Source organism: Lytechinus pictus, chromosome 3, assembly GCF_037042905.1.
Source record: "Lytechinus pictus isolate F3 Inbred chromosome 3, Lp3.0, whole genome shotgun sequence".
NCBI classification, from domain to species: domain Eukaryota; kingdom Metazoa; phylum Echinodermata; class Echinoidea; order Temnopleuroida; family Toxopneustidae; genus Lytechinus; species Lytechinus pictus.
Window position 1 is genome coordinate 1,843,726 of NC_087247.1, and position 144,179 is coordinate 1,987,904.

The window sequence follows — 144,179 nt, forward strand, 5'->3', positions numbered from 1 at the left end:
CCAATTAGAAATATCAGCGAGGTCTCCTTTTTTGGGGAGTAAAGTAATGACCGCCCTCCTAAAAGAGTATGGTAAAAATCCAGATTCAAGAGAGGAGGTAAGAACTTCGAGAAAATCATCTTTGAGCATGGGCCAAAAGACATGATAAAATTCAGAGGTAAGTCCATCGATACCAGGAGACTTATTTTTGCCTAGCTGCTTGACAGCATTATCAAGTTCTTCTACAGATATTGGATTATCAAGGTCCTTTGATAAGGACGGATCAAGCGTCTTGATATTTACAAGTAAACTATTGATGGCACTCTTGTCAGTTGGCTTTCGAGTGTAAAGAGATTCATAAAAATCCCGAACATGATTTTTTATCTCAGAAGGGTTCTCCGAAATACGTCCCGAAGCGAGCCGAATGCGGGATATACTTTTTGATAAGGAATTCGTTTTTTCTAAGTTGAAGAAAAAATTGGAGCATGAGTCTGTTTCATTTGTGTATTTAAAGCGAGACCTCAAAAGAGCTCCGCGTGCTTCATTTTTCAGTAACGAGTTTAATGCATTTCTATGCTCGTCGAGAGTATATTTATCTTGTTGGCTAGATTCTTTTGCGCTCTGAAGTTTATCAATCTCTTTGTTAATTTCTATTAGAGCTTGCCTTTTCCTTTGTACTATTTTTTTACTATACATTTGAGTAATTGATTTTATATGAACCTTGCCGAAATCCCACCAAGATGCAAGATTCGGGAAGTCATTTTTTTCTTTTTGCCAATCTGACCAAAAAAGACGAATAATATCAATGTAACTTTCGTCTTCCAAAAGAGTGTTATTAAAAATCCAATATGCACTTTTTCCTTTAGCTCGTATTGGGAATTTCAAAGTTAGAGAAACTGCAGAGTGGTCAGATAAGGAACAAGGTATAATTTCACACTTATGAATAGAAGAAACTAGACACGATGGTACATAAAATCGATCTAATCTAGACTTTGAAAAGCCCTGTGCACTGGCTGGATTGTGCCGTTGCCAGGTGAATTTCTTTTCATTTGGATTTAGAAAACGCCATGCATCGCAAAGAGAAGATTTATTCAGAACATTTTGCAAAGCCGTAACAAGTTTAGGTCTGCGTTCTGTGAGCGTGCACAAACGATCAATCGCAGGATTTTCAGTGCAATTAAAATCACCCACGATCACAATATTATCTTCGCAACAGGTGGAGATATGACAATTAAGGGCATTAATAGCTTTAATTGCCATTTCATCAGATTGAGGAATGAGTGTGTTGTATACATGATAAATACAGTTATTATGGGAGAGCTTGTTATACAATATATAGCCATCAAAAACAATACAAGTAGATAAAATATCGACTTGAGAATTATTAACCAAAGTTGTCACTCCTGACCCTCGAGTAATACCGGGTGAGCAAAAAGGTTTATGCGACCAGTTGCTCCAGCAAGGATTGCTATCTTTAAGGTGGTAAGTTTCCTGTAAAAATACAACGAGCGGGTTGCATGCAATTTGCTCAACATAAACTCGGAAGGAGGCGTTTTGAGTTTGGGAGGAGCATCCTCCGGTGTTGAGGGTCAGCATTGACAGTGCCATTATGGCTATAGCAACTTGAGCGTACGTAATGAATGGAGAGAAGGTAAAAAGGAATTAGCTCTCCAGAGTGCTGATCAATTTGTATATCCTCTGCTGCATGTTACGTTTTACTAGGGGGCTGTTTTTCAGGGGCTTTAATTGTTTAACTAGCCCTGGAATATTTGATGTATATTTCCGTGCAATCTGGGCAGGCTTTTTCCGCCCTTTTACGTTTGACAGAAATTTCACAATTTGGCCTTGGGAGAGGGGGCCTTGAGTCAATGGGAGTGCATCTTCCTTCGGGACATCTTCATCCGTTTGGGCATCTTCCCAAGTCATGGAGTCAGTGTCGGTAGATGAATCTCCAACTGTGGAGGATGGGGTAGGAGGGATATTGGGGGTTTGGGAGTCAAGGACTTGCGTTAAGGTTGGAGAGTCTACGGTTTCGGTTTGGGAGGAGGGAGCTTTCCTGGCCACTTTCCGAAGAGGAGAGGGGGCCTTCAGTGTAGTAAGAGTAGTATTGTTTTCGTTTGATTCGGGTGTTAGTTGCTTACGTTTTGAAACAACTTCAGAGAAAGTTCGGACAGGTGATGGGGGAGTTTTCCACACAGGCGAAGGGCACGCAGAAATAGATTTGGGGGGAGGGGACTTGGAGGACACGACTATGGGCGTGGTAGTTGAATTGCTGGACGGCTGAGCAGGTGATGTCAGAGGTATGTGCAGTGGGGAGGATTGAGGCTTCCTAATGCGCGAGGGGGTGGCTGAGGTAGAAAGGGGCCCACGATCACGAGGTGGTAAACTAGGGAAATCAGAGGAGGTGGGTACAGGTGGGGGCATTGTAGTTGCCGCCAAGGGGGGAGGTGATGGTGGCATGGGGTCCGAAACCGTAGTGAGAGGCGGGGAGGATCCGCGCTGGCGCACTCTCGTGTCATTTGAAACTGGGGCAGCGTTTGTCTTTGACTGATTAGTATTTGTGCTTGTTTGAGGTTTCTTACAATTGCGGGAAATATGACCAAATTCACCACAGTTAAAACATCTAACTGACTCAGTTGAAATAAAAACACGATAGTTCATACCTGAAAACACGAAATTAATGTTATCTGGAAGTGTTGTGTTAGGTTTCACTAACACTTGAACGTGCCTTCTAAAACTCATAATATGGTTTAGACGTTTGTCTTTAAATCCTAGAGGTATTGGTTTGCAGTCGGACACAACTTTGCAAAAAGGTGCTAGATTTTCAGTCAAGACAGAATTCGGTAGTTCTGGGTATACATTAGATAAAATGACTCGAGTAGTGGGCCGTACAAGGGGGGTTAGTTCAAGAAAGGCCCCCTCATACTCAAGGCCTTGTTGTACAGCATTGATAACAGCTTCTTTGGATTTTAGATACACAGCTATGCGACCATTAGAGATGCGAGAGGCAGATATTACGTCATTAGCGGGTATAGTTGTAGTAAAGACATTGATATAAGATTGTATCGTTACATTTTCAATAGCTTGAAAGCTTACACCATTGTGACGGGTGACATTTTTAAAATGTCCTACATTGTTTAACAAAGGGCCAGCTGCACTTGTGGTACGCTGGCCCTGTACACTACGTTGGTTTGCTTGACTGGCCATGTACGAACCAGTCTAGAAACCTTACAAAAAATAACAGAAAATGTGTTTAAAAAACACTAAAATTGGTAAACCTGACGAAGGAGGATCGAGTCTATATCAATCTATAACCCAACACAATTGTAATGGTACAAAAATCAAGGACCAAATGGTCATATAAATCAGTGAAAAAACAGAAAAACCGGAGCTCGAAAAAACACAACTACCTCACGAAAGAAAGAAAGGAAGAAAGAAAGGAAGAAAGAAAGAAAGAAAAAAAACAGAAAGAAGGAATGAAGGAAAATTAGAGAAAAGAAAAATATAAATAAGGAGACTCATACCTTTAGAGAAGTAAAAGTTTCTTGGGGGCGCATTTGGCATTAACATTTAACCCGCGCACTTTTTGTTCATAAATTGCGCTGACCACGTGACCCCGCTTGAGGCGACGATCTCGGCTATCACTTACGATTGATGGCATCAACATTCAGCATCATCATGACCGTGGACTTCAACTTCTGAGCGGGTTCGTTTAGTGCCTATATTTCTACGAATAATCTATCATCGGGAATGTACATTGAATCCAAGATGAAAATGAGTTCCCCAAATGTTCTGACCAAAACAGTGAGATCCTTTGTTGGCTGTTAGAGGATAATTTGAACACAAGACATTCAGCAAACGTGAGGATGACGTGGAGGGGCTTTAGGCCGAGTCAGATGAAACCCCTACCCCACCCTCTTTAATTCGAATCCACTAACAACTGCCTGGTATCTCAATGTATAATGACACACCAGAAAAGTTTTGAAACTGGTTTGGTATAAGATTAACACCAAGGAAGGACTTAACAAGGGTTGGCTTGGTGCTAAACTGGTGTTGACTCAACATGCATTTCCCTAGCATTGCCTAGTGGAGATACGAACAAACAAAGGAGCAACTGCATAGGAGTTGGAAAGGATGCAATTTCAGTGCTTGCACCGGGCCTGTTTTGGCCAGATATAAAATTGTTACCCCTTTTTAGTCTGCATGATCTACCTTTTACATGCATATTTAGAGAGTTATTACACTTAATCAAATCTACAAAATAATCAATGGGTTATCATGATGCATGATTAGATAGCTCTGATGAAGTGCGCGATTCAATTTGACAAAGAGAATATACATGGTAAAGTTGTTGTTTCACGTGATTTTCATAAACCACGTACCGTCATGACCGTAGTCGCGTATTGCTAAATCTGAAGAAAGAGTTTCTCCATGATTGTTGTTTTGCTAATCGTTGCAAGCGCGTTGGCGATCGAGCGCTGCAAAACTCATCAATTATTTTTCACCCTTTGGTCATTGAGTGGGAAAGAGGCGCGGAGTCAGGTGCCAATGACAGAGTGCCGAAAAACAATCATATGACAGGTTAAAGAACTTGTATATGATCACAAAACAATATTATAAAAGTAGTTTTAGTCATGTTTGAACATGTAACCAGGTATATCTAACTCCCTGGTATAACTTGACTGGAATATGACTTTTGTAGGTGTTTTGATATTTCATTTGATGGGTGGAAGATAGTGTTTTCAAGTGTTTTAAAAGAGACGATAACTTGTTTTGTCATGCAAAACACGGAAAGCTTGTGAGGACAGGCTAGTTGATGTGAATTCCATGTTAAATTAACATTTTTCTTTCACACACATATTGGTAACATCCAGCAACTAACAAATAGCCTGTGTCTATTCTTTTTTGAAAATTGAGATAAAGTCTTTGTACCTATTTCACCGATATAATTAGATCAAAGAAGGACAAATATAATCATAAATCTTAGAAGTGACATTAATGACGTTCGCAGTATCTTTGTAATGTCTAATGTCCCCGCCAACTTCCACTGTATCAATATTATTGATAAAATTGATAGACGGTGAATAATACGGGAAAATACTTGTTTTGAACGAACGGAACCAATGACTCTTCAGTACAGGAAACACTAAATGAGACAGGGAAGTATTCCTAGTTCTACATTACCTGTTACCAAATTAAGTTCATTAACAATGTTTGAGCACTGATACGCTTGTTTATCATCCATGTCCTCATACCAGGTTCCCTACAAGGCATGCTGGGACAACCAGGACGGTGAATGTTGCCAATAACGGATGAGCAAATTCTCCCTGGCAATGGAACGATGATCTTTTTGTGATCATGTCAAAAAAGAATGCTGGCTTATTGTCGGCGCGCACGCTTTGTTGACACGGTTTCAAGGGAATTTCGGATGATTTTTTTGCTGGTCCATTAACCATTAATTGTTTACCTCTATCATTGTTAATTAATTCATTTTTGATAAATAAATATCATAATGGGATGTCGAACGATATGGTTCTATCGTGTTGGAAATATTTCCTGTTTCTCACACCTTCGCACATTTTTTAGCTTAAAGAAAAAAAAACATTTTGCTATGAACTTTTAAACTATAAAAAACAAATGATGGAATTCCCTTGCAGAAGGTTTTATGAACTAGATATTTCTAACTGATATTGTCAAGTCCACATGTAAAAGCCAATTAATAAAACTTAGCGACTCAAACCTTATATAAAATGCTATCTCAGGCTTCAATTCTTCTTAATATCAGGGAAGAAGAAAATGTCAAATTGCCTGGTAGATGACTCGTATTGCAACACCTCAAATAAGGTGCTAACTCTCGGTTTTTGGTAATCGTTTGCAATTATTCACACCTTTGTAAAACCAACTTGAGGTTCATATCATAGTTTACTTTTCCCGATAGCAGCTGTAATGGAAGGGGCGAATTGGAAGCATTTATTAAGTAAAAACTTGGTCTCCAAATTGATATTAAAATCTCTATTCTTAATGATGATAATGATAATAATAATAATAATAATAATAATGATAATAATAATAATAATAATAATAATGATAATAATAATAATAATATTAATAATAGGCATTTGTATAGTGCCATCTATCTAGAAACAATATATTTCGAGGCGCATTATTATTATTATTACCCCGGCTTTAGCTCGAGCTGCCTTTCAGCGCTCGTGCATTCGAGGAATTAATCCTGCTGGGTACCCATTTTTCTCACCTGGGTCGAGTGCAGCACAGTGGATAAATTTCTTGCTGAAGGAAAACACGCCATGGCTAGGATTCGAACCTACGACCCTCTGTTTGAAAGGCGAGAGTCAGAACCCCTAGACCACGACGCGCCCATTCTTATTTACAATAACAATGAAATTGCACTTTCGTGTAACAAAAATTTGTGAAAATTTGATTGAAAACGCCCCTTTATTTTTTCGATCCGTGAATTCGATAGTAAATGCTATAACTTTTAATAAAAATAATGTGAACCATTGAACCTCCACCCGTACATGTAGAGTTCAGTGGTTGTGTGTCAAAAAGGTCTCGTGCAAAAAGTGTGAATTAGCTATATTTCTTATTATAGCGGGTTTTTTTTTACATTTATATATGAATTGATAAACACTTCTCCATGCATATTACGACAACTATTGATGCATAATAATTGTGAAACTTTAATCATATGACAACCGAACATACTTACGATTTATTTTGTATTAGGTAGTTTAAAAAATGATCAAATGCAGGAGCGTTTTATATAAAATCAGGCAAATCTCTGTGGATGAAACCACTGAATCACATTACCTGCATAAAGTTCATGAAGATATAAAGAAGATATTCTAAATTTAAATTGCTAAGTTGCCCTAATTTTTGAGGAAGCGTAAACTCTACTCAAACAAAATTCATGTATGACTTTTTAATACGGTAATGATCTGAGGTGGGAGGTGAGAGTTCTGTTACACCCGCCATACGTCTGGAATGCTCGCAGAAACCACAATGGTTTCCTTCCTTAAATTGATAGTGTGAAAATCAGATCAGCATGAAGTTGAAAAATAATTATCTGGTTTTATAGAATGAACGTGACATTGTGCACATATCTCTAAAAGTAATGTCTTTCATTTCAACTCTCTTTTCCCATCATGTGCACCCCCCCCCCCTTTCTCTCTCCCTCCTCCACCCCCGCTCTCTCGATTTCTAACTATCTATCTATCTATCTATCTATCTATCTATCTATCTATCTATCTATCTATCTATCTATCTATCTATATATCTATCTATCTATCTATATATCTGTCTATCTATCTATATATCTATCTATATATCTATATATCTACACACTTAAAATGTTGGGCAACATACTGTCCACTCTGTTGGGTAATGTATGTTGATAAAATATGAATGTATATATATTATTATGGGCAATTATTATTCAATTGAGCAAATCTATTACCCAATTATTAGTTTTTATTACCCAATATGGGCAGATTTTAACCAATAGTAGTGTGGACAGTATGTTGCCCAGGGTTGGTTAAAAGTTGGGCATTGTTTGCCCAACTATTCTAAGAGTATCTATCTATCTATCTTTTCTTTGGGGGAGGGGATTCTCAGCCCCCATATTTACATAATAAACAATTTTCATGCCTATCCTATTTGTCATGCATGTTGGAAGGACAACGAAGAATTGTGTATCAACAGTTGCGGTTATTAACATTACTCGCTTTTGTTGGTGAAATTGCTCGGCGATTTTGGAATACAACACCCGTTTTGTAGAACTCAACAAAAGAAAAGTCCACCCAAATAACTGGCTGTGTAACTGCTACCGACAACCCTATAGTTGTGAACCCTATAAGGTCATGCAATTGTCACATCACACTGAAAGTCCCTTGTGAAGAGCTAAGTGTTTCAATTACTCAAGTATGAATTACCACTTAATTCGATTTATCATCATTTAGTCATCGTTTGACGGTCATAGGAGGGTCAAGTGACCATTGATATTGACCAATTTGGCAATGTATTTATATTTATAGGCCTGCATACTTTACAAGGCAAGTATACTCTAACGATTGTTAAATTACATTAAATAAGACAGTCTGAAACTTCCGTGAGACTTTCCTGACATAGCAATGGATAAAAATTGCAAAGTGATATCATGGGCATTGTATGGAAATGTTGGTTAATCGAATATCCAATAAATTGGCGGTCAGAGGAGAAAATATTTTTAGAAAATTATACTTTAACCAGTTTGATAATAATATATCAGTAGCACATCATTTCAATCAATATTGAGTATTGGAGTATTTCTTTCCATAATGACAGAATGTTATTGGGACGAGTTTAAGAATTTCTCCACTTCATTCAAATATTTTTTCCACCTTATTAACCCAAGGTTAGACTGGTATTGACATGATTGTGGTAAACTATAATACCACACCTCAAAGTCAAATGACAGCAATCTAAAAACATGACATTTCCTTCTAATACTAGGCTTAAAATTGTTGATCTATATATCTTTCGTGGTTTCACTGCCTATTTCCTGCCACTTTTACCAATCTTTTGCGATGAGCTAGCCCTTGATTGTCGACGTTGACACAAAGTCAGGCTTGGATCAGGACAAACCATTTATTCAGATTTAGGAAAATTCATACAGCCGATCATCAGGCCTCCATATTCAAATGCACAAAGGAAGGTCCACTTAGCGGGTCCGTTAGGGTCCGATAAATATAGCTCGTCTGCTTGGTCTAAAGTTGGTCGGCAATGAATCACCCGATTATACCCATCAAAGGGTTACCATATTCCATTTTTATCAATAGATCGGTGTTAAAAATTTGCCGGGGAAATTAAATACAAGACCGCACCTTTGTAAAGAAATGCGGTTGAGTGCATGATATACCGAAATTATGCATGAATTATCCAATATGTAATAAATCACCCCCTCCCTTCAAAAGTGACACAACTTGAATCGCACTGAAATATTTTTTTAATGGGTTTGACAAAATCGTATTGTGTGACACTATGGTGCATCATCAAAAGTATTAGGATACAAGAACCTCTAGTAGCGTCTTTGGCATTCGTTCTTGATATTCAGTATATTTTTTTTCTTTTTAACAATTAAAAACCTATTTAATGATTTCTCTCTTATGAATATTAAGTTGTAAGTACCTGGAGATTACAATCAATATTGTTTATTTTGCATAGGCCTATTGTAAAGCACTTGGGGCATATCACAACGGAAAGGCGCTATAATGACAAAATATACGTAATAACTATGTGCGTAATTGTATGATATTGTGAAATCGACATGACAGCACGCGGGAAATCCCAGAAAAAAATAAAAGAAACATGACTAATATCATGATTCATCAACTAATTTTTATCCAAATCAATATTAAAATCTCTAGTGGACATTAAAAAGAACTTTTACCTGTCTAATCCCAGATTATCCATTGAATGCGTTGCATCAAACAAAAGCATGAAAGCACAAATTGATGATTACAGTCTTATCAGTCTTTTTATCTTTTGTTCGAGTTCATGGTCGATTCAAATGAATTTCCACTTAAATAAACGCCGCAATTGGATTGGCCTGGACGAGGAAAAAGAAAGGAAAGTTCTACCCACCTGTATTGTGTCTGTAGTGTGGTTTCCTTAACACTTGTTTGTTTGCATGATGATAATTCAGCTCATGATATACATGATTCAAATAACAGGCTTCCTATAGTCCCGAGTCCGTGACTCAAAAAACAACCTCCAAAAATTATTCAAAAAAGTTGACATCCTGGTTTTTCGTCCAAATGTCAGAGGTCGATTAAGTGTTACCTGTACCAAGCGTTTACTGGGATTCGTTAAACAGAAAAGAAACCTGTGCAATATTATACTAGGCCTACATTTATGATAAAGGTAGTGATAATTATATCTTCGTTCGATTTGCGTTTCGGTGTCATTATTTGCAAAGTCATTAAACTTTCATTCTTGTACAGAATTTTGGGTAACGATTTAGCTCTATTTAATGAGATTCTGCAGAACAGAACATTCTCTATTTTCCCCTCTTTTAAAGGAATGAAAATTCTTTCTCATTTTCATATCAATTTGACAAGAATCGTTGGACAATCTAGCCAGTTATGAATAAATCTTCTATTTAAGTGCCCCAATCATCTTTGCAATAAGAGTGTAGCAGAGACAAAGTTGTAATTCATATTTTTTATGCCTTTTATCGATTTTTATTTCATTTTAGGGAGGAGATTTCGGGACGTAATGAGGTGGTTTTAGATTGCTGTCCTGGATGGAGGCAAATAGGGAATGAATGCCCTGAACGTAAGTCCGTTTTATTCATTTATTTCATTTATATATCTTCATTTCTTTTTCACCCATTAATTCATTTTATACATTCATTCGTTTATTCATTCTTTGATTAATTTATTTATTCGCTCGTTCATTCATTGATAAATATAATTGTTCGTTCATTCATTCATTTTCATTAATTCGTCCATTTTTCTTTTCTTCATTCATTCATTCATTCACTTGTTCGTTTGTTTATTCATTTCTTCATTCATTCCTTTTCATTGCATTGCAATAATTTAAATCATTGCTTTAATAACATTAATTTACATGAAACATAAAAGTCGAGACCACATTGTCCCTTTTTTCACTTTTGTGGTGACTTTGAACACAAAAAACAAATCATGACCTTTCATTTAATTTTTTTTCTTGCATTTTTCCTAAAAACTCGCAATTTCACTATAATGTTTTTCTTTCGGATAAATCCAAGGAAAATCCAGGGACAATGATGAATGAGCCACTACTATTTGTTAATTCGAAATTCATGAAAAAGTACATCCTTTAGTTCTTTGGTACATTTTGAGACGAATTTCATCCTTAAACATTCTGACCCTCGCTCGACTCCCTCGAGTACTCTAACAAACATTTGGGATCAGTTAGTCATCCAATCTATTTCTGATGGTTTAATGAGAAACAATTAACGGTGAAATCACTTTCCTGATATAAGAAAAAGTCAATCGAGTATTAATAGTGATTAATGACACCAATTACAGATGGTTCTTCTGGCACCCTTCTGTAATATGGACACGCTTAGAAGTAAATGGAAATACAGATGCCACGCAGAAGGTAACTTGGGATTTGCTATCCGTGGAATTCTACTGTCTTTCTTTACGAAGTAATTAGAAGCTATGCTTTGGAAATTAAGATTATTAAATGGCTGGACAGTGCCCATCAAAAACATTGCATTTTTTACAGGAAAATTTATTTATTCTAATAATTGTTCATTACCTCCATGGTCAGATTAGGTTTTAGGATGAATATGGCTTATTATATTGTCAAAACTACTTGAGATATATTATATCATTTAGTCAAACCAGGGAAATGGGAGTTAGACTAATAATTCCCTGGTCAAACCTACTGATGGGCGTCAGTATGGAAATACATGACTTTCGAATGACGTGATCATGACCAGTCAGACATTGGCATTATTTAAAGTTTGAAACCTCATTCAAGTCATGTCAGAGTGCTATCACATCAATGAACAAGTTACCTTCTACCCTAATCTACATTCTTGAAATAGCAGGTTTCGTTAGTACACATCAGAGCGGCACCTTCCTTTTCGGCTCCCGCCTTTATCGGAAGAAAACTTTCGGGATCTTCTCTGTACACTGTCTTGAAGATATCGTATTCATTGCTATCAATCTAGCAAAATATTTGTTAATAATTCGAAATGCATTTCATGTAAAATGGGTTAGAATATGGCAAACAAACACACTACATATGCACTATGAGCTATGAAATCTATGACAAGAAGAGGGCAATTATTTTACCGATTCAAAATGGATAGACATGTATGTCTTGATCTTGATGAACATGATGAAAGGAAAGCAAAGGGCCTATGTAATATTTACTGTACATTATATTAATTTGTATTATGCGTCAATTAAGGGTAAATTTGTTTACGTTAATAGCCCTCTAACCAAGACGTAATAATCGACACATCATGATTATTGGTCTTGAATGTTGTGGTCCGATAAATACATTGATTTCAGTTTATCTATTTGAAGTCCGATTTTTAGAGAATTTAGTTTCATTCTCGTCGAGAAGTGTTGTCAAGTTGTTGGCCATCAATGGGGCGGTAGGCATGTTTCAACGGTGCTTCGCTCTGTGACATTGCCCGATCGCCCTTCTAAACATGCTAAAACAAAATCATGATAAGGAACATTTGGCTAATGGGCCGGAGTATTCCCCTATCCTCTCATCCTAGCCGACTGTTCAGATAAGATTAGAACAAGCTTCCACTGAGGACATGGCGGATGGAGAGAATGTGACCATGATGTGCTATGATGACCTTACGTCTTAATGAGGATGGCGCGAGATTCCCGAGATAAGAGCGCACTTCCGAGATCACGTGGTCAGCCGGACTAACGTATTGGTGACCGCAATAAACGGCGCCATATAACAGGCCGGTTTACATGGCTTTACTAGTGATTTAAAACCAAGGTTTTTCTTGTCGATCGCAGCCTCATTATGGCGCTGGCAAATTCAAACATACAATATCTTTCGCATCCTACTGGGTATTCATTTAGCACCCGGGTCGAGAGTGGCAAAGGACGCTAGACCACGGTGGGATTCGAACCCACGACCCTCTGTTTACAAGGCGAGAGTCAGAACCACTACACCACGGCTCTTCCACGATAAATACTGTTTCAGATTAAAAACAAACGACTCAAAATACTTGTACATATTCCACAATTTCCAAACCATGGCTTATATTAAACGTTTAATTTGGTAATTCATAAATAAAATGTTGGAAGTTTTTCCTTTTGCTTTTAATAGTAAAATTTTCCGCCTATTTTTGTTTTCATTTTTATCTGAAGGTTACTACCTTCTATATCAATCACGTTGGTCAAAATATTTGGCAGGAAGACTGCTATCTCTTTACGTCAATCGTCATTTTCTTTGTCATGGAAATAACATTTCCCGTCGAATTGTGTTTCAGATTTGGACTCTCAATACCATCTGATATCGTTTCGTGGTTTGCAATCGATGGTCATTAAGCGTTTTATGTTATATTTTTGGTGCAGTTGCTCGATATGTTGACAAACAACTGCGAAATTTTGTCTTTCTCATGTTTCATAAAAATCATGACCCTGATTCATGATGTCAGAAATAAATATAGCATTTCCGAATGATATACCATGTTGTCATAATACTTGTCCCTATAATACCCAGAAATCGATTCCAAAATGGCGTCAACAAGAGGAGATGTCACTTTTGAAAGAAGTTTTTGTCGTTTTTGTCCGACACCAGATAGGTGTTTATATAACACCAATTAGTTTTAAAACAGCATCGGTTAGATTCCAAACTGGTGTTGTTTCAATACTTCTCTGGTGTGGACATACATGTATATAGATTCCGGGCTGGTGGTAAATCAACACCGGCGTTTTTGCAGTGCAGTCTGAGTAGAGTTCTTCACGTTATCTATTTACCAAGTGTGTTTGGGGATTTAGCAATGGCAAAATGGGGACTGTTTCACAAAATAGTTAAGAGGCTGCGCCTGTTTTCAAATAATAATTATAAACTTGTTACACTCGGTTCAGTTTAAAGAGGTTTTCGACGAGTTGATCTGAGGACGTTTTCGTGAAACCACCACCTGATACCATCAACAAATATGATGAGAGGGAAACTAATTAATAGGTATTTCCACTGTATGTGATAGGGTTCACTATCTCAGAAATAAATTGCTTCTGGTTTAAAACATAGTGTTTGGTTTCTGTTAGCAAATCACCATACATGTCAACCATTCCCCCAATCGTTGTTAATCTCTTCGTCTTCCCGACAAGTGGAACATGAGGTGGCGCCCAATGGCGAAGGGGTGCTTCTGTCTTACCCCTTCTTAATTGAGCTCTAATCTACTCCCTAACCTCTTGACGGTATTGCATTTGTGGGCTGTCAAAATTTTACAGACAAACATCCGGGATATATCCAATGTGCAACCGTTTCTCAATTACACTTGGAAAACGATGTCCGAATTCTAGGGGTCTTTGCTTAGACTACAGGGAGCTGTGAACAAGACGATATGTTTGCATGATTGGTATTTCTGAGAGTGGAAACTACAAACTACTTGAAAGAACTAATTAAAAAATTCTTATTCGTCGCGTAGAATCAGAATTAATTGGACATGGTTAATGTATTATAAAAAAACGAATACATGTAATTTTATACGAGTTTGTGCCTTGCTCTGTCTGTCAATCAGTTGCAGAACTGCCTTAAATGTGGAACGCGGTATAGAGACGTCAGTTCTCACCAATGGGCTACGACATCTTTTTTCTGAGAAAAATGTGTCACCTATTTATCGCCCCCCCCCCCCGTTAAAGTCATTTTTCTCCATTATGCTACCGCAAGTGAATTAAAGATGACAAAGAAAATGTTTTGAAGTGGGACAATCCGACATGACTGTATGCGTATTTAGGTATTATTACCACTTCGAACTGATGAATACATAGGCAAATTTTCATTCGGAGAAGTACATTTCCCTGAATCATTCTCCATCCCAATCCCTTTCCAAATTGAAAACTTCAGTTGGAAATGGTCCCAATATAAAACTGTTGCTTTCCATTTCTCCATAATTCCTTCGCACGGACCCCCGCCCTCTATTTCCGCGCTCCGACGTATAGTTTCCGCGTTGAGTGGCGCCCCTAATCATTCCCGATTGAGGAGTGTTTAATAACTTAATCCTTGGTGCTTCTTCGCTTCGGGATGTGTTCCATTTAAGATTGGTCCGGTATAGATGGAAGCTTCGACGTACAACGTCAGTTCTGTTTTCCTTCTATAGACTGGAAGCCAATATGAATGAAGGAAACATTAAGACTTCCTGGTGAGGAAGCATTGGATATCCCATCTTAACATGGGTGTACTTAAGGGCAATATCTTGTCAATGGATACACTATTCTGAGATTCTCGTATTTCGTCTTGAATGAAAAGGCAAAAGGCAGAGGTCTTCATCGGGTTTGCTCACTGCTGCCTTTTACCAACGTTTACAAGCGATTTAGCGAAAAAATATCCTTTTGTTTTTGAGTGTCAGGGGCTGCATGCATGTTGAGATGGTATGAGGGGCGTCGTCCCCTCACTCAAACTATATAATAATACAGATAATAATCTGTAGAAAAGATCGCACCCCCCCCCCCCAAAAAAAAAAGTATTTTGTCCAGTCCCCGTTTCCTCCAAAGTAATGTTTTCATTGTTTATCACACAGTACGTCCATTTTTTGTGGGGGGGGGGGGCTACAAGTCAATCGTTTGATCAGGTGAGCGTTTAATTTTTGTTACAGGCTCCTGGATAAGAACATGCATTGACATGCTTAAGATGACTTGATTAACCTCATGCAACTGTTGTCACAATAATGGTCAAGCGTGTACTCTTCGAAGGTCTCAAATAATGGATTCTTCTTTTTCTATCAGAGTTGTGGAGGTCGAAAACACGAATAAAAATTCTGACTCAGGTCCTCGCAGACAATCAGGTGAAGGAGGATGGATTAAACAGTTAAAACCGAAGCAAGTGTACCACAATTTGTCATGCCATATCTAGGATATAAAGATGGACATTGCGTTATCCCTAGAAACCGTTTGTACCCAAGATAAAATAGATAAGCCCCTGTCAGTATTAATAAGTGTGTCATCGAATATAATGAACTTGACAAAAATTGTTAAGACATGATGTGTTAAGCGCAGACAAGGGGGTTACATTAAGGTCATTCGGTGCTTCTTTTAACATGTTTAACCAAGATGGATAATGCTTTGGGTGAATGCAATTAGAGAATGAATCTAAAACAAATTCTGGTGATTTTATTTTGGGTGACGAAAATCATGAAAGTTGGATAGGAGACCTTGGACTGATAATTTTGAATAAATATGATTCCATCTTAATCCGAGCGTTCGAAAATAATCTACATCATATGACGCTTGTTATGGATAATCTCGTTTCTATGTTTATTAAGCCGAAAAATGTAAGGAATACAAACTCCCTAAATATAAAAAAAATATGACTTATTTCGCATCACTTTGATAATATATTAATATATTGGTTTTTGCCGTAACCTCTGACGTTTCAACGATCGTTACTTTCATTTATTTTTTTTGCCATTGAAAGAAACTTATCCGCACTGCTAACAGTTCCCAAATCTAATCTAGCTTTAATTCACTTAAATTCTGCATGTAGACTTCACCCTATCTACCGACTGAATTCCAACTAAACTTAAATCCGATCATTCTTCTCCCTTTTAATATTCCTCTCTCCCTCTCTCAGTCAACGGCATATAATGTACTAATGAACTTGTTTACGCTCCCGATGGGCGTGGCTAAATTAGCGTTGCCAATTGATGCTTTCCGACTGCACAGAAAGCTTAGTGATCATCGGGTCACCTTGCACTTTCACGGAGTCATTGGGAGCTAGACTTGTAATTAGTCCACCGACAGGTTGACACAGATGGCTTGAAGATAAATATGGAAGAAATAAAAACGTCTGGATGAGATTCTTTTCGAAGAGTTAAAATCATTTGTCATGCATTTTGTAGCGACACACGAAATGATTATGATGAACATGGAGAAGGATGTGTTCAGAAATTAGATTTCCTTATAGTAAAACTCTTTGTATCTTTTTTATTTAAAATGGACTCTGTTTTTTTTTTTTTTTTTTTTTTTTTTTCCCTTTACTATTATTCATAGTACAACAAGTTAACCGACCATTCAATATTTTGGTATATGATATGCTCTTTAACGCATTGGCGCTGCAATTATTTTCAAAACACTTTTCCAAGTTCCCATCTTCTCCTGGGTTAAGAATTTTTACAGATTTAAGCTATGATTCGAACCCAGGAGCCCCTAACCTATAGGGTGAACTACATAAGTTATATCATGACGTTTCCCATACTCTTATGAAATTCACTTTGTTTCTTTCTTTTTTTCAAACAGCCTGCAGGTCGGGTACATGGGGCCGTAGCTGTGCCAATCCCTGTGACTGTCCCCCAACTACAATCTGCAGCAGTGTCAACGGCACTTGCACCTGCCCACCTGGCTTACAGGGTAATCAGTGTGAACAGGTCTGCGACCCAGGTCGGTTCGGACCCGGATGTACAAGTGTTTGCGGATGTTTGAATGGAGCAGCCTGTGACGCGGTGACGGGGACGTGTGATTGCCAACCGGGATGGGTTGGCGAAAACTGTGATATCAGGTAAATACGAATAACCATAATTAGGCAAGGAATTAGAACATCCAGAGGAAAATGAACGCAATCATTTTGAATGGATGATAGAACATGTTTTTATTTTTCATTCCAGGTTCCTTCAACATTGTCCGTGAGGGCCCTGGGAACGATTTTTTGACTGGGGGTGCTGATGTAAATTTGACAAGCAAAAAAAAAAAAATAATAATAAATAGATACAAAATAAAAAAGTTTTTCATTACAGAATAAATGTTATTTTGGTCCAGAGAAATTTGACAAGCCAAAAAACTACAAAATACAGGTCGTTTTGCTAACATTTCTCCATTTTTAACAACTGCACGCAACACCCCCAAGGAAAATCTCGGGGGTGCTTAAGCAGCCCCAGCACCCCTCCTTCCAAGAGATGATGTTGTCCGTGAAATCTGAGTATGAGTATTTTTTTTAAAGAATATCTTCCTTTGTATTTTCAAACCTTCCTTCCTTTTCAATACCCAACTGAATCAATGAAGATATTATTCCTTGTACTTTAGCCATAAGTAATCGATTAATGTTGTATTATGTAATCAAGTAATTATTCAAGTGTAATATTAAATAATTTCCACTGTTCTAATTAATAATGTATACTTTTATTTCTGTAAGGCGCATTGATTGTCCTTACACTTCTCAATTGCGCAATAAAATACTTTATTATTATTATTATTATTGTTATCATTATTATTATATTGAATATCCAAGGATTCTGAAAAATGTGAGTGTTACTTTTCTTTCTTAAAAAAAACCATTGCCATTTAAACAAGGGGAAATAACATACATTTCACTCTCTAAGATCGAGACAATCTTCCTCAACTTAAGACGATATTTGCAGCTTTCTTCCGTCATGTTTAGCCAGTGTAAGAAATAAGAGACAGTTGGGCCTCAACCAAATCTGTATCGGGATCAGTGTATTCGGAAGTGTTTTTGTCAGTGATGATTTGCAAAATCCACATTAATTTGATGCACATCGCATATTATAATTAAGTAGTGCAATGATATCTGTGAAATCGTTTTAAATATTATTTGCTCATTGCTGAGATTACCGTGATCGCCGTTTGGATGCTTGGTCATCGTTGATATTGTCTGTCGATAAAATAGGGTCATGCATTACCGAGGTCCCTAGAGCCCCAAATATATAAATTCCATGACAAATAAAGTTCAACAAAAATATCTGTCATCCACAAATCAAAACCAGAAAGGGAATTTGGTTTCATATCTGCCCATGGCCTCTTAACAGTGCAAATACATGTAACAAATTTACCATGAGTGGGCAATTTCGTCAAATCAGCCCCGGCGACACGGTCCGACAGCCCCAAATCAAGTAATTCTTCTGTTCCCGATCTGTGTAAACGATCTCAATTGTATCCTGTTTTTCACATTTCTACAAATTTAAGGAAAATCACAATCATCCGGAGGCCGACGATTTATTTTGGGTTGATGCGGGATACATTTGAGATGATTTGAAGATGAATAGTTCGTCAGATGTCGTGTCTGGTAAAGCCAGAGTTTGGGAGGTGAATCACTGGGTTGGAATGGCCATGATGATGTAACCATATGCACATAATTTAGACATCTCATGGTTATAGTGTAAGGTCGGATGCTTGAGCAATCTTACAAGAATAGAAAGTTGCGGAAGTCTTCGGGCTGATGTTTCACAAAGCAGTTCCTGATTTATGTTTTTCTTTAAGTACGAATTTGACTTGTTCTTTTGCTAAATGAGATAACCCGAGTTTCATGTTTGAACAATATTTGTAACTTTGCAATCAAATGTTTGTTGACAAGAAGAAAAAAACGCTTTTTGGTGCAAAGTCGTGTGCAAAGTCATCCGTAACCTTCGAAGGATCGGTGAAACAGCCCCCTCATTAGTTAAAGAACAAGTCCACCTTAGAAAAAAGTTGATCTGAATAAAAAGAGAAAAATCCAACAAGCATAATACTGAAAATTTCATTAAAATCGGATGTAAAATAAGAAAGTTATGATATTCTAAATTTTCGCTTAATTCCACAAAACAGTTATATGCACATCCTGGCTGGTATGCAAATGAGGAGACTATGACGTCACCCACTCACTATTTCTTTTGTATTTTATTACATGAAATATTAAATATTCTAATTTTCTCCTCATTGTCAGGTGACACAACAATTAATTCCTCCCTGAGCATGTGGAATTACTGATGTCTAACATTTTATGGATGAGTCAAGTTGGTCCTTATTGTCAAATCTGTAAAAATTGAAATATTGTATAATTCAAACAATAAGAAACAAAAGAAATAGTGAGTGAGGGACATCATCGATTCTCTCATTTGCATGTGACTAAATTGTGCATATAACTATTTTGTTAAAAATAAGCGAAACTTTAAGATGTCATTACTTTCTTTTTTTACATCCGATGTTCAGCATTGTGCTTGCCTGATTTTTCTCTATTGATTCAAACCAACATTTTTCTGAGGTGGACTTGACCTTTAAAGAGGCAGTTTGGTCACTAAAGAATAGTTCTGGTGAATTTTCAAATGAGAGAAAATTATGTCAGTTTTTGTTAATGCAAACCCTCTAGGTTGAAATAATTTTGTTCACCGATCAATCAATCAACTAGCCATAAAGAAAACAATCTTGAAATGAATAAATAATTATTTCTTATTCATAAATGAAAATAAATGGGTCACGTTTTCCTTAATCAAAATAGGCAAAATGGTCCTTCATGATGCTTATAAATTATGAATATTTTGGTTGTGTTGATACAGATTGCTTGTTGTTTCTCAAGTTCACTATGAATATTTTTGTTTTTCATTTTGTACCTGTTTAGATGCTATACATGCGAGTGTGAGCATTTGCCATCTTGGAATACACAAATTATACCTGAATTGAAAAACAAAATATGTCGTTATGAATATTCAAATAAGTAATTAATGTTTCGATTTGGAATGAAGTAGTGTCGTTGAATGCTAACAAACCATTTAATTTTTTTTTTTTTTGCCATATCAGGTGCAGTTGTATGAATGGAGGAATTTGTACTAATTTGGATGGGACAGCCTGTAGTTGTCCAGCCGGCTGGACGGGTGATAGATGTGCGGAACCATGTGCTCCAGGATTCTACGGCGAAGGTTGCCTTCAGCGGTGTACCTGTCAACATAACGGAATTTGTAACCCTGTGAATGGATCTTGTACCTGCGGGCCAGGTTGGATGGGTGAGCGATGTGCAGAGATGTGTCCTTGGGGTTGGTATGGAAAGGATTGTGTCACCGAATGCATCTGCAACAATGGAGCAGGATGTAGCAATGTGGATGGATCTTGCTTCTGTCGGTCGGGTTGGAAAGGTCGGCAGTGTGATGTACCATGCGAGCCAGGTCGGTACGGACCAGGATGCAAGAGACCCTGCAGGTGTCAACACGGTGGACGATGCAACCACCAGAGTGGTCTGTGTTACTGTACTGCAGGATGGACCGGACGATTCTGTCATCTTACTTGTCCAGAGGGATATTATGGCGAAGAATGTGGAAACAAGTGCCGTTGCCAGAATGGGGAGTGTGATCACATCACAGGGGAATGCTCGTGCTTTGGAGGATGGACAGGAGAGCGTTGTGAACTGCCATGCGCAGAGGGTTACCACGGAAGGGATTGTAGAAATAAATGTTCGTGTATGAACGGGGCCAGTTGCAACCCTGTGGACGGATCGTGCGAGTGCTTACCTGGTTGGATGGGGGAAATTTGTAACCAGGTTTGTGAAGAAGGTTTCCACGGGCAAGCCTGCCGGATGACATGCTCTTGTGAATACGATGCAAAATGTAACCACGTCACTGGAGAATGTGGATGCCCATCAGGGATGACCGGACCAGGGTGCAATGAGACTTGTCCTGCAGGAACCTTTGGTCATGGATGCAGTCAAGAATGTGAATGTCTTCATGCAAGTGGTTGCGATCCTAAGTATGGAACCTGCCAGTGCGAACCTGGTTGGACTGGCAAGTGGTGCCAGTATCCGTGTGAGAAAGGTCGGTACGGTGACGGGTGTTCAGAAGTCTGTCAGTGTCAGAATGGGGCTTTATGTGACTCGATAAACGGTTCTTGTTCGTGTCTTCACGGATTTCATGGGGAGTTCTGTGACATGGAATGCCCACATGGTACCTTTGGACAGTCATGTGTCAGTGATTGCACATGTCTACATGGCGCGTCGTGTCATCACGTGAATGGTTCGTGCACGTGTTTACCAGGATACGTTGGGATAGACTGTGAGTTCAGATGCGATACAGGATTCTTTGGCGAAGGATGTACAGGTGAATGCTCGTGCAAGAATGGCGCCCAGTGTGACCACGAGACCGGTTTTTGCAGTTGTACCTCCGGGTGGTTTGGAGAACAGTGTGATTCACCATGTCCAGTTGGACGATTTGGAATTAGTTGCTTGGAGGAATGCAGATGTGAAAATGGTGCAGCATGTCTACCGGAAGATGGCACATGTATCTGCCGCCCAGGCTGGACAGGTACAAACTGTAGCGAAGAGTGTCATACAAACACCTTTGGTGAGTTTTGCTCAGAGAACTGCAGATGTGAACATGACGGGGAATGTCATCATGTGGATGGCTCATGCAAATGTCAAGCAGGTTGGACAGGAAAATATTGTCAAGATTCATGCCCAGAAGGCTCTTTTGGTACGAACTGCCAAGAGTCTTGCTCTTGCTTTAATGGAGCAACATGCGACTCTGTTTCAGGAAATTGTGTTTGTTCTGCAGGATGGGCAGGTCAAACATGCAATGAAACTTGTCCTGAAGGACTTTATGGGCTTGACTGTTCAAGTGTCTGCTCATGCGAAAATGGAGCTGTCTGTGACAATGTACTCGGATGTATTTGCAAAGGAGGGTGGCAAGGACTACGATGCAACCAACCATGCAAGGAAGGCACATTTGGAGACAATTGCCAGGATGTGTGCAACTGCCAAAACGGTGGGCATTGTCATCATGTAATTGGATGTGTATGTCCACCGGGTTGGGTTGGGCATCAATGTCAAAATAGATGCCCCATCGGGTCATTTGGGACAGACTGTTCTCAGAAATGTAACTGTGGAGAAAATGGGGATTGTCATCCAGTACTTGGATGTGTTTGTAAGACGGGCTGGGTGGGTCGGGATTGCCAGGACAGGTGTCCAGAGGGCCACTTTGGGGATCGGTGCGAGGAAAGATGCAGCTGCCATAACAACGCGACCTGTCATCACGTCTATGGATGCCAATGTCCAGACGGCTGGACCGGAACATTCTGTAACAAGTCCTGCGTTGAAGGTTTCTTTGGTAAAGGCTGTCTCGAAAAGTGTAGCTGTCATCATGGAACCTGCGACCCTGTGGTTGGGTGTCTTTGTAAAGACGGTTGGCAGGGGGAACACTGTAACGTCACCTGCTCAAATGGATGGCATGGGCCAGGGTGTATGCGGAAGTGCCTGAATTGCCAACATGACGGTGTTTGTCACCATGAGACGGGAAGCTGTGTCTGCCCACCTGGATATATCGGGAAAAGGTAAGCTTGACCAAAATATTTACGTCTGGCTCGTGCATTTCAGATTGCAATCATAAATATAATCTAATATCGACAATTATCTATTCGTGCATGTTCCCCACTCGAAAGGGAACTTTCGGTTTCAATCTGACTTGTTATGTTTCCATCCTGTTTTGACTCAATTTTACATGGATAAAATACTTCATATGATCAATCGGGGGAGGGCGCCATTGCAACAAGTAGATACTCTTTAAGATCCCGGAGTGATCAGATTAGTTATCCTCATCTATCCCCCCCCCCCCCCCCCTTCGTTCTCCTCCCCTTCTTCATCCTCTACTTCCTACTCCTCATCATTCTTGTAAGTGGGCAGGGTCATGCCTTTCCATCTCTTTGAGATTCCATCATTCGCCAATTCAAAATCAACTTACTTTTACCGTCTTTGATGAAATCCATCCCTATCTTCTGGGAGCCCCCCCCCCCCCCCCACTCTTGTTCCCCTCTCCACATTTTCTTGCTGCCAATCAGATCAAAATCGTGTACTTAGACTAAGAACGTCGTCCTAAGCTGTGTCATTAAAATCCATTTGTACAATATTTTCTGCTCTTATTCTTAGAAGTAAGTTTTGAGCCTTCGCTCAGTAGACTGACTTGGAACCAATCAAATCTTTTTCTTTCAAATTAGCGATTAATCGCATATCTTTGTGTTACGAGCCCCTGATCGAGTAATTTTACTGTGGACCTGAGTATAGATTTAGAGGTGGACAACCTTACTCGGGGTGTACATTAGATAAGCCCGATGGAGACATCTTAGGGAGTAATATTTCAACATCGATAATGTCTGGCATGATGTTCCTTTCCTGTTGATCGGAACATGAACCTTCAAACTTCCTAGATCTACTCCCATGTGTACCAACACGGGTTGGTGAGTGACTCCTGATCTCGGACAGTTCAGTGCTTATCAGCACCATCAGAATATCAAACCATCCCTCCCCCCCCCCCTTCTAAAAAATTGTATTTTAGATAATAAAAATGTTACTTTCATGCAGGGTTTATATATATATATATATTTTCATCTTGCAGTCAACGCAGTTGACAGAAAGATAAATGTTGGGATGATGATGATGATGATGATGATGATGATGATGACGATGATGATGACGATGATGGTAGTGGTGGTGGTGGTGGTGGCGGTGGTGGTAGTAGTAGTAGTGGTATTGCTGGTGGTTTTAGTGGAGATTATGACGGTGCAATAACACAGATATTACAAAATAAATAAAACAAATATACTATAATATTTAAATAATAATGATGATGACGATGATTATAAAATAATAATACTACCGAAAATAATTGCCAATGATAATAATGATAATATTAATAGTAATATTATAAGAACATACCACTAGTATATTTATGATATGAATAATAATAATTCAATGTAAAGTAGATGTACCGTTGAAAAGTGATTGAAATTTTGTTATTTCATTTTGAAAAAAATTTTAAATAGCACTTTTGTTCAATATATTGTGACTTTCTGATATCAATATTCCCAATGTTGCAAAATGTCGTAGATAGCTTACAATACGTATTTTCGATTTTTTTTTTGGATATTGTCATTTGGATTTTTATTTTCCCGACGGTCTGGCCTAAATTAGATTTCAAGGGAAGCGATGAGTGGCATTTATGTGTGAAATGTTGTACTCTTATCACCTAAATGCTTTAACAGAAACAAAGTCTAGACTTCAACATCCTCAAGTTTCCCAAATGGAATTATCTAAGATTCACTAGATTTTCTCTCCTCGTAAATCGTTCAATAAAACGAAAAGCAAGATATCATATTCTACATGGTATATATTAAAAATGTTTTGAAGTGGCCATGGCTATAATTACTCATTACTTGCCGCAAGATGCCAAATAGTGAATTTTATTATCACATTAGGGAATTTTATTATCACATTAATGAGTTGCGGTCAATGGTCGTCTAAAATTTTAACACCTTTCTTTCGAGTCTTGCATTTGGTTCTAACCAAATGGTTTTCTATTTATCTTATAGGTGAAGACATTTAACTGAAGTTTAACTCGTAATTGATCGAAATGGATCGTAGAAATTATTACGAGCCTTGGGTGTTGATTTATTGAAATTCGCCTGGGAATTACGAATTTGTTATTCAACTCCATTGCATTTTTCTAATTACTACAAGGGATTATTTCTTCCAACGCTACCTTTTTATATATTTGTCGGGAGGTTGTTCTCAAATTTCCGTTGGAGCCTCCAATTTCCCACCCCTTCCCACTATAGGACCTCTACGTTTGTGATCATAATTATTTCTATGCAATTATGAACGTATCCCATTTTTGTTAATCACAGATGCCAGAGGTCTTGTCCAAGAGGTTACTTCGGGTCAGGTTGCAAGCAAGTATGTGACTGTGGTCTCGACAGCGACTGTGAGCCAACAACTGGCGCTTGCAAAGGTTAGTTTATTTGATTGTTTTTTTCATATTCACTGTATCAAGCTGGGATGTAAATTTTCAGCGTCGTATCAAAGTATTAACTGGAGAGACATATTTACTAACAGGGCATGCCGGCCAGCCAAAGTAGTAGAACGACGTTGTGAGAGCGGTTGATCTATCATGTCCATTGGCGAGATGTCGTAGGTGCTAACTGTTGCCGAGTCAAACCAAAGTTGTTGTTTTTTTCGGAATCTTATGCCTTTCAGGAAACGGAGTTTCTGTATGATAGTTGTTTTGCATGCCTAACGAGCTGACAAGATGATCACCAAACACAGTGTGTGCAAATGGCTATCCTGACCAAAGAAGGGTTGTGGTATCAGGAACCTTTGAAGCAACTATGTGCCGGGACTGTGAGGGGTCGATTTGCTCTCTTCAAAGTCAGTCTAGTCCTCAAACATCCCTCTAATTAGATCTAGAACTCGCTAATTGACATTCCCTTCCCTGTAACCTCAGATTTCTTTCACATCCACATAGCTAACAAGTTACTGAGCATTACCATTGCCCCCTTGGCTATGAGCTTGTCCGGGAAGGGGTTTCCTTGTCACCTTCGAACATGTTAAACACAAAACCCAAAGTGCCAACAGCGAAGGAAACCCAACTTCAAGGGTGAAAGTTCTGTTTCCGCCAACCGCGGGCAATGTGCTGAAATTAGGTTTAAAGAGCTTATCTACTTCCTACATAAATCTAAAACATATATACTGAAGAAATATTTATATATGTTTCTTTTTATATTCCATGGTTAAACTATTATTGCTTCAGTTTTCATTTTTCCTGTTAATAATTATTTTTAAATTTTGTCACTACTCTGCAAACAAAAAAAAAAACCTTGCAATGTAAGTACGGGTCCCCTCGAGCTGATTCAAATTGAGTTTTTCAATGTCATCGTTTAATATTAAGTGACCACAATTTGATTCTTGAAATATTCCAAGCCAACAAGCTAGAATGACGAGCGCTATCATCCTGGTGACAAATTATCATGTTTTTGGTTAATTTTTTTGCCCCGGAACGATTTTCATTGTTAAATATTTCAAAGGAGTTTTATTTCATTATATTTTTCTCCCTTTTTAGATACCTTTGAAGTGAATCTCACAGAGAGGGGTAGCGGCAACATTCAAAGACAGGAGCTCCGAGATACGATGCCCACTCCCTTCTTTATGTACGCAATCATTGCTGGTGGCGCTCTTGCACTTTTAGTTCTTATCGTGTTCACGTTGGTTGCTTCACATCGATTCCGCTTCGTTCATCGAGGCACATACGAGTAAGATACTAGTAATATCTCTAATTTTATTGAAAGTGTTTTGCTTGTTTTAATGGGCGGCGATCCCTCCTCGAATTTCAAAGTTTGTACTACCGCCTATGTGAACGGATCGTCACGGCCCCCTACATTTTATGATTGTGATGAATTTACTTTTTATTTATTTATTATTATTATTTATTTTTTTTTTGGGGGGGGGGCATTTCTTAATGAGCAAAATAGACACATTGATACTTAATTTTTTTTTCAATATTGATAAAATCAACCAGTTTCTGCCATCTTTTGTAAAATGATGCATAGTGTTCACTCTATGATTGACGATAATACTGAACAGCCCTAAAATATATCCATATTATGGAATCTGCTTTACAGTATTATAATTAATGAAAGCATCCTCATCGCCCTTATGTCACAAGGGAAGCAAATATATTCATCAGGAAGATGCAAAAAAAAATGTAAAGGAAATCATGAATGACGCTCATGATTGACATGGAAACCATTTTTAAACAGATGTCGTGACTTAGCTGCGTTCGTATGTGTTTAATATTCGATCATTTTGGACAGAAAATATGTTGTTACTTAGATTTTTAAATCATTGGCCTTCATCATCAACGACGAAGTGCGTCAATGCAATTTTGGAAATGTAAATTTTCTCATGCAGATTTCACCGGTTATGTTATAAATAGCATTGCTTGATGACTTAGTCAATTCTTTGAACTTTTTATCCTCCTTTTTTAATCATCTTACATTATAATAGTCATTCGTCTTTCAATCTGTTTCCCTTTGAGCCATATCCTAAGCCCCTCCGCCTCTTGTCTACCTCTTCCTCTTATATCTATTCATCTTATCTTCCTTCTTTTCCCCATCCATTTCCCTTCTCATTCTTACCCTCCTTATTTTTTCAGCTCATAGTCCTTTTCTTTTTCGTTTTCTTTATTTATTTTATTTTCTCCCTTTTCACATCAATCATCACGGCATGAAGTACTCTCAAATATAGCTGTTTAACTTTACTTTTAAATATTGTTTTTACTTTTAGAACGGGTGAACGCTTAGAAGACCTACTTGCTGGTGATATAAAGAATCTAGATGTTAACAGAAACAGGACAAAGACAAATGGTAAGTCGCACCTCCACCGCCACAATCATAAATACCTCCAAACAGAAGCAACGATCATTATTATACAAGTACCATTACAACTGCTGCCACAGCTAGCACCTACCAGGGATAAAAACCACCGATACCATAACCACTCTCGACATCATTTCCATTATAAACCACCACCACCACCACCGATACCGCCTTTACCAACGACACGCAATGCCCCCACTGCCTTTGCAACCACCGTCACCACTATCGCTCTCACCAACCTACTCCACCACTCACTGGCACCAACAATACCAGAATCACACATGTGACCACTAATACCATCGTAGAATACAACATTAATATTGCTTCCATAACCGCCATCACCACGACCACCATTGACTATTAACAGACCTCAGGGTCCAAGAACTTATTGACTATTATTTGAATATCGTAGCCTATTTTTTCAGTCAAATAATTATTATGGAGCTTTCATTTTGCCCAACGAATGATTTTACGACCATGAAGTTAATCACGGTTGAATAATCTGCGTCGACTCTGTATAAACCACAATGTTTACTGCACACTTTACGTTAAATCCTCTAACGTTACATCAGTCACTATCTTGCATTATTCTGTTTCATTCACAATGATGATAATTATGTACATAAAGTACTGAAAATTTGTTTTACAAATTCTGATTAACTTTCAGGTGCTTTAGCAACGAGAGTGGCTGAGGAGAGACGGCGTAGCATGACTTCACTGTTATCATCTTCAGACAAACGGCATTCTCGGACCACCTCGTCACTCTTCAATTTCCAGTTCGGCAAGTGTGTGGAAGAAGAATACGATGTAAGGCGAAGCACGACAAACAGTCTCAACCGGAAACCCATCCCATTTCCTCGGGATCCGAGCAAAATACGAACCATCCTTTCGCTGGCGCCGAACAGAACGTCATCGGACGTTTCAAAATCGGTGACAGACTTTTTAAGATCGTCGGGTGTCGATCTGAGAATACCCATTGACGATGTCGTTGATGTCGAAGGGACGGACGATGTATTTGTCGAGGACAAGAACGATATCAACAAGACGCAATTAGCTCTGGAGGACATTGCTGAATCAGAGAAGGTTGAACTGTCAGTCGATGTCACGCAAACTACAAACAGTGTTCCTTCTGCACCTCCAGATGTTACTCTGGAGAGTGGCGAGGTCACATCATGAATTTACATCTTGTGATCTACTTAAAAAGAACGAAACCAACTTTTATAAAGTTGATGGAAGAAATGCAGAAATAAAGGTGCGGTGCACTGAAGGCTTTAGTTGACATCTGGCATTGCAAGCCGTATGGTCAAGTTTTTCAATTGGCACACAATAAAATCCTATGCAACAGGCTACTATGCAGTATCCATGATATGCATAATAATCTTGGTGCTATGCTTGGTTATGCAAGTTTGATGATTTCTTCATCCATTTGTTAAGATGAGTCCAGAGTCTTTTTTTTAATTCACTCTTTGATAAAGATTTGCGTTTTTTTCTTCAAAACTTTACATCATCATTACAAACGTAACGAAATCAAATGATAAATGTTTGAGAAAAGATACAATTCTGTTGTCAGCAGATATCGGCCTACATAATGTAGTAAACGCGTAAAATCGATTATGAAAAAATATTGATAAATGAAAGTTTGTTGAAAAATTTAAAAAGAGACAAATAGAAATAAAATATTAGAATTTAAGCGCATATTTATCTTAATATTCATATTTGTTTCAGTTTTCAAAGATGAAAAAAAATAGAGCCTTGATGTATTCTTTCTATGGAGTTGATTGATTGATTTATAATGAATTGGAGTGAGGTCAGTAATTCGAATTCAAATTGTTTTTTTTTTTTTCCTTCATAGAATCGTATGATAGAAAATGTATACTTCCAAATACTGAAATATTGCTATTACTGAATAAACATTAATCCCCAAGTAATCAACATTTTTAGATTTGTGTGCATTGTTCTCACTCTCTGGGCGGGGCCCTGAACAGACATGATATAAAAAGTTTTAAATAGTAATGATAATAAAAAGTGAAGTATCTTTAAATATTTTTCTTTAACCCTAAAAGGACTGGGGGACATAATACCCCCCCCCCCCTCAACGCTTCGCGCGATATTTCAGAAACGCAAATAGCGCTGCAAAATTGTACGACTTTTTTTTTTAAGTGTCGCGCAACTTTTGAGACCAAAATCGCGACTTACGGGTATAGCACGTAGAGCATCGCGACGCCACGTGACTTTTTACGAGACAATATGCCGAAAATGACTCATTTTTATACTTTGTGTACAAAGTCTATGGGAGATGTAATTCATAAAAGGGTGATTATTTTTCGTTTTAATTGGTCTGCTTAATTAATTTAGGGTTTGATTTATTTCTTAAATGGTCTGTAATACATTCCATTTAAAAAAAACAATGAAAAGCAAAAGATAAAAAAAAATACATAAGAAATTATAAAAACAAAGAAATACATAGGGAAAAAAATAGGCTTTTGCAATTTTTCTTTGTGGAAACCTTTAAATTAGATTACAAAGATGACATCTGGAAAAAAACGAGGAAAATTTGAAGTGAAATTTGGTGTTAAATATGAAAATAATTTTTTTCACAAATGAATTTGCACATTTTATTTATGAAATAATTATTTTTAGATTTTTTTGTACTGGCTTGTTATTTATGTGGTAAAGAATGTGCGCGCCAAATTTCGGCACGAACGGTGGCCAAGATCAGAAGGGGAGGGGCATCATCCCCCCCCCCCCCCGTCCCCAATATATCTCAAATAGCGCAGTCCTTTTAGGGTTAATGTATAGCAAATTTTTCGCTATTGTACAAAAATATCAAAGAGAACATGCCTATTGTTTGGTAAAATTAATAGAGATGTATGGTAAAAATGTTTGTCTAATACAGAAATACATATTTTTAAGGAAAATTATAATCAATATTGGATAAATTTTACAATGTGATTGGGTTCATTTTTCCAAATATACATTTGCATTGTTGTCGAATATTGAGTAAATCTTTCTCAGAGTCTGTGTACAACTTTTTTTTTTTGATATGAATGAAATTTTATTTTGTGCCTGTATTAGGCAAAGGTACGTAGTATAACTGCCAAAAATATTAAATTTGATGATTTTTTAATGCTAGTATTCGTTTGAGAAATTGTATGTTTGTGAATGTAAGGGTATTATGTGCAATTCGTTTTTACTCAAGTTTAAGAAAAAAATTGGCGCAAGGAGCTCAAGATAACGATTTTTTCTAAGAGCATGATTTGTTTACCTCATTGATGAAATCGTGAGTGGTAAATGCCAATCCTAGATATTAAATTCATCGAGTATATTTTCCTAGTCAGTTGAACTATTAAACTTCAGATATTCATTACAATTTATTTGTATGTTACTAACGCACCATGATTATTGTAAATAACCAAAACATTAATAATAAACAGTAATTGTACATAGATTGCAATTTGCAAATGTTCTTCAAAAGAAAGTTTTATTGGAATTTGTTTAACACTGTACATGCTGTAAATACAATTTTTTATTTAACAGTGATTAAATTCTATATAGCCTCTTTCTTATAAAAAGAAATCCTCTCTTTGTCTGAGTTTATGCGTTCAAGTCGAAATAAATGTTTTTCTAAAAATCTAGTTTAAATCAAACACAAAGGCGTCTAGTAACCAATTACACTATCAAACAGCCCGTCAGTACAGTTCTGAGCTATGATGATAGGTGGGAGGGAAAGGTATTTTGATATGGGAAGGGGGCAAGATAGTGGTGTCCTTTTCTCAATTGAATCATACCCTCATTTTACCTGTATCAATACTATCAGTATTATTGTCCAATATATACATTGGACAAGAATCGTCGAGTTTTGGGGGAAATCAACTTTCTTTGATGTTTTTTTTTTCTGAATCATTCAAATGTGGTCGTAATTTCAGTATGATAGGGAGGTGGAAACTGCCCACTTTTTCAAATCATGTAGGGGAAGGCGGGGTAAGTTGAGCCACCACCCCCAGGCCAGTAATGAATTAGTCAGGCATTGTGGTGGTGCCATATATAGATGACCCATTGCATAACCCCTAACACCGTGAACACCACCAGATTGTTTTCAACGTTGAAACAAAAAATAATTTTTCAGAGGGAAATATACAAATTTCAGTCAAAATTTTTTTTTTTTTTAAGTGTGATATAGATAAGCGCTTTTACCCACATACATCTTTAAATATAATATTGGATCCTCATTCTAGTCATAGTCTTTTACAAGATGGATGCATAAGAAATGTGTTGAAGTGAAAATATCGCATTAAGTTCGAACTGGGGTAGGTTGAGCAGGCCAACAGGGGGCAAGTTGAGCCATGGTATATATGGTAATGTAGCCATTGATATGCAGGCAGAAAGGACCAAATTCACAAGACAGTTGTTTTACTTTTAGAGGATGTTAGTATTTATAGAGAACTAGCAAGTGAAGACTTTTGTCCCGTACATTTTGTACATAGTTTTTGTGGCTCAACTTACCCCAGAAGGTGGCTCAAAATACATCATGGGTGGGGCAAGTGGAGCCATTTGACATGTTTTCTTTTTCAAAGGTGACAGTGACTTGCAGAGTGGGGGTAGAATGTTTTATTTAGGTAAAAAATGTTTCCCAAAAATTAAATTTTAAGGCAAGGTACATATTTCTACAAGATTATAAGTTCTAACATGATAAGAGCAAAAAATAGCTAACTTACCCCGCCTTCCCCTACCATAAAATCAATAAAAGACTCACTTTTTTACATGCCATTAATATTATTGTTTGAATGGGACAAAGCATATGGTAAGTGAGAGTAAGGTATATCTCACTTCTTGATGATGTTTTACTTTCTCATTTTCACCTTCCCCTCTTTTTCTCTTTTAATGCTTTCACTATATTTGAACACTCAAGGGGCAATCGCCCCCGACCCCACCCCCGTGCGGAACCAACATATCATGCAAAGATAAACTACATTTACTACGAACATTTGGTCAATTAATATCAAATGCAACGGTGTCTTTTCAACGTGATAAAAATTCAAAGCTCCAAAGATAATACAAAGAAGCACAATACACTTTTATTACGATTTTAATTGCATGTTGGTAATTTTTTCCGAACTCATTGATCCAAGTATACTCAGCATTTTCTTTTAAAAATCTGAATAACCTACATAAAAAGCTTTGTGAAAATTAAAAACTTTGACGCAAATATTGGTCTATCAAATTTCCTTTTTATTGTTACAAATGACTGCAAATAATAATACTTCAAATATAACCATCTTGATAGTACAACAATTCGCAATGACAATACAAAGATATCTCTTTCAACTCCATAATATGTATTTTTGCCAATATTTCTAAACTCACGCAAAAGTATAAGAAAATCAAAACCATGTTTACATCCTCCATAAGCGTGGTAAGCAAATAAAACTATATTTAAAGTTGATGATAGCTACATGATTTACAACATATATACCTGAGCATCAACATTTAACACTGCGTACATAACATGGAAAATACATGAATATAACAGCATCATTTATTTCATATGTAAAATATAAAGTAGAAAATATTTACAACCACCTGTTTGATAATCCTAATATCAAATGCACTTCTTGTAGAAAATCATAATCGGTTTATGAGACAACTCGGTGCTCGGTCTTAATGCCAGATGTGTAAAAACCATTCGGGCTAAATTCTTACTTCATCCAATTTTCTTTGGTCAAATTGATAGTAAGTCTGATTCCAATGACCACTGCATTGGGTCAATTTTGAATAATTACCAGCTGGTCTTCGCTGAAGTAAAATGAACCAAAGTAGGCTACAGTACACTGAATGGAATGGAGTTAGCCACAATGGGTGTACACTACAAAAAGAGTGGTATTAAAAGCTACACCACCGAGTTACAACAAGGGGACTACATCAAGCATTTTACACCAGTGTTGAAAACAAGGTGCTAGTTCAACATCTATGCGTTAATATAACACATGATGTTCGTTATTCTAACAATATTTGGTGTAATATTTCTAACCAAATTGTGTATTGTTCACACATGAGGGTATTTGGTTCTCACAGAACACCGATAATTTTACAGTGTACATAAATTTGTTACTGGGGCAAACGGAAGTTAGACGAACTGGTAACTTGAGTCATGTAAGTGGACAAACTGGTTGAAGACAATCATGTGAATTTGGACAACGTTAAGTGTTGACGAGATCAAGTGATTATAGACCAAGCGCGATCGTACAAATATTTTCGAGACAGTCGAGTATGAATTTCATAGTGCTGGGAAAGGGGTGTCTTGGTTCACTATTAAACATTTTCAATAAAAAATTGATATTTTAGGTTGGAAATCAAAATATGAGGGGAAAAGCAATCAAATATGAAAGGAAATTGTCGATGTGTGGGAATTTTTTTTGGGGGGGCGGGGGTGGCTGCCCATAATATGTTTAGGCGATAGATGGAAAGGATAATTATTGTCACTTTGAAAACACATCAAACTAAGCCCACTCAATATTCATCAAAATTTGATTGACGGGTCAATAACATTTCAGTCATGTGATTTGACTTCAATCACTGCCAGATATTAAAATGGTTAAATTGTTGCAGTGAGCTAATAATAAGAATGTTCCTCAAGAGACATAGTTGCCCAAGTTACAATGAACTATTCCAAGATATGAACCCAATACATTTCATGATCACGTGTTATCATATTTATACAGAAGAATAGATCTTTCTTCGTTTTAAACATCGGTGATTGGTGGTCAGGGAAAATTATGATCAGTAATTATTGTTAGAAAAGACATATTCGTCATCTCGTGCCAAAGGACATGCGAAAAGTGTAATAACAAAAGTATTACAGTTTGTCAAATAACTCCAATTATAAATGATATGCAAGAAAATATACATTACTCTCTGACCTTTAAACCGACAAGATTATCCAAATGAATCATAATTTTTAGTTAGATAAGGCCATAACTAATAAAAAATTATAGAAAAATCAATCAATATAGCATATTGGCAAGTCATTCGTTATGCACATTACTTTTTGGAACATCCACCGTGCCCACATGACACTCTTTTCTGCAACCAGTTTTTCTTAAATATACAAAAATGAGAACTTTAATGTGTATATTTTACACATTGTTTTCGTTATTGGCTTAATTCACTGAAAAAAATATTGTTTTGAACATCATAATTCGCTAAATATTATAAGCTTGATTCCCGTTCGACGATGTCATCCTCTGGCATTCGAACGCTGATGACCTCAACACTTCCTTTCAAGAACTGTTGCCGAGTCTCTATCGTATCCCAATTCGACGATGACTGCGAAGACAGGGTCGATTTCCAATCCGACTGCGATCTCGGCACACCTGTGGGTGTAGGGAAATGTTTTTAGCGTACACTCTGTGCTATTGATGGTGGTATACGTCCGATGTGCTGAGCATGGCCGTACGCACCGGAGGGGGGGGGGGGTAGTTCCCTGGTAGTTCCACTCCCCCCTCACGAAATTTTAAAAACTCATTTTTTTTTAATATTTTTATTTAATTCACCAAAATGGTGCGGATTTTGTTCAATTTCACTTTCTCTGAAAATTATTACGCGTCTTGCACCTCCCCCCCCCCCCCCCCGCGGAAAAAATTCTGCGTGCATCCATGATATTGAGTAAAGTCACATAAAACATATTAAAACATATTAAAACTTGTGCATTGGACGGGCGATGGGGCTGAAAGTGATGGTGATTTTTTTCAATGATAGGCTATTAATTTGACCATATTTAACAGATAGCAATGTAACCAACCCATACGAACGCTTCACGGACATACTGATCCTTAACTGAAAAGTCTCTCACAATTAAAAGGTACATGATCAGTCAAAGTTCTTTATACAGAGTTTTTTTTTATGACATTCGTGAGAAGGCATATACAGTGAGAAATTGAATAATATTCTGAAGTTTTATTTCGAATGCCTGTGATATCTTAAACATAGATGGCGCAATAGCACAAATTTTTCTTAGCCACATTCATCTATTTTCATCATTACCATGCAGGACACTGGGAATGATTCTTTTTAACTGGAAGTGCTGATGTATATTTGACAAGCAAAAAAAAAGGTTTCACTACAAAATGAAGGTCATTTGTTACATTTCTCAATTTTGTCACACCTTCATGAATTCCAGGGACTGCAGCCTATACACGCAGCAACCTCAAGAAAAATACCAGGGGTGCTTCAGCACCCACAGCATTCCCGCTTCCCAGGACCATGACCATTGCCACGCACAAATGAAGAAGTATGTTTTACAACGATGAATTTCTAGGAAATCGATTTCGCTATCATGAACTTACCTAATAAGTTATGATTTATTTCATCTGGTTTATCACCGTTACTGTCTATTCTATGAGAACGTGCTGCTGTGGCCTTTGGAACACTACATGAAATGAGGAAGATATTGAAAGAAATGTTCAAGAAAACAATGTTGATGACATTCAGCTTTTAATACTGTTAACACATTGATACGATGTCTGTAAGCGTTACTATGACATGCATATTAATTCCTTTCAATTCGGTTCGTTTCTTTTCTTTTCGTATTCAATTTTTGTCATATATTTACCATCAGAAACCAGTTATCGGATTCTGGTCATGATCAAGATGGATGCACAATTAACATTATAACATATAGTTATGGGATTCTGGTTTGTTCATACACACTCCACTCCTTGGTGAGTTTTTCAGCAAGAGCCTCCTAGGTCAAATTCCTGCGCAGTATTGCAGATAAAATGATGGCTTTCGCATTATGAAGGGTACCCATTCACCAACCCGATGGAGAGTAAATGGCAAAGTATGGATTAATATTTTGCTCAAGCACTCTAATGCTAGGTTGGGATTCGAAAACACGATCCTCATATTTGCAATTCGAGAGTCAAAGAAATGCACAACATCCTCCTCACTTTATTTCTGAGGCAAGAAAAGAGGTTTTTATGTCAATTGTGATAAGCCATGGTAAAATAGACTGTGTCAGAAAGAGAATAAGTAAAGACCAAGATTTGAAAAGGTATCATAATACAAACAATCCTACACAAGTTTGATATACATGATCAGTTCTGAATCTATACGTAGTCCTACACCGACTAAGAAATAACCTTTCATGACAAAGCCCCTTGGGGAAACGAATAACAATGACAACTACTTACCTGTATACTGCTTGAGGTGGTCGATCCTTCGATCGTCGTAGGATGTAGATTACTCCTGCTGTAACAACGAATATGACTATCGCAGACCCGACGGTTATACCAGCTATTACCCCCAGTCGGTCCCGTCTGTATGTTGGATCTTTGGTCTGAACAGCGGCAACATTGATATCTGTCAAGATTTAGAGAAATTGGTTGTTTACATATCACTGGGTCTACATCTCAGATCCAGGGGGGCACATCCAACCTGTGCCCTTGAGAGCCATAATAAAAAAATAAATATGCCACTGTTTTTACCCAAGTGTGCCCCCCCCCCCTTCAGAGTGATGACTTTTGCTTGTCAAATTTTCATCGGGAAAACGTGCCCCCCCCCCCCCTTGGAAAAATCCTGGATCTGCCCCTGTCTCAGATAGTCAAATACACCACATAGGCTAAACTTATTTGGTCTGTTGTCGATTTGGTTTAATTGTCATTTTGGTCTACTTCCCACTTTGGTTTAGCAGAATACCCCCTGTGTCTAATTTTTATTTATTCCAATGCCCCGTTAATCCAATTTGGTAATTAAATTTGTGGAATGAAACTTTGGGTCGTAACAAGTTATTCTTTCCGCCGTAGACTAAATAGGATTGCACGTAGTGTAGTGGAAATTAGACAAAATGGTAAATGTCAATTAGACCAAACGATGAATAGATGAACTGGTTGAAGACGAACCAGAAGAACACTACGTGGGATGTGACGTAACGGAATGTGGACGGAGCGGGTGTAAACCAATCGGCAATGTATAAAATGGGTATTTTAAAGAAAAAAAGGCTGACCGCAAACTAGTAAAAAAAAATTCGGTGGCCCCCTTTTCAACAAAACTAAATTCGTACGAAACAAAAATACTTATGGTTATTAAAGAGAGTAGGGGAAGCCGATTTGCTCTCAAAGTCTAATGGCAACAGATATAACATAGAACTAACCAATCAATGCTCGTTAAGTCAAAATTACTACATTATACCTTTTACTACACCTGGGTGGACAATGAATGTATTGAAAAGCAGTGCCAATGGCGCGGACATTGCATTGAGATTTTAACCCCTGACTTTGTGGATCAAAGTTCGAAGACTTGTCCACCAATCAACAACACCTCGACAGATATATATTCTCATTTCAGTTGTATAACAGCAACTATACGTGAAAACATGTAATCGTATAAGTTTTGTTTTATATACAATATGAATGGATAGTTTTAATGCCTTATTACAATCATGATGGGTAGACGCCTTTTCTACAGCGCATCCCTTATCATACCCTGATATAATTTCCATTATTTTTTGTCTTTATTTCTACAATCCTGGTTTAAAAGTGTTTGATCACCTCCCATACCTGGACAATGCCCTGTCTCGTGATCACAGAAGTCTATCAGTGGACAGTCACACATCGAGCTGCAGTTGAGGCCAAAAAAACCATCTTCGCATGTGTCTTGACAGCTAGGAATAAGAATAAGAGATACTGAAGCGTCAGAAAGAATTACATCCCATACTTGATTTGATTCAAGAAATACTTATGACAAATTATGAGGTATGATCTGGCAGAAAACTAAACGCGACACACGTACCCTCAACTACTTCTTATGTAATTACATTTAAACTATCCCGTTGCATGATCTATTAAGAGAAACATTGAACTTCTAAATTATGACCTGATTGTTTACATACTTATGCTTCAAATAATTTGTCTTATACCTTTCTCCTGTATAACCAGCAGTGCAGACGCACGAACCCGTGATGTGGTGACACATTCCGCCATTTTGACAAGCAGGACAGTTGGATTGACAGTTCTTTCCAAAGGTACCATCATGACATTCATCTTTACATCGTTGACCTGTATATCCTGGAAGACAATCAATGCATCCAAGGATGGGATCGCAGGCTCCACCGTTCATACATCCGCAGGTATGGGCGCAATTTTGGCCAAAGGTGTCATTTGCACATGACTCCTCACAAGTAGGGCCAGTGAATCCAGGATTACAGAAGCAGCCAAGTTCATTGTCACATATGCTGTTCACACTGCAATTGCATGTCGAAGAACAGTTCACACCAAAGGTGCCATGAGGACAGGAGAGTGTGCAATTCTTTCCTAACCATCCTCCATGACACATGCATCCGACTTCAGGATCACAGGTACCGCGTTGGTTGCATGAGCATACCTCGGAGCAGCCGATTCCGTATGTCCCATCTGGACAGTTTTCATTGCAGATAGTACCTCTCCATCCGGCAGTGCAAAGACATGAGCCATCTACTGGATCACATAAACCGCCATGCTGGCACAAACATTGCTCAGCGCAATTATATCCGAAGAACTTCTGGGTGCATTCATGTTCACAGTACCTTCCTTCCCAACCTGGATTGCAAGAACACGACCCATCAGCAGCATTACAACGACCATTAATTTCACAGAGACAGAGTTTGGTGCAATTAGGTCCAAATCTGCCTTCTGGACAGGGCATTGTGCAGATCTCCCCCATCCAGCCAGCTGAACATGTGCAAGAACCGTCTACATGGTGACAGGTGGCACCATTTTGACATTGGCAGACTAGAGAACAGTGGGGACCATAGTTTCCAGGAGAGCATCTTTCATCACAGAGATCCCCATTCCATCCTAGTTGACAAGTACATGACCCATCTATATGATTGCATTCTGCGTGGTTTTGACAGCCACATAGTTCCTGACACATATTTCCAAAGTAGCCGTCCTGACATGTTTCATTACATCGCAAGCCCATCCATCCAGGAGAACAAGTACAAGAACCATCCATTGGGTCACACGGTGCATTGTTTTGACAAGTGCATGAGTCCATACAGTTAAGTCCATAATATCCCGAAGGGCACGTTTCTTCACACATAGCCCCGATATATCCAGGCTGGCAAGTACAGATTCCATTAACATGGTGACAAGATCCATTATTCTGACACAAGCATAATTCTTGACAATTTCGGCCATAGAGGCCCTCTCCACACCGGTCTCCGCATGTAGGCCCATCCCATCCTGGTGTACAGGTACAAGAACTGTCAACGTGATGGCACGTTCCACCGTTTTCACACTGACACTGTCCTAAACATGCACTTCCAAAGAATCCTTCTGGACACTTCTGACTACAGCTTTCACCAACCCACCCTGGCGGACAGGTACACGACCCATCGATGTTACTGCATAATGCGTTATTCCGACATGCACAACGCTCTCGACAACCTTCTCCATAGAAACCTTGAGCACACTTTTCATCGCATACGGATCCAATCCATCCTGGTCCACAACTACACACGCCGCTAATATGATTGCATTCTGCATTATTCTGACACTGACAAATTTCTTGGCATTCGTGACCAAAAAATCCTTCTCGGCATCTTTCATCGCAAAACTGGTCAGTCCATCCCGGAGAACAAGAACAGGATCCATCAATGTGACTGCAGGATCCACCATTTGTACACTGACATTCTTCTATACATTCAGACCCGAAATGTCCAGGCGAGCACGCATGTTCGCAAAATTCTCCAATCCATCCAGGTCCGCATGCACACGACCCGTCTATATTATCACATGAAGATCCATTGTGGCACTGACAGCGCTCCTGGCAATCGTGTCCATAGAAGTTATTGCTGCAGGGCTCACCACAAGTCAAACCCTGCCATCCCGGGGGACAGGAACAAGCACCGCTCACGTGGTGACATGTTCCTCCATTAACACACTGGCACTGTTTCAAGCATTCGCTGCCGAATGATCCCACTGGGCACTTATCTGAACAAACTATCCCTGTCCATCCAGGTTCACAAGTACATGTTCCATCAATGTGATTGCATATGCCACCATTTTGGCACTGACACGGTTCTTGGCAGTCTTGGCCATAAAATCCGCCTTCACAAGGTGAACTGCAAGTCACGCCAGTCCAACCAGGATAGCAATTACATGTGCCATCAATATGGTGGCAAGATCCACCACTTGTACAGTCACAAAGAAGCGAGCACTGGTTGCCATAAAGTCCTTCTGGACATTCTTTTTCACACAGATCGCCCACCCATCCAGGTTGGCACAAGCAACTTCCATCGACATGGTTGCATGTAGAGTTGTTTTTACAGACGCAAATCTCTCGACACTGTAAGCCAAAAGATCCGCTTCCGCAAGGGGAGCTACATTGTTGCCCTTCCCAACCAGCAGTACAAGTGCAGGTGCCATGTATGTGGTTACATGTTGCCCCATTATGACACTGACACTGCTCTGAGCAATCACGTCCATAAAATCCTTCGGGACATTGCTGTTCACAGGTGTCCCCAATAAAGCCATTATTGCAGGTGCATGACCCATGTACATGATGGCACATGCCTCCGTTTTGGCATCTGCACTCCATAGTACATCCTAATCCATATGTCTCTGTCGGGCAAGTCTCGGCACAGACTTCTCCAGTCCATCCGGGTTGACAGCTACATGAACCAGTAACAGGGTCGCACATGCCACCGTTGAGGCACTGACATTCATTCTCACAGTTTAATCCAAATGTGCCATCAGCGCAGGAATCTGAACAGAATTGCCCTTGCCAGCCTGCTAAGCACGAACAAGTTCCGTCGACATGATGGCAATCTGCCCCATTTTCACACATACATCTATTTTCGCAGTTAACTCCGTATAAACCCTGCAAACACATTTCATTGCAGACTTCCCCAATCCACCCAGAACTGCAATTGCAGCGACCGTCCACAGGATTGCACTCTGCTCCATTCTCGCAAAGGCAAACCTGCTGACAACCTTCACCAAAGAAGTTTCCTGGGCACGTCTCAGAACAAGTCTCTCCTATCCACCCTGGTGCGCAAGAGCATGAACCATTCATGGGACTGCAACTCCCGCCGTTCAAGCAAGCGCACTCCTCTCTGCAGTTAGGTCCGTAATACCCTTTCTGGCATCTTTCATCGCAGATTTCCCCTGTCCAACCTACTGTGCAAGTACATGTTCCATCTGTTTGATTACATTGTCCTCCGTTTTGACATTGGCATTCCTGTGAACATCCGCTTCCGAAGGTACCCTGCGGACATGGTTGGTCACATGTAGATCCAGTCCAACCTGGTCCACATGGACAAGAGCCATCAGGTTGACATGGTGATCCGTCTGGACAGAGACAATCTAGTTCACATATTCTACCGGTAAAACCGCTGCGACAAGTACAAGATCCATCAGCAGGATCGCAAGCAGCATTGTTCTGGCAACGGCATCTGAAAGGAGAAAATGAAAATAATGATTTGTCAGTCTTCTTTTTTCAAGCAATCTCGAATCAACTTCATCATCATCATCAATTTAATAATCTATTTTCATTATTTTCATGATTAATGTTAGCGTTATTATCACAAGTCATGACTATATCTATATAATGTTTAGGATAATTTGCTTATATTATATACTTTGTTTTGTTTTACCTAAGGAAAAATATGATATATTGAACAAACCTCAATTTATATTGTTTTTATAAATTTCATTTGCAAATGTCATTGTAATTATTTTCGACCACCTTACTTTGTTCTGTTGAAAATGAAATAAAGAAACAAATTGAATTGAAACTATTATCATTATAATCATTAATATTGTCATTATCACTGCCAAAATCATCATCATCATCATCACCTACATTTATATTGAAGTATATTTTGTCTTATAGTTGACGTTATGAGAAACAAGGTTAAGTAACATCCAACTGCTAGTCAAGTATTAAAAAAAAACATGTTTTTTCGACTGCAATAATATTGGGAGGTTTTTATTCCAAAAATTCCCTCTTTCTTTTAAAATTGTGCCGTTTGACAATGTCCATTGATAATCTGCTATCGAGAGCAATGTTTTATTCATAATCTTGATATTATTTGGTTACGTTATTATTTACCTTTGTTGGCATCCCACTCCGTATCGTTCCCTGGAACATCTTTGATCACACGACTTTCCAGTCCAACCAGCGGTACAGGTACATGCACCTGAGAACCGATTACAGGTGGCTCCGTTCTCACAGGTACAGTCCTGGGTGTGAAACGGTACAGATTTGAAATTTCCAGTTAGAACACGAAGGTGCCAAAACGAAGGAGATGGTTCATCATGGACTTTAAGACATAATAATGATAATAATAGTAACGCAATTCTTGTGCATGTATAGCGCGTATCACAATATGATAACGTCCTAAGCGCTCCCCAAGGACTTGGATATGACTTTAGCCAACAGCCTTTACAGCGCGTGAGCGTTTCAAGGTATAAATTCCAAGTTACCTCACCTGGGTTGAGAGCAGCACAATGTGGATAAATTTCTTGCCGAAGGAAATTAGGCCATTGCTGGGATTAAAACTCACGACCCTTTGATTAAAAGTCAGAAGACTAATACACTGGACCCCAATGCTCTATATTATTTTAACAAGCCCCGATACAGGAGCTCAATAAACAGTTCTAAATAGAGGAAACTATTCTCTCTTTCTTGGAAGTAGAACGACTTAATTGTCCGAAATGTTAAAGTCCTCACAAATGCATTCCTACAGCAGAGGATCTGACAAGTTTTCCTAACTAAAAAGGTTATAACTAAAAAGAATGTTCATGATGGCAGCAAATGATCAAAGAGTGGGAGCGAGCTGGCCCCTTGCAACCCCCACCCCCATCATATTTTGTACATGCCACGATTGGAGATAACCGAGGAGATAACCTTCTCTTTGATTAAATGCCCACCCCCACCCCCCCCCCCCCCCCCCTTCATGGTAACTACTGGACCCGTCGCCGACTTACCATTAGACAGTTTCTGCCATAATGTGTAGAATCGCACATCTCTTGGCAGGTTGCCCCTGACCATCCCTTGTTGCACGAACATTTTCCAGTCACCCGGTTGCATTTGCCATTTTTCTTCTGGCAGGTACACGTGTTAGCACAACCTACACCCCATCTGTTCTTCGGGCATTCTTTATATACAAAGAAGATCAGAAGAAAAAGTGGATGATCGATGAAGCTATAAACACTTCACATGTTTGAGTCACAGAAAGTTATTGCATTGTTACGTATTTATTCCCCGATATAAAAAGCAGCATAAATTGTTACAGATAAAGAATATCGAATGTTCATTATGACGATAATCATGAAATTAAGGAGTGAGTGAATAAATGAAATGAATGAACGAAGGTTTTGAATTAAACATTATTATTCCTGTCACTGGTGTATTACAAATACAAAGGTTTACAATTAAATGAAATAATTTATTTGAGGGTGAATGATTCAACACTGATCAAATCCCTCGATGGGTAGTTGGTTTCTATGTTACAATTACAAAACATGAGAATAAGTAACCTTCATCAATCTTAAGTGTAACTTCCCATGAAATTCGTAATAATTTCAATAAAAAATACTTGTGAACAAAACCAATAAATTTAAACAAGTCTTCATCGTTGTTTTTATTTTCTACTCCCAAGATGGTTTTCACTCAAAAAAAAATCTTCAAAATACCAGCAAAAAATGTTTTCACTTAACAGAAGGGTTCTCACTCCGTGTATGGAGTTCTCACATGAGGGGAGCTCAAATTGTACTCCCCCCCCCCCCCCCCGCATTTTCTCCCGACAAGGCATAGGCCTGCACCTTATGATCCGATACTCAGTTGAGGGAAGGAAATAGCAATAAATAAGTTCATCGCTATCAAGCAATTACGAGACAATATATAGTTTTTAAGATCAGGTATTTATAAACAAATTGCACAAAGTTGGTACTTCGCCATTTCCTTTGTTTCTAAGCTTTAATGACTAATAAATTTTCATGATAAGTTTTATTGTTTATGCACTTGATTCTATAAACAAGAACATTTTAGTACATTTTAACAATTGAAGATACTTAATATACTCGTTTGCAGTGTAACAAAAAGAGATGAAACATGATTATTTGCACTATGGTGTCATTCGAAGAATTTAGTCGCGGGTATGATCTAAATGATATCTGCTCGTGCCTGAGGGGTTAAAAAAAATCCGTAAATAATAAATGTTTCGAATAAAATGGAAGACTTACTGCGAGTGCAACTGCCGCTCTTTTCCAGCCAACCAGCACAGCAGAAGATATCTGTAGTCCCGTCTGGATTCCTGAAAGGAGACAGAATCAAAGTCACAGCGTTACGCCCCACTGTCACGTCATAACGTTATGTCTTACCCAGGGGCGGGTCCTGGATTTTCCAAAGGGGGGGGGCACATTTTTTCCGAGGAAATAAAGGTTTTTAACCAAAAAGTGTGAATATTTCGTGCCCGATGCCTGAAAAAAAATGGACAAGCAAAACAAAAAAAGGTCTTCAGAATGTAACACATCGCTTTATGATTAATTGTGATGATATGTTCCATTTAGGAGGTTTTATGACTCAGTAGCCACATTGTGAGTTTTTATACGTAATGAATGAGCCCCATTTACTATTTCAAATAACTGCTCTAAAATTCAAACTTAGCAGTCACTGAATTTAAATTATCAGAAGTCAACTGCCAAAATGGTGATGACCTGTTTTAATTTTCATGACTGAAAGTGTTTCCGAAAGTCGGGTGATTTCTCTTTTCCTTGTCAGCTTAATTTGTTTGTACCTCATGATGAGCTTTCTCGAGTACACCACAGTTAACAAAATAAAAAAAGATAGAAGGAAAAAAAATCAATGGAATTGCACTTTATAGAACCTAGTGTTACTGAATTAAAGTCAAAATGGGTATAGGCTAAAATGCATTTATAAAATCATTGCTAAATTAATTTCCAGTCTACTTCCCATCTCTCATGACAAATACAAATGGATTCCATCCATGTTACAACAATGTATTAAATATATTATAGACATCATAATGATACACATATTTGGTGGAATAGCATTAAGACAAAGGATTGGTCATACTGATAGTAATCAAAATTCGTATGTTAGCCAATTGCTGAATTCCCTCTGACAATACAAAGTAATCAACATTCGCTTTGGGGGTTTTTCGCGAAATATTTTCGTTAAATCTACATATAACATTTGAAGGGGAATTCAACTTTATTGACGTCAGTAAAGCTACCATAACAAAAGAATGAACATGATATCTTCACAAAAATATATATTTTTGATGTCGATCAAGCATGATGGATGTGCCAGAGATGCGGGTATGTGTGACTCTAACATACATGCTATGTTTAAGAAATATAGTGAATACGTCTTGGCTTGCCTGATACATCAATACAATTTTAACGCTTGATGACATGTTTTTGTTAATGGTGTCAAGGAGACGATAGGTGATTACAGTGTTGTTGTTGATTTTTTTTTGTTTAGCTTCTCATAGAATTTTGGAAGAAAAAGTAGATCCTCAATTTGCCCCCCCCCCCCATCCGCGGGAATATATAGTCAATATTTGATCCTCGTGGTCATATCGTGCTGATAATCAAGGTTCTATGTATTTCTTGATGCTATGTCATGCAAGCTTTCAGCATGTTCGTTTGAGATCCACGCTAACACTTTGAAGCATTTCTTAAACGTTTGCATTGATTCCAAACATTATTGCGCCTCAATTTACACCAATGAATAAAATGGTCAGATAATGAATAGTAATAATAATAATATTTCTCAAGGTCTTTTCATTTATTCAAATTCAAATAAACATTTAATTTCTTCCATATTCACAAAATATAAATTTTCAATATGAGTTATAGAAAACCATTGGTCATGAAAGAGTTTAACAGAATTTTCAACATAGATACATAGATACAAAGCGCAACTTTAGGCAAAAAAGTATTAAATAGAATTGGTTCTATATTATTTTGTAAAAAAGAAAAATGGTCATTTGAAATTGGCCTGACATGTTTGTAAATAAAGACAGTCTCGGCCGTGCTTTGTGATTAAAATGCCGTTGGGAAACACATCTAGGACTGTCGCAGCTGCTGGTCGCCAAACAGATGTTCAACGGGAACACGATAATCATAATCAGTTTGAAAACGTTCGTTTAGAGTTTACGAATAGATAGATGAACACTGGGGTCAAGATATTTTAAAGACAGAATTTACCATCGTCTAATTAGATTTAAGTTAAAGATATTTCCACGATGATCATCGATAAATGTGGTATCCGCCGGTATGGGTTGATCATGTGTTTTCCTCGATCAACATGATCAATGAAACACTAGATACAGGCTGGAAGTATGGTGAAACATAAATATCTTCTTTCTTCTTTACTCAAAAATAAAGTCTTCAGCATTTATACCTTGAAGAAAGGGTGTGTAATGTCCCCTTATGCTAAAGGATTACTTCATAAAAACCCATCATTTTGAAGAGTCACTAAAAGTTCATGCGCTTGTTTGATAGACGTAACATGCATCACGAGAAAGCCGCCTTGGCAACCCCATCTTTCCTGTGATTTGGCGCCCTTTTCCTTGGCGGGAAACATCCGAATTTGCAATAAAGCTATCCCATGACAACGAACATGAAAACATTGATCTGATAAGATGAGTTCATGAACGATCGATTTCCCAAGTCATTCTAGACTTTCAGTAAATCTATAAAGAAAATTGGTATTTGTCTTAATGTTAAGGCAATATTTCAATTTGTACATTCACGTGATGCTTTCATTGTGTCATTTCTAGAAATGAATAATCGGTACATTTTGAACAAAGAATATAGGTCTCTGCCCGTCTGCCATGATGTTTGTCATGTTGATAAAAGAAAAACATATCAAGTTATAACAACTGAAAAGCATTCAATATCAACAGAACTAAGAATGAAATGTTTCTTTGAAATTTCTTGTCACTTTGAAATTTGATCTTCGAAACAACTTTCACAATGTTAATGGTCATGCCGGCGCGACGTCACAGGCAAGGACATAGGCGACCCTCGCCCCCCCCCCCCCCCGTGATATTTGAAGTTGTGAAATGAGAAGAAAAACAAGAAAAGAGGAAGGGTACGAAAGAAGAAAGGTGAGTACAAGATAGAGAGGTATGTGCATGTGTCGTGTAACTCTGTAACGTACCTATTATAGATAATTATCAAATCCAGAAAAATGACGTAACTTTATGTCGTCTCGCGACTATACTGAATCTCACTCCCGCAAAATACACTGGCGCCGCGTCTGTAGCCATGGTATGGTATAATTGGCATGATTGGGTGTTGTATTTGATCTGAATTCATTCTTGATTTCAGATATTACCAAAATTCGCTGGAGACTATAAGAATGATATAAAATATACGTAAACATGATTTTAAAAAACAAAAAAATCATTACTGCATGACTTCATGCCCTGACATAGCAATACAACAAATTCCGGGCATGAGCCATTAAATGATACTTCCTCGCACAATATAGAGGTCCCCCTCCCCTCGTTTATGACTGGTATATATTTCTTCTGTCTTTTTTTTTCAATAAACTGATTTAAGTTGATGTAATAGATTTACCATGGTATGCACAGTATTTGGGTATTATTCTTCGACATTAACATGTTAACAAGTGCTTGTTTCTCTTTAATGTGATGTGATGCAATTAGATGATTAGAAAATGTGCTAATTAGGAGTTTGTTCCTTCCTTTTTTAATCAAACCATTAACGTGACTAGTGAACAGAGATCTATCTTGTTCCGTTTGTCTTCATGTGCTAGATTGTAAACTATTTTGGGTCACTCTAATTCTATGCTTCTCTTTTTCCACTTTTTTGTTTACCCGTTTCCTGTAACATAAATTCATATTTTCATTCTAAAGCAGTGGCGTAAAAAGAAATAAAAAATTGAGGGAGCCAGTCATGGTGTATAGGGGAAACTTTCTAAAAAGCCAAAATATTAACATTTTTATAGAAAAATCAAAGTTTGTGATAGACAGGGATAGAGTTTGATAAAATATTAGGAAAATAATATAATATTTCACCTATTTTCATTCCATTTTCTTTACCTTTCTCGTTTCTTTTTCTTAGTCGTCAAAATGTTGGGGCCCACCCCCCCCCCCTATCTGTACGCCAGTGATTAAGTAAAGTAAGTTTCTCACCAAGGAATTGGATTGATATCGATAACAAGATTGATTTATACTTTACATCACACGTCTATCGGGATATGCGTGTATGTTAATACTGAATGAAAGTCATCAATGGTAAATAATAGTGAAGATTATTTTTGTATCTTTGTATACAAAGTGGCGTAACTACGGGAGGCACGTGTGCCCCCCCAAAAAAAAATCGACTGGCCCAAAAAAATGGGGAAAAGGGAGAAAGGAGGGAGAAAGGAAGAGAAATGTAGTGGGGAAAAATAGACTATGAGAAATATTTTGTCATACTTTTATGAAACATAATTTGCTTTAAGGGCCTATGTGTTCATCACTAATTGTGCTCGCATTTTATGTTTAATGAGATAAATAATCCCGTTCGAAAGGATCAAATGGTACCAGACCATTCCGTTTTCAAGTCAATATACACCAATTAATTTTTTTCCTCGCACTTCGAGTTTTTATTGTATCTAGTGACACAGGTTTCTTTTTCATTACAATTCCTTATTAGGTCCGTTCGCATTAGTGGATTGGTGGGATATAATGCTCTTCATGAATTCCTAAACAAATGACACTCTTTTCTGGTCTGAATATTAAAGATTTTCAGCTCGCGCTTCGCGCTCACATTATAATTTGGTTAGTTATATTCTTAATGAATTCCTACAAACAACCCTTAGATTGCACCTCTAAAGGTCTGAATATAAAAAAGTCAGCTCGCGCTTCGCGCTCGCAATATTTGATTAATATGATACGTATCACATTCATGATTACAAAAAGTGCTTCATTTTTTAGGCGTAATTCTAAACAAAATAAAAAGAAAGCTCTCGCTAGGCGCTCGCATTAGCTCATTATGGCGAGATATGTATAATTTTCATGATTTAAGAAAAAAATAATGTCCCTTTGTGGGGTCAATTAATTGTACCAAAGTTTCAGCTTGCGCTTCACGCTTGTATTGTTTGTTTAGTGAGATAAGTACGTAGCATGAGTACAAAAGTTGTATTACCAGATACGCAGCTTGTTCTTTATTCAAAAAGTGCTTAAATTATCCAGTTTCATACTATGATATAAAAAAATAAGGATTTTTTTAACAAGTGCAATCCTTTTTGGAAGAAAAATAAAATAACTGTTTCTTAGCCCCTCCTCTGCTCCTCATGCCCCCTAAAATTATCTAGATCCACCCCAGTGACCTCCCCCCTTCCTTCAGGTCATGTTAAAAGTATAACACCTGTTCATGAAATTGATATTTCTAGTGTTGATAACTATCACTTGTAATGTCAGTGTATTTCTGCCTTTGGTATGTATTTCCTTAATTGCCCTCATTTCCTGTCATTCTCCTACGATATCGGTAACAACATTTCCCTTAAATGTCTTATTGTTTAAAATATCGGTCATTCTATCCTTAAATTTGGGATATATGGTATTATGCAATATCCAGAAAGAATACAGGGTATACATTCCTGTATTTTGATCACCAGTAATAAAAATGATATTCATTTTTTTTTATTTATCATATTTTGGGGGTGTAATAGGTGAACGTTCTTCTAAATTGCCCTCCTGTGGGCTTATAATGCGAGGGCCGATTCATTGTTTTATTTGCTCTTTAAAAATATTGTAAATTTTGATTAGTGCATTTCATGATTATGTATCGATGGTGTTGTATATTATAATTTAATGTTATCATCTTCTCAAATGCCATACCTCTGTTATATGCTTTATCAATTGAAATAATGAGTTCTGGGTACTTTTGGAAACCCATGTGTATAACAGAAGGATTGGTTGCACCAACTTGCACGTTTGATCATGTTTATTTCCTGCCAACGAGAACCGCGTTATGCTAAAAAAAAAACCGGAAAAGATTAACACTGCCCCCGGCAATCTCCCATCCCCTGCTTCGTTAAAGAAATCCTATAGTCGAATCTGCACAAATTCAAAATTAACTTGATAACCCGACAACCATACAGTTTCTAACATCATCAGCTCAAGTCAACCATCATTATTAGTGGTCTACATTTTTAATGAATGATATTAAATCTATTTTTGGTTTTGGTGTCGCTAGATTAGCATGTCAATCAACGTTCGGTGAATTATTGGGACCAAATTGGCGGTTTGCGTGAGCATCCCCATCCACAGTGACATATGGTGATAATAGCACAGTATATGGCTTGGATGATTAGGATCGAGATTACTATTTTGCATGGTTGGAGTTCTATATCATTATTTCATATACAATAAGTATCTATTGATTGAAGATATAACAAAATTATTCATGACAATAATAACCTGTGGTCAATATAACGGACAGTTTATTGAAGTCTGTAGAAATAGATGTCGGTCTTTAATCAGGAGCGACTGTCCAGTGTGATTTCTCATCATGTAATAATATAATAAGTAAAAGGGGGAAATATATGGAGAAAATTGAAATGAGGAGGATAGGAGATACAGTTGTATAAAAGTTAGTAATCAACAACATCAAAACTTAGTAATTAACAACATCAAAAGATAGTAATTAACAACATCAAAAGTTAGTAATTAACAACAAAGTGTGATGTCACCTTTACACCGCCCCCCCCCCCCCCCGGCAGCAAACTATCCTAGCGCGGCCCCTGGCACTTCCGTGAATTATAATAGACCTATTAAATAGGTTGATAACTACAAGTAAGCTTATATAACTATATTTTTTTTAATTTTCATGCAATTGTAAGTTTAACATGATAACTTGTTATTTTCATTTCTGTTTTTTTTTTATTGTTTATTATTATTTTTATCCGCTTCATCATCGTCAGACATTATCAGTATTATTAATCACTTTTATTATCAGTAATATTATCTTTATTGATCATCGTCATCACCATCATTATAATCATCATTATCATCATCACCATTATCTTAAATATGATTATCATTAATTTAATACAATGGCTGCATGGAAATATCATTGGTGTATTGATTTTCACCTATCACTGCACCTATTCTTAATCATTCGCCTTTAATTCAAACACAATAATGTTTATACTTTTTTAATTGTTAGAGGTTAATCCGACATAGCAGCACTTGGTATGCAAAGTGCATTCCATCTATACCATAATCCTATAGTAGGTGATATGACCGGCAACCGTGACGATACTGTTTAGGGGAGAGTGCAACCACCTCAATGATAAAATATAATAGCATTTTCACTCATTCAAAATTGTTTATCGTATGACTGTTAATAAAAGCAGTCGAGAAATCCCCCTTACAAGTGATCTCTATAATGTCCAAAGCAATAAAAACTGGGCAGCTGTCTGAAAGGATTCTCAAGTATGCGCTCCGCTTTATGACGTTGTACAATTTCAATCAAAGCTGTGTTCTGTTGGGTGGCTGGACATGCTGGATAGGTGCTTGGATGCATTGTGGTATTTCAAAACAAGGGAGACCGGTAAATCAAAGCGAGTTATTCTACCAATGCGATCTGTTCAAAATGAACTCCAATATTGTGTTTAAAGGCGAGAAAGAAAGGCGCGCTCGGACCATAATCGAGGGTCACTTACTGCACATGTATTATGAATGGGCAAATTTGGATAACAATTGTTTCCATCAAAATATCGAGAGAGAAAAGTTTCTGATTGCGTTAAACTGCACGATACGTCATTCATTTAACAAAACACAGTGACAGTGAAATAGAAACGGGATCCCGCGTTGCATAAGTAGTTACGAACAAACACAACTTTAAAAAAGAATGATAGAACGACATCCTTTTTTAATGAATTTCCCTGATCATACATGGCTTATGATATTCATGTATGCTCTATTAGTTTTTGTTAGTCAGTTAACTATTAAAAAAAATGGATTATCAAACATTGTCTGTCGAACCTTACCTATAAACAGTACCAAATAGTTCTAAAAGTTATAAAAATTATCAAATCCAACAATATTGTAAATTTCTCATGTTGTATAATCGATATATGGTTGTTCTATCAATCAGTTTAAACGAAGATGCGCTTCATCAAAGCCACTGCAGTTGAAAACTTATCAGGTAGCACTATCTCAGGGAGGTATAGACCTACCCTATTGCTTGAATAAGTAATGCAACTTGTCTAAATTAGCATCATAATCTAGATCATCAGTGGAAGCAAATTTCTGTTAATTTGACAAATAAAAAAATGCAGTCAATATTACTCACTCATTTTGACAAACATTGGTTCCTCCTTCCTGAAGTGAAAGCACAAGATGTGGCAGACGAGAGATCAGAAGTAGCAGGAGAAAACGATATTCCATGGCGAAACTTTGATGTTTTCCAACTGATAAATCCCAAGTGTCGCCACCTCGTAATGAACAGCTCAATGTAATGACAACGAGAGGTCGCTCGCGCCAGATTTTGACTCGCGCACGTCACAAATTGTCGATCAACCGACAATATCATCGCTGATATCGTTATCACATCGCCTGACTGATTCGGGTAAGCTGAAGTCGTCAGCCAATCAACGCTTCAATGAGAGCGGGTCTCTGGTGTATTGACCAATAAGAATCATAATTTTTATCATGATAATCCCTTTCGCCCAAGTCGTTGGGTCTTTCTTTAATGTCATCATAATCATAATTGTGTGCCTTCATAAAAGTCAGGCCTCCCAAATTAAGTCGAATCCTAGAATTTACTGATGAGATCACCAAGGTGATTTTTAATGGGCTTTCATTATGTTTTATCATAATAAACTACAAAGGGACAATTCATATGGGGTGCTTCCCTACCACTAGAAAATTCCAAGTCAACAAAATATTCAACCTTTCGATGGCGCAATAAGCCTAAAAAATTGAGGGGCTAGATATGGCGTATGGGGCAAAATTTTTAATTACGAGCGACAGAGCGAGAGATCAAATATTTTGAACTTTTTTCAATTAAAAAAAAAATTATAATCATGTGATAGACTTTGATTCAGAAAATTGTATTACACATTTATTTCACGTTTTCATTTCCCTATTTTTTCTACTTTTTCACGCCCCCTTTCTCTCTCTCTCTCGCTAAGCAACAAAAAAGGTAAAAGAATATGTCTAGTTGGCCACGAGGGTCGTGGAAGCGATTTGGAAGTGGGTGGGGGCTGAGCCGAACGTTATACCATAAAAACAACCCACAATTTGAAGGGTTTTTATTGAAAAAAAAGTAGGAACACCCCTCCGGTTGTGCAGCCCTGAATACCGTTGGTTTCATTGTCTGTTTATTATTTTCGAATATGTTTTTCTCTTGATTATCAATAAAGACCATTTTTTAATTGAATTGAATTCTCTTAATCGGGGGAGAGTGACCACCCAAAAGCCCCCACCTGTCATTATTTTATCTAGGTATATTGCAGCATCCAAACAAAATGTTATACATGTTCTATATGTATTGCACTAAAAATGTTAAATCACGAAGAAAAATATGTACATTTTCAAACTCTTATTATCACGTTGAACTATTTTGTCTTCAACTTCCCTTTTTTATCATAATTTTCATCGCTATATGATCATCAGCTTCCCATTTATCGTCAGCATTATCTATCGAGCTCGAAAATTCTCTCTACGTTTCCTTGTTATTGTGCGAAGTCATTAGAGGCATAAAATATTAATATTAAGATCTTCCTAGTTTGGCTGCAATATCCATTTGATTTCTCCTAAACTTCTGCGGCGGGCACAAATTAAAGAAACTGTTTCCCCCTTCAAACTGCCTCTTCCCTTTCGGGTTTTGTTTTTTATTCATTAATGTAAACCTCATTTAGAAAACAGAACAATAGGACTATTATATTATGTTTTATTCAAAGTTTGTGTCGGATTATTATTTTAGTTTAGCATTGTAATCAAAAGTACGCTTAGTCTTCGTTTTTGCCTCTTCGTTTTTTTTAAGCAGGTATTTCTGCATTTATTAATAAATCAAAATTACAAATTTATAACAATGATATAAAATCAAACATACATAATGATCAAGTTACAAAGGTGACAATTGTATAGTAGTTCAGTAGATATAGACATAATTCATGTAAACAATAACAAATAAATTCAAATACAGAGGCCAGCTATCGTAAGCTGAAAGCTTGAAGTAATAGCAGCTTTGCAATCATGATTGAGCATCTTATAAGCTTTGAGATTTAAAAAAATAAATAAATGTGAAGCCATTATCGTTACAAAACTGATTTTGGCATGCCATGAATGGATACCATGTTTCGTATTTTTTTACGGGGGCTTAATATGCTCATAACATTTGTGTTAGTTTGTTCTAAATATCCGAATCATGTATGTAAATATATATCGAATTTGATATATTTTTAATCTTAAGAGACCGTTCCACTATCAGGATCTAAAGCCCCGATCCATCCCGATCATAAGATCGGCGGAGGGCGGGGTAGGACTTGGTTGGAAAAAAAATTCGCGACAAAGAAAAAAAAAACGGGGGAGAAAACGAATGAAAAGGAAGGGAAAGAAAGTAAGTATAATATTTCTGGACAGTATGTCAAAATCTATTACAAAATGAGATTCTTATTTTAGAAGGTCAATCTATTTTCTTGCTCACAGATTTTTAGTAATCTGGCCCCATAGTCCACGTTGTGACCCCATATTTTTTTTGGGCTCATTTCGCCACTACGTGACTCAACAAATCAAGATTTTCACTTTTCATTTAATAAGTTAACTTGCAGAATTATTTTGCTCGAACTTATTTTGTTAAAAGCTTGAGTATTTTGGAAAGGGGGTTACTTTTTTGTGTGTTGTTTAAATCTTGTTTTCCGTTCATGTTCCAGATAGTTCGGCCAGTTATTATTTTATTATATATCGTAAAAGGCATCTTCTAGCAATTTGCTCTAAATTTCAATGTTTTGTTTTGTTTTATCTTCTTTTCCGTTCATGTTCCAGATAGTTTGGCCATTTATTGTTCCACAATATTGTGAAAAGCATCTTATGACAATTTGCTCTATAGATTTCAAACTATATGTTATTCAACTAAAATATAGATATATAATTTGACGCTCTTGTTCGGTATGTGGCATTGATGAGACTTCAAAGTGATGTTAACACAAATAAAACATTTTAAAAAGATCATGGCCCGTTTCACCATTATAACAAATTTGCAATAACAGTTAAAAGCTAGCGAAATCCTCTTAATTGATTGGCTGATTCAATTCTAGAAATGTGTTATTATGACAAGTCTTAATGAAACGGGACCCAGCACCACAAAGAAATGGTAGACGGTTTCAAAGAGTACAGTGTGAATCAGTAAATTTGTATTCATACAGAGTAAATAACCAGCTGGGCCAGGCTCCTAAAACAGTTATATCAGTTTATCATAATGTAACATGCAGTGTTATTGTAAATGTTAATAAGGGAAACCGAAATATAACAAATCATCAATTAATATTCATATACTTTAAAATGACAGGGATTTATTTTAAATTCATTACGGTTGTAAATAGTGACCAGTTGATATTAGGATTTAAAATCAATCCCTAAAGATTTATTTTCAAATCCAAATTTATTAATATTCAAATCTTAAAGGATTAATTCTAAATCCTAACATCGACTGGTCACTATTCATAATGGATTTATTTTAAATCCTTGTGATTTAGAGTGTACAGGGTCAATATCCAGTTGTCGCTCATAACTGAAATGGTGAAATCGTTTTAGGATGAGTAACACAGTCGTATATAGTCAAAGTAGCAAATGCAAAAGGGTTAAATCAAATTTTACAAGGATTATTCATGTCTTACAATAGGAAAATTGTTTGCTCTAAGGCAAAATATTGACGAAGTAAAGGAAGATGAAAGACGAAATCGGTTATTTTCATGGAAGAAAAATATCAATCGAACTTATCTAAGGCTCTCCATCTCCCGACGTAGAAACGTATAGAATCAACTTGGTGCTATGTCTGGCAAGGTTCTGATAAGCTTCTGTCATGACTTCGGGCTGTCATCAACATGATAAAATACAAGTATTTCCATCCGCGGTTTGAAAAGTATAGGTATAATATTTTCGAACCATTCAATTGTGAAATAAAAGCATGTAATCGAATTGAAAATTGGAATAAGACCACGAGTGCATGGCGTAATGACCGAGTCAAACTTTTGAGCACAAATTAAGGCACTGCGTATCGGGGCATCGTTTCGAAACAGTCGCAAGCGAGCGAAAGTTATGCCCTAATTTTTTTTAATAAAATCGAATTTTTGTGAGAGATTTCTTCATGATATCCAAATATAAATATAACTTCACCAAAGTTCTCCTTTTTAATGTTTTTTTTTTCGTCGTTGAACTTGTTTCGGGGGCAATGCCCACAAGCTGAAGCCCCCTTCACACTCTCTTCGCCAGTGAGTATAACACCATATTTGGTTTACCTTGGGTCTACTGTCCATACGCATCTATTATAGACAAGAGGCCCGTAATGTAAAGCTTATAGCAATCATCGCAGAAAAGTTTTTTTTATTTACGATTGATTGCATTTACTACAATGTACAATTAATCGTCAAAAATCAAGCGAACAATTAATCTCTAACCTTTGTGTTACGGGACCCAGGCAAGTGTAACATATTATCTTGATTAAACCATCACACCGCAATAAGTTTTTTTCAAGACAATATTGTAGGAACTTGACGACAGGGATTGAAATAACTGAGCTGGCAAATAACACGATATCAAACCAATCCACACCCAGACAATGTTTATATCAATATATCCGTATCTTGCACTTGATAGAATATTTAAGAACAATATTGATGACCAGCCAATCAAAAAACCGGAAGCAGGATGCCGTTGCATATAAACAGAATAATATATTGATTGTGTAAAGAATAAAAGTAATTTATTTGATGGTTGTGGGCTAAGGATTAAGATGTAGGTCAATGCCTTCTTGTAAGCGATAAATCTAGTATTTCATTCGTTTTAAATGTTTTCAAGTTCTGAAGAAAATCTAAATAAACATTAGCGAATTATAAAATGACTCATGTTTATGTCGATTCCAAAATGATTTATATTACATTAGCATTCGTGCAAAAAATTGAAGCTATATACTGCCCTCATAATAGACCAGATACAGTCATGTCGAACAGCCAGTCTCGTGAAACGATTCTAAAATACAGGACTAATAATATTTCCTCAAATTACTGACGTCTTATACAGGAAAAATTAAGATGAATCAATTTAATTGAACTTATTGAAATTCAAATTCATTCCCAACGCACAAAATGAAATTGAAAACCGCATGAGAAAACAGCTTTCCAGTTGCCTTGAAAATACAGGTATATATAAGGCCTATGTACCTATCATTAAAGGTCAGGTCCACCCCAGAAAAATGTTGATTTGAATAAATAGAGAAAAATAAAAAAATACCAAAACGCTGAAAATTTCATCAAAATCAGATGTAAAATAAGAAAGTTATGACATTTTAAAGTTTTGCATATTTTTCACAAAACAGTGATATGCACAACTAAAATGAGACTCGATGATGTCCCTCACTCACTATTTCTTTTGTTTTTTATTGTTGAATTATACAATATTTCATTTTTTGTAGATTTGACAATAAGTACCAACTTGACTGAACCATATAGTATTAAACAATGCGCATTCCACACGTTCAGGGAGGGATTAATCGTTGTTTCACTTGACAATGAGGAGAAAAATAGAATATTCCCTATTTCGTATAATAAAATACGAAAGAAATAGTGACTGGATGACGTCATCAGTCTCCTCATTTGCATACCCACCAGGATGTGTTTTGTGTTTTGTTTTGTGAAATAAAGCAAAACTTTAAAATGTCATAAATTTCTTATTTTACATCCGACTTTGATGAAATTTTCAGTGTTATTGTTGGATTTTTCTCTTTTTTATTCAAATCAACTTTTTGTTGGGGTGGACTTGTTTTTTAACATGATACTTAACATGCTTAAACATGTTTAAGGACAAGTCCACGTCCATTCACCCCAACAAAAAGTTCCCTCATGTGAAAAAAATGAAATAAATATCAAACAAGCATAACACTGAAAATTTCATCAAATCTTAGTTGTGCATATAACTGTTTTGTAAAAAAATAAGCAAAATTTGAAAATGTCATAACTTCCTTACTTTACATCCGATTATGATTAAATTTTAGGGGGTGGACTTGACCTTTGAAATAAATCACCGCTCCCCCATAAAATAATAATGATGATAATAATAGTAATTGGAGATTAAAAAAAGTTAAGAAATTAATTGATTGATAAACACATTAAAAAGATAAATGAATAAAATAAATATTTGTTAATTAACGTATAAATGAATTGCTATCATATTGGTACGAAATAAAAGCAAAGTGTTGATTACGTTCTATGCCACTGTAAATTTAGATAGTGTTTCTTAATAATATGCCACCCCCTTCACACATGCCTCTGCTAATAAGCGTAGCTCCCCCCCCCCCCCCCCGATTCTATTTGTCTTTTTTCTGATTTTCTTATATTTCCTTCCTTTTCGTTAACTCGTTTGTATAGAAGGAAACGAATAATGAAATAAAGTGAGTGAGTACTTTAAACGACTTACAGGAGATTTTGTTTATTTATATGAAAAGAAAATGGTTTAAATTCTCCATTACCTTTTCCACTTCACGCATATTGACCTAGTGGCATAATGCCTAATTTATTTATTGTTGTAACTCATCCGCTTGACTTGTAACCCATCTTTATTTAGATATGATTAATATCTGACTCATCTTTGAAATAATTTTTCAAAAACTTCTTTTTTATGTTTGACATCAAAATTTCAACAAAAGGCGTCATCTATGTGTCATTTTTTATATGAAAGTGCGACGATATTTTCTATTTTTCAAATCTATATGTTGCAGCATGGTGGATAATATTTAGTTTCTTTATTAATCATTTTTCAAAAGGAAAAACGAAATGAAAGGGGAAAATCCTTTCCTTGTTAATTGTCTAACATCCTTCTCTTTTCTGGTGGATTTTGTCGATATCATTATACATGTATATAGTTTTGTTAGTTCAGACAAAAAAAGTATTTGTTTTATTCTTCTGGCAAAAGTTTAATAAAAGCGCACTAATAAGCAAAGTACTATTTCTGAGTGATAAACACTTAATAACGAAAAGAAATACTTGAAATAATTATAAATATTTGTGTTCAATTACTTAAGATATCTTCCAAAATATCTAGAGACATACAACAATAACAACATATCGCCCTGGTGCCTCGGGCAAAGTGCTATTTCCGAGCGATAAACACTTAAAAACGAAAAGAAATACTTAAAATAATTATGATTATTTTGTCTTATTACATGTAGGCCTGTTACTTGAAGATAACTTCCGAATGAAGAAATACAGCAATAATAACATTTTGTCCACAGCTTTGAGTCTATTGACGTGGTTGATCTATTTTGAAAGTTAAGTCGCGGAACAGGGTATCAATCAAAACGACGTCAAGAGAACGATGGTTTAGCTGCAGCAAGGGGGGTCAGGTTGAAGGGTATGGGTATTGGTGTTATACCCCGGTTTCAGATAGAAAAATGGTTGCACAACTTATTGGCAAACTTTCCTACGGAACGGAACATCGTATTAATAAGATGAGTTTGCATATTTTTAATTACAATATTTACTTTTAGCACTACTTTTTTCCGTTTTTCATAAAAACATCATTCGGACGCTTGAAAACTAAAAAAATTGTCGTGATGACGTACACCCCCCCCAAAAAAAAGGGATACCATTGGAGGTTTCCAAGAGTTTTATAGGAAAACTATCTATGAATTGCATGAAGACCCCTTCTCCTCCTCCCCTCATCTCCTTCGTTTTCTATTATACATTTTGTTTTTTGGGGAGGGGGTCAAATAAATTGGGTGAGACGGATGCCCATGCAACCAACCTTTCACGGCCCCTCCATTTCGCACAGTCTTTTGATTTCCGGTCCAGTATATTCATGCTACCATTTCTTGTTCAAGTATATGAAATTCATCTTTATTCCGAATTTTCGGGGTGGGGCAAAGAGAGGGGTGAGAGGTGGTTACATTAAACATTGGCAAGTCACCTGACATATCACCTGACACGCGCGCGTCGTGGTAAGTAATCGCGCGCCTTGAATGCGCTTTTCAAACAAAATAGAGGGCTCGGTGTTTTCAAGTTTTATATTTTGAAACTCCTTTTTGTCACTTTTTAAGAAAGGGGTGAACAAAGAATAGCTAATGAAGGTTTTGTTATTATTCTTTTTCGTTATATGTTCAAGTTGGTGTCGACGCGGTTCTACTCGTAAGTATGAGCTCCATTTATTACCATATTAATTTATAAATGAAACTGATATTTTTATAACAAAGGCAAGTCACAGGAGTAAAAAATAATTAAAAATAAAGCATCAGCGGGAGCATGTGAAATTTGGGGGCAGGATGGGGGTTGGGTGTCCTGACACTTAAACATATTTGAAGCCTTCTTTTTTTATCTTTGGATTACACAAAAATATGAAATCAATAGTAGCAATCCTCTTCAATTCTGTGCTCTATAATATTGCCTAACTTTTTGTATTAAAATTGGTGAGACTTTGCTTGGTAATTTACAAATGGCTGTTTAAATATTGATTATCCTGACCCTTTGGTCCGGACACACAACCTCTGACCTGTCCGGACACACGGCAACTGGGTTTAACATTGCAACTCTGTGTTCTGGAGAGTGGATTGTCTTGTTCTTCTGCTGGTTATGTGTGCCTCGTTTCATAACTAAGTTTGTGTGCGTTGATAGCAGTCTACATCCTTTTGTGTCATGGCCCTGGGAAACGGGGGTGCTGAAGCACCCACAAGATTTTCCCAGGGGGTGCTGCGTGTATTATTTTCCATAGGCAACACCCCCTGGAATTATGGTAGATGTGTCAAATTGGAGAAAAATATGGAAAATTACCAAAATTTTGCATTGAAACGCTTTTTTTTTTGCTTGTCAAATTTCTTGGGACCAAACCGACCTTCATTTTGTGGTGAACCCCCCCCCCCCTTTTTTTTTTTTTTGCTTGTCAAATTTACTTCAGCACCCCCGGCAAAAAAAAAACGTTCCCATGGCACTGTTTCGTGTGCTTTCAATTAAAAATATTTACACCCCGGCCAGTATACCGTATGCCTGCATGTGAAAATATTTTCCTCACTATCGTTTTATTTTATTATGTTTTTTGTGGTATTTTTTCAAGAAATACCATATCCAGTTCAAACAACTGAAGTAGATGCCAACCCGGAGGGCATCCCGCAACTCTTGTCAGAACCTCCCTTCGTCGGTGATCGTCTGCGGTCTGATCGACGACGAGTTCACCGTGTGCCGAGAGATGACGACGGTGACGAGGAGGTGATCGAAGTCGATGCCGAGGAAAAAGTCGAGGTGATTCAGCGTGACACGCATGGGGAGGGGCCGGCTAGTGATGGAAATAATGAACAAAATTTTAGCTTAGGGCTAATTTGCTATTATATGCATATTAATGAAAAGGGGCTACATTATACCGATAGATTTCAGCAGCAGCAGACCATCGACATCATCAATATCAACATTATCATCATGAACATCGTCATCAACATCATTGTCATCAAGGCCCGATCTTGCCACACAACTGACGAATCGTTTCTTGCACAATTCTTGAAATTATAGTCTTGTGCGAATTGAAAAAAAAATCAATATAAGAACCATCGTGATTCAAATAAGAATAATAAAGTAGGATATATAACATTAAAGTTTAACATTTTCATTATTATTATTGTAGTTGTAATTTCGGTTTCTCTTTCTCTCTCTTTAGGAATCAAAGATTGTTGATCCAAAGGCAGATGCTGATGAGAAAGAGGAGAAATATCGAAAAAAGATGCGTGGATGGCTAAAGCTAGGAACCGGGATTTATGTCTCCATCTGCGTTATCCTCTGGGTAATAACCGCTGTTCGATACACCATGGACGGCTGCCCCTGTCTACAGGGCGATTCTATTTAGCACTCTGGAATGAGGGCAACCCTATACCAGCCGGACATAGAAGAACAGAGGATGGGGACCGGTGGGGGACGGCAGTGATGGCACAAGGGGGGGGGGGGCTGGGCGTGTACCTCTCCCTAGTTGGAATCGTTACCCCCCAGAAGTTTTGAAAGAAAAAAAGAAAGCAATTGTATAGTGATCTACACTATATATTTTGTACAGCCTTCGAATTAAGCCCCCCCCCGTACTTTACATCATGGTCACGTGACGCCACTGGGGAACGGGACACAAGGAGATGACATCTAACATAGGAAACAATCTTGGTTTGCCGCCCCCTCCCTCCCCAATGCCCTCAACAGACTCAATACAGCAACATTGTATTTACCATAGGAATATAAGGGAATTTAATTTAATTTGTGAAATATTTTCTCCAAAGCTTCGAGGAATAAGAAAATGAATAGATTTGGTCACTTATTTTAGGTTAATTTTGATTATGCTCTAACACATGGTCAAATGTCATTTAACTCAATAACATTTGACATTCATTTTGAGAGTGAGCTTTACTGCCCAAATGTCCGCAAAGTTTCATAAACATAAATAAAAGCCAAGACTTTTCTTGAAATTTTGACATTGAACCGAATCTATTTTGATTTGAGAAGTGATGTACTGATGAGTAATAAAGCAGTGCCTTTACATTGAGCATGGGCAGATTTTTCTTACTAGGCGGTCGTTGCATCAGTAAAGCTGTACGTATTTCAAGTTACCTACGCCTGGCGACACTTTCTTTTCCCCCAAAAGGGAGTGGATTTTCTATAACCTAATCAAATTTCGAAAAATGTTGATTTTCCATGCTTGTAAGCAATAGCCAATATGAATGAAGATGCGTGTTAGCAATCAGAATTATGAGAATATGATTCAGCACTCAAGAAAGGGTCACTTGCTGTGCGTGACTTATTGCGAACAGCACAGTTACGTAACAGCAGCCAGATGTGGGTCCAGTTTCATACAGACTTGTTATAACAAATTCACAATTTCCTATCAGCCAGTCAAATAGAATGATTTCAGTAGCTTTTAACTGTTATTTAAAATTTGTAACAATGACAAGTTTTATGAAATGGGCACCTTGGCTTAACACTGTAAAAAAAATTAGCTAAAAGCATACATGAGATTTGACTCTTTGACTCATATCTCAAAAAGTCTAAATAGATTTTCTGAAACATTTCAACAGATCACTTCCTCTTGTTTCTAATCAGCAATGAACACACAATATACCCTAACCATATATGGTTCCATTTACACTTAACTCAATTACTCTCAACATTCACTATTCTGTTTCTCTCAAAACTTGTTCAGACATGGCAACATTTTACCTACAAAGCCAAAATTATCATTGCGATGTGTGACAAAATATTAAAATCCTGCAATGCTATGAGATGCTGTGTATCTTTTGACCACCAAACAAAGTGTATACTGATCAAATCACAAACATAACTACTTACTTGTAAGGTGAAAAGTCTGGTATCATGAGTTTGTTTGTGTAATATGGATGAAAATTAACATGCATTTCAGTAGTTGAAATGTATAATTATACTTTTAGGCTTGTAATGTAAGTAACATATTTTGTCTCTCCATGTCTGAACAACCCTTTAAGTTTTCTTCTGGTACATCAATGCAGTCCTCCAGAGGATCAGTGAACTTTAATCATGACAACGAAGGCAATAATTGATGCGAGACGATGGCCAAACACCATTTATTATAATACATGTATTGATGTGATTAACATATAACTTTCTCTCGTCTTCTTTAGCTGCGTACGCTCCAAGATCATCTTACAAGACAGCAGAGGTGTGGCGGTGCTCCATCAACCCACGGTTTTATCCTTTTTACTCCCAATCCACTCCCACATTTAGTGAGCTTTTCTCCTGAAGGAGCATCCTGCAGATGATTGAATGAAGAGAAAATGGAAAGAAATGCAAGAAAATTAATTTCATTAATCATGAGACACACATGAAACATAAAATTAATATTTCATGGTAAGATAAGCCATTGCATTGACCTAGTCCAAATACGGTATATTTTGTGATGTCTATTCTACTTCTGTTCGTGAATAGAGAGCGAAGTTGGCTCAGTCGGTAAAGCGTCTGCCCGTCGAACCAAAGATCGTGGGTTCGATTCCACCCGGGCGGATGACTGAAGCCAGTGCGTGTGTGTAAATGTCTCTCCCCTGTTTCATAGATGCAGGCTATGTTACAGTGGAAAACACTCCATCCTCGGATAGGACGTTAAATGGAGGCCCCGTGTAAAGGAGAATCACCACCTTTGCACGTTAAGAACCCACTGCACTATTCGAATAAGAGTAGGGGGAAACCCCGGTGTAGTGGTCCACCTGCATTCCCCAACCAATTATCGGGAGGAGAGACCTGCTAGTCACAGTTCTGTGTGCGCGCCCTTCTTGGCGACCCAGATTGGCTGGCTCCTCCAATGCGCCTTTGAATGTCTTTGACAGATATATGGCGCTATACAAATGCTGTGCATCATCATCATCATCATCATCATCAATCGTGGGCCGTGCCAAACTCGCCTTTTTTGTTTCAGTATAAACGCGATCACAGTTGCCCTCTTCGCAGCATTCGACCCTGCTTGAAAATTCAACACTCGAGCTGAGTCATGTGTAAACACGTTTTTAATGTACATTAGTCTTGGGTATATAGATTTGTAAATAAACAATATTGTTATAAATGTGATAAGACATTCATGTCAGAACTTGTGTCATGCACTGACCTTTGAATTCATGTATGCACACTCTGTACATGACTCAGAATGAAACAAAACCCCATTAGCATACTACAGTAGCTACTAGATGCATTTTGTAATTTGCTGATTATGGTGTTGAGCTTTCTGGACTATAAAATGCTAAGTTTCGGCACAATGGCCCATTGGCCAGTCTGCCATTCATATAAAAAAAATAGAACACTTTTCGATTCAGAATGGCATGTCAAGATTTCAGTTAATTACAGTTTAATTCTTACTCACTTTTTGTATAAGTCAAGACTCGGGACTCGGGAGTAAACAAATAAAGGTGTATTTGAGAAATGAGATCAATTATTTTCCCCCAAATAAGCTATTTCATATTTAGTATTACAGGAACTATATTGTGATAACGACTACTATTTTGGAAGATTGTACATGTAAATGCCACCTAAGCACAAACCACAATGTGAGCTCTCCTAACTCATTGCCTTGACATCTGGGAATCTCTACTCTAGACTATACGACTAAACACTACCCACATGAACTGCGAGACAGGGGTTCCAAATATCCGTACTTCTGATTCATGAAACTACAGGTGTGTTTACATTCATTTTTTAACACTTCAAAATTCAAATTATGAAGTGTAAGTGTCTAAATGACAAAACGACAATACTACTGCTGCAAAGTAGTTTTTCAATACTCTGAGTAACAAATGTACTTCAGAATAGGCAGAAAACTTATAGGTCTAAGCTTGACCTTGGCACAATCTATTTTCAGTTTAGATTAACTGAAAAATATTTACATTGTAGTGGGAGGTCTTACTGTTTTTCTTCGTAAAGTGGCATATATTTATTTATTTATTTAACTTTGCATACATGATCAACATTTCCTTGTAAATTCCAATCTGTACTAGTAACATTATCCCTTTTCTTTAAATAAATGAAAAACACAACCATGTTTACTCAACAATAACAAAGTTTAAGGGGTGCAACTGCATGAAGAATGACTATTTCAACAAAGCACATGACATATGGTACCGGTAATTGAAGACCTTTGCTATATTGGGTTCATCTCAAAATATGACCCATACAACATATTTTGAGAGATAATGACAAAATGTGACTTATTTTTAAAAGATTCCTTTCTGATCTTTCTCATTACATTTGTACTATAGAAACAAAACATTGAATCTTTACTAATATTTCTAGAGGAGATATTTCACCGAGAATGGATCTCATTGAAATGATTTAAGTCACTTAGTAAGATCATATGTGAAAAAACATGTGCACTGGCAATAAAGCAGAACTGCACATCTATGAGTAATTCAACTTTTTGTGACCCCCCCCCCCCCCCCTTTCCGTCTCGGGGTTTGTCTGACCAAGGCTAAGGTAATGTAAAGTGTGTCCTTACCCTCCGTTAGTCGGGCCTTCCCTCCGGTGGGTTGGCAGAGCACGGTTGAGCAACCTACACACAAAACAACAGTCTGTGCATGGCTGAACACTGTTGTGATCTTGTAGCAGCCTAAAACGAAACAAACGAAACACATATTCATTTTTGGCATGTAAATATAAATTTAACAAAGAGATAATACAGGACATTGGAATAAATGGAATCTTAATGTCCTAGTTAAGTAGAATATATAAATATATCCCTCATATAGAAATAGTGTAAATACTGTCTAAGGATGGAACATCCTCACTTATTGCCAATTAATGTTTTATGAAAAGGTATGCACAATTCAATTCAAAATCATTTAATTGTTTTTACATACTTTACTTATCTGGAATATTTCATTACAAATCGTTTAGGGCCTACATTTTCAAAATCCCTTTTTTTTTATTCTAAGAAAAGTAAGATATGTCAGACGTGAAGTAAATTTGTTTATGAAGTACTTTTCAAACATGACAACTACCAAGTCTGCAGGCCCATCTGCATCAATGGCAGATATGAACATCCAATAGGTTTTCAAGGAGGAAAATATTGATATCAATGTAGCCATCAACACAAATGGGTGTACATGAAGGTACATGTACAGTGGTGCTTCAAATGAACCCCACCAGAAAATGAACACATTTAAAGTGCTCAAGTGATGCCACGTTTTAAAGATTCAATTGTGAAGTCGGGTGATAAAATATAACATTCAATAGTGTTTCTCTGGGCTTGCCAAACATTGAAGTGTTGTCTTCATTCAACACTCGGCATGAAAGAGTGCATTTGTGATGAGCAAAACTGTAGGTATACTATAAATGCTAATTACCTGGGCACTTCACGTCCATGAAGTAAGAGTTAGGACTTTGCACAAGACGCTTCTTCTTGTGCCTCCTCTTCTCACTCTCAAGGCTTGGGTTTAGTAGATCTCGTGCAAGCTGAAAAAAATTTAAAAAATCAGAAAGTAACAATTATATTCACTACTGTATTTTGTTAAGCATAGGAAGCACATGAGGGCGACATGCAATTTCACCCTCATCACACTCACAGAGTGACAGACCATATCACAATTAAAATTTGCCAAATCAAAATGTTTTTTTAGTTTGGGGGTCGTCTTTTCTAGAGTTGCCCTAGATCTGATGTGGGAGAATGATATTTACATTTACAGCATTTTGCTTTTAGCGCAAAAAACAGCCCTTCATATAAAAGATATAACCCAAAAAAATTTAGGGATTGTCACAATGTAAAAATAATGGACTACATGAACAAAATAAGAATTATTCCCAAACCTTTTATTTTCTATTATATTTGGTAAACAATTTCATAAAACAAAAGTTAGAATTCAGAAGTCAAAAATATGATACAGCAGACATTTGGACATTAATTCATTAATGATCACTCAAAGCATTTATCATCAGACAATCCGCCTGGCATGTTAAGAATACATAAAATAGAAATAAAAAGTTATCGGTTGCAGATACAGGAGTTTGAATCAGAGGGGGGCAGACTAAGGCGTAAAGGGCATATTTGATAAGTAGAGGAGGACTGGGGTGTACATGTAGATGACATGAAAATGTTTGTTCAATGGGTGAATCTAAGAATATAGCTTAACAGGGGTGTTCATCCCTTACACGTACATGTACACCCTTCCTGGATCTACCATTACATACATGTACATCTGGATTAGGCGAATAGCATTTACAAATGGATGAGAAAAACAATCATTTACTTTTAGTTATGGGAAGGAAACCCAGGAGTGCAAGCCAGGATAAGATAAGCATTTGTTGTCTGCTTATAAAAACGAGCAGCTGTGTCAGTTGCAATAATATAATTCATAATTGTGTTACCAATAAACAGTTACAAATAAAAACAACAACCTTTGCCATTGACAAACAAACAAAAATGAAACATCAGCAATAGTTTAGCATTCAAATAAATAGAACATAAGAGTACATTTTGTTAATTATCCCAGACTAAACACAAATGACACATCCAAATGGATTTTGGTCATCTGATAGTGTCTTAACAATGAAATGCCTCTTAAAAACCAACATTTACTTATAATGTACTTACTGGCATGGCTGGTAATAAACATGCTCTTCACAATAGAAAGAGAATTGAACTCGTCTTTATTGTGTACTACTCGATACCGAGTGATAGCAGATGTGGGCATATCACAACTCACAACAAAGTAATATACTACAACATCATGGTATTGCAACATAGCATGTAAACAACAAGTCTAAAAATATATCATTGCAACATTCCACAGCTCATGGTGGTATTCCTGCCTAGTGCCTACTCTAATACAGACTTTGCTCCAGTTGGATAAACAAATGTTATCTGGAACTTGGTGATAAGTAGCTACTAGCTACTCCTTAAAAGACCATTTCTATTTTTTGTTTACAGTTGAATAACTGAGAAACTCAACATTTTACCTAACATGTTAAACTACTGTACAATGGCTCCCACTCTGCATGCACTCTCGAACACCACGGACATGATCAGTTTGAACAGTCAGCTCATAAGTCATATTCATACTCAGTCATAGACTACTCTCCCAGAGAAAAAATGTTCCTGAAAGAGTTAGTTTATGACAGCCACCCTAACACTATTTTTTGTTTGTTTTTGCTTTCCCTGGCTGTCCCGATAAGAACTCAATGATCAAATTTACTTTCTTTCCCCATTTCCTAATTTGGATTCCAGGCCAGGACAGATTTTGTCTCAGACTCAGGACTCACGAACACAAACTTAGAGTTTCTAGATTAGGCCTACTCTTGATCTCGTCTTACTCGGCTCATTATAGGGCTGCCAGATTGCAACCCTCATTTAGATCTACTAGATCTACTAGATCTAGGCTAAGTCAATGTCATATTTCTTGCCTATTTTCAAATGAGTTGAGACAGCCTTTGAAACTGAAAGTTTGAGTCGAGTCTTGAGAGTTGATTCTACTCGTTTTTGGTCCCTTCTCACTCTACAATTTGCTGTCATTTGTAGGCATTAGGTACTGTTTATCTTCATCATTTTGACCCCTAAATTATATCAATGGCTTATAAGGGGAGTCTCACTCTCAATTAACTAGAATAATCCAATGACAATTGGCCGCCCAGCGCTGCTCATAGTCATACAGAGACCGTGACTACACAGTACACGCAGCGCAGCGATTACACCATCGCTACGAAATGACACTTCCGAATCAGCGCATGCACGTGCAATATGCACTTGCCCATAAGCACAGAGAGCGAAAAACGCACACACAAACTTCAATCCATCACTGACCAACTCCCCTTAAACAACACCAAAATATTCACTATTCCAGATAGCTATGACTTTACAATGCATATCAAGTCACTCATAATATATTTTCATTCATCTTTTAATGCTGGATTTGTAAATAAGTACTCGTAATTATGCGTTTATTGACAAATTTTAGCCCCACTTACAGGCATGTTGCTGTCGCGTATGTCGCTTTATGGGAAAGAGGCCAAATAAGTACTTCCGTGACATGACCTCATTAGAGTTAGTCTACGTCATGTCAACAGACACAATCCGTCGTGATTCAGCCTTCAGTAATGTACTCATTCGTTTATAAGTTTAATTACACATTTATATCTCTATTTTATATGCTTTGAATAATTAATATATTTCTACTGAAAAACACTGCCTTGCAATCACTGAACCCTAAAAATAGATTTTCTGCAGCTGCATGTGACAAAACAAGTGGACAAAAGCTGGCGCTATTTCAGATTTACAACCCGAGTACTCAGGGAAGGGGAGATGTATTTTAGTCACGGGAGTAATCACAGTAGGGGAACTATTCTCATGTTTAAATCGAATGTTGATTTTGTGATAGAAAAAGTTTTAATAGACAAAGGCGGAAGATATGTTATAATAAAAGGTAAATGTCAAAGCGAAAATTTGATACGAGGAAGTGTATATTTTCCAACAGGAGATAAAGAAAAGGCCCAATGTGATTTTCTTTCTGATTTGGACAAAATAATTTCCTCTGTATTTAGTGAAGAACGCTCTCTTTTAATTGGGGGAGATTTCAATTTAACTATAGATCATGACTTAAATTACATGGGTGCGAGAAATGTTTCAAAAAATAAATACAAAGATTTATTAGGTGATTTTCTTGATAAGCTAGATTTGATTGATGTTTGGCGTAAGCGTCATCCAAATAAAAAAGAATTTACTTTTAGACAGAAACAGTCATTTTGTTCAGAGTAGATTAGATTACATTTTCATCTCTTCGAAATTAGAGAAGCTTGTAAAAAAAATTGACATCTTACCCTTTATTACACCTGATCACGCTGGGGTCTGTGTAGAATTTAGCAATTTGGTTCAGAGTTTTATTTATGGGAAATCATATTGGAAGTTCAATAGCAGCTTATGTACTGATAAAGAATTTGTAGAAGGGATAAAAATGGAGGTTTCTGAAATAGAGGGAACCTGGCGAGACCAAATAAATAGTAAAATTAAATTTTGGGATTTTATGAAAATGAAACTTAGAAAATATATTACGAAATTCTCTCGTAAAAAAAGCAGCAATTAGAAAAGCAAAGGTTGAAAAATTAGAAAAGGATATTAAAGATTTAGAACATCACTTGGTTACTAATTTTCACAATGGAATTCAAGATGAAATCGAATCGAAAAAAAAAGTGAATTAGAGCAGCTCTTCGATTACTCTCGTCAAGGATTATAGGTGAGATCGAGGGTGGAATGGTCCGAAGAAGGTGAAAGGAATTCAGCTTTTTTTGAACAATTATTGAAATCAAATAAAAGGAAAAGCGTGATTAAGGAGATATACAGTGAAAACGGGGAAATTTTGTGTGATAGTAAAGATATTTTAACCATCGTCTATTAGGAAGTTTTATGCGAATTTATATGAATGCAAAAATAGTGATATTGCAGAAGATATTGACAATATGTTTTTTAATGAATTACCCAAGTTGAGTGAAGAAAATAAGGATTATTGTGAAGGGCCAATTTCATTTGAAGAATGCTATCAAGCGGTAAAGGAAATGAAATGGAATAAGTCACCAGGTAATGATGGTTTTACAGCTGAATTCTATTTTACGTTTTGGCCAATTTTAGGGAAATTTATTGTTGAAGCATTTAAGGAAAGCTTTGATACAGAGATGTTATCAAACTCGCAGAGACAGGGAGTAATTACCCTCATTGAAAAGGATGGAAAAGATCATTTGTATATGAAAAACAACAGACCAATAACACTTCTTAATGTAGACTACAAAATATTGTCAAAGGTTTTAGCTAAAAGGGTAAAAGAGGTACCAGGGGACATTATGACCAAGTAGGGTATGTTAAAGGACAAGTCCACCCCAACAAAAACTTGATTTGAATAAAAAGAGAAAAATTCAACAAGCATAACACTGAAAATGTCATCAAAATCGGATGTAAAATAAGAAAGTTATGGCATTTTAAAGTTTCGCTTCATTTCACAAAACAGTTATATGCACATCTCGGTCGGTATGCAAATGAGGAACTGATGACATCACTCACTCACTATTTATTTTGTATTTTATTATATGAAATATGAAATATTTTTATTTTCTCGTCATTATCATGTGAAATGAAGTTTCATTCCTCCCTGAACACGTGGAATTCCATTATTTTATCATTGTGTGCTTCAGGCAAGGAGGTCCTAATCATCAAATTCGTAAAAATTGATATATTGTATAATTAAAACAATAAAAAACAAAAGAAATAGTGAGTGAGTGACATCATCGACTCTCTCATTTGGATGTAACTGGCTCGTTCATATAACTATTTTGTTAAAAATAAGCGAAACTTTGAAAAATCATAACTTTCTTATTTTACATCCGATTTTGATGAAATTTTCAGCATTGTGCTTGTCTGATTTTTCTCTATTGATTCAAATCGACATTTTTCTGAGGTGGACTTGACCTTTAAAGATAGAAATATTATCATGACCCAAAATTCGAGTTCGGAAAATACTACAGTTGTAATAGTTAACAAAATAAAGATTATCTAATACAATTATTAACGGGCGATGAAGAATATTTGCACACAAAAATAAGTAAAATGACCTCCATAAAATGTCTGGTATTGAAACATTATTGAAAGGGCAGTGAAGGAATGCAAAATATACCACGGAAAATAACACAGATATTGAACAATGCGAAAAATTTTGGGACGAGAATGTCATAATAAATGAAAAGAATACTGGAAAATCGAATAACATGGAATGGATGAAGGATAGTCCTACTACAGTTTGGAAAAGTCCTCTCTGGAATGAATGATGATGGGTTGACACTTCTCATCCTTCCTTACATAGATTCGGCCATTCTGGGTCCACAAGAACTTGTATCCGGCATCTCGGCGGGCCTTGTTGAGATCTTATTTCAGTTCCTCAAAATATCTTTAAAGAAATTGAAAAGATTTCTTTTAATTTCATTTGGGGTGGAAATGACAGAATAAAACGGAAAATTCTATATCAAGATTATTGTGCAGAGGGACTCAAAGTAACTAATTTTGAAGTTTTCATTAAAACTCAGAGAATCATGTGGATTAAAAGGCTGCTGTACGGTGAGAAATATTTAGGTTGGAAAGTAACATTTGACTACTTTTTTAGATCATTGGGAGGTCGGAGTATATTTCTTTGTAATTATGATGCAAACAAAATGGACTTACAAGGTATACCAATATTTTATAAAGATATGTTGAAAGCATGGCAAGATTTGGATCAATGTAGAAACTTTGAGAAAAGCAAGATCAATCCTGTGATTTTTAATAACAGATTTATATGTCTTCATAATAAACCGTTTTTTTATGTTGAACTCTTTCAGAAAGGGAATTTCAAGCATCATATATTATTGTAGGAGGTCAACTAAGACCAGTCTCATACTTCCATAACCGGGGTTACACTGCTGATAATCTGCTGATGATTCAAATAATTTTTTCTGTGATTAAAAAAGAATGGATACAAAGTGATTTTATAGTAATAGATAGTGAAAATTTTCAAATAGAACTGAAGGTCTTTGGTTACCTACATAAATTTATGGATTTAAAAGCCAGATATGTATATAATTACCTTATTGAGCAATTTCAAAAAGAGTACACATTAAAGGTTTATGATGGACATTGTGAATACGATCTTGGAATAGGAGATTTGAAAGAAACCTTTACAAGATTGAAAAATGCTTTTATATGTATATAGTAAACAAAGGGAGTTTCAGTACAAACTATTACATGGGGCAGTGTATACAAAAGAGAAGCTCTTCCAATTTGGCTTTGAGTCAGACAATTTTTGTTCTTTTTGTAAACAACAGGTCGAAACATACCAACATTTATTTTTAGATTGTTTAAAGGTTAAACAGTTATGGAAGGAGGTCATCAAAGAGCTTCATTTAAAGGAAGTTAGGATTGATGATTGGAAAACAATTTTCATCGGTCTATCTGGTAAATGTGTGAGAATACATGCAATAAACTGTATAATCTTTCTGCTAAAACATATAATTTTTATTTCTAGAGGAAAGGGCGAGCTACCATCCGTACAAAGAACAACAGATATGATTAAAGGTTACAGAAACGAAGAATATAATATAGCCAAGAAAACAGGAAATTTGGGAGTACACTTAAGAAAATGGGAACAAATTGGTGCATTTCTTTGACTTTTCATTTATCGTATTCTATTTCATTTTTTTTTTTTTTTTTTTAATGATACAAAGTTACAGATCGACAGACCGGAACGGATGTGCTACCTGTTGTACGATGTGTGTGCGTGTGTGTGTGTGTGCGTGTTTTTTTTTTTTTTTTTTTTTTTTTGGGGGGGGGGCTGTATGTTTGTGTGGTAGAGAGTGTGGGGTGCGTGGGTGAGTGAAAGATTATATATATGTAACCTTCCTCTTAAGGATCATAGAGTTTCATGAAAAAAGTAGTTTATTTGATTTGACATAATTTTGATATTAACATGATATAAATATTGAGGTAATTTTATTCTATATTATGTACTTTTTGGGGGGGAAAAAATTATAAGAGTTTTCATATTAAAAAAAAAATATATATATATTTTCTGGTTAAAACTTTACGTTTTGAAGAAATTGTACAGTTATATTGATTTGAGATGATTTTGATATGAATTTATATGCTTTTATTGTATTTTTTTTATATGAGATACTTAGTTTGTGAATAACTTGTTTTGCGATATTTGGAATTTTGTCGATTGATATGGGTTTTTTCCCTCTGCTTTCACATTGTTATAGAAGAGAAATTTGGCAGTTTAATTTCATTTGTAATCATTTAAAAAATATTTGTAATCTCATTGATATTGATATATTTATTTGTTTGATTGTTTATTGATTGTATACATGCAAAGAATCTTTATTTATATGAATTGTGATTGTAAACTTATTGATTTGAAAGAGGTAGAAAATAAAATATTATTCAAAACAAAAAAGTACTCAGATAAAATAATATTGCATTGCTCCAAGATGTATTTTTTTCTTTGCGAATGCCACATTCTTCTTGAGGGGTGGGGTGTCTCGGTTTTTTTTTTTTTTTTTTTTTTTTTTTAGAGTATCACTCAAATATAAAATTCTTTGAAATATTTATGATTTCCACCTCTCCCTCAATTTATATTTCTGGATGTTTCGTTTCTTCTGACAATCCATTCGGCCTCTTTTTCGATCCTTCCCCTTTTCTAATTCTTTCCTTCCTTTTTACTTTCCCCCTTTATTTTCTTTTCCTCTTCCTCCTCTTTCCCTTTTTATTTTTCTCCCTTCTCTTTTGTCCTTTCTCTTCTTTCCTTCCCCTCTTTCCTTTCATGATCTTTTTCTTCTCTTTTCTTTTGCTCTTCCTTTTTTTTCTCTCTCTCTCTTTGCCTCTTAATTCTCCCTTTTCTTTTTTCTCTTTTCTCTCTCCTTCTTTGTCGCCAGGCTCTGAAAGATATTCGTTGTAATTTTTTTTTTAATACACTGGGAAAATAAAACCCGGCAGTTACGCCAAATAATGAATGTCTTCTTTACATAAAAATAAGACATTTCAGCCATTTTGTGTATTGGAGCAAAGATTCGGCTTAAAACCCGATAAATTCAGTATAGGCTTAAATTGAAATTTTATTAGGTATATTGACTGCAACTTTTTCTAACTATCTATTGTTAGTCCGGCCGATATTGTTCAAACTTTTCTCTATCTGCTTATTTGCCTCTAAAAACAGCTTTCCATTTGGTTGTAGATTCCCCTTCAAAACAAGTAAAAATAATATAAATAATAATGATCAAATCGAGGCGAGATAGAGCATGTCATTGACTATATCCAGGCCGGTTGAAACGGCCGCCCCTCCCCCTTATTGCCTAATACAAAAAAAGGAAAAAGGAGGGCGAAGATGGGAGACTAAGGAGAAAAGAATGAGAAGAAAGAAAAGAGAAATAATTGAGAGAAGGTGCAAGGGATCAATCAGGTCATTATGAAACTAAAAATTTTACTCGCGCTTCGCGCTCGCATTGCCGATTGAGAAAAATGTTTAATAATCTGCTATATTCTAGAGGATAATATTGGGCTTAAAAATTGTCGGGGTTTTTTTTTGGCAAGACAATAATGCACAAAATTGTTTTTGCTTGTCTTTTGGGTTGCCTTTGCATTTTTAATGTGAAATTGAAGGATTTCGTGCACACTTTGGGTAAATTTGGAAAATTTTGAGTATAAAATGGAAGTTTTCAAAGTTTCTGCCCCCCCCCCCCCACTACGTTAGGCAATTGTATTATCGATTAAAATGTTTGGTTAAAATACGCATCCTGTTCATGATTACAAAAAATGATAGAATGTCCCATATTTACACTCTTAAAATAGTTTGGCAAAAAATGCCCAACTTTTAACCAACCCTGCATGGTCAAAATTTTGTATACACAATTACTATTGGTTAAAATCTGCCCAAATTTGGAAAAAAATTGTGTAATAAATTTGCTCAATATTGGATAATAATTGCCCAGAATATATTTTGTTACCACATTACCCAACACAGTGGACAATATGTTGCCCAAGAGTTTAGTGTGTATGTCTTAATCTGGAAAAAAAAATTCAGCAGTGCTCGCGCTTCGCGTCATATACTTAGTTATTCACCAGAGACGTATATTACTGTTAAGTTTTCAGGTCAGAATTAAAAAGATCAGTTCGCTCTTCGCGCTCACATTCATTGTTTGGTTAGATACCCGTTCATATTCCATCAGAAAGTGCTTAGAATTTCCAGATTTTAGATCAGAATATCAAAAATATTCAGCACGCGCTCCGTGCTCGCATCAATCGTTTACCCGTCCTGTTCATGGTTACAAAGTGTTCTTACAGAACTTAAGTCATGTTTATAAGAACGTCTAGTTTTTAGGTTGGAATGTCAATTTTTTTGCTCGCACTTCGCGCTCGCATCAATCGATTGGACAGATATCAATACTGTTCATGATTTCAAAAAATTAGAATGTCCATTTTTTAGGTTTGGGTCAACTTTTAGGTCGAAATATAAAAAAAATTCAGCTGGCGCGTTTAATTCGTGCTCTTATTGGTGTGATGTTATGTTATTATTAATCACTTCAAATAGTGTCTATACTGGACAGTATATTAAAAAATTCAGCTCTCGCTTTCTGTTCATCATGCTCACAAAGAATTAAACGCTCAAATTTGATTTTCATGTCCAAATATATCTCAAAAATTTGAGCTCGCTCTTCGCACTCGCATTATATAACATAGATTTACTTTATTTTGTTTGTACGAAAATCTTAGATGAGTTAGAACCTGCTAGTAAGGGACTACCCCCTAAAAACACAACAACGAAAATTAGCTTTTAATATAGGCCTACTTATAAAGCGTAAATGTTACAAAGCGCTATACAATATGACAAAAACATGTACAAATTGGTAAAAACTTAAAATAAAACTACATGAAATGAAACACTATTACTTGCAATATATTAAAACAAATGGAACATATTTTTGAACACATTAATAGAAGGGCACTGTTTAAATTATCAGGTAAATGCATTCCAATATTTGGGGGCAAACAAAGAAAATGACCTTTCACGCGTACAGATCGATTTGAATGTTTTGGGGATGTGAAGAGGGATGAAAAGGAAAAGATATACTGTAAAGGGTAGAGTGGATCTCGTAATCTTAAAATCTAAAAAAAAAAAAAAAAAAAAAAAAAAGGATGAGTATAGTTTCCGTTTTTATATCATTATAAATCAGCCCCTCCTCCAAAAAGGTAGGTCTTCGATCAGTAGGACTACGATACAAAGAGAGAGAAAAGCACACCAAATGCCTATCGAAAATAGAGAGGGTCCTGAAACTCGATCCCTATAATAATTATATCACCCCCACTTCCTTAGGTGCATATACTACTTAATAATAATAAAAAGATTTGTTTAAAACGCGTTTTCAATCAATTGAAAACTATTCTTTAAAAAAAAGGGATTTTTTTCTTTCGCAACCGAAAAAAAAGGTAACTGAAGGGAATTAGGCGCGGAGAGATGGCGTTTGCACAAACCAAAGCCATATCCCTCCCCACAAAGTGTGAGAAATATACCCCCGCTCCTAGAACCCCCCCCCCCCCCCCCCCCCGGAATTTACGCCAGAGTGAGAATGGCAAAAAAAGTCGTCTTTGGATTACTAAGTAATTGAACCTCGTCCTCGAAAAGACAGAGGATCTTGAAAGAGCATTGACCTTTTCAATGTTGGTGCTGATCTGGCTTTATTTCAAGTCGGATTTTTTAAAGTTATCTTTTAAGAAAAAAATTACTAATAAATAAAATTAAACACTTTTACAATTTTCGATCATAATTTATTTTAGATTTAATACATTTTTTCCAAAATTAAAATTTATGGTTCCTTAACAATTCAATTTGTTTATTTATAATTCTACCTTCGATAATTCCTTGACGTAACCTATTTCTCTCTAGCTCTGTGCTCATATGTACACGTGTATATCAGCTGTTCGGAACAATTATCTGTGCATTATTGTATGTATCGCATGCTAAAAGCCTGGCGTGGACTTCGTTTATTGGTTGATTAATAGATCTCTCATTTTATTTTGAAGAGCCATAACTGGCTCATCGATTTTCTTATGACTTCAAAGAGCGGATTTCAGACGGTGGATCTATCAAATAGTGACCCGAAAGAGTCGGATTTGAATCAGAAAATAGAGAGGCCAATCGGTAGTCGTCAAAACGAACGTATTTTTTTAGCACGAAACAAGGAAGAAGAAGGCGGCGATATGCCCCAGCCGGGAGAATCAACGGGCAAGCTCTTGCTTTGTTTTCTTGGTGTATTTGTATGCTACTTCTACTTTGGAATTCTTCAAGAAAAGATGTAAGTTTCTGGCATGCAGGAGCGGATCCAGTATTTTCCAAAGGCATGAAAGGGGGGGGGGGGCACACTTCTGTTTTAACGCCAACATTTTTACATTACTCATTACAGACATTAGGCCTTTAAAAAAAATGCCTCTCAAAGTCAAATACTGAAATAGAGGCGCACGGCCAATGGGAGACTCAGACTGTCTCCCATGGCCATGACTCATGAGAGAGATTATCTCCAATATCAGAGACTGTTGTAAAGAATTTAGGTACTAGTAAGTAGTATCCAATTTCAGAAGGCGGTGCTGCACCATCCCGAGTTTGCTCAATCTCGAGATTTTAGCCCGATCAGCCCTCTTCGCGATTAATCTCGAGATTCAAGAAACCCCGTCTGCACCATCCCACGAAGAGCTATATCTGCTCGAGCGAGGCAACAAGCCCGATATTACGAGCATGCGCACTTTCGGATCTTGGAGTTTCAACGGCCCGCGCTTTTGAATAACTTCCCGCGATATGCAAGCAATGTACTCCTTTCACTAGCACTTTCGCCGAATTCAACCGGTGTTATGCAACAATCCTCTCAGCTCAGCGAGTGAAGAAGTGATGTATTCTTCGTTAAATATGATGGCGGAGTAGGAGGCAACGACAGAGGGGGAGAGAGGGGGAGAAGGAGGAAAGAAAAGCTATTTGCTCACATTTTGCGAAGGAATAAGACAACACTGCTGTCAGTGTTGTTATTGAATATGACCATCGTCGATGAGCGCCTCCCCCTTCGGTCTGGTCTCTCCCAAATCCATTCACTGGTGGGACACCATCGTTGCTTATGAACGCTATTCGCATGTATAAAGTTGACTTTCGCATGTGTTTATGTTTTGACCAAGGCGGAAGTGGAACGCGAATTGCATTATGGACTGACGTCATGAATAAATTACCCCGAGTCCAATCTCGAGTGCGTCTGCACCGACGAATTAGCGGGATAATTCGTAAAATAGCGCGCTATTTTGCAAATAAACCCGAGTTGACTTGGGATTGCAATCTCGAGATTAATCCTACGAACTAGCGCGATAATTGCGTCTGCACCGCCAACTATCTCGAGATTTTTCAGATCGGGATAATTTGCTGGATCAGAAATAGCGCGCTAATTTGAAAACTCGGGATGGTGCAGACGGCCCTACAGAGACAGTTTCCAGTTTGGGAGACCAATTTACTTTGTTTACATTTGCTGCAAAAGGATTACCTTGGCGGCAACAAATAAAATTGTGATGAGCACAGAGCAGATTCCTCATAAAAAATTACCGCTTTTCATCGTCTACTTTTGTTTTGATAAGGATTTTTGTTGTCATCCACACACTTAACAAATGAAATGGGCTTCTGACCTCAGTGCAGTGAGAAAAAATGGTGGGTGGAAATAATTACGCTTTTCTTCTGTTCTTTTGCTAAGCAAGTCCCATATATTGGAGAGAGCCAGAGAGGGTCTCCCATATTGGCCGTGCTCCTCTACTGTCAAAAGGGGGGGGGGGGCACGGGTAGCCAGGAGGCTATATTCGTTCCTGGATGAGTACCTGAACTCGGACTCGGGAGAGAGTAAAACTCATTCACTAATGTGTGCTTACTCTCCACGGAGCCAGGGATTGCATCCCATACCGCAAAAAAACTCATTCACTAATGTGTGCTTACTCTCCACGGAGCCAGGGATTGCATCCCATACCGCAAAAAAACTGACATTTTCGCCCCCGAGATTTCTACTTTCCTTAAAAAAGATCTAGCCCTAGGCTAATGATCATGTAAATCAGATAGGCCTACAACTTTATACTTCATTTCCGACATTTCTTCAATATTGATTTCATTTTCTTAAAACAAGAATTCATTAAAAAAAAACAAGAAAAATATTGTGAAAAGATGGGGAAACTTGCCACAATGTTTACGTCGCCATCTTGTTCTCTTAGTCTTTGTTTTTCACCAAGCTACAAGACGCATATATCCTCAATATGGCCCTGCCCTATTGTCTTTGTCACGTTTGTACCGTATGCACTGCATCGCGACTTAAACTGAGCTAAGGGCACACAAACAATAAATACATGAGTAGAGTCGGGCAAAAATACACATTTTTTATTTTCAGGGGCTTTTTTCACAACTTGCTATACTGCCTAACTAAAAATCTGTAATATTCAATGAGTATAAGGGGGATTCCAGGCCCCCCATTTTTTTAATTCTCTCTTGATCTTGAGCATTTTGGGGGCTAGCTTAATCGCCCCCAGCCAACCTTAAAATTTTTGTTCCCTGAATAGAGGTAACTAATTTCAATTGAAATTTACACAATACAAACTAAAATGAAGAATGCCATTTTTCCATAAAGTTAAAGGTAATAATGGGGGTGTCGTGGTCTAGTGGTTACGCCTCTAGTCGTTCAATCAGAGCGACGTGGGTTTGAATCCCAGTCATGATGTGTTTTCCTTCAGCAAGAAATTATTATTATTATAATAGGTGCAATTTTTAGCATGATCATGTTGTTGTTGGCCCACAATGTAAAGTCTGTTGATCATATGTTGATTAAAAGAAAATGCAAGCCTTTGCAAGTTTTTCATGTCGGCATGCCAATGAAATTATTCAATTGTGTCTTGACATAATTGTGTTTCCATCCAAGTTGCTATCCTAACTGTTCAGGTGTCCAAAAAGAATTTCAATTATTCTTACTTTGATGTATACAATTTTTTAACCCAGGTTTTTTATACTTTACTTTATTAAATTCCTGCTATGTTGTGTACATATGCTAAATGGATGTTTCGTTTTTGTTTATTTGTTTTCTTACAGAACAAAGGGCTCCTATGGCGAAGATGAAAAATTCAACTACTTCTTATGTCTTCTTTTCTTGCCATGTGTTTTCAATGCCGTCTATGCTAAAGCAGGTTTGTAGAGTTTAGATGGTACTTAAGGCTGAAAATAATCACACTGAAATCTGGGGCCCGTTTCATAAAGAGTTACAACTGTTGTAACTTTGCCATTATGGCAACTACCATGGCAACCTTGATTCTGATTGGCTGCTGAGCCCTGTTACCATGGTAGTTGCCATAATGGCAAAGTTACAACAGTTGCAAGTCCTTTATGAAACAGGCCCCTGGTGCCTGTTTCATAAAGGACTTGCAACTGTTTTGGATGAAAATGAGTAAAGGCAAAGGTGAATCGGTTCTATAATTGAAATGAATAAGCAATGAGTGAGCTGATGATGCCATCTCCACACTTTTTCAATTCAAATTTTCTGCTCCCATACCATACCCAATACAAAAAAATGGATTGATTTCTACTTCCATGGGTAAGATCGTCATTGTTGTAACTTATTTTGTAACGATGGAGATGTTTTTTCCTAGCACTGCTCAAAGTTTGTTTCATTACTTTGATAAAAAGAAGACCACCCCCGACAGATCTGACGTGACACCTGCCCACTCCTTACATATTTGTGATGACAAGCATACAACTGTTTTACCAGATTAATGGAAAATATTAATAATATCCTCACTTTTCATCCAAATTTGATATGAATTTTGAATTTTTCGCCTTGATTTTAATAATATAATAATGATAATAATTGGATTGATAAAGATTGGGTTGATACAAAGCCCTGTTTATGGCAAGTTAAGATCAAGTAGGTGGGTTCAAATTATAGGCTTATCATTTTAAGCCTAAATAAATCATTTGTCTTCAGTTTATCCCTTTTCTTCAATTTAAGTACAAAGTACATACTGTGCAGCCGTGTTCTTATTCAATGTACTTTCCCTAATAATAGCCCCAAAATACTGTCTGTAATTTGTAGTTTTGATCGCTGTTGTCAGCTCAATAAACCTGGCCTTGTTTGACTCGCTGTGACTTGCTTTGCAAGTCTCAAATGATTGTCATTCATGGCAGGATGTTTCAGATTAAATAGTGTGACTTGTCTGAGTTAATGAGTGAGTAGATGCATCATATGAAGTTGAATGCTAACGGGGGGGGGGGGATAAGGCTGAGGTATACAGTGATTTTTAATGGATTACTGTCCTTGAGATTTGAGAGGTTCTCGTTATTTAGTTCAACCCAACAGAGGTACATTCATAGAGGTGGATTAAATTAATCCACCTCTATGCTATGGGTAGTATGTACATTACACTAGTGTCTCCTTAATATTGTTTTTGCAGTATATTCAGTTTAATATTGAGGGAGAAATACATGTATGTAGGCCTACTGAAAAATTACTGTGGTAAATATAGATTGTGGTTCCTTTCCTGTAATAAAAATCATTCAATTAAGGTTATCTTTACTCTCTGAATTGGCAATGCAAGGAAAACTACAAATTACTGTTGAAAATATATATTCAGTTTAATATGAAAATGGGTATTTATCATCAATTGGGGAGCTACATGCTCACCAGTTTAGTTTAAAGTAGACGTTTAAGAAGAATTAAAAAAGATAGTGACTTCAATGTTATGTAGATTGATCATGGAACAAAAGGTTAAAAGTGACTAAAGTACATGTACGAACACAGAATTTTTTAGTCAAAAGTCCTACACTATAGGCAATAAAGCAAAACACCCACACATCTTCAAACAATTATAAAAGAGCTTAATTAAGAATATATTATTTTGTTTTTTGTGTTAGTGATTTTTTTCTGAAAAATTTGCTCACAATGATTCAAGGAGCTTACACACATAAACAAATCATTATCATATGACTGACAAATCCCTTCTTGAATACCTCCTCGGGAGTATTATTATCTGTTTTTGTTAAGTTTCCATAATAAAAATAAAAAAAAGGGGTAAAAACACCAATTGTGAGTTTTTTCACTTGTTCTTGCCAACTTTTTTTGAATAGTGTGCTTTGTTTTTTGTTGTACTTGCAGTTCTTTACTTCACAAGTGAAGGGTCCGATCCCACATCACACAACCTGTATGCAGCCTGTTCTGTGACCTACCTTGGGGCCATGGTAGCCAGTAATATGGCCCTTCGTTACGTCAGCTATCCATTCCAGGTCCTAGGAAAATCATGTAAACCAATTCCAGGTAATTAATAGAATAAGCCAAGAATTGCGTTAACCCATGGCAGTGAAGGAGATTGCTTTTGGTGACCACCTTTACTGCATTGCTGCCCTAAAAAAACTCCTCTTACTACTACTACTACTAATAATAATATAGAGTATTTATAAAGCGCCAAATCCACATTGATTATGTGCTCAAGGCGCTGACTTATACTTGGTATATTATTATTACCCCGGCTGTAGCTAAGCGGCCATATAGGCGCTAAAGCGTTCAAGGAATAAATCCTGCCGGGTACCCATTCACCTCACCTGGGTCGAGTGCAGCACAATGTGGATAAATTTCTTGCTGAAGGAAATTACGCCATGGCTGGGATTTGAACCCACGACCCTCTGTTTCAAAGTCCGAAGACTAATCCACTGGGCCACAACGCTCCACACTAACTGGGCAATTATGCCTTAAAATTTGCCTTGCCCTCATGAGGTCTAAAGTGTGTGGGCTGGAATTAATATAATTATATAGAGGCAAGCAATGTCGATTTTCAGCTGTTTTATTTTTAAGGGACTAAAGAGAGTTTGTATTTTAGCTCATCTGGCCCAAAGGGCCAGATGAGCTTATGCCGTGGCGTCCGTCGTCTGTCATCTGTCCACAATTTCAAAATGCTTCCTCTTCGCCATTACAAGTCCGATTTCAATTCTGTTTGCTTTATATGATAGCACTAGGTGGGGGATTCAAAACTTCTACACAGAATTTTGAAATTCATTAAATATGCCAATTTATGCACATTTTTCAAAATTCACAAAAAATGCTTCTTCTTTAATTGTTGACTGATTTTGATTTTTTTCTTCCATCTGGTAGAACTTCATGAGGTTCACCAAACTTTTACACAGAATTTTGAAATTTTCAGTAGAAAATCATTTATGCTAATTTATGCAAAATTTATTCATAAATCACAGAAAATGCCTCTTCTTTATTTGTTGACCGATTTTGATTTTTTTTTCTTCAATCTGGTAGAGCTGCATGAGGTTCACCAAACTTGTACACAACATTTTGAAATTTTGTCTAGAAAATTATTTATGCTAATTTATGCAAAATTTATTCATAAATCACAAAAAATGTTTTTTCTTCATTTGCTGATCAATTTCAATTTTGTTTGCTTTATATGATAGCTCGAGGTGGTGATACAAAATTTTAACACAGAAGTTTGAAACTCTTTAATATGCTAATTCATTCATATATTTTCAAAATTCATAAAAATACTTATTTATTTGTTGATTGATTTTGATTATTTTTGTTCCATCTGAGAGCTACATGAGGTTCACCAAGGTTCTACACAGAGTTAAGAAATTTTGACGAGAAAATTATTTATGCTTATTTTATATGAAATTTTTTCATAGATCACAGAAGATGCTTCTATGTCATTTCTTCATCAATTTCAATGCTATATCCTCAATTTATGTCACCAATATAATTCACTACAGTGTCAACTGGGCTCAGTGGGCTGAAATTAAAATTGTGTTAAATTTCTTGCGAGATGCCAGATGAGCTCCACATCATTGATGTGCTAGTTTTCTTTAAAAAGAGGAGAAATTACTTTTTAAAAGATAGGAATGTGGAGATTCTTATGTTTCCTTGTGCCAATGGATTTTTGGTATTTGTAATATTACATTTTTTCCTCTGACAATCTACAGAGTTTATACATTTACCTATATGTAGAAATTTAGAAACTAAAGGAGCAAACTTTGCAGGCACAATGTGAAAAAAAATAAACATGTACGAGCTGAAAATTAAACTTGCAAGATCAATAGTTAAAGGGTCAGAAAAATTAAGACATTATACCAAGAGGGCATACATTTTCACAAAGACTCATCAGATGCAAATGATTTAACAGTCACTACAAACTCGGAATGTTAGATGATAGTCCGATAAAAATAATTATACTTTATACTTATAGGTCTTCATAGCACCTAATACCTCTTAATAAATGCAGCATAATTACCCTGGCATTGTCTGAGCTACTTTGTAACGCGCTCAAGCATTTCGAGGAATAAATTCCTGCCAGGTACCCATTGGGTGCAGCATATTGTGGATCATTTTCCTTCTGAAGAAAATTTGCGTCGTGGCTGGGATTCGAACCCACGACCCTCTGTTTCCAAGTTCAAAGACCAATCCACTGGACCACAATACTCCACATTGTATAATTCTCAATAGGGCAGTTCTGTAAAATAGTCAACATATGAACATATTGGGGGGTCAAATATACTTTATAAAATTGCATGTGATTGAATATTCACCAAAGCGATTTCCATTTTACTCAAATTTTGCCCTTTTTTCCTTGACAGTCATGATTCTGGGTGTGCTTCTTGCCAGAAAATCCTACCCATGGATGAAATACCTTTGTGTACTCCTGATAGTCTGTGGTGTTGCAACATTTGTCTACAAAGATAAGGGCACCAGCAAAAACAGTGACCACTTCTTGGGTATTGGAGAAATTCTAGTGGTGAGTATAGGGTTAGGCTTGTGTCTGAAGAGCAAAGGCTCAGAATCATGGAATGTGAAGACAATAGAAGAAAGAAGGTGTCTTCAGGAGAGCCATGGTATAAAAAATTGTGGTGTTGAAATCTAATTTAATAGAAATTGCACATGCCAGCTCATGGAAAGGTATTTTATTGATAGCTAAAACAAAATTTATTCTAATTTTGCAATAGGCTTCATCTTATTTGATGAATGACATAGTGGCTTAAGCCTATTAGGTACTGATTCGAGGACTTCCATTTTTTTTTTCTTTTTTTTCAGCATTTTTTTATACCAAATCAGCAGAGCATGATGAAACGCATTCATAGTCATGGTTGGTAGGAATCGGTCCATTTGTGGCTGTATGAATATTACTTACATAGCCCAATTGAAATCAGTATAAATTGACATGGTTCTAACCTGAACAGTTATAGACCTGGCCAATTTACAGAGATGTTAATTGACATACTACAGATTCATATTGTTATAACTGCCATAATTTGGGGCCACCATGAACCAATTCATGTCATATTTGGTGTGTGTATTTTTTTTATCATACTCTTTCTAAATGTAATGAAAGTGCGCAACATGATAATTGATGACATACTTGGTACTCTATATAGCCTGGGTTAATTTGAAAATTTGAAATTGCTTAACGGAGGCGGGATATTGTTTTAAAATTTATTGATGTCTTTTTGATACTTTTTGTTTAATATCTTTTATGCAATTTCAAATGGCCAGGCATATACAAACATTTTTATTTATTTATTTGTTTAAGTTTAAAAAACAGGGAAGCCCAGTCAACAATATGTTGGTCTCCCATGGGGCTCTGTGACGGTGTACATAGCATAACCTCATTCAATTCATTTACATAACAACATCGTATAACATAGGCATAAATATATAAGTACAAGTGAAGGGATCTTAAAGCTAAAGTGGCAAGTAAAAACATGCAATTAACAAAAGTACAATGATACATACATAAAACAACAAAGCAAATAATGTGAGATTCATTATTGAGACGTGTAGTATTATAATTTATTGGCAGGTTGTTGGATAAGGAAGGACCGTCGGAGCGCGATGAATTTTTACAATATTCTGTATGACATTTAGGGAGAACATGGTCACCTCTTGCGGATTGTCTTGTATTGATTTGGTGAAATTCACCGAGCTGTAGAAAAAACTTGCCACAGTAGTCAGCTGATAAATTGTGAATACATTTATACATGAAGAAACATCTGAAATATTTAACACGTTGATTAAATGATACTGTAACCATTTGAACTCCGTAAACATATCTTGAGAAGGAGAGTACGTGTTATTATTGAGAATAAGTCTGGCAGCCCCTTTTTAAAGTTTAATGATTTGTTTGTCTGCGTTTTTTAACGGTTACCCCAAATCTCGCAGCAATAGTCAATTTGCGATTGTATTAAAAAGTTATATAATAATTTTACAGTGTCATTGTCTACAAATGGACAGATTCTTTTTAACATTGCCAGACCCGCAAATACTTTTTGCAAACAGAATTAACATGATCATTCCACAGAAGCTACCGGTCAATAACTACTCCGAGACATTTTATACTGGAGCTATGCTCAGTAACTATCCCATTGTAAGCTAAAAGAGACATCTTCAACTCTAAAAGAATTGATTCTTGGTTTACTTCCAATAAGGATGAATTTAGTTTTGTCTACATTTAAACCTAATTTAATTAAATTTATTATTAACAATCCAATGATGGATGTTATTTATGTCTTCCTGTAATTTATGTCTTCCTGTAAGATGTAGATTATCTGCTATTTCTAAAGAATTGCAATGTAGTGTAGGATTTATGTTGCTATAAATTCATTCTTTATGATCCTCTTTCACATTTTTTTATATGTAGATGGTGTCTTTAACATTTGATGGACTGACAGGAGCTATTCAAGAGAAAATGAGAGGAAGGTTTAAAACTCAGTCACATCACATGATGTTTAGTATGAATGCATGGTCAATTTTATACCTTGGCATAGGTGAGTAAGCAATTAAAGAAACTGGGTGGGTAAGTTTTTCATAAAGATGTTAATTTACGAGCAACTTTACCATAGACTGGTGACCCTTTCTCAGGAACGAAGTCAATGCCAATTCAAATCTAATGTGTATCGCTTAAAGCAAGAAAGGATCGTTAGTCATTCGTAAAGTCCTTGTAACTTAAAAACACCCTCCTGGGGCCTGTTGTATGAAGAGTTACAACTATGGTACCTTGGAACCTTGATTGTGATTAGCTGCCAGGCACTGTTACCATCTTAGTTGCCATAATGGCAAATATGTACATGTATTTGTAACTCTTTATGAAACAGGTAATTTGATCCCATCGCACAAAATGTTACTCTTATAGTAATAGTGCCATCCAAATTGCATCCACCATGAAATTCTTGATTCTTGTTGGCTGTTGGGCATTGTTACAATGGTAGTTTCTATTGGATGGAACTAGATTTACCATAATGCATGTAGCAACTTTTATGCAATAGGACCATGATGGTGTATTGTAATTCCTAAAACTGCCCATACACTTAAGCATTCATTAAATTGGCAAACAACTAAATTATATTCTGGTGCTTGATAAAAAACATGTACCTTCCCCTTCCCCCTCTAAAGTCCCTTGGAGATTCATGTTGAAGTTGGGAGTTAATTTTCTGTCACCCTAGTTAAAATTTGACAAATGATTTGCAAGAAAAGCTGTCCAACCACATTATGGAATTATTCAAGGCATTAATAGGGAGAAAGTCTTTCTATCACATTAACTGTATGTATGCTCATATACTCAATTTATTCATTCACTAAGCTCTTTTCCTTTTCCATTTTCCTTGTTTAGCTATCTTTGTAACAGGAGAAGTATTTGAATTTATACCATTTGTGCTACGTCACCCTTCAGTGCTGCCTAATATTGTTCTTTTTGGATTAGCTAGTGCCATAGGTCAGGTAAGATAGCCTCTATATTCAAATAACAACCAAAGTCAAAGTCTTTTAATTCTTTCTTACCTTAGATTTCTTTGGATCTTTTTTGCTCATTCTTAAATTTCTTTATTATCACTACTGTTGAAACTCTTCAGATTGTGATGTTTTTTTTAATTATATATAATGCCCAAGATGTATTCTTGATAATATCAAAACTAGAAAATGCCAAAATGCAATTTCTCTGTTTATATGTGAAACATTTGGATGTGATACTTTGTCCTTATGTTTGACCAAATACTTGAAGACACTTCTGGGGCCTATTTCATAAAGAGTTGCTATCATAGCAAGTTGCTATCATAGCAACTCTGGTAGAATAGCAGCTTTTGCTTGCTATGCTAGCAACTTGCTATGATAGCAACTTTGCATTTCATAAAAGCACATTCGCTGGAAAGTCAGCTTGACTTTCCAGCTATTTATTTGAATAGTCATGTACGAGGCTGATTAGGGGGAAATCCCCTTTCTCTCCAGTTTTTTGTTTTCAATTCAAGTCATAAGTTTAGGTAGAAAGCACTGGCGGATCCAGGGGGGGGGGGGGGCACAGCCGGCCCGTGGCCCCCCACCTTTGAGAAGCAAAATTAGAAGAAAAAAATTGAAAGAGAATATTATTTTTTTTTTTGCTTATTCATTTTTTCGGGAGCGAAATTATTATTTAGCAGCTGCAAACAGGGTCTGCAGCATAAGACTAGCAGTTGAAGCATAGTGATGGCTCTATGGTGATGGCTTGCAATTTCGGAAGAGAGTAAGAAGAAAATATCAATTTGTGCCAAGATGGCATAGCGTTGTTTCTCCATTGTGTAAGTTTTCAGAGAATTGATTTAATTTAGCCCTATGCCAGGGAACAAATTATTCTAAAAAGGGGGAAAATTTATTATTATTGCCGGTCGAAAATTCACCTTCAACAAAGTTTCTACCGTACAATTTTCATCCCAGTCCCACACTTGACTATTTGTGTCGGTAATGCAAGGTTGTATCAACAACAAGGCAGGCGCAGGCCACTGCTGGTGCAGTGCTATTAAAAATCACCCTGAAGCAAGTAAATTTGTAGGCTCTAATTATGCATGAAACATCGAAAATGACCTTAAAAGATTATTTTTGTTCAAAATGGAAATGATTTTTAAGTTATCGGTTTCAACGGTGAATAACCATTCAGTAAATGGATTCAACAATGCCATGGCCACGACTTTTTTTTTTTGGAGAAAGTCAGAAACAGAAAAAAAAAGCAATCATTTTTTTATCGCATACATTCGTAATTCCGAAGGTTCGTTAGTCCGAAAACGAAGTGAGGTTCGTAATTCCGAAGGTTCGTTAATCCGAAAACGAAATGGTTAACGAACGTTATTTCATTTTCGGACTAACGAACCTTATTTCGTTTTCGGATTAACGAACCATCGGAACAACGAACCTTATTTCCTTCTTGGATTAACGAACCTTCAGAACATCAAAGTTCAAACCTTATTTCGTTTTCGGATTGTCGAACCTTCGGAATAACGCCACAAATGTTCGGATTAACGAACCCTTTTACGTTTTCAGATTAACGAACATCGAGGTATAGGCAATTTACGTGTTTCGGAATTACGGACCTTCGGAATTACGAAGTGTAACCTTTTTTATGGCCTAGGGCTTTTTTAATTTAGGCCTTGAATTAAACAATTCCACATAATAGATCTACCTTCCTCTATTTTTTCTCACAAGAAAAAAAATCCTCTCAATTTTTTTTTTTTTAAATGTCTATAACCTCCTTTTTTTTTCCCTTTGCCTGCCCTGGGAAAGACTGAAAAATTTGCTGTTTCAGAGGAATTTTTTAACATTTTTTTTTGGGGGGGTAGGTAGAACAAAAAAAAGAAACAGCATTTCTACTAGGAAGCATTACATTAATATTTTCTTTATTAGCATTATCACAGACATTGCTCTAAATGGGCCCCTGTTCTCTTGTAAGAGCCATTTGGGCATGCCTGAGCACAACGTACACCATTCTTAACAATGAAAAACCCTTTACAGTGTCAACTTGAGTCTACTTGACGCTCCCCCATGACCAGCGTCAAATATTTAACCCTATTTGACGCTCCAGTAACCATACTTGTCGCTCCAGTAAAAAGTTGACGCTCCTACTGGAGCGTCAACTTTTTATGAAATGCGCTGCAGCGTCAAATATTTAATTTGACGCTGCAGGTGAAAATTTGACGCTGTTTTGGGACTTGACGCTGACGCTGTACCTTTATGAAATAGGCCCCTGGAAAGCAGTTTCAGTCTGAACATGCAAACTTATCTCCTTGGAACAAAACAGAAACCATAAAAATCATCTTGGTACAGCTGGAATTATGTCGTAGAAATGTAAAGGGCTGGGACCGGGTTTTTATTACTTCGATCGGGACCCCTATTTATATAATGTTTCGATTGATCATTCACAATTATGAAAATTATTACCATAATTATTTATCTAGGTGTATTACTTTCCATCGTAATCAGAGGAGTATTCAATGAAAGTTGAAAGTTTAAATTTCACTCAATTTATTAAGTGATCTTTCTGTAGTGGGAGAATTGGTGCTTTGGATGGTTAGCTATTGAATCATTAAAGTATTAAATCAGCTGGAATCATTTTTATCCCCAAATCACCAGAAAACATGAATAGACTATAAAATTGTCACTTGCATCATTGCATGGATTATTTTTATAGACTTCAGGCAATAGGAGACAATCATTTGATGCCAATTTTCCTTTAGCTCCCACTACTCAACACAATCTTTGACAATACAACCTGATTGATCCTCATTCATTTCTTTGTTTTGACAGCATTTTATATTTATGACGGTGGCCACCTATGGCCCTCTCACCTGCTCCATCATCACAACAACAAGAAAGTTTTTCACCATCCTCGGCTCTGTCATCTTCTTTTCCAACCCAATGTCCTCCAGACAGTGGATAGGTGTAGCCCTAGTATTCACCGGCCTTGGTCTCGACAGTATCTTCGGCAAGAGCAGAGCCAAACCAAAGAATTGAAGTGACTCGTCGCGATATCTTGTGAAAAAAATGTTACGTACATTTTCACGAGCTTCACTTTGATTGCAAAGTATGGTGTTCCCTTGAAGATAGCAAGATCAAAGAACAGCGATGCATGAATTGTGATTGTGAAGCAGGGATTCATGAATGTGCATGAGATTGCTAAGAACTGTATCATGTATAACCACCTTTGTGAATTCAGGACTGTATCTCTAAATTCAAAAATTTTGAGTAGAGCTCAGAAAAAACACTATTCAAGAGTTATGACAAAAGTGTCAACTTCTTTTGCCTAGAAATAGTTCTCTACATGAAGGAGGACGTTTTCAGACAGTATGAGGTTGCCGCCATAGCTGTAATTCTAAAATACAGCCTTTTCTAAGCTTTCCTTATATATATTTTTTTTAATTTTGGGATACAAGGCTTTAAGATCCCACTGACAATGTGGGATAGGCTGAGGTATACGCATGGGAAAGATAATTTAGGGTTTTGAATAAACGCATCAAATATCAGAGTCTTACACCGAAAATGTAAGACTTGCATGTCTGTGACCATATCAAAGATATTGTCATCAGACATAGTCAATAGGTGACATAGATTTATCTCGATAGACCTTATGCATGTGACGTCATGCAGCCTGAAAAACCAAAACGCACCCTCAGAGGACAAGCAAGGTTTTTAGAGGATGTTCATTCATACACGATTTGTGTAATTTCGATCATGTTAACACTTGGGCAATCTCATGTAAAGGGTGCGTCGCCAAGGTCACTGTTGGTCCTGTAATGTGGTGTCGTGATTGTTTATTAAGCTGCTGATGATGTCAGTGCATATGGTCACATGACACAATCGATAGTAATTTACTGTACAATTGAATTGAATGTTTGATTGCACATAAAGATCAGTGTTACGGCCACTGGGGAGTATTCCGTGGAATATTTATTCTGTTTCTTGTACCAACAACTGTTACAAGCTGCAGAAATCCTTTCATCTGATTGGCTGAAAGCAAGTGAAGTATTGAAAATAACCGACAAGGTGCTTCTTGAAATACGCCCTTGGAACCTGTCTTTCCAAACTGTCTTTTGATGAGATAATCAATCCATAGAAAATTTTATTACGGAATGTTCAAGCCTATGTTATGTCTGATTTTTGTCTCACCTGCATAGCAGAGTGAGACTATAGGCGCCGCTTTTCCGACGGCGACGGCGGCGACGGCGGCGTCAACATCAAATCTTAACCTGAGGTTAAGTTTTTGAAATGACAGCATAACTTAGAAAGTATATGGACCTAGTTCATGAAACTTGGCCATAAGGTTAATCAAGTATTACTGAACATCCTGCCTGAGTTTCATGTCACATGACCAAGGTCAAAGGTCATTTAGGGTCAATGAACTTAGACCATGTTGGGGGAATCAACATCAAAATCTTAACCTAAGGTTAAGTTTTTGAAATGTCATCATAACTTAGAAAATATATGGACCTAGTTCATGAAACTTATACATAAGGTTAATCAAGTATCACTGAACATCCTGCATGAGTTTCACATCACATGACCAAGGTCAAAGGTCATTTAGGGTCAATGAACTTTGGCCGAATTGGGGGTATCTGTTGAATTACCATCATAACTTTGAAAGTTTATGGATCTGATTCATGAAACTTGGACATAATAGTAATCAAGTATTACTGAACATCCTGTGCAAGTTTCAGGTCACATGATCAAGGTCAAAGGTCATTTAGGGTCAATGAACTTTGGCCAAATTGGGGTATTTGTTGAATTACAGCCATAAATTTGAAAGTGTGTTGGTCTAGTTCATAAAACTTGGACATAATAGTAATCAAGTATCACTGAACATCCTGTGCGAGTTTCAGGTCACATGATCAAGTTCAAAGGTCATGTAAGGTCAAAGAACTTTGGCCACGTTGGGGGTATTTGTTGAATTGCCATCATATCTCTATAAGTGTATTGGTCTAGTTCATAAAACGTGGAAATAAGAGTAACCAAGTATCACTGAACATCTTGTGCGAGTTATAGTAGTTTTCAAAATCAGCACTGCTGCTATATTGAATCGCGTGATGCAGGTGAGACGGCCAGAGGCATTCCACTTGTTGTAAAAAGTGCCCCTGTCATCTTAGATAAGGCCAAAATTGTATGAGTGGAATACTGAATATATTTATTTTATGGAGCTATTTGTACATATACTTTTATATTCACATTAGCATAAAAATGATTGCCTTTTACTTGTCTTGTGAAACTTGTTCAAATATACCTCAACGGGGCCAGTAAATGATAATGATAATACTGTAAATTCGTAGAGTGCACACACTGTCAGAGAATGCTCACGGTGCTAGACTGCTAGCCCAGCATCAGTTCTCTAGTCTATACATAAACAAACTAGTTTGAAACTACAAATTCCAAACATAAACCTTAAATTATGTGATGCAAAAGGTAAAAATATTAGCGGGTATATAATTTTTAATCAGTCACTGGAATTTATAGCTACATTCTGATGGGGCCTGATGCCCATTCACCAACAGTGTCAGGGTCAAGCCTGGTCAGCTCACTTCTCAAAGGAGCTCTGGCAAATAAGGACACCCGTTCCCTAACCAATGTTGGATCATGGTGGTAGAAAGAAATCTCCATGGTTGAATCATGCCAAAATAATGATATTTCTCCCTTGTAAAGAAAAAAAACCTGCACTTTTATTTCATATCGTTAAATGTTACAGACCGGGGTCACAGAGGTCAATTAAATTATTATATGAAAATGTCTCATTCTTACAATTAACATAGCAACATTTGATGGACCAACTTCAAACTTAGCTCAAATTCATATATGGGAATGTGACCTTGATCTGATTTGATCCGGATATCAGAATTAAACTTGATTTATTAATGATTAGGGAGAGACAATCTGGGTGGATTGTTTTTTTCTTCTAATGTTAAAAATGGACAGTGCAATATATTTCACAAGGCCTCTGGGAATGGCAGATGTGAAATAAAATGCGCAGTCACAAATTCATCTCGTTTCTTAATTCTTCATGCCCCCGCCCGCCTAAGGTGGTTGGTGAAGGCATTATTTATTATTCGGTATTTATCTATTTCTTTTTTACTATCTATTACCTTGTATTTTATGCATGTACATATATGTTCAAATATACTGAGACTCTTGGAAATACACTGAGCCTCGTTTGAGTCAGATTATTATTATTTTTTTTTTGTACATGATTTTAGTGTAATTTCCATTGAAATTCAAGAGGGGAAGATTCTTGAATTGTGAATTATATTCACTTAATAAAAGTTTGCTGGACATTTCAACAATATAAAGGGCACTTGCACCACTCTGGATTTTTTTTTCTTAACATGTTTGATGCATGTAACGCAATGGTATCTGTAGAATAGTTTTAAAGTGAACGTGGAGTTACATCTGGGGGGTCATGTTAGCCTAAAATTAAAATGAGAGATTCATTAATCCATCTATAATGGTTCATGGCGATTGAACAAAATATGATTTAATATGGTTGTGTGTGAAAATCTATTTTTGGATAATAATTGACAAAACCAGTCACACCATTTTCAATTTTCTGAGAAATGGACATTTATGGAATTTATACTTCATAAGAGTGGACTGCTCACATGTGCCGTCACAAATTCAAAGATTTTGAAAATTCATTACTTTGCCATTCATCCATCAAAATATTGCCAGACCTTTTGATGTTTTCTCCCATTTTTCTGTTCTTATTAAAACCAACTTTGATTGGAGTTATGTCAACTTCCCCTTTTATGAACTCTAGATGTGATATGGCTGGATGATATGACACGGTGTACTCAGGAACATACTGCAATTTAAAATATGTATTGAAACATCCAAGAATCTATTCTGATCCATAATCAATTTCAAATCTATGACAAGCCATGTAATGAGTCACAATGTGTGCATTTTATAATACATGCGCAAAAGGTGTGCCCTTGTTGATTAGTGCACTTAAAAATTCAATTTGTTTTATTTCATTTTCAACAGAACAAAGTAAAGTGGACGTATATAATTAAAATGACAAACTTATTCACTCATTCTTGTTAAACCAGAGAGATTGGTCGACCACAGCATACTCAATATCATTCATTATCAGTGTTTCTCTTCTAAAGTGATTAAAAATCTCACTTAAACTCTCCAGTTTTCCTTGAATTGGTTCTACTGATTAATCTTTATTCAATTCCCTGTGCTTGGGATTCATTTTTCAGTTAAATACTTCTTTACATTTTTCAATTTCATTCGCAGCTGGTGCTGTCTTGTATGTCTTATGGAGCGTTGCAAGTCAATTTTTGTTCCCAAAATCAGTTATTATAGTTATGATAACCTTTCAATTCATTGCAAATTAACACTAAATCATTAGTCTATATTTTGAAACAAGGAGTTCAAATTGGTGTGCTTTTGTTAAAATTGATTTATCGTTTGTTAGATTGATTGCCAATATTTTCTTGCAACACCCCCCATCAGAAAAAATGGTAAACCAACAAGCCTCAAAGTGATTGTAAGACACATTTATTCTTTTTAAATGTCACACAACACTAGTTTGGTCAATGTGGGAGAAACCAAAAATCTTATGAATTTTAATCTGAAGAATACATGTCTGTTGGATAATTTTGTTGATGAAATTCATCGCACTGTTTGTTAATGAGAAAGAACTCAATAAGATTCCCAGGATGTCCCACAAGAAGTTGAATGAATATTAGAGCATTGCTGTAACAACTTTCGAATCATGTGCCAGATGCAAATTGTACAATTGCCCTGGATATTGCAATTTATTATTATATTTTTTTCATCTGTCATATATATACATGCATTTGTATTATTTATGGTGTGTCCTACACTGCATTTTAATGGTATGCATTAAGCATTTATGTTGTTATTCAAGAATTGTTTTTACAATATGATAGTCTTTACTTAAGAAAGTACTATCTGATTGAGTTTTTGTTATGAAATAACCAAGATCATTGACTATAATCAATCCTATAAGCAGTGGCAAATCTAGGATTTTGAAATAGATGGACACAGATGAAAATATTCCTAGATTTAGCGATATTAGTTTGTTGTGTTAATGTGTTTACAATGGGCAATTCTCAAAATATAGCAGGTGCATGCACCCACTGTGCTCCCCACCTAGATCCGCCATCGCCGTTATGTCTGTAAGGTTGGCAATCAAAGCAAAATGTTATGTTATTGTGCCCAGTCGGTGTTTCATAAAGCTGTCTGTAAGTTAAGAGCGACTTTAAGAACAACTGGTGATCCTTTCTTGTGGCAAATAGTATATTCATTCATTGGTGATGGTTTAGCACGTAAGACAGGTTCACCAGTTGTTCTTTAAGTCGCTCTGAACTTACAAACTGCTTTATGAAACGGCCCCCTGTTTTAATAATAACAATAACTGTAGTAGGTTCCCGAAGGGGCCACTTCCATTGACGAGTGGATACCATGCACGACCATGGGGTCTTGAAAAGCACCCTAAATACGTATTTTCCATATTCTGAAAATGCACCCCTTAACAAGTATAGGCGTGTGAAACCCTACCCTTAACAAGTATTGGAAACAAATACTATTGGCAAGTATTCCCAGAATTGAGCCCCTAACCAAGTACAGCGATGTATTTTCCATATTCTGAAAATGCACCCCTTAACAAGTATTGGAAACAAAACGATACTCTTGGCAAGTATTCCCTGAAATGAACCCCTAAACAAGTACATCAATATTTTATTGTTATGTCACGGGTCCGTCGGTCGTGGGTTTTACCTTTACACACCATTTGGTTTAGTACGGCCCCACCTTCCACACCTCGCACAAATCGGACTCTAAACACGTAATGTTGGGGCAAAAAGAACATCCTTTATAAAACATTTTGATTTTGTTTTATCATCCCTGCAAATTTGACCCTAAACACGTATATTTTTCCGAGCGAAATAGATACACCTTTTTCAATATTTTTGTGTTTTTGACACCCTTATCACGTTACGTACGTGCCCTATCTTGAAAAAGACACCCTTTTTTACATGTTTTTTTGGTCGTGCATGGTATCTACTCGTCAATGTAAGTGCCCCCCCCCCCCCCCGGAGTAGGTTCTTATAGTGCATATGAGTGACACTCATGGTGCTCCACCCCAAACTGGATGTAGCAAAGCTGCCAATAGGGCACTTGGCATCTCAAGGAATAATTCAATGCAATGGTGTCTTCAATTGTAAATTAATTTTAATGACAATCACAGTGAAATTGGAAACCTAGAAATTATGTTGTTACATGAAAATTCGGGGGTTTTCTTGTAAAGATATTTATGAATCTCAACATTTGCATTGCACACAGGATTAAAAAGGGAAAAAGTAGGGACAAGAGAAAATTGTTAATGTGGACAATTTGAAAATAAAAAGTGATGAAAAGGGCTTCAAAAGATTTAACATTACCAAATGTTAACTAGACATTTTAATGTACAATAGATTTAGAATGACATAAAAGCACTTAATAAATTATTTACCAGTCATTCTTACCATGACATTGGAAAACTTATTTGTGAATGTCTTTTTTGTTTGTATCTTAGGCTGCAAAAAATGAAATGTCACTTCAATTCCTAGTCCCATAATCACACCCTCCCATCTTACTCCTCATGCTCCTATGTTAATTCCTGTTTGAAACTCCCTTATTTATTCTTTTACATAAGCAACCCTGAAGTCATTTAGTTGAAGGATAGGGACAATTATCCAATATTAATACACCTGTATCCATGATGTCAGAATGAACAGGGGGCAGACCATTGCGTCTCAAGAGGTACAGGTTGCTGGGGGGGGGGGGGGTTCTATGAATTTTTTTTTTTTTTTCAATAGAGTTTATCATAAAAGAGTCAGTTTTTTACTTTAATTGCATGATGATAAAAAGTATAGGCCCCGTTCGTATCCCCGCCACCTCCCCCCCCCCCTATGTTTTTTTTTTCTTTATACTGGAAAACCATGTAAAGTGTTATATCTTGTAGTTTCATGTTTTGTGAAGCAAGGCAGCACATCGTCTGTACAACACAAGCAAATACTAATATAGGAACTTTTTGTTTTATGCGAGACTCCCAGATGATACAAAATTATAACATCGCTTGATTGATTAATATATCAAGTGGTTTTATGCCTCACAACTTCTGGGCCCCATTTCATAAAACTTGTTATTATAATGAATTTACATTAGAAGTTACTGAAATCTTTTAATTTGAATGGCTCATATTAAACTTGTTAAAGGATAAGTCAACCCCAACAAGTAGTTGATTTGAATATAAAGAGCAAAATCTAACAAGCTCAACACTTAAAATTTCATCAAAGTCGGATGTGAAATATGAAAGTTGTTTGGCTTAATTTGACAAAACAATCCTTGTCGGTATCCAATTGAGGGGACTGATGCCCTGATGACATCACCAATTTTATTTCTTTTGTATTTTATACGAAATGTGAATTTTCTCCTCATTGTCATTGTCCCTGAACATGTGGAATTATCATCGTTTAATATTTTGTGGTTCAGTCATGGTTATTTTTGTCAAATCTGTACAAATTGAAATGTTGAATAATTCAAATAAAAAAGCAAAAGAAATAGTGAGTGAAGCTAGGACATCATCCGGAGACATGAAACGGGAACGGGACCCCCGGACGGGACCCAGGTCAATATTGGACGTTATTCGTTTTGAGCAGAGGCCACTGAAAAGCAGAAAGCTGGAAAAATTCTGAGACTTCAAAGAGGGCTCGAAAGAGCTCAGGAGGGGAGTGCAATGATCTCGCCGGAGTGGTGTGAATATAAAGGCCACTGCACGTACACCTTAATACGACTGTTCGCGATCGGATTTAATTTGAACAAATCGCATTTTGCTCATTTTCTGAAATTGTGATTGGAACATATCGTTTTATTTGACACATGTTTGAGGTTAAAATTAATCTAAAGAATACTAATATAACCATTTTGAAAGATTGCAAGCCTTTATTTTGGAGTAAAGGCCAAATTAGTTTCAAATCGTAGCCAATATCGGGACTGCATGCTATGACGATCATTACGACTAGATATTAAATTTGCTTTCATTATTCTAAGAAGGATGATAGCATAGTCACATATTTGAACATAGGTATTCGTACGATGATTTCGAACATTACAAAGTAAGATATTCCAACTTAATTCCAAGTCTCAATATTAGCATCAAATGTATATTCCAAAATTGAGTCGCAGACCAATCGTAAGCCAATTTATTTGGTGTGCGGTGGCCTTTTTGGGGAATACCCTTCGGTGACATCATCACGAATGAGTGCAACGTAATGTCAACGTTTGATGCTGAAAACCGGTTTCGGGCAGCAAGATGAGAGACGAGAACCGATGATGCAAAGATCTATATATAAATGACCAATTAGCAGTGAGTATTAGCAGCATCTGATCTCCGTTGACCAATCACAACTAAGTAATTTCGACAGCTCGCGAGCTGGCTGGGGCTCGCGAGCGGCCGGGAGGCCGCGGGGGCGCGGCCCAGCCGGCCCGGCACAATTCTGTAATCATTCTGTCTGGTCTACAGGTATGTCTGAATTAGCTACGCCTCGATCTGGAGAATCCATGCATAATGTTTGTGTTCAGTGCTGTGATAATTGAAATTATAACAAATACCGGTGAGTTTATTAGAAAATGCTTATGATGCCCTAATCTCAGGAATTGATCTTTAGTTATTGGCCTTAATTGGATTAAACTGTGGCTGTCAGGGTTGGCGCGTTTTAAACGGTGTGTTTTAAAACATGTTTTAAAACGCGTTTTAAAACACCCGTTTTTTTTACAAAAAAAACGTGTTTTAAAACACCGCATAGACTTGTGTGTTATAAATTTGCATGGATGTGATTTTAGATGAATGTTGTTTTTTTAATACCATTTTTTATTAAGAGGTGTATTATTTCCTTCCAACTAAAACTCTTTTTCAACACCACTCCTTTTCTCCTCTTTCTTTCTTTCTTTCTTTCTTTCTTTCTCCATTGCTTTGTCTTGTTCCTTTTCTCCCTGTTCAATTGTGCACATCAATGATCCAATCCACATTAAGAATATTATCATTTTAACAAACATCTGAGTGTTGTGCTCACTTTTTGGACAGGGAAAGAAACACTTTTTTCAAATGAGCTCAAATACATGTTAAAGAAGTACTTGAATGAAATGGAAGTGGTGCACAAGCACAATAATATTTTGCAAATAGACTGTAAACCTGACATCATACTCTTGAGGCACACCGTACACACAAAAGCGGTAAAACTTTGTGCTTTGTAAAGATGAAGAAAAGTACTTTAAATAGTGTAAGAAAATCAGCTAGCAAACCTTAACCCTAACAATTTCAGGGGACCTTAATGGCCCCCTAAAACTTTCTATGATAAATCCATAAACATGACAGGGCCACGACATATCGTTCTAGACTATTTTTGGGATGCATGCATTGGTGTGCAGTTATGATATACACCACAAGTGCATATTATCAGATCCCGAATTGCTCAAAAACGTGATTTCATGTATAAACCCAATGTGAGTTCTTGCCAAAATTTGTATCTGTATCATTATTTGTACTTATTGTTAATGATTGGAAAATTATTGCCAAAATTTATATTAGTAATAAAAAAAAGTTTTAAAAATCTATACATAAAAAAGTTAAAAAAACATTACCGGTAAACCTAAATAGACTGGGCTATTTCATTTCATAAGAAGACTGAAGGCCCCCCTCCCCCTTATGATCTGGGCCCTTCGATCGCGGGATCACAACGAAAATTGGTACGCGTATTACCCATGGCATAATCTAAAAATAGGAAATAGGGAATATATTTTTACCATAAACAAGGTGAAATTAATTGTTTTAATCGGTAAAATAATGACACATTTATGAATTTTGGCTAAAAACAGTATTTGCATTGGATTTGGGCAATTTTGAGTCTGCATGAACTTACAAAATGTTGCATGATTTCGGAATCGCATACCAGGGGGTCACGATTTTGGTCTCATAAGTTGCGTTAGACTAAAAAAAGGAAAGTCTGTGAGTGACGCAATAAAAAAAATTTGCGCAGTGGATTTATCGCGAAAAATTACGAGGGAGGGCTGAAGCAGCCCCCAAAGTCTCATTAGGGTTAAAAAAAACATTCTATAGGCCTACTGATTTTTTAAAATCCTTTTGCATTAGATCAGAATTCCTGAATTAAAAAAGTACTTCAAGGGCTTCATTTATACATTTGAATTGAGTTTGTATTTCATGCACTAAAATTGGTATAAGTGATTCAAATGAAATAAAACATATATTGATTTACCGGTAATGAAATTAAGCTTTGAAAACCCATGTACGTCAATTTCTTCCATTGTGTGAATTCTTCTCCTCCCCCCCCCCCCCCCCCCCCCCGATTGACAAGACTCAATATACCTTGGGACTACATGTATACATGTATTAGGAATAAAGTGTCAACTTACTAAGTGTTCTTTTTTTGTAGGCATTCAATTTCCATGATTTAGTAATTTTTGGGGAAATATGAACTCTTCTGTTGGAAATTCATTAACAAAATAGTGGTCATCTCTTATTTAAAACATCAAGAGCTTAAATCATACTCTATTTAGTGTCAGTAGTGTATAGTTTCATTGATTTACAGAAAATTGCATCATTCGTTGAAAAAAAACGTTTTAAAACGATTTAAAACGTTTTAAAACAATAAAAAACGTTTTATTTGTTTTTTTTAATAAAAAACGTTTTTTATTACAACCCTGGTGGCTGTGCCTTTGCTTGGAGTTGGAGTTGGAGTTGGAAACTTGGTCTGGACTCTTGCCTGGAGTGTGGCTGAGCTGGGCCTGGCTAAGTTGATGAGGCTGAGGTGTGGTGCATGCTGTGCCACACTCCTGTGCTGTGACTGTGGCATGATTGATTGGACCATTGGCATTGGCCGAATCCGCAAGCAAGACTTCATGAAAAGTTCATAATTCATTCACTTCAGTCCAGAGGAAGGAAGTTCAGAATCATTGCAAGTTACTGCCTGGATCACATGTCATGCATGTCAGCCTAACTTAGTTAATGAATAACGTTTAATACTAAATAGGCATCTGCTAAATAATACTAACATAACAAAATATATTTACACTATTCTTACAGTACAGTACCGTACTTGCACTGTACCTGCCACTGAAAGTGAAGTTGGAGCCATTCATTGGTTATTTAATTTTAGCCAGCATTGCCATTGATATTTTCCATCGAATGTCCTTGACAATTTTAGAATGCTGTAAATCATAGGTCCATGTCATTCATGTGACATGATTTGATTTGGTCGCCCAAAGCCTAGAAGCGTAATTTTAGGGAAGGAGAATTCTTGATCAATCTTACTGGACACAGGAATCCGGGAAATTAGACTATATTCAACAGTTTAAAAAGTTGTAACAAAGATTTCCAGAACAAGATTCCAAGTTGCAACTTCCAAGTTTCAACAACTTTTACTCGAGTAAGAGAGCAAAATTGACAAGACGAGTAGTAGACCGGTAGATCTACATGTAGTAAGCTGTCTTCATTAAAGGGAGGTTGTCATGATTTGATTGAACTTTTAACATGGGGTCAAATTAGGGTTAGTTAACCCTTTTTAAGGCTAATTGTTAACTGTAAGTTAGCAATTAATTAGCCTTAAGGCTTAAGAATCCAAGTCTAATTATTTCAAAATTTTCATTTATCTCGTAATATATTTGTCACGGATCAACTGTTTAACTTTGGCAAATTTATCTTAAACGTTAAAACATTTCTGATGTTACTCTTTTCTATTCCCGTTCATTTTATTCTTAAATTGACATTCGTTGATATGTTAACAATTTGGACTGCTTTCTCCATTACTTGGACTACCTGCAGATATTTGAATTAGCCAGAAGTGGCTACCGGCCAGCTTCCAGGAGTTGATCTGAAAAGACGAGCAGCACAGCAGAAAAAACTGGAATCCCGAATTCGCAATTCAATTCACCTCATGGAATTTGACAAAGTTACATAGTTACACTGAAGGTACAGTCTCGAACAGGGCAGTCACCTCTTATTTCTAGACTTACCTTCAACCCATTTTCAGTCAAACTTCAGCTTTTTGAGCCACTGGCCAAAACTTAAAGAGCAAACCGAACAATGGATGCCACATATTTTGATTTCAGCAATATGGATCTGGATGTGTTTCATTATGAAAATGATCTAGCAATATCGGGATACCCGCCTTCTCCAGAAGACAGTCCCCTCTTTGAGTCTCCTGACACTCATAATTTCTTTGATGAAGATGAAGCAGCAGTGATGGGGCTGAAGTTAAGTTATCAGTCGTGCGGGAGCCCAGCATCAGCTAACTCATCCACATCTGATGATATGCCTGTGACCCCTCTCTCCAGTGGTGCAGAGGCAGAGTCGTATTGCCAGATGGAGAAAGAGCTGGAAACTGGACAGACGGCATTCAACAACACCAGCCACATGTATTTAGAGCTGCTTCATCAACTTGAGCAGAGTGAAAGCAGAGGTATGCTGGAAAGAGAAACATCCGTGCAGAGAAAGCAGACCAGCACTTGTGGTGCAGCAGTGAATCAAGCAGATGTCATCCAAACCAGCAAGTCATCTCCAAGGCCAGCAGATGAAGAGCAAAGTCCTACCTGCCAGAAAGGCGCTCTCAATGCTCCGCCACTCCCTGTGAAATCAACATCTCAACCAAGTCCTAGAGCAGCTGTTTTGGAAGCTGCTGCAAGTACTTCATCGAAAGTCAGGCAGGATACAAACATTTTCTCAGTAGCTAAAATTAATGTTACTAAAGTTGGTGTCAAAAGAAAAGCTGCCCAGGGCAAGGTGGAAGCGAAAAGGGCCAAGAAAGGTGGTGAGGATTCCACTCCTATTAGTCGAAATGAGAAAAATGCAATTGCTGCAAGAGAAAATAGACTAAAAAAGAAAGAGGAGTTTGAGGAACTAAAGAGGAACGAAACTTTATTGCAAGAGGAAAATGAATCTCTTCGTAAGGAAAATTCAGATTATGTACAGAAAATCAAAGGGTTAGAGCAAGAAGTGGAGTACTATAAGAGTGTGCTTTGTAATCAAAGTGCTCTAGCTACAATCCTCGACAAAATAAATCCCCAATCAAAGTTGAAGCTGAGCTCATCAGTTGGTGTGTCTGATCAAGAAGAAACAGTTGGGGTTAAGAAGGTCATGAGTGGTGGCGTATGTTTACATCTGAATGGTACTGATACATCCCTTGAATGGTGTTCAAAATGTTCCATGAATGCACAAAAATCTTTTCAATCTTGAAATTAAGATGTGATAATGAACCAGGGTGATGGTGTACATTTGTAGTATTTGAAAAGAAGGTTACTGACAGTTAACATCAATTGTTTTGTGAACTTGTATATGATGTAAATGTGCATTAAAAGTTGTAAAAAGAAAAAGTACAAGATTGGTGAAGATGTAAGTGCATGATGAATTTTAAAGCTCATCAAAATGGAAATGAATTGATGATGTATGCTCTCAAGGAATGCCTTGCCCCACGTACAACATTCAACATTCTATTGTACAGTGTAAATCAGATATAACTTCATGTACTACTGAAGATGACTCAAATGAGTAAACAGTGAACTGACAACTCTACATGTCTGCCTTGTCACGTGCTAAACATGTTTCAAATTTCTGAGAATGAATCATTTGGCATACAGTGTTAAGTGGAGCAGAAGGTCTACCTGCCTACATCATCATTCATAATGCATGCACTCGAGGTAAATTGATAATTTTATCCAGTGATAGGAAGTTATTGTGACGAGGAGAGAGATTTCGGGTCTGTAACACAAAACTAGGAATCAATTGCAAAACATGATTTGGCTTGGGGGCTATTTTACAAAGCTGTTAATCATGCACAACTGGAATACCCCGAAGGCCAAAACTGTAGTTCTTGGCAAATCTTGATGTGAAAAGTACCTTACTCTCAAATATAGTTGTTAACAAGTAGTATGATGCATGTACATTGTTTTTTATTGGAATACAAATTAGTAATTTGAAATTACTGAGAACCTTCTTAAGCATAAGAAAGAGTCACAAAGACATTGATAGATTTGTTTTTTAAATTTTATAATCTATGAACAGTTTCATGAAATGAACCCCCCCCCCCCCAAAAAAAAAAAAAAAGAATCATAAGTATTGTTTCAATTTTGCAATTGAGCACTAGTCTATGTGTCACAGTGCCCAGATGGTACATGTATACTTGACACAGTTAATCATAAATAACAATGTATAGTTTTATGTTTCATTGTGTAAAATGCGAAGTTTAAAGGTACTATCAAATGCTTGACATGCTGGAAAAGTTTTTCGGGATTAAATTTCCTCTAAATTGCTATGTACAGGAAATCATGAGGCTCACTTACAAATACAGAATTTGTAGGAAGTTCTTTTTTTACTTGACCAGCTCTTCCGTCTTATAGAGCATATCAATCCTTCTTAAACAAACATGAAACATGAAGTATGATACTGTATCCGATTTGGAGTAAGATTCATGTTATTCATAGAAGTTCTATGGAGCATCTTCTAGCACTTTCTAGTACCTTTAAAAAATGTTAAGGCTGTGTCTGTGTATATTGTAAACTGGAAGGAAAGTATCTTTTAAATCTGATGCATGCATAATGGAACACTTGCTGAAACAGCACTGCACTCTGGTAAAATGTTGATAATAATATTCATGTGCATATAGTAGCTGTTCCAGTTAGTGTACCTCTAGATATAAACAGAAACTGACACTCTTGTATTACTTTGTTATTTCCAGATTGTTTTAGCAGAGCTGATTGAGAGCAGCAGTATGGTGCAGACAAGTTTCATTTAATTGGTAAGAAATCAATATCGTTTGGTGATCAGCACTTATTCAGCCATTCTCCTGTGGGATGTGTTGCCTTGTAGTTTATTTTATCCATCTTGACCTTTTCAAGACATTCTTTTTTATTTCAATTTTTTATTGGTCTACATGTACATATTTTTTACATACATGTACACTGTATATCAAGGAAACACGTCATTCTACCATTTCTACGTACCGGTATATTTACTGAGTATATCTAGATAAGAAAGGAAAAACTTTACCCCCCTAAAAAAATCCATATATGTGTATATATATATTGTTCAGTTTTAAAAGAAAAAAAATGAAATGGGGCCTACTGGTACATGTATGTTAAATTTTCAGAGGTGTTATAGTCACAAGGGTTACCAGTTGTGCGTAAAGCTGTTCATAACTTAGTACAGCTTTATGGAACATCCGCCAGGAACAGGAAGTATCAATTGTGAAATTCATGAACATGTCACGAAGCCCAAGTTGAATCTTTAGGGATCACAGTATTCTGTGTGACTATGAGAGGTACATGTATAGCACATGTTCACATAATTTTGTCTAGAAATTGTTTGATTTTAGTGAATATTCAACCTATGGGAAGTTTGTCTTAAGCTCGCCCCTGTGATAAAAAATTATTTTTTTTAATTACCCGGTATCATTATTGAGCACTTTGTTACTAAATATCAGGAAACTACATGTACATGTATCATCTGAATATTGTTGTGTCTTTAAGCATTATATGTAAGAGGGCTAGATGCAATGAAATTATGGCTCTTTAACCCTAATTCTCCCGGGGGGGGGCCATAATGGCCCCCCCCTCGACAATTTTCGCGATATATCTGCTGCGCGAATTTTTTTGACCTCGCCGCTCACTGACTTTATACTTTCAAGTCTCGCGCAAATTTTGAGACCAAATTTGTGACGCCCGGGTACGCGGTTACAAAATTACGCAACATTATGTAAGTGCATGTCAGACCCAAAATTGCTCATAAACGTGATTTCATGTACAAATCCAATGCAAATTGTGTATTTAGCCAAAATTCATATATGTATCATTATTTCTACTTTTACTGATTAAACTTAATTAATTTTGCCTTGTTTATGATCAGAATTAAGTCTGGAACGATTTCCATTGAAAAAACAATAAAAAACAAAAAGTAAAAAAACAAAGAAATACATAAGAAATTCATAAAACAATAAAATACATAAGAAATTCATTTCCAAACCGAAGTTTTTTTAAATTCTGATTGTTAAGAATGCTACAAAGAATATTTTCACCAAAAATTAGCATTCTAGGAGCTTTATTTAGTGAATTAGAGCAAAAAGTATGATTTATGCATAAATTAGCATAATTAATTCATATAAAATAAAATCTCAGTATTTTGGAGAATTTTACCATGCAGCCTTGTAGATTACATCGCACACTACCAGCGTGCAAATTTTTGCGTCGCTCGCGCGATCGGCGGCCGAGATCTTAAGGGGGGGCCATAATGGCCCCCCCCCGGGAATGACAAGAATCAAAATACCCCGGGAGATTTAGGGTTAAATTTGATTCTCATTCTAAAATCATTCTCTCTCTTTCTCCCACTTTTATACATTGTCACTCTGATGTGCTGCCTGGACTTGATATTTCCTCAATGAATGGTAACTCCATATTGACTGGCTGTCGGCTTGTTCTACATCAAATGATGGGATCCTACTCTCAACAGCTAGGAAAAAGCTCATGCTGTGTAATCAAACTGCATCCAAGATTTCACCCAAGAGTTGTCGGTTTCATCATGTTTAAATCTACTTTTGACAAAGAAATTTGCTTCTAAAAATCATGATTCCAAAAGTTGAAATTTATCAATCCTTAATTCATCAATTATTACTACTACTTATTTGTTTCCTGTAGAGTAAATATAAATTTTGGAGGATTATGACTGTGTTGCAAACACAATCTTTTTAGTAATTTTGATTTTTTTTCAAGAATGACTAAATAATTGTGAATTTTACATTGATTTTTGGAGCAAGTTTCTCTTTCAAACTGTATGCACAAAATGCATGGCATAAAATATATCACAAACTCTGTTGTGATACATGTGGGTCATGGTGATGCATTTCATTTGAAATGTCTTCCAGTTCCAGTTCACATTTGAGGAAAAACCTCATTTTTTTTTTGGGGGGGGGGGATGGGATGATCTACCAAAGTGCATGAACATTCAAAATATTTTCTGCCATGCATTCAATATCAGTTGGCTAATGACATGACAATCTGGGAAGTTTGTTTCATTTTATAGTCCTATTATTGACATTTACAAATCAAACTTAAAATTTGCAATGAGGATTGGGATTTAACTTCTTGTAAGCACTTCTTACATCTACCTCCCCTCCCCCCTTTTTTTTTGGGGGGGGGGTCCAAGAAGTACATGTCATTTTGACATTGTCAATTCTACCATAACCCCCGGGGGGGCCAGTTCCATTCACGAGTGGATACCATGCGCGACCATGGGGTCTCGAAAAGCACCCTAAACACGTAATTTCCATATTCTGAAAATGCACCCCTTAACATGTATTGGCGTGTGAAACCCTACCCTTAACAAGTATTGGAAACAAAACGATACTCTTGGCAAATATTCCCTGAAATGAACCCCTAAACAAGTACAGGAATGTTTTATTGTTACGGGTCCTTCGGTCGTCGGCTTTACCTAATTTGGTTTAGTACGACCCCATCTTCTACACCTCGCGCAAATTGGACTCTAAACACGAAGTGTTGGGGCAAAAAGGACATCCTTTATAAAACATTTTAATTTTGTTTTATCATCCCCGCAAATTCGACCCTAAACACGTAATTGTCCTAGCGAAATAGATACCCTTTTTTCATTATTTTTGTGTTTTTGACACCCTTATCACGTTACGTACGTAACGTGCCCTATCGTGAAAAAGACATCCTTTTTACGTGTTTTTTTGGTCGCGCATGGTATCCACTCGTCAATGTAAGTGGCCCCCCCGGGCCATAACCCTTGAATACATGATTAGAAAAAGGGAATATTATAAACTGATGATTGTCATGTCATTACAAAACTCTTGTAACACAATGGTTCAGAGCTGTTCTAAAAGAAAAAATATGAATGTATTTGTATAATACAGAATCGCCAGTACTAAAATTGGATTTATCCCACAGTATACATGTACGCAATTTGATTGAGGGGATTATTTTTGTTAAAGAGCAGCTGTGAAGTTTTGTGAATGATTAATAATATGTAAACTTTCCTTTCCAGTGTTCAGAAAATTTCTGACGTGAAGAGAAATGTACAAGAAGAAAAAGCACAAAATATGTGTAAAAGGAGAAAATTGTATTAAAAAAAAAAGAAGAAAATGTAAAGAAAAAAAATTCTTATATTTCAGATAAAATCTGTATATGAAAGACAATAACTTATTTTTAATAAACCAAAAAAGTTTAAAAGATATATTAACTGGAATTATTTCCTTTTTATCAGTAACTGTTTCTAGATTGTGAGTGATGTGAATTTCAATGCATGTTACGATGTGAGTGAATATGATGAGTCAAAACTATTTTTGTCCCATTTTATTTCACCTATTAAAGTAAGGTTGACTGTCCTGCTCATTGTGCAGTGATGAATGTACTATATGAATGATAACGATTGTAATAAGTGACTGGTAATGAAGTAACTAGATTTAAGTGATTGTAGGATTGTTTTATGAATTATTATACTACATGTATGATTGTCTGTGTAATGTGAATTTTCAGTTGATAAGTGATTGATTGCATTGTGTATGATTGATATTGTAGATTGTGTAATATGACTGATTGATTGCACTACAATGTGTATGATTGATATTGTAGATTGTGTAATATGACTGATTGATTGGATTGTGTAACATTTTTGACTGATTGGAGTGATTGATTGTATTATTTATGATTGATATGGTAGATTGTGTATCGTTGGTGATTGCAGTGATCTATTGCATGATGTACATGCATGTATGATTTATGTGAAAGATGATGTAGTGGATCCATGACATTTGCTCCGGCGACAATTGATCCGATGGAAAATCTGCAAGCCTAAACAGAAAACTTGACCTTCAAAATGAAATAGGCCATGATCCTTATCTTTGCATTATTCTGAACCAAAAACTCTTATTACAATCCTATCTCTAACCCTATGCCCCCTGAGATATAAAGACCAGAGCAAATGTTATGTCATGGATGTAATATGCAACTAATTGAAGTGGTTGATTTTGTAAAGGATTGATATTGATCGATTGTTCACGAACAATCAGAGTGATTTGTCATTTTAAAGGGGAAATCTACTCTGATGTGATACTGGCTTTAAATAACCAGAACTATTGATAATCTATCAAAATATAACAGAGCGTGAATTTTTCAAGTTTTTATTTTGTGACGTCACAAACGAGCAGCTCCCCCATAAATTCATGTGTTGAATTCAATTCCATAAGATGTGAATTTCTCCCCCAAGAAATGAAAGTTTTATTTGTGCATTAGATATATCTTCAGCCTCCTCATTTTTCTTACCATATTCTACAAGAAAATATTTTCATTCATCATGAATAGTTATAAAAATGTGAATTTATGGAAATCATTTTACATGACAATGGTATAACTGCTTGCGTGTGATTTCATAAATCAAAAACTTTTTTTTATTAAAACCTACTTCAGGGTTAATTTTCCTTTCAATGAATAATTTATGTGGTACGAGATTGTCAGTATATTAACTGGTTTGAGTGTATGCATCGTGTAAATGAATGAACAGAGTGAACAATTGTATTGTGATGAGTTATGTGGTATAATAGGGAAATTTAAAATTTAAAAAAATTAAAAGATAATAATAGACCACTCCTCCCCCATTGGTCTTTAACCTTCTCATTAAACTATCTCCAGCATCTCCTTTCCTTTTTCACTCTCTCGATCTCTTTTTTTCTCTCTCTTCCTCCTCCCCCATCTCTCCCACTCTTTCTCATCACTTACATTGTTTTAATTAATCTGAAAACATTTTTAGTGTATCGACTATCGAGGTAGGGGACTCGTATCACAGACTTTTGGTGGCAACTAGGGTCATATGTAGAATTTTTCCAGGGGTCACAGATATCAAATATGTTTTCGGAGTAACTTTAAAACAAGGGAGTGAAGGTCACTCCAAGCTGATCACTATGGCACTGATGCATTTTTAGAAGTGAAATTGAAGGACTCGAGACATAGCTTGGGTAACTTCTGAAAAAAAAATCTTCCCCAAAAATGCATACACTTGCATATTTTATTTATTTTAATTTGATTTTGGGTGGGGAGGAAGGGGGAAGATCTACCAACACTGGGTTATGCTTTAAGTTGACCCCACATTTGGATATGCATACTTGCTCTTTTAATAGTGCATGTATTGAAGAAGGATCCTGCCCCAACACACACACACATAAATGCACATTTTTTAGACAACCAGGCGCGGATTACACACATTAGTTTGGAGAGGCAGACTTTTGTGCAAAAACAATATGGCCCCTTGGGGCCCCGTTTCATAAAGCTGTTTGTAAGTTTCTAGCAACTTCAAGAACGACTGGTGATCCTGAAATGATACACACCAGATTTCCTTTGACGTTGATTTAATTCCTAAGAAAGGGTCACCAGTCGTTCTTCAAGTCGCTCATAACTTACGACAGCTTTATGAAACACCCACCCGAAATGGTATTGTGTTCAACCTGGCGAGATCCACCACTGATGACAGGTGACACAACATTTGCTCCTGGGATAATTGCTCCGGGCTCAATTTTGTCTAAGATATAGCGTTAAACCTCGGGTTGAAGTTTAGTCATTTGATTAGTGAGGAATTACGAGCGGAGCAATAGTTGCGAGAGCAAATGTCATGGAACCTGGTGACAACTGCCCCTCGTATGCTATGCTCTGTGGGCTTACTACATGTAGTTTATATATGGTTTTGGCCTTTAAAGTTTCAGAAAGCTAAAAATACTGTTGAATGCTGCATGTGAAATGCAATTTGTGATAATCGATTTGAAAAAAAAACAAGTCATATAGCTTCTTTATTATTTTTCTCCTCCTTTTTTTTCTTGATAATAATAATAATATAGGGTATTTATATTGCGCACATATCCACCTTGTTAGGTGCTCAAGGCGCTCCTATAATACCCGGCTAAGCTAGGCGTTCATAGCGCACACATGACCTTTACCTACATGTAAAACATTGGGGACAAACATGTACTTGATTAACATGAAGGTCCGATTTTTCTTATCTACAATTACATTTCATATCAATCTAAACCATGACTCCTTAATAAACCACCATGACTGGGTTAAAAACACTGAATATTTTCAATACATTAATTCTATTTATTCAACATCTTACATGAAATCGATGTAAAACACATTCAAATAGCACATCAGTGATGGAAAATGCAAAATGAAAACGGCTGCTGATCAGATCTCTCATTTTTATATTGAAAATGTTTTTTTCCTGTGGAATTTGGTGGTCAGTACAATGTGAATCAGTGCCACATTTAAAGATATCATTAACTGCCTTGTAGTTGATCATTTCAATTCAAAACCTAAATTATATTATTGTGCATGAATAATTAAAGTCAAATTGGTCCACTGCACTGCCTGAAATAAATATCACACCATTTTAAAAGGCAGCACCATAAGAAAAAAAGCAACAACATGGAAATGTGTATTGAAGAGGTATCTATTAAGAAGAAGCTTCTTTTTGTGCGAGAAGGAATGCTTCTATTAGCTACCCTGTAACCACTCCTGCTTCCAACATACAAATTTGTGCGTCTGACTCTGACTGTAAGAAACATCAAAGCGGTTTATAGTACTATATACAAATCAACACTATCACTTCACTTCATGTAAAAAAGGACATTCTTCTTCTCAGTTCACCCATTGCATACTTTTGAAGAATCCTGGAATAGATTTCATGCTCTATCATTTATACAAGGATTCATGAATAACAATGGTAGTAAATTGATAATTATGTTTCAAATCAAATTAAATTAAACTAGCTGGTCCTGCGTGTGCGATTGTCTGTCATCTACATGTATCTCTTTTGCATCTCACATCACCTATGTTCCAATGGGCCACGGTGGAGGACTATAAATCTGCATATGAAAAATGAAATAAAAATATAAAATGACAACATCAGCCTGTGAAGATGATACAACGCATCTTACATGTACTTGTATTTGTTGTAAGTAAACACACTACAGACTCCCAGGGAAATTATTTTAAAGGAATGTTTTGTATGTGTGGAGCTCTTGAACAGGCATTTACAAGGACAATATAATTACAAATGGCTCACACCTGATGACATTATATCAAAGTTCAAACACATATAGGGACTTCTAATTTCATAATGATTGTGAAAATGTAAAGTCACAACATGGTCAAGTTTATTGACCCAAATGACCTCTCTCATTGGTCTAGTAAGATGAAAGTAATTTCATTCAAGCTCCAATACTTGATAACCATTATTATCTAAGTTTTATTGTTTATTTTTATATTTCATTTTAAGTCTTATCTTAAGCGCCGTCTATACATGTATATCACTTATGCTATGCAGATGCGAAAAACTACTTCCACACCAATAATAATCCAAATAAACTCACAGTCTTACTTATTATTATCAGTTTCTCAATACTCAATACCCAACAAATCTATGATTCTTTTTTTTTAAGATAAAAAAATTATACCCACATCAAAAGTGTAATTCAGTTGCCCAAACTTGTAAATATGGCAATGAAATGTACAGAGTGATTCCTGCAGCCAGACATAGACTAAATACACTTTGCCAATTTTTTTTTTATTCTGCGACTTTGAGGGAGGCCTACAATTTAATGCTGAAGACAAAACCTCCAAATAATAAGATTCCATAAAACAAAAAGTTTTTCTACATTTACATGTAGAACATGTGTGGTGTGTGATAAGATTAATTGATGTTCATTGGCCTTGACTTGACTGCTACATGTATATACTTTGTGATGCTTCCAAGAAAAGATTTGTTTTGACTGGGGCCCGTTGCAGAAAGAGTTGCAATAAAAAAATCATGCGTAACTTGATTTTCAACCAATCAACAGCGCGTATTTGGGACTTTTTGATTTGCGTTTAAACGCAACTCTTTCTGCAACAGACCCCTGTACTCCAATTCAATTCAACCAGCTACATGTACAGGGACCACAGAAATCTGTTCAACATGGAGCCCATCTTACAAAGAGTTGCGATTGATCCGATCAATCGCGACTATGGAAAGCCAGCAAAGTCAATTCGTCAACATATAAAATGCATGTTGGTTCTACAAAATTTCTAGATACACTGTATGAATGTACAGTATATCCATAAATTCATTGATTTCTTGACAATGTGGTGTGACCTCCTTGTTTACAAAGGACATTTTACAAATTTCCTGTAGAAAAATTATGACACTGCTGGAGCCGTTTCATAAAGCTGTTCTTAAGTTAAGAGCGACTTTAAGATTGACTGGTGATCCTTTCTTACGCGCTAAACCATCGCCAATGAACATTTTGGTGTACACTATTTAACACAAGAAAGGATCACCAGTCGTTCTTAAAGTCGCTCTTAACTTACGAACAGCCTTAAGAAACACCTGGATTTCCATAAAGTTGCTCTTTCTTATGGTGATTCAAACTCTTTATCCATAATAAAAAATATTCTTTGAAAATCTGTATTACAAGCTCTACTATCTACTGATATATGTGATAAAAGAGGCATTTGAAGTGAAATATAAAGAAAAACAATGGGAAAATTGTTCACATATGACATCACACATCTTTGTCGAATTGCCAATGGGAGGGTCTACATTACAATAATGATCTAATAAAAATGTTCATTTTGCCTCTCAAAAGGGGGGGCGGCTTTGCCAGTGATCTTAACTTCAAATGCTCATAACTTTCTTACTAATCATTCAATTTTTCTCAAACTTTCATTCATCTCTTTCTTTCATTTTTTCTGTTTTCACAAAGCCATCTTGTTCCAAAGGTTTCATTTTCCTTCAATTATTTTCTTGTTTCAACCTTTTCCCTGATACTAACCTGTACAATTAGTGAATCTATTTCTTCAGCAATTGATGTCTTACAAGGATGAATGGTGCTGCAAATCCAGAACCAAAGAATGCTGCCATGATGCCCAACAGTGCCCATTTGTTCTTTGTGGGGAAGGGCATATTCTGAAAATAATTTAAAACAGAAAACATGTACTTGTAAAGAACTGTTATTTGTCATTTGTTTGTGTCTTTTCAACAGTAATTTTTATTTAAAAAAATACACTTTTAAAATGAAAAACATACATAAAAAAGAGGAGGGAAAGGTTTACCTAGGTCCTAGCTTAGTTATACTAGTAGAAGGGAGACCTAAATATTTCATATTCATCGCATCTCATATACATGTACCCCTTTATCAAAATGTCTGGGGGGGGGGGGTCAGATCTCGATGAAAATAGTCCAACAAAGACATGTACAGGATTTCAGAGCAATCCATTAATAATTTGTTCAATAATAATAATAATCAAATGAATATTGAAATATATATATATATCAGCTATATGCTCCTAATAGGCTAGAGCTGTAGTACAGTGTTTGGTCATTTATCAGAGAAAAGCTCTCAACTAAGTAATGTACAGTCCTATGTAAACAAATATGCTATACAAAAGACTTTATGCATAGCAGTCTTTCAAAAATGTAGAGCAAATTGCGATGCGATACCAGGAAAATTATTCCCTATAGGCGCAGGTGTTTTAAATAGAAGGCAAGAAATATTTGTTTCTGTGAGTTTTTTTTTATTTTCTTCTGGGGTAATGATATTTAGAATATTTACCACAATTTAGAATAAAACAATCTGTTTAAATATTCAATAGTTTATAATTTTCGAAGTGTGAAGTAAAGAAAGGTAGCTTAGTTTGGGTCCCCCATCATGCAAACATTTTGTATGGTAAGGCACCCCAGGGCCCTGTTGCAAAAAAGTTACTACACTATTATGGTAACTTAATCCTCCAATATTAACTTCCATGGTAACTATGATCAACAGGTAATTAAAACCAAGGATTCCATGCAAGTTACCAATGGATGACAATGTTACCATGATGGTAACCTTTATGCTACCTCAAGTGATGTTCATGTAGGCTCCACTTCACTTCACTACCGCTACACTACGCTACACCTACCTGAACATCGAGGTGGTGAACTCGCTCTGATACTCCGAGTGACAAAGGTGGGACTAAAATCACTAAATGCATATTTATTGTAAAAATCATGCACCAAAACGACCTTAAAAAGAATAAGAAACTTATCTTCTTACTTTTCATTCTAATTTCACTCCATATCCATCCTCCGGTTAGTCTCAAAATGGGTGATTTAACGCCAGTAACAGTTTTCTCACACGTACTAATTCACTGCCGATTCAAAAACATTGCAAACGCAAATTGCGCATGAATATTCATGAATAGGACTATAGACAGATCGCAATCAGGATCTGATGCAAATGCGAAACCGTGGCGAAATGTACCCGATATAGTCCTATCATGAATATTCATGAATTAAGCTGCGATTTCCACGCATGCGCAGGTTGCAATATTTTGGAATTGGCAGTAAATTAATACGTGTGAGGAAAATGTTACTGGCTCTAAATCACCCATTTTGAGAGTGATAGAAGCAAGGCTCCACATTAACTTTTTTTGGTGGTGGCCCGTTCGGGCCACCAAAACCTTCAAATTATTTTTTTTGGTGGCCCGATATTAAAGTTTGGTGGCCCGAAAAATATAAAGAAAAACATTAAAAATGAATAAATGGTTTAACCACTGTCAAAAAAAAATGAAAGAAAATAAAACGGCAAAAAAAAAGTGTGAGAAAATTCCTTCCCTAAATTTGCCAAAATGTTGGAAAAATTTCATATTAATGAAATGCCTTCCCAAAGTATTTACTTTGTCAAGAGTTGTTTAAGAAGTCATTTATAAACAAGAAAGAAAGTAACTGTCTGTTTATTTTTGGCTAGAAAAGACCGGAAAAGACACAGCTTCGAAAGAAACCAAGTAACAACATACATACAAATGCACATGTGGGACTGTGATGTACTCACCTATGTGTTTTTATGTGTATTATTTTCATTTGGAAATCGGTCTTTTTTAGTCAAAAGAGAGGTCATGATTCCTCTTTTTAATGCTTGCAAATAATCAGGATACACCAGATTTTAGCAAAAAGGTCTGTCGAAGGGCATTTCATTGGTGTAAAATGTGACTTTGACTTGGATTTTCACAGTTCTGTGGAAGATTTCTTAGCAGCAACATTTTGTATTACAGCTCCCTGTGTCTGAATAGGCTGCTAATGCACAGCTGCTTCAAGCATGCAAAAGCTCACGCCAGCCGGCCGGCCGGCTGGATAAAAGCTACTTAATGCTATAGCGGTAAGCCAACTTTGTGTGTGTGTTTGTGTGTAGATCAACAAAAAGGGCGCATGACGAACAGGCTTGCAATTTGAACTGTAGAAAGTTGATAAATGCGTGCAAAATGGGGAGAAAAATTGCGCTATTCTGAAAATTATTGGTTGCCCGATTCGGGCCACCAAAACTTAATATTTTTTTAATAATGGTTGCCCGAGGTGAATTTCTGGTGGCCCCGGGCCACCGCTAATGTCGAGCCTTGGATAGAAGCATGAAAAAGAAGTGAAACTTTGTGAAAAGTAAGAATATTAGTTTTTATTGTTTTTAAAGATGGTGATGTTGCATGAATTTTATGTTTTCGGAAAGAGTTCCATATGCACCCCCCACCAAAAATAACAAAAGATTGTTGAGACTTCCGGTTCGTTCACTTCAGATTTTCCTATCATTTTGTTTTTACTGTTGCTTACCTTAGTTGGGACTCGAACTTAGCCAGGCGGCTTCTTGAGAGTAAAAATCATTTACTAACGTATGCTTACTCTCAATGAAGCCAGGGATTCCTTCCTATATATTGTGAAAAGACGGAAGAGACTCGCCCGATGTTTACGCTGCCATCTTGTTTCCTATTGTACTTCCCCAATGTTACTGACGCGTGCGTCGCGTAACGTTGGGGAAGTAGACATTTCTGGGGCGAAAGTTTCAGGTTTTTTGGCGGTACACGCAGATGAATAGGAAGGAATCCCTGGCTTCATTGAGAGTAAGCATACGTTAGTAAATGATTTTTACTCTCAAGAAGCCGCCTGGCTAAGTTCGAGTCCCAACTAAGGTAAGCAACAGTAAAAAAAAATGATAGGAAAATCTGAAGTGAACGAACCGGAAGTCTCAACAATCTTTTGTTATTTTTGGTGGGGGGTGCATATGGAACTCTTTCCGAAAACATAAAATTCAGGATTTGGGCACTTCCGTCGGGTCTTTATTCCAGCAATGGAATTATAATATACACTGTCCCACGTGTGCCTATCTGTGTTGGCGATCTTCAGTGTGATTGTTTTTCAGCTTAGATTTTATGATTTCACAAAGTTCAGTTTATGTAACTGTACCAGATCTAGATCGACGATGATATAGTAATACCCATATATTACCTTTATTACCTTTATTACCGGATCTACTGGAAAAATGCAATTACTTATGCAGTCGTGTTTCCAGGTCTATCACTGTTGCTATCTCCATCTAACTATTAAAATAACGTGTGCCTGTGTGCTGTGCCAGAGTTACTATTCCCAAGGGTGAGTATATTGCACTGCAGACCAAAACTTGTCTAACTGTGACTTGAATCTGTTCAACGTTGATGTAGTAACTATCTCTGCCGGCAAGGAGTTCCAGTCATTTACAACTCTGGCACTGAAAGTATTTTTTCTAACATCCAGTCTGCTTCTCTTCACATACAATTTGCATAGATGTCCACGTGTTGTCTGAGTTGATGCAGATGTAAAGAACATCTCCTTGTTCAAATCATCAATGCCATTGATGATCTTGTACGTCTGTATCATATCCCCTCTTCGCATTCTGTACTGAATGGAAGGTAACTTCAAGGAACGAAGCCTTCTACTGTAGTCTTGATCTTTCAATGATGGCACCAACTTGGTCGCACGTCGCTGAACTTTTTCAATGGCTTTAAGGTCACAGACATACCTTGGGTGCCAAATAGCATTTCCATACTCAAGAATAGGTCTCACCAATGCTTTGTACAATTTAACAATGGTATCTTTATCTCTATAAATGAAAGTACGCCTGATCAGAGCAAGTACACGGTTGGCTTTCAGTACGGCACTTGCAACATGGGAGTGGAACTTCAAGTCAGAGTCAATGATAACTCCTAAGTCTCTCTCTTCGCTGACATTTTCAAGCACAGTGTCATCAATCTGGTACTGAAAGTGTACGCTCTGCTTTCCTATGTGTAGAGACTTACACTTAGATGCATTGAAGTTTAGTTGCCATTTCTCTGACCACTCCACCAGCTTATCTAGATCATCCTGAAGTCGGTCACAGTCACTCCTTTGCTTGATTTCACGAAATAGTTTTGTGTCATCTGCATAAATCTTGACAATGCTGTCGACAACTTCAGGCAGGTCATTGATAAAGATCACAAACAAGGTGGGGCCGAGAACACTTCCCTGCGGAATTCCACTTTGGACAGGCAGCCACCGAGAAACTTTTCCATTAAGGGCAACTCTTTGTCTGCGTCTTAAAAGGAAACTATGTAGCCAATTCTTGATACAACCTGTAATACCATATGACTCAAGTTTATTCATGAGCCGCTGGTGAGGCACGGAGTCAAAAGCTTTACTGAAGTCAAGATAGATTGCATCCACTTTGTATCCTTCATCAAGAGTTGACGTCCAGAGCTCCATGACTTCTAACAGCTGTGTGACACATGATCTATTTGGTAGAAATCCATGCTGGGAGTCATGCAGGACATCATTCTCAACAAGGTGCTTAACAACAGCATCTCGTATGATTGATTCCAAAATCTTGCAAATGACTGAAGTTAGACTGATTGGTCTGTAGTTCTCTACAGCACTGCGGCTACCTTTTTTGTGAATGGGTGTTATGTTGGCATCTTTCCATGCCTGTGGGAGGACACCCTCTTTCAGTGACTTCCTGAAGATGAGTGTAAGGGGTACACATAGCGTTTCTGCTGTTTCTCTCAGAACTTTTGGGTGAAACCCATCAGGTCCTGCTGCCTTACAGGTCTTCAGCATTTTGAGTTTGTTCTTTACCATGCTTGGCCTTACTTCTACGTCAGACAACATGTTCCCTCTGTGTCTGTGATCTAGCAATGGGACTTGCTCTAAATCTTCTTCTGTAGAGACACTGCTGAAGAAGGCATTGAACAATTCTACCTTTTCTTCATCACTCTCAGCAGTAATTCCTTGATTGTTCTGCATCACTCCACATTTTGAACGATACTTCAGGGAACTGTTCACATACTTCCAAAATGCCTTTGGGTTTGCCTTGACATTTAGGGCAATGTCTTTTTCAAACTTCCTTCTGAGATTTCTTGTCACCTTACGCAGTTTGATAGCCTCACATCTTGATTTTCTGTAGTCAATCATATTTGCTTGTCCACCATCTCTAAATCTTTTCCAGGACTTGTATTTCTTACGCTGTTGCTTCAGAGCTTTCCTCGTCATCCATAATTTCTTTTTCTTCAATCGAATTCCCTTAGATTTTGGAATACATTTGTCAATGGCAGTTTGAAGACTACATGAGAAGAAATTCCATGCTTCATCTACGTTCATTTCATTCATTTCTTCATCCCAATCCACAACCATCATTGCATTGTTTATTGCCTGATAGTCTCCTTTATGGTAACGATACCGTTCTCCTTTACCAGCTGTTGGTTCAATGTAAAGGTTCATATTGAATAGGATGCACATGTGATCACTAAGTCCAAGGCCAGGTAGGTATGATATTTCATCTATAGTTCCTTCATCATTGGTAATTAGAAGGTCTAGGATACTCGGCTGCTGTCCTGTGCGATAACGAGTATGCTCGTTGACGTGTTGATACAAGAAACAGTCACTGAGACAATCTATAATCAACTGTTCATTGGAACTACGAGATGTCCAATTTTCCCAATTAATATTGGGATAGTTGAAGTCACCCATGACTAGAAGATGAGAGGGATTTCCATTTGTGACTTCTCGTAGTAGTTCGTTCAATTTTTCTGAGCTGGCATCATCTCTACTAGAAGTTGGACTGCGATATATACTTCCCAGTATCAAAGAGTCTTTTCCTCTCAGTCGCACCTTAACCCAAACACATTCAGTGAAATTTGCAGCATAACTGACTTCTCTAACCTGATCTGCAAAGCTTTCATGAACATATGTGACAATTCCACGCACACTTTCTTCTCCAACGTTTGTAAAGATAACATAGTTGTTTAACTGAAAGTTTTGCATAGTGCTGCAAGTCAGGCGCCATGTTCGGGTTCGGTTCGGTTCGGCAAGGTTCGGCAGAAATTTGCCGAACATTGGTTCGGTTCGGGGTTCGGTAATGATAGACTGATAAAGCTATAGTTCATTCAGGTATACGTAGACAATTTGTACTTGATTGACTGCATGTGCTCGCGTGTACCTCTGTCACATCAAACCATTTTATCTCTATCTTGTTGACATGAAACTATGAAAGTTATAGCACTCAACGAATCAACTGTTATCTCGAATTTGATTATCTGATGACAGATTTATTGGGTAACTCACAGTTCGAAAATGGCGACTCTTCCTAGTCGTCCATACCTGGACCACACTTTGGATACTTGCCAAATTAACTACGCTCGCACTCGTACCAGCTAGGCCAGCGCCAGCGCATGCAGTCCCCTTAATTGTAGCGGGACTCTGAGCTCATGAATATGTATATATACAGTCGGCGGCCAGCGCCAGTGCACTGAACTGTAGGCATAGTAGGGCCAGGGTCGTGTCGAAGAAAGCGTGCTTATGTAATGCGCCTTTCGCTAATTGGCTCGATGGGTGAACTAAACCACCAATCGCATGTCGCTGATTGTCGCATCGGTACATACAGCCACGTGCTTTGTCTGCTCGCGAAACTCAGCTCACTGATTGAAGAGCAATTGCCGAAATTTCTATGATTTCATTGGTCAGATTTCATGCGACCATGAACATACAGACCAAGTGGGATGCAAAGTTTTACGACTGTAATGGGACAGGGGGAGTAGAGTGATCATCGAATTGTTTATGGTTAATTTGAGTAGTTGATAAGAAAGGAAAAAAAGAGTAAAGATTGGGGGTCATTTTCCCCCAAGAGATGAATGTTTCCGCATGGCTTTATCTTCATTCAACTTGTCAACGAGGGGAAGGGGATCTTGCTATATGCTATACCGTAATCATTCATGAGTGTTTGATTTTTATTTTCATCTGATTGTTAATAATAAAAAAGATAACTTCACCTCATCTCATTTCTATATAATTTGTTTTGCGTCTCTCCTTTCCATCTCTAACAGTCACTCACTTTATTTCCCACTTTCACTGGATCTCTCGTTTTCAAAACTCTTTACTTCTCTCTAAAATCATGAAAACTAGACAGTAGCGAGCCGACACCTCAATAATAATGTCAATCACCTCAATCAGATCTTTATTCTCCGCCGCAACAATACACGAGTTACGATCTTAATCACATCGTATCGTAATTCGTAATATTAATGGTACTTCATCTTTCACTTTCAGTTTATTGAGCTCGTTCATTCAAAATACTTTGAAGATTTTCAAACAAGAATCTTGTTCGCCACCTAAAAACAACAATATTTTAGATAATTAGATTTAACCAATGAACACTCATACAGTTTTGGTTTTCTTTACCATGCTTCGGCGATTCGGCCACAGCGAGAGATGATGAAAGCCAGTAAAATGATTATAGCGCAAGCTCGCGCAACATCATTCATCGGATCTCCTTTCTTAATCATGAAAATGAAAACAAAATCTAGTAACCGCAAAATAAGCGCATACTTCCAACATACAATTGCAAAGAAGATTAAATAGAGAATGCGCAAATATAATCATTAGAAAGGGTGTAAACTTATAAATTTATTAGCTGAAAGCCGGTTTTTTTTTTTTTTTTTGCCGAACTTCCGAACCAAGTCTTAGTGTTCGGTTCGGTTCTGTTCGGTTCGGAAGTGCCATGTTCGGCGAACTACCGTTCGGTTCGGCGGTTCGGCTACAGCACTAGTTTTGCAGTGTTGGTTGAACCGCACAATTTTTTGGAAGGCTTTCACAAACAGATATGACATCCGGTTTATGTTCTTCAACTAATAATAACAGTTCGTCCATTTTATTGAGAAGATTATCACTATTGGTGTACAGTATTTTCAGCTGCTTCAACCTTGGAGTTGTGTCAGTATCATCATTTGAGCCTCTTTCACTGTCTGTCTCTGTATCATCCGAGTCTTCTTCATTGTCTATTTTGGTATTATCCAAGTTTCTTTCGCTCTCATTGTCTGTATCCTCTGAGAATGTCTCACTATCTGTCTCTACATCAGATGATTCTGTATCATAATCAATTTCTGCATTTTCAGACTCTGTTTCACTCTCTGTTTCGGTGTCCTCAGAAAAAGAATTATTTTCTGTATCTTTGATTGTATCAAAGGTTGATGACTTTGCAATTTCAGTGTCATAATCAAACTCACCAATATGTTCTTCCTCCATATCTACCCATTCAGTTCCTACACTGTTGTTAATGCTTTGAGTTAGTCAAAAGCCACAAGCACCATCACTCCCAACAGTAGGGGAATCTGGCTGGATGTTGATGTTCTCATGTCCAATAGTTTCTTGTACAACATGCTGTCGTCTACCTTTTCTCATGGGTTTACTTTGGGATTGTATTATCTTGTCCAATCTTATCACTATGTTTCTTTCACCTGCCTCTCTTCTCCTCTTTAGTTCAGATCGTAGCTCTTTGTGCTGTACCCTTTGCTGTGGGGTTCGATCTGGATCTATGTAGACATTATTCCATCTTTCTGAGTGCCGTAGATTTTTTGCCATAGCCAGTACTCTATCTCTAGGTCCTTCAACCTCAACTAGAAGTAGCCTTGGTCGTACAGCCTGGTTTTGATTTCTACCACCAAGTCTCACTACCTTTTTCACCTCTATATCTTGAATCAATAGCTCATCCTTGATGATTGCATGCACAAGGTCAGCATCTTCCTTTCGTCTGACTTTGGGATCTTTATTTTCATTCTCTGGAACATTGTGAATGAGATTTTTTCCTCTTCTTTCTCTGTCAGCATACTCTTCAAGGAGTGCCATATGATCAGTCTCTTTGTTACTTTCTTTGAGCACTTCAGAATATAGCAAAGGTCTCTTACTTGGCGATTTCATCGCTTGAGCATCAATTTCTGTGACATGCTTAGCTTCCGCATTTTTCTGATTATCCAGTAACTTCTCACAACTTGTTTGCACATTGTGTATCTTAGACTCAAGGGATAGTATTGCAGTTTCAATTTTCATTATCTGCTCTTGTTGATTCTTTTCCTTGTCATTATGTCCTCTCTCAGCATTCAGGAGTAAGGTATCAACTTTAGTTAAGCAATTGGTGCAATACCAGTGAACATTATCAAATTTTCCTATTTCACCAAACATAGCCTTCGACAAGTGTGAGCATTTCCAGCACACCCATGTGTCACATAAATCACATCCAACAAGGGCAGACACAAGAGTTTTACATGTATTACACTTCAGATCAGAACATACTTGGGATGGTGTTTTGGTCGGTTGTTCCGGTGCTTTTTTCTGACTCTGAGATCTCATATTTGAAAAATTACAACTAACTCTGTATGTAGCTAATTACAGCATTTAAGCAACTAATTACAGCTGTTCAGTGTTGGCCAACAAACAAATGTTCCAGGTCTGTCACTCAGGTAGTCTTTATTCCTTTTAAAACCTATGTCTGGAAAAAGTGGAAGTAGAACCTCAGTAGCAATAGGACTAAGGTTAGAAGACTAGCAAAAAATTAAAAAACACAAGCAAACAAATCCTGCCAAATTCATCCAAAATGTGTTTAGGATCAATTCCAAATGTGTATAGCTCAGTTGAGGCAGTAAAGTGTTGACCAACAAAACAAAGTGTTCAGGTTTGTCACTCAGGCAGACTCCAAAACATATGTCTGGGACCACAGTAGCAATACTCACAATTGGAGATGAAATGATCCTGAGATCAAGCAAAATATTTCCAAGTCACAGGTAACAAAATCCTGCTAAAATTTCTCCAGAATGTGTTTTAGGAGGTAATAAATCCAAAAAGGCCACCAACTTTTCAAATAAATGAAGGATCGCACAGATTTAGTTGGATTTTAATGAGATTTTTCCCTACAGTAACTACAGCACAGCACAGCACAGCACAGCTATATACTAATACTAACCTCGCAATACGTGTGAGTGGTAATACCTAACCTTGGTTTTACAGACTTTCACGAAATCAGTGTTTTACTGCAACTACTGTAATTTATTTAGCTTATTTATTAAATGTAATATACGGTATAAATCAAATTAACTTTCTTATTTTATCCGATTTTGATCAAGTTTTCAGCATTATGGCTTTTATTTTTAAGCTACTGCAGTTTGATTTTCTCTATTTATTCAAATCATAATTTTTCTGGGGTGGACTTGATCTTTAAGTTAAATTTTCTGTCCCTTGATTTGAATTGAAATCCAGGACGTCTGGTCACCCTTCCCTTCATCATTCAGGGCCGGAGTAGAGTTAGCCAACAATAAGCTAGCCAACAGCAAGCCAGCCAACAGTTCCAGCCAACAATATCGCGATGTAAGATAGATCAGATACAGGATTTTGCGCAGGAAGAGAAGCGTGCATTCTTGTACAAATCAAACAAACGGGGTCAGGTGGGGTTTCCCTTCTTTCAATTTGTAAAGAAAAACAACGGGCTAGTGCTTAAATTTTAGTAGCCCACACCCCTATATACTCTATGTGTTTTCGTATATTGAGGAGTAAATTTCAACTAAAAGTCCTCTTTATAAAATACAATTGGAAGATTGCTCCTGAAATTTATTTTGGGTGTGTGTAGGGGGGTTTCCCTTCTTTCAATTTGTAAAGAAAAACAACTGGCTAGTGCTTTAATTTTAGTAGCCCACACCCCTATATACTCTATGTGTTTTCGTATATTGAGGAGTAAATTTCAACTAAAAGTCCTCTTTATAAAATACAATTGGAAGATTGCTCCTGAAATTTATTTTGGGTGTGTGTAGGGGGGTTTCCCTTCTTTCAATTTGTAAAGAAAAACAACTGGCTAGTGCTTTAATTTTAGTAGCCCACACCCCTATATACTCTATGTGTTTTCGTATATTGAGGAGTAAATTTCAACTAAAAGTCCTCTTTATAAAATACAATTGGAAGATTGCTCCTGAAATTTATTTTGGGTGTGTGTAGGGGGGTTTCCCTTCTTTCAATTTGTAAAGAAAAACAACTGGCTAGTGCTTTAATTTTAGTAGCCCACACCCCTATATACTCTATGTGTTTTCGTATATTGAGGAGTAAATTTCAACTAAAAGTCCTCTTTATAAAATACAATTGGAAGATTGCTCCTGAAATTTATTTTGGGTGTGTGTAGGGGGGTTTCCCTTCTTTCAATTTGTAAAGAAAAACAACTGGCTAGTGCTTTAATTTTAGTAGCCCACACCCCTATATACTCTATGTGTTTTCGTATATTGAGGAGTAAATTTCAACTAAAAGTCCTCTTTATAAAATACAATTGGAAGATTGCTCCTGAAATATATTTTGGGTGTGTGTAGGGGGGGTTTCCCTTCTTTCAATTTGTAAAGAAAAACAAGGGGCTAGTGCTTTAGTTTTAGTAGCCCACACCTCTATATACTCTATGTTTTTTCGTATATTGAGGAGTAAATTTGAACTAAAAGTCCTCTTTATAAAATACAATTGGAAGATTGCTCCTGAAATATATTTTGGGTGTGTGGAGGGGGGTTTCCCTTCTTTCAATTTGTAAAGAAAAACAAGGGGCTTGTGCCTTCGATTTAGTAGCCCACACTCATATACACTCCTATATATTCCACGTTTTTATATATATTGAGGAGTAAATTTGAACTAAAAGTCCTCTTTATAAAATACAATTGGAAGATTGCTCCTGAAATTTATTTTGGGTGTGTGTAAGGGGGTTTCCCTTCTTTTAATTTGTAAAGAAAAACAACGGGCTAGTGCTTTAATTTTAGTAGCCCACACCCCTATATACTCTGTGTGTTTTCGTATATTGAGGAGTAAATTTCAACTAAAAGTCCTCTTTATAAAATACAATTGGAAGATTGCTCCTGAAATATATTTTGGGAGTGTGGAGGGGGGTTTCCCTTCTTTCAATTTGTAAAGAAAAACAAGGGGCTTGTGCCTTCGTTTTAGTAGCCCACACTCATATACACTCCTATATATTCCTCGTTTTTATATATATTGAGGAGTAAATTTGAACTAAAAGTCCTCTTTATAAAATACAATTGGAAGATTGCTCCTGAAATATAGTTTGGGTGTGTGTAGGGGGGTTTCCCTTCTTTCAATTTGTAAAGAAAAACAAGGGGCTAGTGCTTTAGTTTTAGTAGCCCACACTTCTATATACTCTTATGTTTTTTCGTATATTGAGGAGTAAATTTGAACTAAAAGTCCTCTTTATAAAATACAATTGGAAGATTGCTCCTGAAATATATTTTGGGTGTGTGGAGGGGGGTTTCCCTTCTTTCAATTTGTAAAGAAAAACAAGGGGCTTGTGCCTTCGATTTAGTAGCCCACACTCATATACACTCCTATATATTCCACGTTTTTATATATATTGAGGAGTAAATTTGAACTAAAAGTCCTCTTTATAAAATACAATTGGAAGATTGCTCCTGAAATTTATTTTGGGTGTGTGTAAGGGGGTTTCCCTTCTTTTAATTTGTAAAGAAAAACAACGGGCTAGTGCTTTAATTTTAGTAGCCCACACCCCTATATACTCTGTGTGTTTTCGTATATTGAGGAGTAAATTTGAACTAAAAGTCCTCTTTATAAAATACAATTGGAAGATTGCTCCTGAAATATATTTTGGGTGTGTGGAGGGGGGTTTCCCTTCTTTCAATTTGTAAAGAAAAACAAGGGGCTTGTGCCTTCGATTTAGTAGCCCACACTCATATACACTCCTATATATTCCTAATTTTTATATATATTGAGGAGTAAATTTGAACTAAAAGTCCTCTTTATAAAATACAATTGGAAGATTGCTCCTGAAATTTATTTTGGGTGTGTGTAGGGGGGTTTCCCTTCTTTCAATTCGTAAAGAAACACAACGGGCTAGTGCTTTAATTTTAGTAGCCCACACCCTTATATACTCCTATATATTCCACGTTTTTATATATATTGAGGAGTAAATTTAAACTAAAAGTCCTCTTTATAAAATACAATTGGAAGATTGCTCCTGAAATATATTTTTGGTGTGTGGAGGGGGGTTTCCCTTCTTTCAATTTGTAAAGAAAAACAAGGGGCTAGTGCCTTCGTTTTAGTAGCCCACACTCATATACATTCCTATATATTCCACGTTTTTATATATATTGAGGAGTAAATTTGAACTAAAAGTCCTCTTTATAAAATACAATTGGAAGATTGCTCCTGAAATATATTTTGGGTTTGTGGAGGGGGGGGGGGTTAATATCTCTCAATTTGTAAACAAAAAGAAAGGGCTAGTACTTTAGTTTTAGTAGCCCACACTTCTATATACTCCAGTTTTAAGAATATTGAGGAGTATGTAAAAAAAAAAGTTCCTGATAAATGAAGAAAGCTATCGTATTTTTGAAGGGGGTGACCCTTTTTATTCAATTTTACAGTGCGTATCAATAAAAACGGGACAGTTATGAAACGTCTATCAAAATACCCTTTTGAATTATGATGTCTATATTTTGATGTTCATAGATGCTCTGAAATCTTATCGATCAAATTCAAAATGTTTTTTTTTTTAATTTGTTCATGCTTGAGTGCACACGAGATGGTTTTGTCGGGGGTTCAAATATAGGATTGCGCTAAGTGGTAGGAAATGAAGTGTATGGTTATAAGACTTCTTGCCAATCAGCAGATTATTTTTGCCATAGTTTTCAGATTTTGGTCGCAAATGTCACGTACAAAGCTGTATATTTACTTTACGTTTTCATTTCAATAAATTATTTTTTTAGCAATGAATATTCTTTCATACTAACATTTTTTGTCAACCAAGAATGACCCAATTTGTAATTAGGAATTTGAGAGCTTGTAATCAATTCAAACCATTTTATTTTATGCAACAAGCAGATAAATCCTTTTCTGTTAGAATTGATAATTTAATATCCTATCTAACACACAATTATAATGATTTGAATAAAGTACAGCAAATTCACCCTATTAACAACTAACAATTAACAATTAGGGGTTTGGTAAATGATAACATCTGTTCTCGTTGTGAAGTAGAGGAAGATATTCATCACGCTTTCATTTCTTGTGATTTGAACAAACCATTCTTTGAATTTTTGAAAAAAATAATCCAGCAAATATTTCATAAAGATTTAGAAATCAATCATTAAAATTTTGTTTAAACATGAAGTAGACGAAAAATTAGTTTTACTTCTGACTATCGCACTTTGGTGCATTCACAAAGTCATCGTTTTAAGAAACATGAGTGGAAACGAAAAGAAAGGCAATCCCAGAAGGAAAAACCAGTAAGGCTGGACCAGTTACACCAGTAAAATTTAATTGGTAACTCTGGAAATTGGAACAAAATATACTGGTCTGCTATAAGCTGGACCAGTAATTTTTTGATGGTCAAATTTAACTGGACCAGTATAATTTTAACTGGACCAGTAACAAATATACTGGTCAAACTAACTGGACCAGTAATAATTTTACTGGTCCAATTGAACTGGACCAGTACAAATTGTGGTGGACCAGTAATTTTACTGGTCAAATTATACTGGACCAGTACAATTTTTGCTGGACCAGTAATAATTTTACTGGTCAAATTAAACTGGACCAGTACAATTTTTGCTGGACCAGTAATAATTTTACTGGTCAAATTAAACTGGACCAGTACAATTTTTGCTGGACCAGTAATAATTTTACTGGTCAAATTAAACTGGACCAGTACAATTTTTGCTGGACCAGTAATAATTTTACTGGTCAAATTAAACTGGGCCAGTACAATTTTTGCTGGACCAGTAATAATTTTACTGGTCAAATTAAACTGGATCTGAAATTCATATTTTTAAGAGAAATAGAAAGAAGAATAGAAATGAAACCTCGGTACAGGAAAAGATATGTTCATCTACCCAAAGAGATTATGGAATATATTTGAAACACTGTGAATTTCATGTTTCCATTTAATGTTTTTTTTAATTTATGTTAAAGATTACGTAAGATTATTGCACAATTACATTATTATGTAAATTTTTGTTTTAATTTCTGAAATTTCCTGTAATGTCATGTATGCTCATTTTGATAATGTGTTATGTTGTTTTGTTGTAAATAAAATCCTCTAATTGAGGCCAAAAAAAAATGCAATTAGGCATTTCTTGGGTTGACTTTTATCAATTATTAAATATGCAATCCTAAAAAATAACTTTTTTTTTTAAGTAACTAAATAAGTTTGTGAGTGAATTTTGAAACATAATTTTAAAAACAATGGCAAAACTAATGAAAATGTTAAAAGGAAGTTTACTGCTTAGCAGGAAGTCTAATGACCATATATTTTGTTTCCTCTCATTTCTGCACAAACCTATTTTTGAACCCTTGACAAATCTCGTGTTCGTTCAAGCATGAACAAAATTTATTTCTTAAAATTGCATTTAAAATATAAGGTTTCAGAGCATCTATAAACATCAAAATATAGACATCATAATTTGAAAAGAATTTTTGATAGACTTTTCAAAACTGTCCAGTTTTTATTGATACGCACTGTATTGATAGAATGAAGGGGCTTGTCCTTTGATAAGGTTCACTGGCCCTCTCTTATTATTTGTGCCCTTTTAAAAAGTATTTCTTTTTTACTATTGAGGGGTGAATACAAATGAAAGTATTCTTGACTGAAAAGCAAAAGTGAAGATTGCCCCTGAAAGAAATTTCGGGTGTTTGTGGAGGGGAGTTTCCCTTCTGTCAATTCGTTTATAAAGGGGGGGGGGTTAGTGCCTACATTTCAGTAGCCCACACTCCTATATATTATTTATATCCTTGTTTTGTCCTTATTTTAGTGTTGACAGTAATTGGGGATTAAATAAAATTAAAAAACCTCCTGATAGCAAACGGAAATATAGCTCCTAGAAGACCATTCGGTTGTTTGTAGGAAGTTTATGAAACCTCATTTCAATTTTTGGATACTAAGAAGGGCTAGGGCTGATTTGTTTAGTTGCCCGCACTCCTATAATATACTCGATGTTTTAAAAATATTGAGAATGATATAATGGAAAAAGATTGCCTGTTGAAAGCAAATAGAAAGATTGCTCCTGGTAGAGCTTTCAGTTGTTTGTAGGGGGTTTCACATATTTGCAATCTAGGGAACTTACAAACAAGGGGCTAGTCCTAAAGTTAAAAAAAAATAGTGATCCCACCCTCCTGGGAAGATTGATCCATAAAGAAATTTCGGGTATGTGGAGCGAGTTCCCTAATTCCTTCAATACGTTTGTATTAACAAGTGGCAAGTGCGCGTACACACACACACACAAACACACACCATCACACTGACACACCCTCACACGGACATATATACATATATATAAATTCATATTTTTTTGTATATAACTTCGAGGGAATTGAAAAAAAAATGGTTGGAATTTATGAGGGCTCCAGCCCACAAAAGCCATCCCCCTCTCCATCTGTACGGCAGTGTTGATAACAAAAGAGAGTCAGAATAAAAGCTATAGAAACAAGTGACCAAGCGAGAAAATTTCTTGGGTATTGAAAGTTAATTTGCATTATACACCACTTAAAAAGCCTATACAGTGCGAATTATATTTCTGTTTCACAATGCTCTTTTTCGCGTATTATCTTGCTTCAAAACAAAAATAAGTGGGGTTAATGGTGGAGAAGGCCGTAGCCCCCTTAACCCTATCTAGCCCGAGGAGGAGGGGGGAGCTTAATAAGCCTTGACATTTTTCGCTAAACGTCTGTAATGGGCTAATAAAAGTAAAGCACTAACTATTTGTTTTTGTTTACAAATTGAAAGAAGGGAAACTCCCCTTCACACACCCGAAATTTGATTTAGGAGCAATCTTCCAATCAATCTTTATCAGAAAGAAAATTCATTCTAGATTACTCTTCAATATACGGAAGAAACATAGAGTATATATAGGGGTGCGGGGTACTAAAACTAAAGCACTAGCCCGTTGTTTTTGTTTACAAATTGAAAGAAGGGAAACCCCCCTACACACACCCAAAATATATTTCAGGAGCAATATTCCAATTGTATTTTATAAAGAGGACTTTTAGTTGAAATTTACTCCTCAATATACGAAAAAACATCGAGTATATAGGGGTGTGGGCTACTAAAACTAAAGCACAAGCCCGTTGTTTTTCTTTACAAATTGAAAGAAGGGAAACCCCCCTACACACACCCAAAATATATTTCAGGAGCAATCTTCCAATTGTATTTTATAAAGAGGACTTTTAGTTGAAATTTACTCCTCAATATACGAAAAAACATCGAGTATATAGGGGTGTGGGCTACTAAAACTAAAGCACTAGCCCGTTGTTTTTCTTTACAAATTGAAAGAAGGGAAACCCCCCTACACACACCCAAAACATATTTCAGGAGCAATCTTCCAATTGTATTTTATAAAGAGGACTTTTGGTTGAAATTTACTCCTCAATATACGAAAAAACATCGAGTATATAGGGGTGTGGGCTACTAAAACTAAAGCACTAGCCCGTTGTTTTTCTTTACAAATTGAAAGAAGGGAAACCCCCCTACACACACCCAAAATATATTTCAGGAGCAATCTTCCAATTGTATTTTATAAAGAGGACCTTTGGTTGAAATTTACTCCTCAATATACGAAAAAACATCGAGTATATAGGGGTGTGGGCTACTAAAACTAAAGCACTAGCCCGTTGTTTTTCTTTACAAATTGAAAGAAGGGAAACCCCCCTACACACACCCAAAATATATTTCAGGAGCAATCTTCCAATTGTATTTTATAAAGAGGACTTTTAGTTGAAATTTACTCCTCAATATACGAAAAAACATCGAGTATATAGGGGTGTGGGCTACTAAAACTAAAGCACTAGCCCGTTGTTTTTCTTTACAAATTGAAAGAAGGGAAACCCCCCTACACACACCCAAAATATATTTCAGGAGCAATCTTCCAATTGTATTTTATAAAGAGGACCTTTGGTTGAAATTTACTCCTCAATATACGAAAAAACATCGAGTATATAGGGGTGTGGGCTACTAAAACTAAAGCACTAGCCCGTTGTTTTTCTTTACAAATTGAAAGAAGGGAAACCCCCCTACACACACCCAAAATATATTTCAGGAGCAATCTTCCAATTGTATTTTATAAAGAGGACTTTTAGTTGAAATTTACTCCTCAATATACGAAAAAACATCGAGTATATAGGGGTGTGGGCTACTAAAACTAAAGCACTAGCCCGTTGTTTTTCTTTACAAATTGAAAGAAGGGAAACCCCCCTACACACACCCAAAACATATTTCAGGAGCAATCTTCCAATTGTATTTTATAAAGAGGACTTTTGGTTGAAATTTACTCCTCAATATACGAAAAAACATCGAGTATATAGGGGTGTGGGCTACTAAAACTAAAGCACTAGCCCGTTGTTTTTCTTTACAAATTGAAAGAAGGGAAACCCCCCTACACACACCCAAAATATATTTCAGGAGCAATCTTCCAATTGTATTTTATAAAGAGGACTTTTAGTTGAAATTTACTCCTAAATATACGAAAAAACATCGAGTATATAGGGGTGTGGGCTACTAAAACTAAAGCACTAGCCCGTTGTTTTTCTTTACAAATTGAAAGAAGGGAAACCCCCCTACACACACCCAAAACATATTTCAGGAGCAATCTTCCAATTGTATTTTATAAAGAGGACTTTTGGTTGAAATTTACTCCTCAATATACGAAAAAACATCGAGTATATAGGGGTGTGGGCTACTAAAACTAAAGCACTAGCCCGTTGTTTTTCTTTACAAATTGAAAGAAGGGAAACCCCCCTACACACACCCAAAATATATTTCAGGAGCAATCTTCCAATTGTATTTTATAAAGAGGACCTTTGGTTGAAATTTACTCCTCAATATACGAAAAAACATCGAGTATATAGGGGTGTGGGCTACTAAAACTAAAGCACTAGCCCGTTGTTTTTCTTTACAAATTGAAAGAAGGGAAACCCCCCTACACACACCCAAAATATATTTCAGGAGCAATCTTCCAATTGTATTTTATAAAGAGGACTTTTAGTTGAAATTTACTCCTCAATATACGAAAAAACATCGAGTATATAGGGGTGTGGGCTACTAAAACTAAAGCACTAGCCCGTTGTTTTTCTTTACAAATTGAAAGAAGGGAAACCCCCCTACACACACCCAAAATATATTTCAGGAGCAATCTTCCAATTGTATTTTATAAAGAGGACTTTTAGTTGAAATTTACTCCTCAATATACGAAAAAACATCGAGTATATAGGGGTGTGGGCTACTAAAACTAAAGCACTAGCCCGTTGTTTTTCTTTACAAATTGAAAGAAGGGAAACCCCCCTACACACACCCAAAACATATTTCAGGAGCAATCTTCCAATTGTATTTTATAAAGAGGACTTTTGGTTGAAATTTACTCCTCAATATACGAAAAAACATCGAGTATATAGGGGTGTGGGCTACTAAAACTAAAGCACTAGCCCGTTGTTTTTCTTTACAAATTGAAAGAAGGGAAACCCCCCTACACACACCCAAAATATATTTCAGGAGCAATCTTCCAATTGTATTTTATAAAGAGGACCTTTGGTTGAAATTTACTCCTCAATATACGAAAAAACATCGAGTATATAGGGGTGTGGGCTACTAAAACTAAAGCACTAGCCCGTTGTTTTTCTTTACAAATTGAAAGAAGGGAAACCCCCCTACACACACCCAAAATATATTTCAGGAGCAATCTTCCAATTGTATTTTATAAAGAGGACTTTTAGTTGAAATTTACTCCTCAATATACGAAAAAACATCGAGTATATAGGGGTGTGGGCTACTAAAACTAAAGCACTAGCCCGTTGTTTTTCTTTACAAATTGAAAGAAGGGAAACCCCCCTACACACACCCAAAATATATTTCAGGAGCAATCTTCCAATTGTATTTTATAAAGAGGACTTTTAGTTGAAATTTACTCCTCAATATACGAAAAAACATCGAGTATATAGGGGTGTGGGCTACTAAAACTAAAGCACTAGCCCGTTGTTTTTCTTTACAAATTGAAAGAAGGGAAACCCCCCTACACACACCCAAAATATATTTCAGGAGCAATCTTCCAATTGTATTTTATAAAGAGGACTTTTAGTTGAAATTTACTCCTCAATATACGAAAAAACATCGAGTATATAGGGGTGTGGGCTACTAAAACTAAAGCACTAGCCCGTTGTTTTTCTTTACAAATTGAAAGAAGGGAAACCCCCCTACACACACCCAAAACATATTTCAGGAGCAATCTTCCAATTGTATTTTATAAAGAGGACTTTTGGTTGAAATTTACTCCTCAATATACGAAAAAACATCGAGTATATAGGGGTGTGGGCTACTAAAACTAAAGCACTAGCCCGTTGTTTTTCTTTACAAATTGAAAGAAGGGAAACCCCCCTACACACACCCAAAATATATTTCAGGAGCAATCTTCCAATTGTATTTTATAAAGAGGACCTTTGGTTGAAATTTACTCCTCAATATACGAAAAAACATCGAGTATATAGGGGTGTGGGCTACTAAAACTAAAGCACTAGCCCGTTGTTTTTCTTTACAAATTGAAAGAAGGGAAACCCCCCTACACACACCCAAAATATATTTCAGGAGCAATCTTCCAATTGTATTTTATAAAGAGGACTTTTAGTTGAAATTTACTCCTAAATATACGAAAAAACATCGAGTATATAGGGGTGTGGGCTACTAAAACTAAAGCACTAGCCCGTTGTTTTTCTTTACAAATTGAAAGAAGGGAAACCCCCCTACACACACCCAAAACATATTTCAGGAGCAATCTTCCAATTGTATTTTATAAAGAGGACTTTTGGTTGAAATTTACTCCTCAATATACGAAAAAACATCGAGTATATAGGGGTGTGGGCTACTAAAACTAAAGCACTAGCCCGTTGTTTTTCTTTACAAATTGAAAGAAGGGAAACCCCCCTACACACACCCAAAATATATTTCAGGAGCAATCTTCCAATTGTATTTTATAAAGAGGACCTTTGGTTGAAATTTACTCCTCAATATACGAAAAAACATCGAGTATATAGGGGTGTGGGCTACTAAAACTAAAGCACTAGCCCGTTGTTTTTCTTTACAAATTGAAAGAAGGGAAACCCCCCTACACACACCCAAAATATATTTCAGGAGCAATCTTCCAATTGTATTTTATAAAGAGGACTTTTAGTTGAAATTTACTCCTCAATATACGAAAAAACATCGAGTATATAGGGGTGTGGGCTACTAAAACTAAAGCACTAGCCCGTTGTTTTTCTTTACAAATTGAAAGAAGGGAAACCCCCCTACACACACCCAAAATATATTTCAGGAGCAATCTTCCAATTGTATTTTATAAAGAGGACTTTTAGTTGAAATTTACTCCTCAATATACGAAAAAACATCGAGTATATAGGGGTGTGGGCTACTAAAACTAAAGCACTAGCCCGTTGTTTTTCTTTACAAATTGAAAGAAGGGAAACCCCCCTACACACACCCAAAACATATTTCAGGAGCAATCTTCCAATTGTATTTTATAAAGAGGACTTTTGGTTGAAATTTACTCCTCAATATACGAAAAAACATCGAGTATATAGGGGTGTGGGCTACTAAAACTAAAGCACTAGCCCGTTGTTTTTCTTTACAAATTGAAAGAAGGGAAACCCCCCTACACACACCCAAAATATATTTCAGGAGCAATCTTCCAATTGTATTTTATAAAGAGGACCTTTGGTTGAAATTTACTCCTCAATATACGAAAAAACATCGAGTATATAGGGGTGTGGGCTACTAAAACTAAAGCACTAGCCCGTTGTTTTTCTTTACAAATTGAAAGAAGGGAAACCCCCCTACACACACCCAAAATATATTTCAGGAGCAATCTTCCAATTGTATTTTATAAAGAGGACTTTTAGTTGAAATTTACTCCTCAATATACGAAAAAACATCGAGTATATAGGGGTGTGGGCTACTAAAACTAAAGCACTAGCCCGTTGTTTTTCTTTACAAATTGAAAGAAGGGAAACCCCCCTACACACACCCAAAATATATTTCAGGAGCAATCTTCCAATTGTATTTTATAAAGAGGACTTTTAGTTGAAATTTACTCCTCAATATACGAAAAAACATCGAGTATATAGGGGTGTGGGCTACTAAAACTAAAGCACTAGCCCGTTGTTTTTCTTTACAAATTGAAAGAAGGGAAACCCCCCTACACACACCCAAAATATATTTCAGGAGCAATCTTCCAATTGTATTTTATAAAGAGGACTTTTAGTTGAAATTTACTCCTCAATATACGAAAAAACATCGAGTATATAGGGGTGTGGGCTACTAAAACTAAAGCACTAGCCCGTTGTTTTTCTTTACAAATTGAAAGAAGGGAAACCCCCCTACACACACCCAAAACATATTTCAGGAGCAATCTTCCAATTGTATTTTATAAAGAGGACTTTTGGTTGAAATTTACTCCTCAATATACGAAAAAACATCGAGTATATAGGGGTGTGGGCTACTAAAACTAAAGCACTAGCCCGTTGTTTTTCTTTACAAATTGAAAGAAGGGAAACCCCCCTACACACACCCAAAATATATTTCAGGAGCAATCTTCCAATTGTATTTTATAAAGAGGACCTTTGGTTGAAATTTACTCCTCAATATACGAAAAAACATCGAGTATATAGGGGTGTGGGCTACTAAAACTAAAGCACTAGCCCGTTGTTTTTCTTTACAAATTGAAAGAAGGGAAACCCCCCTACACACACCCAAAATATATTTCAGGAGCAATCTTCCAATTGTATTTTATAAAGAGGACTTTTAGTTGAAATTTACTCCTCAATATACGAAAAAACATCGAGTATATAGGGGTGTGGGCTACTAAAACTAAAGCACTAGCCCGTTGTTTTTCTTTACAAATTGAAAGAAGGGAAACCCCCCTACACACACCCAAAATATATTTCAGGAGCAATCTTCCAATTGTATTTTATAAAGAGGACCTTTGGTTGAAATTTACTCCTCAATATACGAAAAAACATCGAGTATATAGGGGTGTGGGCTACTAAAACTAAAGCACTAGCCCGTTGTTTTTCTTTACAAATTGAAAGAAGGGAAACCCCCCTACACACACCCAAAATATATTTCAGGAGCAATCTTCCAATTGTATTTTATAAAGAGGACTTTTAGTTGAAATTTACTCCTCAATATACGAAAAAACATCGAGTATATAGGGGTGTGGGCTACTAAAACTAAAGCACTAGCCCGTTGTTTTTCTTTACAAATTGAAAGAAGGGAAACCCCCCTACACACACCCAAAATATATTTCAGGAGCAATCTTCCAATTGTATTTTATAAAGAGGACTTTTAGTTGAAATTTACTCCTCAATATACGAAAAAACATCGAGTATATAGGGGTGTGGGCTACTAAAACTAAAGCACTAGCCCGTTGTTTTTCTTTACAAATTGAAAGAAGGGAAACCCCCCTACACACACCCAAAACATATTTCAGGAGCAATCTTCCAATTGTATTTTATAAAGAGGACTTTTGGTTGAAATTTACTCCTCAATATACGAAAAAACATCGAGTATATAGGGGTGTGGGCTACTAAAACTAAAGCACTAGCCCATTGTTTTTCTTTACAAATTGAAAGAAGGGAAACCCCCCTACACACACCCAAAATATATTTCAGGAGCAATCTTCCAATTGTATTTTATAAAGAGGACCTTTGGTTGAAATTTACTCCTCAATATACGAAAAAACATCGAGTATATAGGGGTGTGGGCTACTAAAACTAAAGCACTAGCCCGTTGTTTTTCTTTACAAATTGAAAGAAGGGAAACCCCCCTACACACACCCAAAATATATTTCAGGAGCAATCTTCCAATTGTATTTTATAAAGAGGACTTTTAGTTGAAATTTACTCCTCAATATACGAAAAAACATCGAGTATATAGGGGTGTGGGCTACTAAAACTAAAGCACTAGCCCGTTGTTTTTCTTTACAAATTGAAAGAAGGGAAACCCCCCTACACACACCCAAAATATATTTCAGGAGCAATCTTCCAATTGTATTTTATAAAGAGGACTTTTAGTTGAAATTTACTCCTCAATATACGAAAAAACATCGAGTATATAGGGGTGTGGGCTACTAAAACTAAAGCACTAGCCCGTTGTTTTTCTTTACAAATTGAAAGAAGGGAAACCCCCCTACACACACCCAAAACATATTTCAGGAGCAATCTTCCAATTGTATTTTATAAAGAGGACTTTTGGTTGAAATTTACTCCTCAATATACGAAAAAACATCGAGTATATAGGGGTGTGGGCTACTAAAACTAAAGCACTAGCCCGTTGTTTTTCTTTACAAATTGAAAGAAGGGAAACCCCCCTACACACACCCAAAATATATTTCAGGAGCAATCTTCCAATTGTATTTTATAAAGAGGACCTTTGGTTGAAATTTACTCCTCAATATACGAAAAAACATCGAGTATATAGGGGTGTGGGCTACTAAAACTAAAGCACTAGCCCGTTGTTTTTCTTTACAAATTGAAAGAAGGGAAACCCCCCTACACACACCCAAAATATATTTCAGGAGCAATCTTCCAATTGTATTTTATAAAGAGGACTTTTAGTTGAAATTTACTCCTCAATATACGAAAAAACATCGAGTATATAGGGGTGTGGGCTACTAAAACTAAAGCACTAGCCCGTTGTTTTTCTTTACAAATTGAAAGAAGGGAAACCCCCCTACACACACCCAAAATATATTTCAGGAGCAATCTTCCAATTGTATTTTATAAAGAGGACTTTTAGTTGAAATTTACTCCTCAATATACGAAAAAACATCGAGTATATAGGGGTGTGGGCTACTAAAACTAAAGCACTAGCCCGTTGTTTTTCTTTACAAATTGAAAGAAGGGAAACCCCCCTACACACACCCAAAACATATTTCAGGAGCAATCTTCCAAATGTATTTTATAAAGAGGACTTTTGGTTGAAATTTACTCCTCAATATACGAAAAAACATCGAGTATATAGGGGTGTGGGCTACTAAAACTAAAGCACTAGCCCGTTGTTTTTCTTTACAAATTGAAAGAAGGGAAACCCCCCTACACACACCCAAAATATATTTCAGGAGCAATCTTCCAATTGTATTTTATAAAGAGGACCTTTGGTTGAAATTTACTCCTCAATATACGAAAAAACATCGAGTATATAGGGGTGTGGGCTACTAAAACTAAAGCACTAGCCCGTTTTTTTTCTTTACAAATTGAAAGAAGGGAAACCCCCCTACACACACCCAAAATATATTTCAGGAGCAATCTTCCAATTGTATTTTATAAAGAGGACTTTTAGTTGAAATTTACTCCTCAATATACGAAAAAACATCGAGTATATAGGGGTGTGGGCTACTAAAACTAAAGCACTAGCCCGTTGTTTTTCTTTACAAATTGAAAGAAGGGAAACCCCCCTACACACACCCAAAATATATTTCAGGAGCAATCTTCCAATTGTATTTTATAAAGAGGACTTTTAGTTGAAATTTACTCCTCAATATACGAAAAAACATCGAGTATATAGGGGTGTGGGCTACTAAAACTAAAGCACTAGCCCGTTGTTTTTCTTTACAAATTGAAAGAAGGGAAACCCCCCTACACACACCCAAAACATATTTCAGGAGCAATCTTCCAATTGTATTTTATAAAGAGGACTTTTGGTTGAAATTTACTCCTCAATATACGAAAAAACATCGAGTATATAGGGGTGTGGGCTACTAAAACTAAAGCACTAGTGTTGTGTTCAGACATTGCATGGCAACCATTAATGGTTATTCAGTAGCTACCCTTGTGTAATACATTCTTCACCACCTCTATTGTGTTTGTGCACATGCCTAGCATGGTCATTTCTGAATGTTAAAGATTCCAATCCTAGGCTGTGCCTGCTTGATTTGATATCCAGAGATTCTGGGAGTCTGCCATTAAACTTCTCTGCAACTGGACCTATTGAGTTTCTCTGCCTTTACTTTCAGTTACTGTACATATATGTTAGTTCAAGAACCCACGATACAACATCAATTCTGGCGACGAGGATGTCTTTTCATTAATTTCAAAGGACTCTATAGTTTCTGATATTGTTCCTGATTTTACTCACTAATATGACGTCAATACCTCCACCTTCATTTTTTCTGCAAAACCCTGGAAAACCGACGACTCCATGGAAATTATGGTTCCAGCAATTCGAGAATTATCTCCTAGCCTCAGGAGGCAGCGAGTTTCTGCCGGATAGGAAGAAAGCGCTTCTGTTACATTGTCTGGGAGCTGAAGGACAGCGAATCTTTTACTCACTGGACATCTCCTCACCATCAGAGCCACGCCCAGCTCGTGGGGCTCAAGCAGCTACTAATGTATACCAGGAGGCATTGGCAGCCATAGAAGCGTATTTTGTTCCGCGAATCAACGTTGTCGCTGAGAGATATAGATTCAGACGGCGTAAACAGAGGCCAGACGAGACAGTTGCTGAGTATGTAGCAGCCTTGCAAGAACTTGTAAAACATTGTGCGTTTGCAAACTTGAAGGACGAGATGTTAAGAGACCAGGTAGTAGAAGGCTGTCACAATCCCCGTATTCGTGAGAGGCTACTGTTGGAATCGGACTTGAATCTACAGAAAGTTCTTGATTTCAGTAGATGCATCGAAGATGCACAGCGAGACTCCAAAGCAATTGCCAAGGGACATGAAAGTGACAGTGAGAAGGTGTATGAACTACACAGAAAGGAAACGAAGGAAGGGAGAGTGGAGGGAAGAGAAAGGAAGAAAACAGAGCAGAAAACACAGAAAAACAGTTGCAGAAATTGTGGAAGTCCATCTCATGCAGCATTCGACGAGAGATGTAAGGCAAGAGAGAGTAAATGCTACAGCTGCGGCAAGACTGGACATTGGGCTAAGGTTTGCCGGAAAAGCAGGAGAGTCCGCAAAGTTAAAAGTGGAGCTGATGAACTTGAAATGCCCAAGGTATTAACTGTGAATACTCACCCTACAAAGCCAATAAGGTGTGAAGTTGAGCTCGCTGGGAAAGCCAAGGTTCACATGACTATTGATACAGGCTCTAGTGTGTCAATAATTCCGCTCAGTATCTACAAGAAACACTTTCTAGTCGATGCTCTCAAGCCAGCACACGTCAGCATTTCAGATTACTCTGAAGGAAACATTCCAGTAGTTGGAATCTTGGAGACACAGGTGAAGGTTGGAGCTAAGTCAATGATCGCCAAGATTTTCGTCGTACACAGAGGTTCA

General features: G+C 36.6%; 6 protein-coding genes across 10 annotated transcripts in view; 4 read left to right on the forward strand and 2 right to left on the reverse strand.

Annotated features, from left to right (window-relative positions):
* Positions 1-10,240: 10,240 nt before the first annotated feature.
* On the forward strand, positions 10,241-30,250 carry LOC129256039 (multiple epidermal growth factor-like domains protein 6). Its single transcript, XM_054894348.2, has 7 exons — positions 10,241-10,314; positions 16,971-17,229; positions 20,235-22,748; positions 25,095-25,198; positions 26,306-26,495; positions 27,529-27,608; positions 28,288-30,250. The coding sequence occupies exons 3-7, from the start codon at positions 20,245-20,247 to the stop codon at positions 28,794-28,796; spliced, it is 3,387 nt and encodes a 1,128-aa protein (XP_054750323.2). The 5' UTR covers positions 10,241-10,314; positions 16,971-17,229; positions 20,235-20,244; the 3' UTR covers positions 28,797-30,250.
* A 2,440-nt stretch (positions 30,251-32,690) lies between these two features.
* Positions 32,691-53,214, reverse strand: LOC129257972 (multiple epidermal growth factor-like domains protein 6). The gene is made up of 9 exons (XM_064096134.1): positions 52,946-53,214; positions 44,843-44,913; positions 43,586-43,755; positions 42,708-42,838; positions 38,533-42,048; positions 38,174-38,277; positions 36,809-36,977; positions 35,963-36,045; positions 32,691-34,990 (listed from the first exon to the last, which is right to left on the reverse strand). The coding sequence occupies exons 1-9, from the start codon at positions 53,038-53,040 to the stop codon at positions 34,827-34,829; spliced, it is 4,503 nt and encodes a 1,500-aa protein (XP_063952204.1). The 5' UTR covers positions 53,041-53,214; the 3' UTR covers positions 32,691-34,826.
* Positions 53,215-64,392: 11,178 nt separating this feature from the next.
* On the reverse strand, positions 64,393-70,370 carry LOC129257973 (small ribosomal subunit protein eS27-like). Of its 2 annotated transcripts, none has more exons than XM_054896426.2 (4): positions 70,293-70,370; positions 67,679-67,787; positions 66,832-66,942; positions 64,393-64,605 (listed from the first exon to the last, which is right to left on the reverse strand). In XM_054896426.2, the coding sequence occupies exons 1-4, from the start codon at positions 70,296-70,298 to the stop codon at positions 64,577-64,579; spliced, it is 255 nt and encodes an 84-aa protein (XP_054752401.1). In that variant the 5' UTR covers positions 70,299-70,370; the 3' UTR covers positions 64,393-64,576. The 2 variants fall into 2 exon arrangements, with proteins under 2 accessions (XP_054752401.1, XP_054752400.1); XM_054896425.2 differs by lacking the exon at positions 70,293-70,370 and adding an exon at positions 68,923-69,060.
* Positions 70,371-78,782: 8,412 nt separating this feature from the next.
* LOC129257974 (solute carrier family 35 member B1-like) lies at positions 78,783-99,211 on the forward strand. Its single transcript, XM_054896427.2, has 7 exons — positions 78,783-79,181; positions 81,977-82,071; positions 84,033-84,191; positions 86,507-86,664; positions 88,564-88,690; positions 89,533-89,639; positions 92,466-99,211. Exons 1-7 carry the CDS (start codon positions 78,937-78,939, stop codon positions 92,670-92,672), a joined length of 1,098 nt encoding a protein of 365 aa, XP_054752402.2. The 5' UTR covers positions 78,783-78,936; the 3' UTR covers positions 92,673-99,211.
* Positions 99,212-101,194: 1,983 nt separating this feature from the next.
* On the forward strand, positions 101,195-110,964 carry LOC129257976 (uncharacterized). Of its 4 annotated transcripts, XM_064096139.1 has the most exons (4): positions 101,195-101,326; positions 104,551-106,421; positions 107,459-107,518; positions 109,225-110,964. In XM_064096139.1, exon 2 carries the CDS (start codon positions 104,812-104,814, stop codon positions 105,958-105,960), a length of 1,149 nt encoding a protein of 382 aa, XP_063952209.1. In that variant the 5' UTR covers positions 101,195-101,326; positions 104,551-104,811; the 3' UTR covers positions 105,961-106,421; positions 107,459-107,518; positions 109,225-110,964. The 4 variants fall into 4 exon arrangements, 3 of the variants coding, with proteins under 3 accessions (XP_063952209.1, XP_063952207.1, XP_063952208.1); XM_064096137.1 differs by having other exon boundaries at positions 104,551-107,518; XR_010292858.1 differs by lacking the exon at positions 104,551-106,421 and having other exon boundaries at positions 101,197-101,326.
* Positions 110,965-143,042: 32,078 nt separating this feature from the next.
* The window catches only part of LOC129271973 (uncharacterized protein K02A2.6-like), a 4,011-nt gene continuing 2,874 nt past the window's right edge, over positions 143,043-144,179 (forward strand). Inside the window, exon 1 of the mRNA XM_064097875.1 lies at positions 143,043-144,179. This exon is cut by the window's right edge and continues 2,874 nt beyond it. Coding sequence (XP_063953945.1) covers positions 143,043-144,179 — 1,137 coding nt within the window.

Excerpts from the sequence above, each read along its gene's own strand:
- LOC129256039 (XM_054894348.2), top strand. The coding sequence starts at position 20,245 with ATGAATGGAGGAATTTGTACTAATTTGGATGGGACAGCCTGTAGTTGT. Across the intron at positions 25,199-26,305 it reads AACAACTGGCGCTTGCAAAG|ATACCTTTGAAGTGAATCTC; the intron begins GTTAGTTTATTT and ends CTCCCTTTTTAG. Across the intron at positions 27,609-28,287 it reads AAACAGGACAAAGACAAATG|GTGCTTTAGCAACGAGAGTG; the intron begins GTAAGTCGCACC and ends ATTAACTTTCAG.
- LOC129257972 (XM_064096134.1), bottom strand. The coding sequence starts at position 53,040 with ATGGAATATCGTTTTCTCCTGCTACTTCTGATCTCTCGTCTGCCACAT. Across the intron at positions 38,278-38,532 it reads GCTGGTTATACAGGAGAAAG|CTGTCAAGACACATGCGAAG; the intron begins GTATAAGACAAA and ends TCTTATTCCTAG. Across the intron at positions 36,046-36,808 it reads CCACCTCAAGCAGTATACAG|TGTTCCAAAGGCCACAGCAG; the intron begins GTAAGTAGTTGT and ends CATTTCATGTAG.
- LOC129257973 (XM_054896426.2), bottom strand. Across the intron at positions 66,943-67,678 it reads CATGGACGTGAAGTGCCCAG|GCTGCTACAAGATCACAACA; the intron begins GTAATTAGCATT and ends GTTTCGTTTTAG. Across the intron at positions 64,606-66,831 it reads GAAGGCCCGACTAACGGAGG|GATGCTCCTTCAGGAGAAAA; the intron begins GTAAGGACACAC and ends AATCATCTGCAG.
- LOC129257974 (XM_054896427.2), top strand. The coding sequence starts at position 78,937 with ATGACTTCAAAGAGCGGATTTCAGACGGTGGATCTATCAAATAGTGAC. Across the intron at positions 88,691-89,532 it reads AATTTTATACCTTGGCATAG|CTATCTTTGTAACAGGAGAA; the intron begins GTGAGTAAGCAA and ends TTCCTTGTTTAG. Across the intron at positions 89,640-92,465 it reads TAGCTAGTGCCATAGGTCAG|CATTTTATATTTATGACGGT; the intron begins GTAAGATAGCCT and ends TTGTTTTGACAG.
- LOC129257976 (XM_064096137.1), top strand. The coding sequence starts at position 104,812 with ATGGATGCCACATATTTTGATTTCAGCAATATGGATCTGGATGTGTTT.